This window comes from Oryctolagus cuniculus, chromosome Y, assembly GCF_051225735.1.
Source record: "Oryctolagus cuniculus isolate XC-2025 breed Fujian yellow rabbit chromosome Y, ASM5122573v1, whole genome shotgun sequence".
Classification (NCBI taxonomy): domain Eukaryota; kingdom Metazoa; phylum Chordata; class Mammalia; order Lagomorpha; family Leporidae; genus Oryctolagus; species Oryctolagus cuniculus.
Window position 1 is genome coordinate 34,264,366 of NC_142889.1, and position 144,179 is coordinate 34,408,544.

Below are 144,179 nucleotides of genomic sequence, written 5' to 3' on the forward strand. Positions count from 1 at the left end.
TAAACTGCTAGTAGAGGGGCCAGTGCTGTGGCACAGTGGGTTAAAGCCCTGGCTTGACACTCCAGCATTCCATATGGGCACCAGTTTGAGTCCTGGGAGCTCCACTGTTGATCCAGCTCCCTATTCATGTTCCTGAGAAAGCAACAGGGGATGGCTCAGGTCCTCGGGCCTCTACATCCACATGGGAGACCCAGAAGAAGTTCCTGGATCATAGCTTCAGATCAGCTCAGCTCCAACTGTTTCAGCCACTTGGGGAGTGAACCAGCAAATGCAAGTGCTCTCTCTCTCTCTGTGTGTCTCTGTCTCGCTCTGTAACTGTCTTTCAAATACACAGAATTAGTTACATGAGATTGAATTAATCATATTTATGGATTTCTATGCTTTTATTTAAATTTTTTTGGTTCTGTATTTCAGTGTTTCATCTAGATTCAGGACGATTTCTACAATTTCTATTGGTTACTATACTTTAGTATAGTTTTATAAATAGATGGAAATGTTTACCTTTCTACCTACTTAATTCCTCTAAAATGCAAAACTTTTTTGATTTCTTGTGGCAAGGTTATTGTATAAGCTCAGTAAGAATCCATTATCAGGGCTGGCACTGTGGCATAGCAAGCAAAGTCGCTACCTGCAGTGCTGGCATCCCATATGGGCAATGATTCAGGCCCCAACTGCTCCACTTCTGATCTGGCTCTCTGCTATGGCCTGGGAAAGCAATGGAAGATGGCTCAAGCCCTTGGGCCCCTGCACCAGTGTGGGAGAACCAGAAGAAGCTCCTGGCTTCAGATCAGCCCAGCTCTGGCCATTGTGGCCATTTGGAAGAGTGAACAAGCAGATGGAAGACATCTTTCTCTCCCTCTTGCCTCTGCCTCTTTGTAATTCTGGCTTTCAAGTAAAAATGAATAAATTTTAAAAAAGAAGAATCTATTATCATAATACCACAATATCCTTGAAAACGTTAGCATACACAAAAATTATGCACAGAATATCTGGCATCATGAACTCCTAGCCTTGCAATTAGTGAATAGAGTTTTCACTTCTTAGTGAACCCCAAAACTTGAAAATACCAGATATTGCTGTTAAAAAAGAAAATATAAGCCTGTCTTGGATTCAATTTTTAACTTTCAGAATTTTTGGATCAGACATTATACATATTTCATGTAAGTAGTTAGCACACTGTAATACTCCTTCTTTCAGATCACAACTCTGTTCATTGTTTTTGTTTTATTTCAAAGATTTAGTTTTTCATTTATTTGAAAGGCAGAATTACAGACAAAGAGGGAGAGACAGAGAAAGAGAGGTCTTCCACCCATGGTATACTCCACAAATGGCTGCAATATATGGAATGGGGCAAGGCTGAAGCCAGGAATCAGGAACTTCATCTGAGTCTTCCCCATGGGTGACAGGGGTCCAAGCACTTATGTCATCTTCTACTGCTTTCCCAGATCCATTAGCATGGAGCCAAATAAGAAGTGACTCAAATTGGCACTCATATGGGATGTAGGCATCAAAGATGGCAGCTGAACCACTGGGCCACAATACCAGCCCATGTTCATGGGCCTGAAAACTTTCACTGAGGTTAATAAGCATTTCCTGTGTACTTATATGATATTAATTATGGTATTCTGCTATTCGCTTGTAACCTTGTTCATTGTTTTAACATATAACTTCTGTATAGCTTATATGCATAGATGTAACTCAATTTGTTATCATCTTGTTGGTTTTGTTAAAGAATTTTATTTTGAACTTTGGGCCTATTGAATGGCATACTTCTGCGGAAGTACAATTCCCAGCAAAATAATCCTGGCTAGGTACTTTGGGGCAACGTTTATACAGAACAGATATATCTAAGTTTAGCAATGGACTACAGATAAAGTTAGCCTGATGACCACTCCTAAATCTTCATTGTTAAACAAATGTGACTAAAAACATATTTACACTGAATTCTTCTCATCAAATGTTTCTATCTTGACATGGGTCTGCATGAAAAACCAGGTCAAATACAACTTTGCAACAAGAGACAGATGGAACATGATTGATCAGCTGTGATTTCAGAACTAGATCTTCATCATAAGGAAGAAACAAAAGTCAAGATGTAATGAGTCACTGGTGTGAACTCTAAAGCAAATTAGATAAAGCAAAGAAGTTATAAAGATTTTTAATGAATGATGGGTAGTAACTAGCACAAAAAGACTCTGCTAGAACTACAATCTCTAGAGTGCCCTCCCATTTTGAAAAAGAGATGAGAACTAGATATGATACTTAATATTCTCACACCTATGCTACATCTATATGCTATTTAAAATGATTGTCATTCTATGAGTCTACTGTGTGGACTGCTTCCGAACTCAACATGTCTTAAAATGCAATGTCTGGCCTCATTCTAAGTCTTATTTATTTTTGCTAAATATTTATTTATTTATTTGAAAGATAACCTTACAAAGAGAGTGAGGGAGAGACAGAGAGATCTTCCATCTGCTGGTTCACTCCCCAAATTGCTGCAACAGCCAGAGACGGGCCCACCCAAGTCAAGAGCCAAGAGCTTCTTCCAGGTCTCCCAAGTGGTTGTAGGAGCCCAGGACTTGGGCCATCCTCTGCTCATTTCCCAGGTGCATTATCAAAAATGGATCAGAAGTGGAGCATCTGGGACTCAAACCCATGTCCATATGATGCTGCCAAGACAGGCGGTGGCTTTATCCTCTACACTAAAGTGGAAGCCCCATGCACACAAAGTCTTAATCAATGACTCTTCCTGGTTTTAAACTGAAAGTTTTCAGGCAGAAAAATCACTAATTTCTCTGGTTTCATTTGAGGTACAGAAATACTAACATGTTGCTTTTATTACTACTGTAGAATGGTAATGCACCTGCAAGATAAAGCTATGCAGAAACTGGCTGTGTAAACCTTCTATTTATGCAGATCACTACAGCTAAACCCAGAACTTGGGAGTTTTTTCTTAAAGAAACACCTACAGCAGCTGCTGTTGTGGTGTAACAGGTAAAATTGCCAACTATGACTCCAGCATCCTATATGAGTACTGATTTTAGTCTTGGCTGCTGCACTTCAATCCAACACTTTGCTAATGGCCTTTCAAAAGCAGTGGAAGATGACCCAAGTACTTGTGCCCTGGCTGCCCAGGCAGGAGACCATGAAGAAGCTCCTGACTCCTGGATTTGGCATGATTAAGCCTTGGCTGATGCCACCATCTGGGGAAGTGAAACAGCAGGTGGAAGATCTCTCCCTCTCTCTCTCTCTGTTAATTAATAAGTAAGCAAATAAAGAAATTAAAGAAATGCCTACAAGCTCCTCTCTTTTCATCCTTAAAATACCCTCACATTACCCCATAAATTTCATGAAGCACTCCAGGCTCTCAATGTTATCTGGATAATATCTCTTCAAATGCAAGAAGAATTGGTTGACTTTTCCAAACACTTTGTATTGAAGAGACTACTTATTTTTCTTCATCTGTTCTAGACACCTTAAAAGTCAATTGACTGGCCAGCTCTGCAGCTCAATAGACTAATGCTCTGCCTGCGGCAACAGCACACCGGGTTCTAGTCCCGGTCGGGGCACTGGATTCTGTGCCGGTTGCTCCTCTTCCAGTCCAGCTCTCTGCTGTGTCCCGGGAAGGCAGTGGAGGATGGCCCAAGTGCTTGGGCCCTGCATCCGCATGGGAGACCAGGAGAAGCACCTGGCTTCAGATCAATGCGGTGTGCTGGCCGCAGCAGCCATTGAAGTGTGAACCAATAAAAGGAAGACCTTTCTCTCTGTCCACTCTGCCTGTCCAAAAAAAAGTCAATTGACTATAGGTTAATGACTTATTCTCTATTCCGCCCCATTGCTTAATGTATCTGCTTTAATGCCAGTGATATGCTATTTGGATTACTATAGCTCTGTAAAATATATTAAGTAGTGTGACCATTCCAGCATTCTTTTACTTCAATGTTGACTTGACTATTCATTATCCTTCACAGTTCTGTACAATTCTGGGGACTTTAAAATATTTTGTTAAAGAGGGGCTGGTTGGCACTGTGGTTTAGTGGGTAAAACCACCACCTGCAGTACCAGCATCCCATAAGCGTGCCAGTTCAAGTACCGACTACTCCACTTATGATTCAGCTCTCTGCTATGGTCTAGAATAGCAATGGAAGATGGCCCAAGTCCTTGGAGACCTGGAAGAAATCCTGTTTCTTGGCTTTGGATCAGCACCCTGCCGCAGCCTTTGTGGCCATCTGTGGAGTGAACAAGTGGATGGAACACTTGATTCTCTGTCTCTGTCTCTCTGCAATTCTCTCAAATAAATAAATCTTTTAAAAAGTTTTGTTAAAGAATAGCATTGAAACTTTGCAATTGCACTGAGTCTGTATATTGCTTTGGATAGTAAGAATATCCTAATACTATTTTAACTTATGAACTTGAGTAATGTTTCAATTATTTCTGCTGTATTCAATTTCTTTACCAACATTATAAAATATTCAGCATTCAGGTAATTATCTTCCTAGATTAAATTCACTTCTATATATTTATTTTTTCTGCTAGAATTTGTTTTTCAAAAAATTGGTTCTTAGGTTATATAAATTCTCTTAATTTTGTATTCTATAACAGCTGCAAAGAAAAAAGCATCTGGCAAAACAAACCCAGATTCATTATTTAAAAATTTCAAGAGAGAGGGCCAGGGGCTGATGCTGTGGTGCAGCAGATTAACGCCCTGGCCTAAAGCGCCAGCATCCCATATGGGTGCCAGTTCTAGAACCAGCTGCTCCTCTTCCAATTCAGCTCTCTGTTGATGGCCTGGGAAAGCAGTAGAAGATTGCCCAAGTCCTTGGGCCCTTGCACCCAAGTGAGGACCTGGAAGAAGCTCCTGGCTCCTGGCTTTGGATCAGCGAAGCTCCAACTGTTGCGGCCATCTGGGGGGTGAACCATCAGATGGAAGACCTCTTTCTCTCTTTCTCTTTCTCTCTCTCTCTCTCTCTCTCTCCATCTGGGGAGTGAACCATTGGACAGAAGACCTCTTTCTCTCTGTGTGTGTAACTCTGACTATTAAATAAATAAATCTTCAAAAAAGAGAGAGAGAGAGAGAAGGCCAGTGTTGCAGTACAGATGGTTAGGCCACTGTCTACAGCATCAGCATCCCACATGGTCACTGATTCAAGACCCAGCTGCTCCACTTCTGATCCAGGTCTCTGCTACTGTGCCAGGGAAAGCAGCAGTGGATGGCCCAACTGCTTGCACCTATGTTGGAGACTTGGATGAAGCTCCTGGCTCCTGGCTTTGACCTGGCGCAGCCCTGCCATCAGTTGGGCATTCATTTGGGGAGTTGAACTAGTGAATGGAAGATCTCTGCCTCTGCTCTCTCTTTGTAACTCTGACTTTCAAATATTAAATAAATCTTTTAAAAAAAGAAATGTATCTCAATAAAATAAAGGCCATAAATGACAAGCTCACAGCTAACACCACAGTCAACAGTGAAAATTTGAAAACTTTTCCTCTTAGGCAGACATCGTGGAATACTGGGTAAAGTCACCATCTAATGCCAACCTCTCATATGGCATTGGTTTGTGTCCCAGATGCTCCACTTCTGATGAAGCTCCCTTTTAATGACCAGGAAAAGTCAGCAGAAGATTCTCCAAATGCTTGGGTGCCTGCAACCCATGTGAGCCCCAAAAGAAGACCCTGTCTTCGGGCTGGCCCAAGGCTGGCCATTGCAGCCATCAGGAATGAACCAGAGTGTGGAAGATTTCTCTCTGTCTCTCCTGACTCCTTGAAAATATAAACATTTCCAGGGTCAGCGCTGTGGTGCAGTGGATTAAAGCCCTGGCCTGAAGTGTCAGCATCCCATATTGGTGCTGGTTCTAGTCCAGCTGCTTCTCTTCTGATCCAGCTCTCTGCTGTGGCCTGCGAAAGCAGTAGAAGATGTCCCAAGTCCTTGGGCCCTGCACCCATGTGGGAGGCCTGGAGGAAGCTCCTTGCTCCTGGCCTCTGATGGCACAGCTCCAGCTGTTGCAGCCATCTGGGGAGTGAACCAGCAGATGGAAGACCCCTCTATCTCTCTGCCTCTCCTCTTTCTGTGTAACTCTAACTTTGAAATAAATAAATCTTAAAAAAAGAAAAGAAAAACATTTCCTATAACAACAAAATATATAAGGATGTCTACTCTCATCACCTCAATTGTGTATAGGACTGAAACATCTAGTGGGAGCAATTAGTGACAAAAAGAAATAAAACTGGAACTTAGCTATTTAGAAAACCCTAATGATTCCCTGAGAGGCTATTCATTGTCCTGAATTGTGCAGCATGTCAAGCCATTGTTTGTGTTGCCAGCATTCCATATCAGAGCACCAGCTGTAATCCCAGCTACTTTGCTTCTGATTCAGTTTCTTGCTAATATGCCTGGGAAAGCAGCAGAGGATGGTCCAAGCCTTATGTGTCTGTTACCCAATGTAAGAGACAATGATGGCTGCTGGCTTCAGCCTGCCAAAGATCTGCCTGTTGTAGCCATTCAAGAAATAAACTGTCATTCTTACTCTCTCTCCCCATCTGTCTCTGCCTATCTCAGAGTCTCCTGCTTTTAAGACAAATAGGGACCAGCACTGTGGCAGAGGAGGTTAAGTGGCCTCCTGTAATAACAGCATCTCATATGGATACCAGTGTGGGTTCCATCTGCTCAACTTCCATTCCAGTTCTCAGGTAATACACCTGGGTCCAAGGTCCAAGTGCCTGGGCCCCTGCAACCACATGGGAGACCTGGAAAGAAGCTCCTGGCTCCTGGCTTTGGCCTGTCCCAGCCCTGGTTATTGCAGAAGTGAACCAGCAGATGGAAAAACTGATTCTCTCCCCCCCCCCGTAACTGCCTTTCAAGTAAATAAATATTACAGCAAGCAAACATAGCAAATAAATATTTTTCAAGATTTCTTTCATTTATTTGAAAGGCAGAGTTACAGGGAGATAGAGAGATCTTTGATCTTGGTTCGCTGCCCACATATCTACAGTGGCATGGCTGGGGAGCCAGAAGCATAGGTTGCAGAGGCCCAAGCACCTGAACCATCTTTCCCTGATTTTCCAGTGCATTAGCAAGAAGCTGGATAGGAAGTAGAGGAGCCAGGACTCTAATCAGTGCGTGCGTGGTATAGCAGAATGGCAGGTGGTGGCAGGACTAAAATAGATATATCTTTAAAAAGGAAAATTTAAAAAACTATTAAATCCAAAAATGCATTCCATAAAGTTGCAGGATACAGAATCAACCAGGTTGTAGTAATTGTGCTACATCAAAAATGTTTGAAGCAATGCAGATTTATCTTGGAGAAGGACAGACTGAAAGATTAATGCCAACTGGCGCCGCAGCTCAATAGGCTAATCCTCCACCTGAAGCACCAGTACACCAGGTTCTAGTCCTGGTCAGGGCGCCGGATTCTGTTCCAGTTGCCCCTCTTCCAGTCCAGCTCTCTGCTGTGGCCTGGGAGTGAAGTGGAGGATGGCCCAAGTGCCTGGGCCCTGCACCTGCATGGGAGACCAGGAGAAGCACCTGGCTCCTGCCATCAGATCAGTGTGGTGCACCGGCTGCAGTGCACCGGCTGCAGCGGCCATTGGAGGGTGAACCAATGGTAAAAGAAAGACCTTTCTCTCTGTCTCTCTCTCTCACTGTCCACTCTGCCTATAAAAAAAAAATGAATGCCTTGCTAGTGAATAAATGTGGAATCTGATGTTACAGAGTAAAAGATGTAAGCATATGAATGTGTATTGTTTCCTAAGCTGCCATAAAATCATGACAAAATAGGTGACTTAAAACAACTAAAATGGGATAGGCATATAAAAATGTGGACTAAATATATATATTCTTTTTCTGTTTTGGAGGCCAGAAGTCTGATATCAGGGTGTCGGCAGGGCCATGTTCCTTCTAATGGCTCTGGAGAAGAATGCCTCCTTGCCTTTGCCTAGCTTTTGATGATTGCCTGCAATCACTGACATTCAGTGGCTAGAAGCTGTATCTCTCTAATTTCTTCCCCTGTTGTCATGACATCTCCTTTCTGTGTGTCTTCATATGGCTTTCTTTTTTTAATATTTTATTTTTTTGACAGGTAGAGTTACAGACAGTGAGAAGCAGAGACAGAGAGAAAGATCTTCCATCTGCTGGTTGACTCCCCAAATGGTGGCAACAGCTGGAGCTGGGCTGATCCAAAGCCATGAGTCAGGAGCTTCCTCCAAGTCTCCCACATGGGTACAGGGGCCCAAGGACTTGGGCCATCTTCTACTGCTTTCCCCGGCCGTCAGCAGAGAGCTGGATTGGAAGAGGAGCAGCCGGGACTAGAACTGGTGCCCATATGGGATGCCGGTGCCACAGGTGGACATAAACTTCTGTGCCACAGCACTTTCCCCTATATAATCTGCTTATAAAAACAATACATATTGGGGGCCAGCACTGTGGCGTAGCAGGTAGGGCTTCCACCTGCAGTGCCAGTATCCCTTATGAGCACCACTTTGAGTGCCAGCTGCTCCACTTTTGATCCAGCTCTCTGCTGTGGCCTGGGAAATCAGTAGAAAATGACCCAATTCCTTGGGTCCCTGCCCCCACACGGGAGACCTGGGAGAAGCTCCTGGCTCCTGGCTTTGGATCAGCACAGTTCTGGCCATTGTGGCCATCTGGGGAGCAAACCAGCATGTAGAAGACCTCTCTCTTGCTCTCTCTCTCTCCCTCTCTCTCTCTGCCTCTGCCTCTCTGTAACTCTGCCTCTCAAATAAATAAAAAATATTAAGAAAAAACACATTAAATTTAGGGCCCATTCTGATCTTGAAAGGTCTTACTTTAGCTACTTACCTATGCAAAGATTCTATTTCAGAATAAAATAACATTCTGAGATTCCAGGTATATTTGAAGGAAATAATATTCAACCCAGCAGAGTTTAATTTGCAAATGCCAAGCAACAAACAAACCAATTCAATAAACAGTAAGAAAGACCACATGACACCCCCAAAAGAACAGCATTTCAGTACTAGATTGTGAAGATGATGAGATGGAAGAAAATCAAGGAATGGAATTCCAAAAACTGATCATAAGGTTACACAGAAGTAATCAGAAGCAAATGCTGGTTTTTTGAAAAAATAAGCAAAATTGATACACCATTGGACCAACTAACCAAAAAAAAGAGAAGACCTAAATCACTAAAATTAGAGATGAAAAAGGAATTGTAACAACAGACACCCAAAAATATAAAGAATCATCAGAAATTACTATGAAGAGCTGTATGCCAACAAACTGGGAAACCTAGAAAATGGATAGATTCCTGGACACAACAAACCTACCTAAATTGAGCCATGAAGACATAGAAAACTGAAACAGATCCATAACCAAGACAGAAATTGAATCAGTAATAAAGGCCCTCCCAAAAAAAGAAAAGCCCAGGACTGGATGACTTTGTTGTAGGCAGAGAGGGAAGGAGAGAGAGACAGTGAGAGAGAGAGAGAGAGAGAGAGAGAGGTCTTCCATCTGCTGGTTCACTCCCCAAATGGCCTCAATGGCCAGAGTTGAGTCACTCAGAAGTCAGGAGCCAAGAGCTCCTTCAAGCTTTCCCATGTAGGTGCATGTCATAAACACTTGGGCCATCTTCTACTATTTTTCCAGGACAGAAACAGAGAGCTGGATCAGAAGATGAGCAGTCAGGACACAAATGAGAACCAATATGGGATGCTGGCACCAAATTCAGAGGCTTAGCCTATGCCACATCACCGACCCCCAGAAGATTTGCATTTTAAGAGCCAAACTCTGGAAAGAGAATGGAGTCATAGAGAGGAAGAACTAGAGGAGAAATCAAAGAGACATGACCACTAACCTTTAGATAGACTAGTAAGAACACTGAACAGAAGAGACAGGAAACAAGAACACAATTCAGTTATAATTGGCTGGGCAAAGGATCAAAAGTGGAGTTCAATTCCATGATGTATCTATGAAAGACTGTGTGGGCACTGGTATAGGATGTTGAAATTGGGAAAAAAATCAACAAGAATATGATGAAAAGACGTGAGACTGAAATTGAACACATTGTGTTTGAAGTTTCTGTATGTCAGGATCAACAATGGACAACTACAAATAAGAGGTAGAGCTCAGTGTAGAGATCAAAGTAGCAGAATATCAGTGATCAGAGTGAATGAAATATCATAAAGAACAGGATAATATAAGTGAAAAGGAATGTGAACAGGATCTGAGGAAACTCTGACACCTACTGGTAGGGAAGGACATAATAAGAAAAGGACAGGAGAGAAGGAATTTTAATGTTTATTCCAGGGATAATGAAAATCTCAATATTAAAAAATCTGGGGCCAGCTATGTGGCATAGTGGGTTAAGTCGCTGCCTGCAGTGCCAGCATCCCCTGTGGGTGCTGGTTCAAGTCCTGACTGCTCCACTTCCAATAGAGCTCTCTGATATGGACTGGGAAAGCAGTGGAAGATGGTCAAGTCTTTGGGGCCCAGCACCTACATGGGACAGCTGGAAAATTTCCTAGCCCCTGAGTTCAGATTGATCCAGGTCTTGCCCTTGTGACCATTTGGGGAGTGAACCAGTGGATGGAAGACTTCTCTTCCCTCTGCCTCTGCCTCTCTGTAACTCTTGTCTTTCAAATAAATAAATTTTTTTTTTAAAAAATTATTGAGTATATATGGTTTCAAGATTTACAGCACCAAAAATAACTTACATCTCAATTCTATTTCACAAACATCTATGAAGTACCCCTGTCATATTTCATGATATTCAGAGGTCTACTGAAACAAATTTCATGATCATCAACAAAGTCATTGAGAAAATACATTTTTAAATATTTCTTTGGTAAAAAAAATATTCATTTAATTGAAAGTCATGGTTAGAGAGAGAGGAAGTGAGACACAGAGAGAGGTCTTCCATCTGCTAGCTCACTCCCAAAACAGTTGCAAAAGCCAGGGCTGGAACCAACTGAAGCCAGGAGTCAGGAGGCTCTGCTGGGTCTCCCACATGGCTACATGGGCCCAGGGAGTTGGACAATCTTCCATTGCCTTCCCAGGTGCATTAGAAGAGCTGGATCAGAAGTGGAGCAGCCAGACTCAAACTGGTACCCATATTGGATTCAGGCTGTAGCTTAACCTTTAAATCTTGAAAAAAATTATTATTTGCACACAATTTATACCTGCAAAACTCAAAGAATCCCCATGAAAACCTCTATTTGGGTGGTTCAATAAAATAAAATAATATTGGAGCCAACACTGTGGTAATGAAGGTTAACCCACTGCCAGCAACACTGGAATCCCATATAGGTGCCAGTTCAAAGCCTCTCTGCACCACTTCCAATCCAGTTCCCTGCTAAGGTATCTCAGAAAGTAGAAGATGAGTCAAGGGCATGGTCCCCTGCATGCATATAGGAGATGTGGAAGATTCTTCCAGAATCCTGGCTTCAGACTCTCATAGCACCAGTCACTGCAACCATTTGTGTAATGAATCAACAGATAGAATCTCTCTCCTCTTTCTGTAACTCTTCCTTTCAAATTAATAAATAAATCATTGAAAAAAAGATGAAACATGACCGCTGCTGGACAAGTAACAGGAGTCAGAGAGTCGTCTTATTTTATATAGTATTGTTTAAGGTTGCCTCCTCCAGTTCTTCTAAAAAGTACAAGCAATCCTTTGGGAATCAAGAGCAATCTGTCATCCCTCAAGTGACTGATAACTGAAGATTATGGCAATGATGACACTGTTAAATATGTGAATGGGTTAAATAGACCCCAAGTAAGTGCTTCCAAATGCTCAAAATTGGCCAAAGGAAAGGAGAATGAAATATACATAAAACATGGTTTTCAAAAATCATAAAAGGCAAGATTAAAACATCATGTCTCAAAAAGTTGACCCCATCTAAAATTATGAAAACATATATCTAAGTCTATTTTTTATTTTGTCAGAAGCAACATTACTGACAAAAAAGTATGGAGGGTTTAAGCTGTAGAGAGGCCAAGGGTGATACAGAGGAAACACAACACCTGAGCAATCTAGCCCTGAGAGTCCTTGCCAATGGGTACAGTGTGGATTGCAGAGGAAGGACACTGCAGAGGGCAGAGACATGTGCAGTGAGGGTGCATAATCAAGGCCTCCATGAAGAGTGTCTCATGTGAACTCAGAGGTCTCTCCCTACTTCTGCCCCCAAAATGGGCAGATTGCTATGATCCCCCTTCCCCATGCTCTAAGCCTCTACATGGGGTACACAGAAAGCACATAACTTATTTCTCTGTGAACAGGTCTATGGACCAAGGGTAGCTACCTCAGGGGATAACATGGGTGCCTGGCATTACTCAAGATTCTGGATTTGAGTGCAACATGGGACATTATGACTATTGAATTACACCATAAAATATGAGTATCATTTGGATTACCATGAGAAAAAAAGGAAAGTTGGGAAGCCTATTAATGTCCAAAGAGGGCAAAAAAGATAGCTCTGAAGGTTAAGTTCTACCACAACTAGTGCCACGCTGAGAAATACAGATGAAAAAGATTATCAGGGCTGGTGCTGTGGCGTAGTGGGTAAAGCGGCTGCCTGCAGTGCTAGCATCCCATATGGGCACTGGTTTGGCGAGTCTTGGATGCTCCACTTCCAGTCCAGCTCTTTGCTATGGCCTGGGAAAGCAGTAGAAGATGGCCCAAGTCCTTGGGCCCCTGCACCCACATTGGAGACCTGGAAGAAGCTCCTGGTCCCTGGCTTCAGATCAGTGCAGCTCTGGCTATTGCGGCCAACTGGGGAGTGAACCATCAGATGGAAGACTCTCTCTCTCTCTGCCTCTCCTGTGTAACTATTACTTTCAAATAAATAATAAATAAATCATTTTTTAAAAAGGAACTTATGGGATATGTACTCCATGGAATACTGACAGAGGTTAAAAACATCATTTAATTTGCAACAAAATGGATAAAACTGGAAAACATCATACTTAGTGAAATAAGCCAGTCCAAAAAAGGATAAATACCATATGCTTTCCTTGATCTGTGATACCTAATAGAGCACCTAAGGTAATCTATAAAAATGAAATTTACACTTTGAGAAGCAATGACTGAATAGCCCTTGTCTCAACTATTGAGGAAGAGTTTTTTTCATATTATTTGTTGAAATCTTTAATTAGTATAATTAATCATATGTGTATAAAGTTATTTCCAAATAGATCTTAGTGAAAAATAAGAATGCAAATAGCAGGAGAAAGAAAGGGTGTGGGAGTGTGGGTGGGAGGGTGGGTATGGTTGGAAAAATTACTATGTTCTTCAAGTTTTAATTATGAAATGCATGAAGTTTGTATTCCTTAACTAAAAGGTTTCTGGGGAAAAAAAGACAGAAGAGCATTCCAGGAAAATTTTCATTCTGATGATTTGGGTCAAGGCTACTTGGTTGTAATATTTAAAAAGAAAATAAATTATGTGTTTTTCATCTTATTTATTTTTAATGATTAACTGATTTGTTTTGAAAGACATAGTTTTGGGAGAGAGGAGAAGACAGAGAAAGATCTTCCAGCTGTTGCTCCACTCCCCAAATAGCTGTAACAGCTGGAGCTGGGCCAGACTGAAACCAGGAGCCAGAAGCTTCATCTGGGTCTCACACATGGGTGGCAGATGTCGAAGCACTTGGACCATCTTCTGCTGCTTTCACAGGTGCCCTAAGCAGGGAGCTGGATTGGAAGTGGAGCAACCAGGAAACAAACCAAAACCCATAAGGATGCTGGCATCCTAGGCAGCTGTTTAACCCACTATACCACAATGTCACAATGTTAGCCCCAGATTTTCAATTTAGAATTGTATGGCATGAGGTGCCATTTGGACAGCTACAAAGAAACACTCAACAGGGTGTAGATACAGTGGTATACATGCTGTGCAAGAAATACAAGCTGGAAGGAAACAGATATGTCAGACCAGATAGGGTCAAACCTGTCAAGGTGAATTGCAGAGTGGCATCAACAAGATACCAGTAAAAAGAGAAGAAACCATCAGTGATGTCATGATACAAACAGGATGGCTTCCAGAGGCTGTCTAGTAGTTTCAACTATGGCAAGGCAAAAGATTCTAGAAGTGAGGCAGTCATTTAGGCTTGTGCCCTAGTCCTACAATAACATTTCTGGCTGTGCTTCCAGCACTGGCTCCTAATTCTAGGAGCAAATCTAGACACCAGAAGTCAGTGCTGACAACTCAAGCAAGTAGGCTTCTGCATCTCAAGTGAGAGGCCAGGACTACATTCCTGGCTCTCAGCTATGACTTTGTTCCAGCCTTGGCTGCTGTGGGCATTTGAAGTGTGAATCAGTGGATTAAAGATCTCTCTCTCTCTCTCTCTCTCTCTCTCTCTCTCTCTCTCTCTCTCTCTGGCATAGTAGGCTAAGACTACACCCATGGTGCCAGCATCCCATATGGGCAACAGTATGTATTCCTGGATGCTATTCTTCTTCATTTTAAGATTTATTTATTTGAAAGTAGAGTTACAGAGATGGAGAGACAGGTCTTCCATCCACTGGTTCACTCACAAAATGGTCACAAACAACTGGAGCTAGGCCAATACAAAGCCAGGAGCCAGAAGTTTCTTCCAGATCTCCCCTGTGGACGCAGTGGCCTGAAGACTTTGGCCATCCTCTACTGCTCTCCCAGGTCATAGCAAAGAGCTGGATCATTAGGGGAGCAGCTGGGACTCAAATCACTGCCCAAATGGGATGCCATCATTGCAGGCAGAGGCTTAACCTACTAAGCCACAGCACTGGCCCCAGTTGCTCTTCTTCTGATCCAGCTCTCTGTTTATGGCCTGGGAGACCCAGAGGAAGCTCCTAGCTTTGGATCAGCCCATCTCCAGCAGTTTGGGCCATTTGGAGAGTGAACCAGTGGATGAAAGACTTTTCTGGGGCCAGCGCCATGGCTCAATAGGCTAATCCTCCATCTGCAGCACTGGCATCCCAGGTTCTAGTCCCAGTTGGGGTGCCAGATTCTGTCCCGGTTGCTCCTCTTCCTGCCCAGCTCTCTGCTGTGGCCCGGGAGTGCAGTGGAGAATGGCCCAAGTGCTTGGTCCCTGCACCCACATAGGAGACCAGGAGAAGCACCTGGCTCCTGGCTTTGGATGGACACAGCGTGCCGGTCATAGTGGCCATTTTGGGGGTGAACCAATGGAAGGAAAACCTTTCTCTCTATCTCTCTCTCACTGTCTAACTCTTCCTGTCAAAAAAAAATGGAATAATTTGCCTGAAAACATAACATAACATAACTTTGCGAGTATGAAATATTCCTAAGTAGTTTCCTAACTATGGAGAGTTATTTAAGGATGTGCAATAGATTCTGTCCTCTACACAATTTCTGATCTGATCCATGAAACAAGCTCAGCCTCCAAAAAGCTTTTGAGGACACCCTACATTAACAATTCCAAATATAACCATTTTAATTAATTGTTTCTGAGGTAGCCAATTCTTCTCTAAGTTTCAACTCAAACCATGTAAAAAGTCTTGTAGCTATGGCAATAAAAAAATTGAGACCAATGTACATTCAGCTAAGATGGCTTTAGATCTTGCAGCCATGCTTACTTTATCTTATATAAATCCTGATTCTGAATTATATTTCTTTATGCTTTTCCAATTTATTTAACAAAATCTCAGAAAGCTCTTAAAATACAATGTGAAAGAAGCTCAGGAACAAATAAACAACTTACTGGCAATATATTTATTTTCGTTGGACTTGGCCACATGTAGAGGTCTCTAGAATCTTATCTGCAAGAGGAATTACTTGGAGGGAGGGGTGAGACAGTCTAGATTCTTCCTAGATTCTACTGTGCTAGCAAGGTCATGAAGGAAATATATATAGAAAAATGGGCATATTAGCTGGGCAACAAAAATAAAGTACCCTCCCTATGGGGGAATATAGGCTTTACACATGGGAAGAGCAGAAAAGACCCTGAAAGAGCACACACAACTCTACCAGTCACTCAGATTAAACATAGACTATTGTTAGGCTACTTAAAATATTAATTTGTTACCAATTCTGTAAAAAAAAATCAATGCCAGGGCCATTACTGTGGAGCAGTGGGTGAAGCACCAATTCCAGTACACCTGCTCCACTTCTTATCTAGCTCTCTGCTATGGACTGGGAAAGCAAGGTATGAAGACCCAAGTCCTTGGGCCCCTTGCAGGTACATGGGAGACCTAGAAGAATCTACAGGCTCTTGGCTTCAGATTGGCCTAGCCCTAGCCAATGAGGCCATTTGGGGAGTGATCAGCAGATGGAAGACCTCTCTCTTTGTGCCTCTGCCTCTCTGCAACTCAGCCTTTCAAATAAATCATAAAAAAAATCAATGTCAATGCATAGAAATAATTTATAATGTTCAGCACAATTGTTCATATAAGTAACAGTACACATTATGCTTTCACTAGTATCCATATTACACAGAAAATTACTCAGGCAATACTGTTTTCCTTACAGTATTTTATGTATTTAAAATTCCATAAAAGTAGGCAGTTTGAAAATCAGTTTTTGGCCACAATTATATCTACAGGAAAAATTGACATAACATACTAGTACAGCTCTCTGTAACTGTTCCATGTGACACTCCTCCCTGTATATAAACCTTGATATAATCCTTCACCACAGGGACCCCCTGACATTTTCCAGTTCACTTGCTCTAGTCCATGAGACAACAGTAAATATCATACCAACATAGTTCAAAAAGTATTTTGCCTTTGGAAGTTTGCCTTCTGGCATAGCAATCATGTGGAGAATCCTGAGACTTGCCTGTTGGACACATGGGGCCTAGGTCACAGGCTGCACAAACCAGACATTGGAAGGGTAGGTTTTATGATTCAGGAGGTTAAGCTACTTCTCTGGACATACCACATCACATACCAGAGTGCTCGGTATGTGTCCTGGCTATTCCGCAGCTCCAGCCCAACTTCCTGCAAGTTTTTTTTTAAGATCTATTTATTTATCTAAAATACAGAGTTACACAGAGAAAGGAGAGGCAGAGAGAAAGAGAGGGAGGTCTTCCATCCACTGGTTCACTCCCCAATTGACTGCAATGGCTGGAGCTGCACCAATCCGAAGCCAGAAGACAGGAGCTTCTTCCAGGTCTCCCACATAGGCATGGGGCCATAGGACATGGGTGATCTTCTACTTTCTCAGGCCATAGCAGAGAGCTGGAATAGAAATGGGCAACCAAGACTCAAACTGATGCTCATATGGGATTCCAGCACTGCAGGTGCTGACTTTACTCACCACACCACAACACTGCTCCCATGAGTGTTCTTTTGAGTCCATAGCTCATGGCTCAAAACTTGGCTTCCTGCCATCTACATGGGATACCCACATGGCATTCCTACCTCCCTCACTGTTGTGGGCTTATCTAGAGTTATCCAGCAGAAGGAGGGTCTTTTTCTCTGCCTTTCAAATGCATAAATTAGTAAAACAGTATTGATATGTGATATGGAACCCTGGGTTGCTACCACCACTGGTTAAAACCCTGGTTCCTCCAATTCTGATCCAGCTCCCTATTAATACATCTGGGAAAAATAGCTGAAGGCAGTCCAAGAACTTAGGCCCTTTCTACCCTTTGGAAAACCTGGATGGAGTTCCTGGCTTCTGACTTTGGCCTGGTCCAGTCCTAGCCACTGAAGCCTTTTTTTTTTTTTTTTTTTTTTTTTTGGACAGGCAGAGTTAGAGAGAGAAAGGTCTTCCTTTTTCCATTGGTTCACCCCCCAAATGGCCACTATGTCCACTACGCTGCACCAATCCGAAGCCAGGAACCAGTTGCTTCCTCCTGGATTCCCATGCGGGTGCAGGGCCCAAGCACTTGGGCCATCCTCCACTGCCTTCCCAGGCCACAGCAGAGAGCTGGACTGGAAGAGGAGCAACTGGGACAGAATCTGGAGCCCCAACTGGGACTAGAACCCTGTGTGCCAGTGCCGCAGGCAGAGGATTAGCCTAGTGAAGCCATTTGAGGAGTAAACCAGCAGAGAGATCTGTTTCTCCCTGTCTCTCTATAACTCTGCCTTTCAAATGAACAAATAAATAAATCTTTAAAAAACATACTGGTGTGAGTTAAGCAATCTTGAAGGCAACAGCCTCAATTAAAGCAGTAGACAACTAAAACCTCATTTGTGATCACAGGTACCACCAGCATATGAACTGCCTAGCCACCCAAAAATGCTTAGTAAGAATTACAAATAAAATGGGTGTATTTTATACCTGTATAATTTTTATTTATTTGCTATAAGTCAAATGCATATGTATATGCATTCTAGTCCCCGACTGGAACTAGAACCCGGTGTGCCGGCACCGCAGGTGGAGGATTAGCCTGTTGAGCAGTGGTGCCAGCATAAATAAATCTTAAAAAAAAAAAAAATGACACTGCTGCCTTGCCACAAAAAAGAAAAAAAAACTAAACGTGACTTGTAAATTAACTGTGGTAAATTAAATAACACTACTCAAAAATAAATAAATAAATCAGGATGTGTGACATTTACAAATCATTTGACATGTCAATGTACCTCATCATAGTTCTAGATATCAAACATGACAAACTAGGTTTCACATTAATTGTAAAACAATAAAGTTTTTTTTTTTAAAAATCACAGTAGGCAGGACACACTCTAGTATTTGGTGTAAGCATCTCAAACAGCAGCTTAAACTGATGTAGTACAATTCCTGCCCCAGCAGCTCCTAGTTTTGAGTTAGCATTTAAGGAACCAGCACATGAAAGCATTGTGTCAGTTTGTGTCTCTGCCTGAAAGAAGTAAAATAATAAATAAATTTGGCCCCCCTCTGCTATCTTCTCCCTATTTCCAAACTTGGCAACACAAAGCCACCACAAATATGTGCTATTAAAATAGAGTTGCTTTCTGTGGACATTGTAGGGAGCTTGAGGGTAAGAAATGCCACTTGTGATAACGGCATTGCATATTGGAGTACCTTGTTAGAGCCTGGTTATTCCACCTGATCCATCTTCCTGCTGATGTTCATCCTGAGAGATGATGATCCAAGTTCTGAGTCCCCTGCCTATCTATGTAGATGCAAATACAGTTGGGTGCTGGCTCTAGCCTTGCCTAGCCACAGCTGCTGCAGGCCCCTGGGCAGGCCCCTGAGCCTGCAGATGGGAAGGTCTTTCTGTCTCTGCCTTTCAAAAAATAAAAATAAATAAGACATCAAAGAAAAATGACAGCTAAAATAGGTTATTTTAATGAATTCAACTGTATCAGTTTAAATGTGAATTATCTAAGTGCACCAAAAGACAGAGATTGACACAGGAAAAATAAAACCAGACACAACTTTTGTGTGATCGATAAGAAAAAAAAATTTTCTTTTTCACATCATACCATTGAAGAACTTCATGCTCCATGAAGATAATAACAATCTAACGCTTAAATAATAGGACATCATTTCTAAATAAGTTGGCAAAGCGTAAGTAAAAGGCAAAAAATGGGGCCAGTGGCTTAAACCTCACTTAGTGATACCTTCTGATCCCATGTGCTTCACTTCCAATCCAGCTCCTTGCTAATGCACCCAGGAAATCAGAAGAACATGGCCCACATATTTGAATTCTTGTCATGCATCTAGGAGATCCAGGTGGAGTTCCAGGTTTCTTGCTTTAGCATGGCCCAGCTCCAATTTTTGCAGTCATTTGGGGAGTAAGCTATCAGATTAAAGTTCTTTCTGCCTTCTCTCTCTACCTCTGTCTTTCAAATAATAAAAATTTTTTGACAGGCAGAGTTAGACAATGAGAGAGAGAGACAGAGAGAAAGGTCTTCCTTTTCCATTGGTTCACCCCCCAATGGCCACTGTGGCTGGCATGCTGTGCTGATCGGAAGCCAGGAGCCAGGTGCTTCTCCTGGTCTCCCATGTGGGTGCAGGACCCAAGGACCTGGGCCATCCTCCACTGCCTTCCCAGGCCACAGCAGAGAGCTGGACTGGAAGAGGAGCAACTGGGACAGAATCCGGCACCCCAACTAGGACTAGAACCCGGGATGCTGGGGTCACAGGTGGAGGATTAGCCTAGTGAGCCATGGCACTGGCCATAATAAATATTTTCAAAATAAATAAAAAGCAGCAAGTTTCTACAAATGTATTAGAGAATGAGCTCTGGGTAGCATTCTGCTTAACACGAAGTTCACCAGGGAACCCGTGTAACCATAAAAAAGTCATGTTCCTTACCCTTTTCATATTTTTAGCTTAATGTAGACATTTTCTCTTCTTCTGTTTTGTGAACATTTGAATTCAGAATTTTGGGAACATACTGAAAGTTGATTTAGAATGTCAGACTTGGAGCTTGCATTGTGGTGTACCAAGTAAAGCTGCTGCCTTCAGTGCCAGAATCCCATATGGGTGCCAGTTCAAGACCCAGCTGCTCTCCTTCTGATACAGCTCTCTGCTATGGCCTGGGAAAGCAGTAGAAGATTGTCCAAGCCCTTGGGCCCCTGCACCCACAGGGGAGACCCAGAAGAAGCATCTTGCTCCTGGCTTTGGATGTATAGCCAACCTTGGTGTGCACCAAATGCATTTGCTTGTCAGATCTGGCAAAACTTAGCTAAGGTGGATTTCACTTGCCTTTGCAAAAGTTTTGTTCCCTACACAAGGAATCCAGGATCAACCCAGCTAACAAGGAAACTCTTCAGCTGATGCTCTGACAAAATTCAAATTACAAACCAATGCTTGACTGACACCTTGGTTTCCCAGTAAATATCAGAACACAAAGCCTGAAAAATCTGCCAAATTATCAACTAACTAGACTCAAATTTTCTAATCTCACTGTAGCTACTCCTTTTTCCATTTTTTTTACTAGCTTATGGGCAGGAAGAGCACATTTTGGATCTTGAGATCTCTTTCCCCAAGACTATTTAGTCCTTGAAATAAACCTTTATCCTCTAGCCAACTCTAATCTCTGGGGAATTGGTCTAGTACTAAAAATTATTTGATTAATAAAGAAATTACTTATATATCTTAATAACAAAACTATCTTTTCAACTATTAAATTTAAGTATGGAAACCTAACAAAAGTAGAGAATGAAGGGGCTGGTGCTGTAGCTTAGCAGGTAAAGCCACTGCCTGAAGTGCCAGCATCCCATATGGGCACCGATTCAAGTCCCAGATGCTCTACTTCCAATCCAGCTCTCTGCAGTGGCCTGGGAAAGTAGAAGATGGCTCAAGTCCTTGGACCCCTGCACCCACATGGGAGACCTGGAGGAAGTTCCTGGCTCCTGGCTTTGGATTGGCACAGCTCCAGCCATTGCAACCAATTGGCAAGTGAACCAGTGGATGGAAGACCTCTCTCTCTCTTTGCCTCTCCTTCTCTCTCTCTGTGTAACTCTGACTTTCAAATAAATAAATAAATAAATCTTAAAAGCAAAAAACAGTAGAGAATGAGATTTTGACAAAACATAAAATGTCTTTTCCTCATTTAATAATCAGAAATGTAAAATATTCTCTTGTAGTCTGTTTATTTTAACAAGCTGCTCAACCAGATAACTTGGAAATCAAACCTGATGATAAAGTACTAAAATTTAATTAGAAATTAGAATAGTGTTGTTTCCAAAGGCTTGGACTCTGTCCCAAGTGCCAATTAAAATAATGAGGACATGGTTTTGGGGAGAATAAAACAGAGCAGTTAATCCTTTGCAAACGAGGACACAGAAGTCTATCAAATCTCAGTGATAGTTACCAAATAATCAGGCCCTTGCAGCTTGCTGCTCAATTCATCAGAGTGTTGATAAAAGGAAAGGGTTAATTTAAAAAATCCAGTACTCTGGGGGAAAGAAATCCCCCAATCCAAAATGAGCTCTTTCCCAACAAGCCAACAGGACAGTTGCAGAGTGAGGTTAGAAATGGAACAATGAGTCTATTTGATTAACAATTATGCAGATTTTCATGCTTTGCTTGATGAGGGTCCTACCTTGGCAGGGGAGTGTAGCACCTGATCCCTCAGCTGGCAGTTTCTTGTTAAGGAGCTCAACATCAGTTGAGAGAGCTCAACATCAGTTGGGAGGAGACTTTCTTTAGCTGGGTCAAAAGTCTGCCATTCCAAATCATCCCCTTTCAGTGGACTCCTAAAATTCTTATGAAAACAATATTCACAAGACTAGGGTTAGAGTAGATGCCTTCATGAAGGTAAAATGTGGGAAGGGAAGGTGCCTTTATTATGGCTAATAATTCCTCACTGTCAAGTTTTATGATCCATATGTATGGAATAGGGGAATTGACTCCATTCTGGCTACTTTCTGCTGAATGAAAGTAATGTAGAGGAATTTTTGGAATGGAAAATTGACATTGTTTTGACCCTTAAGTTCTCCCTTTGAAGAGAGATAAAGGCAAGAACATTTGTTTAGCTTCTGGCTCATATGTTCATTTGTAAAGTTTCTGTAACATAGTGACTTTAAACCCTAAATTCCCAATAATATTATTAGAATGTTAGTCCTAATTTAAAATTCCTCCTAAAATAGACCTGGTTCCAGATGGTATCCAGGAAATGAATTTGAAAACCAGTCTCTATCTCCTTGGGAAAGGGGAGCCACACAGGTAGTTTCCGCATGTTTTATCTTGCAGGTGCCTTATTTCACAGTAATAATAAAAGCAACAACATATTAACATTACTCTACCTAAACAGCAAATCATAAAACTGTTGGCAGCTTTCACTAAGAATTTTTAACCTTAAGTAAGTAAAGCCATTGACTAGGGCTCAGTTTGTAGGTCAGACATAGTATTAAACTGGATGGGCATGTTAGCTAGGAAAATGATCCCAGAGCTATTGGGATTTTATACACAATATCTTGTTTTGATGGAGGCACAAATTTCTTCTTTGGATGGCCATGAGGGTGTTTCAAGCCATTTGGCTTTGGGGGATTGCCTTCCTCAGTAGGGAAATTTAAGCTCAATTATCTCTCCTTCACCATCCAATAGGCACCTGCATAATAAGAAAAAGCATAGTTTCCTACCTCTTTCTCTCTCTGTAACCCTGATGTTTAAATAAAGAAAATCAATCTTTAAAAAAAATGAATTCCAGATCCAAATTTCTAAAGGGGATGTCAATCACATACAGGCTTGCTGGACTATAGTGTTCCAAGCATCCATGCACATGTTCCTCGGAAGGCTTTAGAAGAAAGGAGGCTGACACTCATCATTTTTAGATTAATGAGCAGGTCGTGTGACTGTGAGCTGGGAACCTCCCTGTTGTTTATGAGGTTGCAATAGTGAGATGTGCTGTCCAAGAGTGAACTGCTCTGCCTCTCCATAGTACATCATCAGTGGCTGTTATTCTTACATGCATTAGGCAGTCTTGGCTAGCAATGTCCAGATTTTTAAATTTTTAAGCCGGCGCCGTGGCTCAATAGGCTAATCCTCCACCTTGCGGCGCCGGCACACCGGGTTCTAGTCCCGGTTGGGGCGCCGGATTCTGTCCCGGTTGCCCCTCTTCCAGGCCAGCTCTCTGCTATGGCCAGGGAGTGCAGTGGAGGATGGCCCAGGTGCTTGGGCCCTGCACCCCATGGGAGACCAGGAAAAGCACCTGGATCCTGGCTCCTGCCATCGGATCAGCACGGTGCGCCGGCTGCAGCGGCGGCCATTGGAGGGTGAACCAACGGCAAAGGAAGACCTTTCTCTCTCTGTCTCTCTCTCTCACTGTCCACTCTGCCTGTCAAAAATTAAAAAAAAAAAAAAATTTTAAATTTGAGTCAGTATTCTGAGTCCTATTTCTTGCTTCTTGATTACCAAGAATTCCAAGACCTATCTCAGATCTGAAAACCCCAGTATGGGTGCTGTATATAGATTCCAGCATAATGTGAGAGTATAAGATGAGAGAACTCCAAACATTGTATTTAGTTAGTATACCTTAGAAATAGTGGCAGTCTGTAGAGGTTGCAAATCTACCTACCAGGGTGGTGAGACATTTAAGGGATTTTAATAATTCCCCAAAATTTATTAAAAGGAAAAACAGCAACATAATAAAGGCTGGCTTCCCACGAGTCCTAACCCTATTCATCTTCCTGCACTATACATCCTCACCCATCCGTGATCCGTACCCACCCTGCATAGCTTGTCTGGGACACAGCTGAGAATAATTTGATGGGGAGCTGATGACAAATGCCCTAAATAGCACATTCACATAGGAATCAGCCTGTAAGACCTTAGGATCTAGCTGAAAAGCCCATGACACCATTTCAGGCATGAAAAGCTAAGACACTGTGGCAAAAAAAAAAAAAAAAAAAAAAAGAAATCTACATGAAGAATCTCTGTGAGTTAGACCTCAGTGGAAAGAAGGGGCCATCAAAGGAGGTACCTTTCTCTGAAGGGAGAAGAGAACTTCCACTTTGCTTATGGCCCTGTCTGAATAGTGACAGAGTTTGTGGACTCAAAAGGCTTCCATAGCCTTGGCAGCACATGAGAAGAGCCTGAGGTGATCACTGACTTCATAATTAAGATTGCCAATTGTTAAATCAACAACAGGAGTCACTGTGCACTTGCTTCCCATGTAGGACCTCTGTCCTTAATGTGTTGTACTATGAGAATTAATGGTAAAACTTGTCATCTTCAAAAGTACTTTATACATTGTGTGTCTGTGTATGAGCAAACTGTTGAAATCTTTACTTAGTGTAGAGTTGGACTTTGGTATATAAAGATAATTAAAAATGAATCTTTATGAAGAATGGGATAGGAGAGGGAGTAGAAGGTGGGACAGGGAGGAGTAGGGGTGGGAGGGTGGGTATGGGGGGAAGAACTGTTGTATTCCTAAAACTGTATCCATGAAATTTGTATTAAGTAAATGCTTTATAAAAGGAAAGGAAAGGAAAGGAAAGGAAAGGAAAGGAAAGGAAAGGAAAGGAAAGGAAAGGAAAGGAAAGGAAAGGAAAGAAAGGAGAGGAGAGGAGAGGAGAGGAGAGGAGAGGAGAGGGGAGGAGAGGGGAGGAGAGGGGAGGAGAGGGGAGGAGAGGAGAGGAGAGGAGAGGAGAGGAGAGGAGAGGAGAGGAGAGGAGAGGAGAGGAGAGGGGAGGGGAGGAGAGGAGAGGGGAGGGGAGGGGAGGAGAGGAGAGGGGAGGGGAGGGGGAGGGAGAGGGGAGGGGAGGAGAAGGGAAGGGCAGGGCAGAAAAAAAAGAGCCAAGAATGGGACAAATATCCCTGAAGCTCCTGCATTTTCTAAATTGACAAGGACTCCTAACTGTCTCCTTGGGCATCAACAGCCACACAGTTGCTGGATGGTTTAAGGGACTTAAATGTTTACTCCATCGCATTTACCAGATCTCTCACAAAACCTCTACTATAGGAAATCCACTTAACAGGGGCTGATGCTGTGGCATAATGGGTAAAGCAGCCACCCACAGTGCCAGCATCACATTTGGGTGACAGTTAGGGCCACTCCCTGCTGCTTCAGTTGTGATCCAGCTCTCTGCTGTGGCCTGGGAGAACAGTGGAGGATGGCTCAGGTGCTTGGGCCTACATCCAGGGTGGAGGGGGTCTGGGAGGAAGCTCCTGACTCCTAGATTCAGATCAGCCCAGCTCTGGCCATTGCAGCTACCTGGGAAGTGAACCAGTGGGTGGAAGACCTCTCTCTCTCTCTCTCTGCCTCTGCTTCTCTGTTTATATAATATAAAATGTTTATAAACATTTTAAAAAATCCACTTAACAGCCAACTTCTCTTAAATGTAACACACATACAGGACATGCAGTATTACAGTAGAACACCACTTTCTTCTTAGTAATAGGAGTGTAACTATAAGCTGCTCAATCAGCCACAATGCAACTCAAGGTGCTTTTGGATGGAAATTAAATTGAACCACTCGTATTTCACCAAATGAATACTCTTCCAAATTGGTGTGTGTGAACCTCTGGATCTCCTCACATCCAGAGCTGAAGAGGCAGCCCGCTACTCTGCATGGAGCAGGTAGTGGCACAAGCCAACCTTCAGAGCTGTCCCTGAGCTGTAACCCCACTGTCTGTGTGAGTGTGTGTGTGCATGGGCCCAGTGTGTACGAACCTCTGGATCTCCTCGAATGTGGAGCTGAAGCGCCAGCTCCCTAGCCCCCTTGCTAAGTGACACAAGGTGACTACGAGATGCTCCAGCCAAGATGCCGCCTCATCACCTTCCCTGGAGTCCATATCAGCCTACTGCCAGAGTAGACCACAGAGGCAGACCAGGCCTCTGAGCAGGGGACCTCTCCAACTTCTCTTCACCTTCCACTGCAGTTTAGTTCACAGGTTCCAGAGCAAAGAAACAACCTGATATGTGTTAAATATCCTCCAGGAACAAATCTGAGTGAAACCAACATTTGTTCTCAGGAAAATAGACTTTTCTTCACCTTCTACTGCGGTTTAGTTCACAGGTTCCAGTGCAAATATGGAATAGGAAATAATCATCAAGAACATGAACATAAAACTCACTTGCTGGGACTGGCATTGTGGTACAGCACATTAAACTATCACTTATTATGCCTGCATCTCCTATCAGAATGACAACTTGAATCCTAGCTGTGTTCTTTCTGATCCAATCTCCTAACCTGTGCCTAGGAATTAGCAGATAATGGCCTGATTACTTGACTCCTTGTCACCCACATGAAATACTGAGATGAAGTTCCTGACTCCTGGCTTCAGTCTGGCTCAGGTCCAACTGTTGCAGCCATTTAGGGGAGGAACCAGTGAATGGAAATCTCTCTCTCTCTCTCTTTATCCCTCCCCTATGTGTGTGTATCTCCTTCCTTCTCACTCTGCCTTTCAGCAAAATAAATAAATCTCTAAAAAATCTCCCTTCAGGATCAAGCATCTGGGGGATACTACACTTTAGGAGGAAATGGATTGATTTGTTCAGAGTACTCAAAGCAGCTTCTTTATATCCCAGTTCTTTCTCTGTCCACACTTACTTTTTTATAGCACTTATGACAGCATCAGTGTGAGTTTTCATTCATTTTCTCATATGTAGTGTGTGACCTATTACAAAGCAACCTTCCTGATTGTATGTCTTTTGCTTCTCCATCCCAAATACTTAGAATAGTGTCTAGTGCCTGACATGTGAAGATCATTTGTTGAATGAACAAACTGAACTATTTACTAAATGTTAATGAAGGAGCTTATGTTCAATCAGTCCATTTATAAAATAAAGCTCAGCTGACTATGAAATGTTTATATTGTATATAAAATATATATGAATTTGCAATCTGCCTTTGAACTCAGTCATAAGCATCAGTATCCTTGTCTCCTTAATTGTTGTGGGTAGTAAGAAGACTTCTGTCTGCTCTGTTTAAAGATCCCCATGGTTCTCAGTGTTCAGAGAGCTTTTCTGCTGGTGACCTTCCATGTCCACCTGGTTTCCCTTTGTACCCAAGCCTGGACTTGAGGATTGTGATTGTGGCTATGGATCCCAGCTCAAAACTCAAAATGTACCCACTGAAATATTTTCTGATTTCCTCTTCAAGCCAATGGCCGTTTGACACAGTGTGGATTGACATCCACATACGTGTGACTTTTCCCATTTTTCTGGAATTGATTTCTATTTTAATTCCATTGGAGTTATGAAAGCAATGATATGACTCCAATTTTCTAAAAATTGTTGACACATATTTTCAGAATTAACAGATGATCCCACCTGGAGAATTTTTGACAGCTGTTGAGAAGAACACATGTTCTGCTGCTGTCAGGTAGAATGCTCTCTGTATAACTGTTAGGAAAAGTTGATTTATAATATTGCTCAAATCTACCACTCTTGAAAGTGGAGTAGTAATACATTCTGTTTGTTCCATTGCTGTTTATCCCTTCAGAACTGTCAACATTTGCTTATATATTCTGGTGTTCTGAGGTTGCGTATGCATGTTGTTCAACCTAGAAAAGTACACAGAGGAACACTCAAGAATATCAATAATAATATAGGAACAAAATGAGGAATTCAAAAAACACATAGAACAATGAAGAAGAATCAATCAATTTTCAAGATGTAGAAAACGATGAATAAAAAGAAATAAAAATAAATACAAAACTTCTACTCCAAAGAAACACAATAGAAAAAACATTTTGTTATGTAGAAATGGGATTGGACTTGCATGATCCTCAAACTCTGATGCTTTTCCCTGGCACAAGTCCATGTCTTCTACTGAGAGCATCATCCAATGATTTCTTCAGAGTGATCCATCCCACCTGTCAGTGCAAGTGGTAAGTGAGGATAGAACTAGCTCCTGTTGCAGGGGCAAGGGTCATGCTTGTTCTTCCTGCTGTGGCAGTGTTGGTACATGAGGAGTTGGGGCTCAGGTGTGCACATTTTATGAGGGAATGCACAGGCCCCAGGATTTAGCCCTGGCTGTGGACACAACACCTCTCTGTTCAGCACAAGGTACACCTGCTTCCACCTAGTGTAAGACGCCCAGGGATGACCAAATTATGTCTCCCCCAAACACAGCCAGAAGGGAGGGAACCCAGGCCACACCCACACTGAACACGGCTTCTGCACTCTGTCATCAGTGTCTTTAGTGAGAGAAGATGGCATCGGATTCCTATTTCAAAAAAAATTGATGACATAAAACTCAACAAAATGGAATCAGGAAAGTTATTGTGAAAATGGGCAAATATAAGAGATTGTACAAAATTAGTAAGTATTAACTGCACTTCTGAGAAAATATGTTAATTTTTATGAGATGTGTATTCGGCCACTTTTTTCATATCAACTTTTTTTTTTAAAGATCTGTGTTATTTATTTGAAAGGCAGAGTTAGAGAAAGACAGGTCGAGACAGAGAGAAATTTTCATTGGTTGGTTCACTCCCCAAATGTCCACAATGGGCCAAGCCAGGCCAATCTGAATTCAGGAGCCAGGAGTTTCTTCCAGGTCCCCAATGTGGGTGCAGATATCCAAGTATTTGGGCCATCTTCTACTGCTTTTCCAGGCACATTTGCAGAGAGTTGGATGGGAAATGGAGCACCCAGGACTTGAACTGGCACCCTTGTTGGATGCTGACATTACAGGCCAGGGTTTTAACCTACTGTGCCACAGGTCTAGCTCCTATTTGACCACTTTTAAAATGTACTATTATTGTGGTCCTGACAAAACAAAATATAGCTGATGAATTTTATCATCTTAATCATTTCGAAGTGTATAGTGGAGTAGTGTTGAGGATATGCACATTGTTGTGGGACAAATATTCAGAACTGTTTTTCCTTATGAGACTGAAACTCTCTACCCATTGAAGGAAAGTTTTTACAATTCCACCACCACCAACTCCCAGTAACTGCCATTCTACTTGCCATTGCCCAGACTATGGAGTCTTTAGGAAATACAGTGATATTTCAGGGTCACATAACTGAGAGGGTAGAGGGAACCCTCTTGGAACTCAGTGTACCTGCAAAGCTGGGTCCTGATTGTACCCAGGAACTCCCTGGGGTTTTCGGATTGAGCTATGTGTCATAAATGTGTGTGATTATTGACATGGCATGAGGCAGATGGAGGATGAGTCTTTGGAGAGGTCTTTTCTGCTGAGGAATCCCATGAAAGAGAATCCCAAGAAATGAAATTAATTTCTTGATGAAAGTCTACAATAGAACCTGGAACTCAGGGTGTCTAAGCTTTCTTTGCTGAAGCCCCATTGGAGAAAGCCATCTGTTCTGTTCTGTCCTGACTTTCTAGGGGCCCAGACTCAAGAAATCTAGGATGTGAATACTTTATAACTTTGCAGATATTGACTCAGCTCTTGCTATTGATACCTCAGGCATTTGGGCAGGAAGGACTCCATGGTGACATGGGTTGTCCCAAAGAAGGAAACTCTAGGCAAGGTCACCACGCTGATCCCACTTGGGCATTGCAACACTACTTCCCCTTTTGTGGTATTTTTGGGAGCTTCATGTAGGCTGTCCTGTCCCATGTAGGAACAATTTATTGGAAGATTTAAAATCTGGGTTAGCCTGTTAGGTCTACACTCTAGGTCATGGCAGGCAGAATGGGTAGAGGAATGTTGTGCTGATACTCATCTTTTATGTGAATCCAAAGCTAGAGAAATGTTCAGATGGAAATCTGTGCTTGACCTTGCTAACAGAAAGTTACCTGGAACAGAAACAGTATTGAAAGCCAGATGGGGTTATGATACCTATAGACCTGGCTTTAGAACCACTGCAGGAAGTTGAAAATGTACTTAACAGTCATACACTTCTCCCTGGGTGATGGGCAATTTCACCACACTGACAATGAAGCCCAATGCTGATTCACCTTGAGTGCAAGTACAGAGGGATCTTCATAACTGTGCAGAGGGATCTTCATAACCATGGCCAGTAATGGCCAATGCGACCTCCTGCTCCTGTTCTTTAAAAACAAACAAACAAAAAACCCAGGTGCATAATTTGATGAAGATATATATTTTCAGCTACATGTACAGTGTCAGTGGTAATGTAAAATGATGCAACCACCACAGAAAACAGTATGAATGTCCTTCATTACATTGAAAATAAAATTTTTATATTATCTGATAATCTCAGTTCTTATTAAATATCTAAAAGCATTGAAAGTTCAATATAAATAAAGTATTAGCACTGTTTGCCACAGCATAATTCACTGTAGCCAAGACTTTTAGTGTGGCCTGCACTCACAGTGCAAAGTTATGCAGGCACAGAGAAAAGAAAATCCTGTGCCATGGATGAACAGTAAGGTTATTTTCCTAAGTGAAATTAGCCACAAATATCAGTCCCCAAAAACAAATAATGTAAGATTCCAACATATGAAGTATTTAAAGTAGTCAGAGGGGTCAGCGCTGTAGTGCAGTGGTTTAAAGCCCCACCTGCCGTGTCAGCAATCCATATGGGTGCCTCTTCAATTCCTGGATACTCCACTTCTGACCCAGCTCTCTGTTATGGCCTGGAAAAGCAGTAGAAGATGGCCCAAGTCTTTAGGCTCCTGCACCTCTGTGGGAGATCTGGAAGAAGCTCGTGGCTCCTGGCTTCAGATTGGCTCAGCTGTTGTGGTCATTTGGGGAATGAACCGGTGGATGGAAGATCTTTCTCTGGCTCTACCTATCTCTGTAACTCTTTCAATTAAATAAATCTATTTTAAAAAATAGAATACGAGGGTCCAGCACTGTGGCTCAGCAGGTTAACGCCCTGGCCTGAAGCGTCGGCATTCCATATGGGCATCAGTTCTAGTCCCAGCTGCTCCCCTTTCGATACAGCTCTCTGCTATGGCCTGGAAAAGCAGTAGAAGATGGCTCAAGCCCTTGTGCCCCTGTACCAATGTGGGAGATTCAGAGTAAGCTCCTGGCTTTTGGCTTTGGGCCGATGCAGTTCTGGCCATTGCAGCCAACTGGGGGGTGAACCATCAGATGGAAGACCTCTCTCTCTCTTTTCCTCTCCTCTCTCTGCATAACTCTGACTTTCAAATAAAATAAATAAATCTTTAAAAAAATAGAATATGAGAAGCATAAATTAGAAGGGTAGTTATGGATGGTAGAAAAGGTATGCTATTCAGTAGAAATAGAATTTTTAGATGAAAACAATCCTAGAAATCTGGTGTGTGTGTGTGTAGACACATGTATACATCACTTAACTTACAGTGACAACTGCCCTTGTGAGATACAGTACTCAAGCCCTCTTCTACCTGACCTTGTAGAAGAAAAGGGCTCCCTCTGTTGGTCTTTGGTCACTCTTCAGGTGTTTGTTGAGTAGGGCTGGTGGCAGGCTATTCCCAAGTGAGTAGAGAGTCATGGCTGGTGTCATCTAGGAATGTTGGGAAAGACTGCAATGCCATATCTCTTTTCTCTCCCCAGGTTGGTCTCCTTAGTTACCACACTGTATTTGGGTGGCAATGCAGGAAGATACACCAGTCTCTGCTGAATTTATGACAATGCAATTGCAACTGAATCCTATGAATGGATCTTCCTTTATAAGAAAATGGGCAGCCTCTCATCTTGGCCTGAGACTTCTAAATGCATCCAACAATATTTCCAGTTTTATTTATTTTATTTTATTTTTTTAAGATTTATTGAATTATTTGAAAGTCAGAGTTACACAGAGAAAGGAGAGGCAGAGAGAGAGAGAAAGAGAGAGGTCTTCCATCTGATGGTTCACACCCAGTTGGCTGCAATGGTCAGAATTGTGCTGATCCAAAGCCAGGAGCCAGGAGCTTTCTCTGGGTCTCCCACATGGGCACAGGGGCACAAGGACTTGGGCCATCTTCTACTGCTTTCCCAGCCCATAGCAGAGAGCTGGATCAGAAGTGGAGCAGCCAGGTCTTGAACTGGCACCCATATGGAATGCCGGTGTTTCAGGCCAGGGCATTAACCCCCTGTGCCACAGTGCCGGTCCCTCCAGGTTTATTTTGGTAGGACCCTTGTCCAGGTATATCAGGCCAGAGAATAATCAATAATGTTTTTCCTGCCAGTGCTGTGGCTCACTAGGTTAATCCTCCACCTGTGGTGCTGGTACTCCGGGTTCTAGTCCTGTTTGGGGCACCGGATTCTGTCTCAATTGCTCCTCTTCCAGTCCAGCTCTCTGCTGTGGCCCAGCAAGGCAGTTGAGGATGGCCCAAGTGCTTGGGCTCTGAACCTGCATGGGAGACCAGGAGGAAGCAACTGGCTCCTGGCTTCAGATCACCGCAGTGTGCTGGCCATAGCGTCCATTTGGGGGGTGAACCAATGGAAGGAAGACCTTTCTATCTGTCTCTCTCTCACTGTCTGTAACTCTCTCTGTCTAACTCTGTATGGCAAAAAAATAATAATAAAATAAAAATAAATAAATAAAGTAATGTCTTTCCAACATTTACATTAACATTTCTTTCTCCATGAAAGATTTTCCTACAGAGAAGCAACATGAAAGACTTGATTTTTCTCTTCTATATCATGGAGTTGCTAAGGAAATAATTCCCTCATTAACCATTGGAGTGATCAAAGTGAATTTACATGAATGGTGAACACAGGAGATAGAGCCGAGTGAAGGCAGAAGTTCACAGTGCAGTGGGGAGACAGACACTCCTTCAGTGAGCTCAATCAGTACTAGAGGTACTGGGAGAGGTTGAGCAGCATTGAGTGAGAGATAAATGAGAGGGTTGGATAGAAGAGCAAGAGGGAGTTATTCATTTCTGGTCACCATTTTATACTTAAAAAATTTTCTGGGATACATTGTAATATTTGGATAAAGTCTTTTTTTCTCTTTCAATAATTTGCTTATATTTTCAGTTTCCATTCAATGATAATCAATTCCATAAAAAGTTGAGTTACTATGAATCAAAGCACAGTTACAAAACACATATATATGAGAGTATTTCAGGCATGGAAAGCCAAGACACTCTGGGAAAAAAAAAAAAAAAACCTAAATGAAAGATCTCCACGAGTGAGATCCCAGTGGAAAGAACGGGTCATCAAAGAAGGAGGTACCTTTCTCTGAAGGGAGGAGAGAACTTCCACTTTGACCATGGCCTTGTCTAAATATGATCAGAGTCGGTGAACTTAGGGGGCTTCCATAGCCTTGGCAGCTCATGACAAGAGCCTAGGGTGATTACTGATGCCATAAACAAGAGTGTCAATTTGTTAAGTCAACAACAGGAGTCACTGTGCACTTACTCCTCATGTAGGATCTTTGTCCTTAGTGTGCTGTACATTGAGATTTAATGCTATAACTCGTACTCAAACAATATTTTTCACTTTATGTTTCTGTGTGGGAGCAAACTGTTGAAATCTTTACTTAATGTATGCTAAACTGATCTTCTGTATATAAAGAGAATTGAAAATGAATCTTGATGTGAATGGAAGGGGAGAGGGAGTGGGAAAGGGGAGGGACATTATGGGGGTTGTAATCCATAAACTGTACTTTGGAAATTTATATTCATTAAATAAAAGTTAAAAAAAACATATATAATCCAAAATATAAGAACAGTATTTAGATATAAAGCAAAGTTACGTTCATTCACACACACAGTGGACTCAGATCTGGTCAACCTGGTTGCTCATAGGAAGGTTTGTAAAGATGGTCAAATGTGACTGTGGAGAATAAGATTTCTGCCAAAGCAAAGACATTTTCTTCCTAATACACAGCATGTGGCTGCAGGGACTAAGTATAGTTTATGGTCCACTAACAAGAAGAGCACTGAGCCTTGTGGGAAGGTTGGCTTCCCAAAGACATGCAGCAGCTTCCCTAGACTTGTTTATCTAATATGCCTTGCTAAACATGTTCCAGAGAAACCTTGGAGTTAGATGAGCACATACATGAGCTGTACAATATGCTGTTGTAATCATTATCAATAAAGAAAACACACAGGGTTAGTTTGGCAGCACTTTGCAGAGGAACTGTTTCCATGTCCTGTCTCTCCTGTCTCTCCTTTCACTTGCACACTCATCTCTTCAAGATCCTGGTGAGTCATAAAGATGGGGAATTCCATACCTGGTGTAATGGAAACATAAAGTTGGGCTGCTTTATCTCCTTTAGAAAGAGGGACACTTTTTTTTTAATTTCACAGGTAGAGTTATAGACAGTGAGAGAGAGAGAAATGTCTTCCTTCCATTGGTTCACTCTCCAGATGGCTGCTACGGCTGGCACTGCACCGATCCATAGCCAAGAGCCAAGTGCTTCTGCCTAGTCTCCCATGTGGGTGCAGGGGCCCAAGCACTTGGGCCATCCTCCACTGCCTTCCCTGGCAACAGCAGAGAGCTGGACTGGAAGAGAGGCAACTGGGACTAGCTCCTGGTGCTCATATTGGATGCCGCTGCTGCAGTCAAAGGAGTAGCCAAGTGAGCCACGGTGCTGGCCCAAAGAGGGACACTCTTTACCAAAAAGTAATTGGATGCTTGCTGTAAAAAATTAATAGTTGCTATCCTTGGAACCCTGATGAAGGCACTTTAAAAATAACTGATTGTTGGGTCAGCACTGTGGTCTAATGGGTAAAAGCCACCACCTGCAGTGGTGGGCACTGGTTGAAGTCCTGGTTGCTCCACTTCTGATCCAGCTCTCTGCTATGGCCTGCTATGGCAGTAAGAAGATGGCCCAAGTCCTTGGGCCCCTGAACCCATGTGGGAGACAAGGAAGAAGTTCCTAGCTCCTGGCTTCAGATTGGTACAGCACTGGCCATTGCAGCCATTTGAGGAGTCAACCAGTGGATGGAAGACCTTTTTCTCTTTCTCACCTCTCCTCTCTCTGTGTAACTCTAACTTTGAAATAAATAAATAAATCTAAAAAAAAAAAAAAACAGTAACTGATTTAGAGAAAGTTGGTCAAAAATAACATCAGGGGCCTTGAGCTCCTTATCTGTTTTTGCACGTGTGATATCTCTGCTGGGATGCCATTAGTAAGGTTACAATTCCCTTGGCCACTGTCCCTGGCCAGGAAGGTCAGTCAATGGGCTTGTCCCCACTGCCTCACAGAGACCTCTGCACCCTCAGCATCTGCTGTTGTGGTGGTGATATCTGAGTCCCCTTCAGGTGTGTCAGCGGTACTAGGTACGCTTCTGCAAGCCAGGGAACAAGGGGAATCACCAGTGTTAACTGTTTGTCCTGTAGCTTGACCTGAAAATGCAGCTCCCTGGCATGAACATCTTCCTTATAATGTTTACAGAGGGCTAAAAAAGGGCTTAACGGAGTACAAGATACAGAGTTCTGGTACAGTGGGCATACTGGAGGGAATTGGAGAAGGATGTGAGATGGTGCCATGGAACTGGAAAACTTTAATTAAAATCTTGGTTACTCCAGCCCAGTGCACTGTTTGGGCTCAGGAATAGAGACTGGGCTTCTGTACAAGCCATAGATTAACTAAATAACAATGTCCCTACCACTTTTGAGCAGTTGCTGAGAGAGGGAGTGTATTCAGATCTTGGTCAACAAGTTGCTTATCCTTGGATGAAGGCTTATGTAAAAATTTCTAACATTCATTAAAAGTATGGAAAAAGATTCTTGATGTTAAAGACCTGTCCATTTCCTTTTCTTTAGTCCATCAGGGGCTGACTGAGGGCAATATGTCCTTTGTGGATAGGCTAGTAAAAGCTATTGGACATCAGGTAGATAATCAGGAAGTGGCAAAATATTACTAAAACAAATGGCTTATGAAAATGCAAATCAGGATTAAAAAATGTTTTATAAGCTGTTGTCTCCAAAACCTGAAACTACGATGGCAGAAATGAATAAATTTCTTCAAACAGTACAGACTGAGCTTTACAAAACTAATTTACTGGCTGCTGCCCTTAAACATCCTGATAACATAAAATACTTTAGCTGTGGGAAGCATGGTCATTTTATTATTTCTTTTTCTTTCACTTTTTTAAGAAAATTTAGTTATTTTCTTGAAAGGCAGAGTTAGAGAGGCAGCGGCAGAGAGAGAGGGGGAGAGGGCTTCCATTGGCTGGTTCATCCCTAAATGGCTGCAATGGCTGCAGCTGTGCTGATCCAAATCCAGGAGCCAGGAGCTTCTTCTGAGACTCCCAAGTGGGTGCAGGGGCCCAAGGACTTGGGCCATCCTCTACTGCTTTCCCAGGCCATAGCAGAGAGCTGGATTGGAAGTGGGGCAGCTGACACTTGAACCAGCACCCTTATGGGATGCTGGCACTCCAGGCAGCAGCTTTAACTGTTATGCTACAGCACCAGCCCCATCAAAGTCGTTGTAATAGAAACTTTCTGTCATTGCCAAAATTACTCAACCTTCAAAAAAGTGTCCAGGGTCTGGACCTGTGGCATAGAAATCAGCTCTCTACTATGGCCTGCTATGGCAGTAAGAAGATGGCCCAAGTCCTTGGGCCCCTGCACCTGTGTGGGAGACCCAGAAGAAGCTCCTGGATCCTGGCTTCAGATTGGTACAGCGCTGGCCATTGCAGCCATTTGAGGAGTCAACCAGTGGATGGAAGAACTCTTTCTCTCTCATCTCTCCTCTCTCTGTGTAACTCTGACTTTCAAATAAATAAATAAATAAATCTTAAAAAAAGTGTCCAAAACCCAAAAAGCATATCACTGTACTAATCAGAGCTGCTCTGTTCTCTCAGTTTAAACTGAACAATGGTTCTGCTGAGGAACTAATATAATAATAATAAGGAAAGGGAGAGGATGTCCAGCTTTGCATTCTTTGAATATATACAAGGTAGGGTGAGTGCACTGGTTTGAATTGATGCAGGGACTAGCATGTGATTCAATAGGTCAAGCTGCTCTTCTGACATTGGCATCTCATACTGGAGTGCAGCTTTGGGTCCTGGCAACTCCTCTTCCATTCTAGATTTTTGCTAGTCTGTGGAGAAGGCAGTGAATAATGGCCCAACCATTTCTGTCAACCATATGGAAGACCTGGATGAAGCCCCTGGCTCCTGTCTTTCATCTAATTCAGTCCTGATGTGGTAGGCATTGTGTAGTAAGCCAATAGATGAGTGATTTCTGCTGCTTGTCTTTCTCAGTCTCTTTCAAATAAAAAATTAATTTAAAAATGAAGGAGTGGCCATTTGACATAGTGGTGTGACCACTGCTTGGGATGCCTGCATCCCATGTCAGAGAGCCTGGGTAAAGTCCCAGCTCTGCTTCTGATCCCAGCTTCATGTTGGTGTGCATTCTGAGAGACAGTGATGAGGGTTAAAGGAGTTGAGTCCGTGCCACCCTTGTAGAGACCCAGATTGTGTTTCAGGTTGCTGGTTTGGGCTTGGTCCTGCCCCAGCTGTGGCATAAAGTTGGGGAGTGAGCCAACAGATTTGACACATATCCACATATTTTCTTTTCAGTACAAAAATAAAATAATTATTTTTAAAGATCAAGAGAGTTCTCAAAAGCTTTAAAATAAAAAGATCAAGCTGTTTCAAAACTATCACAAATGTATTCAGAACAGGAAACACATTGTGAATATTGTATTATTTCTGCAGTCTCCATACAGGCATGTAGATGCTTAGAGGGGGTCCAGTTTTATAACGTTGGCCTAATGGGAATTGGGTAAGGTTTAGCCTTTATAGTATTTGATGCTGTCCCTGTTTTACTAACATGATGAGGATATTGTCATCTTACAATTTGGTCATTTTAAGAGTAGTTAATTTTGAAATTATTTCAAACTTACAGAAATACCATGAGTGAGTCCCATTCATTGAGAATGCTGTTAGTATCCTTCTAGCACTTTTGCCCCTGACCCAAGATGTTTCTGCTAACTATAGGGTGGTCCCCTGATAAATAGCATATGAACCCCAATTTAAGAAACCAACATTAATCCAACACAACCCAATCCACAGAACTATCACATCTTTTTCCAACCATGTTAAAATATCATTTCTCCCACTGTGATTCCATGTTATATTTCTGGAATTCTAATATGAAATTCTAATATGAAAACCCTTAATAGATATCAAGAGCAGAGATGACTCAAGCTGGGTCGCTCCAGTGTTCCTTTCTGAGAAAATGTGGGCCCTGTATTCTCATCAGAAGCACCATGGTTCGATGCTGGGCTCTGCTCAGTCTCCCATCTGTGCTATGATGGATGCTATCAACTTGGTACTTAGTGAATTTCTGCCAGATTGATTCACATGTAACCTTTTAAGTATTTATTTATCCATTTTGAATGCATAATTACAATGAGTGATCTATATCTATATCTATGTCTACATCTATATCTTTTAAAAGGATTTATTTATTTATTTGAGAGAAAGAGAGGCAGTGAGAGAGAGAGACAGGTCTCCCATCTACTGGTTAACTCCCCAATTGGCCGCAACAGCCAGAGCTGCATCAATCCACAGCCAGGAGCCAAGAGCTTCTTCTGGGTCTCCCATGCAGGTGCAGAGGTCCAAGCACTTGGGCCATCTTCTACTGCTTTCCCAGGCCATAGCAGAGAGCTGGATCTCTCTCTCTCTCTCTCTCTCTCTCTCTGCTGATTCATTTCCAAAGAGTTGCAATGTTTAGTTCTTTGTCAAGCTGAAGCTAGGATGAATGACTATTTCCCGGTCTTTCACATGGGTGGCAGGGCCCAAGGACTTGGGCCATGTTCTGAAGCCTTCCCAGGTACATTCACATTGTGCTTGATCAAAAGCAGGGAAGCCGGAACTTGAGGCAGCACCACAGCACTCTGATGTGGAATGCTGGTGTGGCAGGCAGTGGCAAAACTTGCTGCACCACAGCATTCATATATGCTGTGCTATATACACATTTTTATTCCTTTTTGGAATGTGTGGACTTTTATTAAAAATTATTCCAATATTATGCCAGTATCCTACTTCCTATCAAATTTTCATCCACTACCTTTAATAGTATTTCTAATCATCAATACTATATGAAATGCTGGTGTTTTAATTCCCAATATTGTTTCTTCATTTATATTTTGATCTAGCATCAAAGCTAAGGGCTCACTCTTCTGTCCTAGTTAGTGTGTCATTATGTTTTATATCATTATGAGTTCATAGATTCTTATCTTGTTAAAGGTATTATAGTCTGAAATTATGTGTTCTGATGCTCAAGTTATTCCAGATCCTAGAGGAATCCTCTTCAACACACCAAATTAGGGCCCCAATATCTACAGTTGGTGTAAGTACCATCCTAGGAGAAAAGATTCACTAATTCTTATCTCCCTTCCCTGAATTACATTTCCCTTAAAGGTGCCATTTCTTTCATCAAGTCTTGTTACTATTAATGAAGATTTACCATTCAGCAGTACTCTTCTATGTTTTCTCTGGAGATGTTCTTTAATACTAAGGCCATTTTACAAACCAAAATCTCATCAAGTCACACTCCTCTTTCAACTGTGTGGATGGTTTCCCATGACCTTTGAACAGGGACCATAGGACTTACTGTGGTCTTCAGAAAGACAATGCTATGTATGGGTTGTACCCAGTTAGGTCTTGTCTACCAGCTGTCTGCTCGCTATTATCTTCTTACATGCTAGGACTCAGAAGGCTCTCAGTTGTATCACAGACTTTACAAATTTCCTCTCAACCCATCAAAATTACTAAAAGTTCCAAATGTGAGGCTAAACTGTTTTTTTATAAAAAAATTATTATTTTATTTGAGAGGTAGAGTTACAGACAAAGGGAGAGACAGAGAGAAAAATCTTCTGTCCACTGGTTTACTTCCCAGTAGACACAACAGACTGAGTTGGGTTGATCTGAAGCCAGGGGCCAGAAGCCTGGAGCTTCACTCTTCTCTCCCATATGGGTGCAGGAGCCCAAGCATTTGGGCCATCTTTGACTGCTTTTCCAGGCCAAAGCAGAGAGCTGGATTGGAAGAACAGCTGGAACTCAGACTGGCACCACAGGCAGAGGCTTAGCCCACTACGCCACAGTGCTGGACCCTAAACTCTTTTAAAATAAGATTTACAGTATTTGTTTGAAAGGCAGAGATACAGAGAGAGAAGGTTGCAGTGGAGACAGAGATCTTCATCTGTTGGTTCATTCCCCAAATAGATGCAGTAACAGGGAGATGGATCATAATGGAGCAGCTGGGACTCAAACCAGTGCTCACATGAGATGCTGGCATTACAGGCAGTGGCTCCATGTGTCAGCTACTTCATTTCTTCTTTCAAAGGAGTTCTCATCTCTAAGTGATTCAGAAAGATGTACCAAAGGACCTTTGAGGTAGTTATGATAAATTATCTCTTTTAAATTTTACATTCCACAGGACACACAGTATAACTAAATTATTTACCAACACAACCTCATTCCTTGAGAGTGGCCTAACTCAGATGAGATATGTAATGAATGCTAATCTAATGAATGCTAATCTCTGGATAAAAAGTGATGATCATATCCATAAAGAAGATTGCAGTATAGCTCAGCTGAACAAAGGATAACATGATACTGTGAGTTAGTCAATAGCAACACAAAAATATGGTGACCATTTAAAATGCATATTAAAATAATTTCATCATGACAGCCTCCATTTTGGATACACCTTCAGTGCTCTAAGTTTCTACAGCACAAGCAGCAGTGTGGGCAATGAAAGAATCTTGCTGGGAGAGATAAGCGGAATCTTTTAGCATCACTGACTCACACATTAGCAAGACAGATTTTCTGCAAATAATTGAAATCCATAATCAGCAGCTTTGTTCAAAATTTCATTTTCTGTAACTGTGAAAATGAAATTAAGGGATGAGATTTGGGACAGAATTCTTAAAGATACATGAAGAAGGTTATTGAGTGGTACATAACTTGGCAAACCCACAGCAGCAGGTTTTATATAAGAAACAGATCACCATAAACAGCTCACTCACACCATCAGAGTGCCCAATTTTGTCTTCTACCTCTTTAACTTCATCTCCATTATCAGCAATTTTATTTATGTTTTAGAATTTAGTTCAAATTGAAGGTATAACCAGAGGATATCACTACTCCTAATCTAGGTAATACCAGTGAGCAAAAATACAGTGTCTTCAATGGAAAACATCCAACTTTCAGTATTATGCCAAACTTATTAAAGAACATGATACTGGATTTTTTACAATGATGGAATAATAAAAATCATTAAAGCAATTTATCAGGTTTATTATGCACATCAAGTGAAAGTGCTGGCAGTGTGTGCAAATGTAGAGCACAGTGTGTAAATTGTTGAGTATTGTCAGGCAGAAGTGAGAAAATTAATCATGCTGGGTAAAAATATATGGGAACAAGAATTCAGCAGGCAATGTTAAGCAGAGAAGCACCACATGGAAGTATGGAATCATTGTTTCATCAATGGATACCCTATTCTGGGTTCACAGCTGGGAGGTAGAAATACACTTGGAGATGCAGAGGTCCCTGATCCTCTTCATGATGACTTTTAACCAACCCAACCAAGACAGTATTCTTAGTCATTCTCACATGGAAGCAAGTGTCTTTCTGCCTTTATCTCAGCTGTGGGCTCTTTCAATTATCCTTCTTCCAGTGCTGGACTTAAGTATCCTGTAAGTGGAGCAGATTTTCTTCCCCAGAAGAGCAGCTGGAGACAACAGTGGAGAATCAGGTGTCAATGATTGTGAAAATGTAATTGACCCTACAGAGCCCTCTAGTGGTGAATAGTCACATTCAAATGATTCATGACCCATTATTATAGCCCAAGGAGGACCCCAGCAACACTCAGGCCTCCCAGGGTTAATTAAACCAAAGATGCTCTCCAGTTAGCACACCTCCTCTCGCTTGTTATTGAGAGAGGCGCTTGAGGACTTAATCTAGGAGAGCTTCCTTGTCAGATGCTTTGACCCTCAAGAGGAGAGTTCTTGCACAGAGTAATCATAAGCCTCTCTCCCTGGTCCATGTCCTTGGATGCAATGTGCAAGCTTCATGACACAGAAAAATAAGGAAGGAAGGAAGGAAGGAAAGAAGGGAGGGAGGAAGGAAGGAAGAGAGAAAGAAAGAAAGGAAGGAAGAGAGAAAGAAAGAAAGGAAGGAAGAGAGAAAGAAAGGAAGGAAGGAAGGAAGAGAGGAAGGAAGGAAGGAAGGAAGGAAGGAAGGAAGGAAGGAAGGAAGGAAGGAAGGAAGGAAGGAAGGAAGGAAAAGAAAATAGCATTGTGGTGCAACTCATGGGTTTACCATAAATTGAGATAAAGCGGGGGCTGGTGCTGTGCCATAATCATTAAGCCTCTGCCTGTGGCACTGGTATCCCATACAGGTGCTGGTTCATGTCTCGGCTGCTCCACTTCCAATCCAGCTCTGTGCTAATGACCTGGGAAAGCAGTGGATGGTGGCCCAAGTGCTTGGACTCCCATACCCATGTATGAAGAAGCTCATGGTTCCTGGCTTTGAGTTGGTCCAGCTCTGGCCATTGTGTCCATTTGGGGAGTGAACTAGCAAATGGAAGACCTCTCTCTTGGTCTTTCCCCTTGTCTATCTATGACTGCTTGTCAAATAAATAAGTAAATATTTTAAAAAATTAGACAAAGTAACATTTATCTGTGTAATTTCTGTTCTATAAGTAAATCAGAAATTAGAGACTAAGCATAATTGGTTTTCAAATTTCCTATAAATCAAAAATTTACCTCTTGCAGTAACATGCAGTAAAATTTACTTTTTCAAAGAGGAAGAAGTTTAATAAGAGTCTTCAAAGAACTTTCTATGATGAGCCAAATTCACTGTTGCCAGAAAAAAATTTGTAAATTTTAGGAAGGCTGATTAGAAAAAAATCAGATATGCCTTCTCCTAGCCACATGACTTTGTGAGATTAAGAAAGTGCTTTGGCCGACACCATGGCTCAATAGGCTAATCCTCCACCTGCGGCGCCGGCACACCAGGTTGTAGTCCTGGATGGAGGGCCAGATTCTGTCCCGATTGAGGGTGCAGTGGCCATTGTGGGTTGAACCAATGGAAAAGGAAGACCTTTCTCTCTCTGTCTCTCTCTCACTGTCTACTCTGCCTGTAGGAAAAAAAAAAAAAAAGAGAGTGCTTTGTTTCAACTTTTTCCTATTGATGAATACTGTCCCTTGAAATTTTTTCTTTGAAACTAAATACTAATTACCAGTAATCAATCATCCAAATAAGTACATGATAATATACATTAATTACTTTTTATTCAGCACATCATAGTGACAAATGTAGAGTAGTAGCACATTTATAGTATGTTCTGGACTCTATTAAAATATTTATTTATGAGAAAGAGAGAGATCTTCCACCTGCTGGTTTATTCCCCAAATGACTACAATTGCTGGGGCTGGGCCAGGCAAAAACCAGGAGCATGGAACTCCAACTGGTTCTTCCATAAAAGTGGGAAGTGCCAAAGTATTTCAGTAATGTTCTGCTGCTTTCCTACACACATTAGTAGTGAACTGGATCAGAACTGGGACTGGAACCTGAGTTCATTTGAGATGCCAGCATTGTGAGCAGCTGCTTAATCTGCACCAAATGCTGGCCCCTGTTCTTGATTCTTAAAGGAAGGACACAGTAATGTCTAGCTGAAGAGAGATATGTACCAGACTTGAGTTTTACTATGGACAGATGACAGACACTGTAGATTTAGCTGAGTTTATGCCCAAGGGGTAGGATTCATTTAAGTTTCTTTTTTAAAGATATGTTTTATTTACTTGAAAGACAGAGTTACAGAGAGAGCCAGAGCCAGAGCGAGAGCAAGAGTGAGAGTGAGAGTGAGAGCGAGAGAGAGAGATGTCTTCCATTCCACTGGTTCTCTCCCCAGTGACTGCAATGCCCAGAGCTGAACTGATCCAAGCCCGGAGCCAGGAGCTTCTTCCAGGTGTCCCATATGGGTTAGGGACCCAAGGACCTGGGACATCTTCCACTGCTTTCCCAGGCCATAGCAGAGAGCTGGATCAGAAAAGGAGCAGGCAAGACTTGAACTGGTGCCCATAAAGGATGCTGGTGCTGCAGGCTAGGGCTTTAACCCACTGCACCATAGCACTGCCCCCATTTGGGTCTTCTAACAAATCCTGGTGTTAGCTTGACTTGTAAATAGAGACAATTAATAAATTGGTAAATAATAGAGATATCTTTTGTTTATTTAGAAGGAGACTTTTAAAAGTAACTTTATAAAGAATATAAGGAGGGACTAGCATTTAAGCCACCATTTGTGAGAATGAAATCCTATATGGGTGCCAGTTCAAGTTCTGGCTGCTACACTTCTGCTACAGCTCCTTGATGATGGCCTGAGGAAACATTAGAGAATTGGGCAAGTGCTTGGGCTCTTTCACCATGTGGCAGGCATGGACGAAGTTCCTGGCTTTGACCTAACCCAACCCCTGTCTTTGTAGCCATTTGGGGAATGAACCAGATGATGGAAGATCTGTCTTTCTCTCTTCTCCATAACTTTGACTTTCAAATAAACAAATAAGTCTTTTATAAAATAGGTGATATTATCCAATGTTAAAATGAATTCTTTAATGTTTCTTCAAAGGTCCTTTATTCTTCTGTATTGTAGGAAATAGCTGAAAATATTTAAACCCATTTTGATAGATTTTTTAAATTTATTTGAAAGAATTATAGAGATAGCTATAGAGATAAAGATATAGAGAAATATAGAGAAAGAGAGGGAGAGAGAGATAGAGAGAGAAAGAGAGAGATGTTGGTTCCATTTGTTGGTTCACATCCCAAATGGCCACAATGGCCAGGACTGGGCTGACCCAAATCCAGAAGCCAGGAGCTCCTTCTGGGCTGCCCACATAGGTGCAGGACCCCAAATACTTCGACCATCTGAGACTTGAATTGGTGGCCATATGGGATGCCAGCACCATAGTCGCTGGCTTTACCCACTATTTTCACAGTGCTGGGCCTCAATTTTACTTTAAAAATAATAAAAAAATAAGTTTCATATTTTACTAACAATCAAATAGATTAAAAATAGGTACATTTGTTTTGGGAATCTCTAACATTTTCAATCATTATACCAATTTAAAAGTCAGTACATCAGCTTGAACAGATACGGAGGTCCAGGTTGGGTAGATTTTTTTCTTCTGTGGAATTTACATACATTCTATCATCCTAATGATTTTTAGTTCTTTAGCAATGCTTTATATAAAACCACTCAACATTTCATGTTTATAAAATTAAATGATAATGTGTATTGTCCATGAACCTTTTGAAATACCTTCTTATAAAATATAGGGGCTGGCACTGTGGCATAGCGAGTAAAGCCACCGCCTGCAGTGCCAGCACCCCATATGGGCACTGGTTTGAGACTGGGCTGCTCCACTTCTGATACAGTTCTCTGCTATGGCCTGGGAAAGCAGTAGAAGATGGCCCAGGTCCTTGGGCCCCTGTACCCATGGGGAAACCCAGAGGAAAATCCTGGCTCCGGGCTTCAGATCAGCTCAGCTCTGGCCATTGCAGACATTTGAGGAGTGAAGCAGCAAATGGAAGACCTCTTTCTCTCTCTCTCTGCCTCTCTTTCTCTCTCTGTGTAACTCTTTCAAATTAAATCTTGAAAGTGACAAGGAAGGAAGGAAGGAAGGAAGGAAGGAAGGAAGGAAGGAAGGAAGGAAGGAAGGAAGAAAGGAAGGAAGGAAGGAAGACAGAAAAGGAAAGAAAGAAAACAGAAGGGGTAACAAGAACCTGAAATGACTGAGGCTTATGTCCTTGTTCCATCAGTCCCAACTCTGAGTATAGATAAGGACATGGGGTGCCAGTTTCTTTCTGGCTACTTCTTGCTGATATGAACCATTAACATGGAGTGAGTATCTGTACTCTGGATTGGATTGATTGAAGAGCAGTCTTGGGTTTTTCCTGCATAATTGCTGGGGATTTAGTAGTCATATGCTCCTGTAAAAACTTTTGAAATATGTTAATTATACATGGTAATAATGGAAGCATTATGACTATGAGGATAAAAGGAGAAATTAGAAACATTGCCCATGGTGGGAAAGATGGCCAAAATGAGGAGAACAAAGAGGGATATAGGAGAGCAAAAGAGTCCTGCCAGTTAATGTGAAGACAGATGTACACCTGAGTGCTCCTGTTTTGTTTAGTGTGTACGTGCAGTCAAGGAGCTGTGGGGTAGTTAGTCTGGCCTGCTTCTGGTCCTGGGGCCCCTCATTTCCTAGCTGGCCTGGGAGGAGAGCTGGCCTGAATAGATTAGTTTTAATAGGTGACATCTCTAAAAGAAATTTAGAACTCTGCCTGCAATGTTACTAATGCTAGGTCATCCCTTCAACCATGCTGGTTACTTTGGAAGTTGGGAAGAGTGAAGGGCTTTTTCAGTTTAGGGAGGGCCAACAGGGTCTGCAGCTCTGACCCAGGAGTCCTTCAACCTCCAGGGCAGTTCCATTTCCAGTAGTGTCGCTCTTGGTAGAGTTGTCAGGCCCCTTCAGGAGCCATCTTCTAGCATAACTGCTGCTTGCCCAATGCCCAGATTGCTCATATTGCCAATCAGTGCCATTTGAGGTAGACAGGCTTTGTTGGGTCTCCTTGGTGGAAGACTCCTATGTAAGGCAGCCATTAATTGGCCTGCCGTCTATCCTTACATTGCTCCTGTACATTGGCTGCCTAAATAACTCCTCTTCCTCCTAGTCTCTGTTAAAGTGGACTACAGAGGCAGCCTTTGGGAAGGTCAGCCAAGGGGGTGCTCAATCCCATCCCTAATCCTTGGTGGCCAGAGCTACAAATCTATAGTCACAGGCATGTTATCACAGTGTTTTTCAGGGCTGGTACTGTGGCACAACAGATTAAAGCCCCAGCATGCAGTGCTGGCTCACCATACAGATGCCAGTTCAAGTCCCAGATGCTTCACTTTTGATCCAGCTCCCTGCTAATGCACCTAGGAAAACAGCAGAGGATGGCACAATTCCTTGGGCCCCTGAATCCATGCGGGAGAACTAGGAAGAAGCTCCTGGCTCCTGACTTTGGAATAGTTCTGCTCATGTGGCCGTTTGCAGAGTGAACCAGAAGATGAGAGACTTCTCTCTCTCTTTGTAATTCTTTCAGATAAATAAAATAAAAATAAACCTTTAGAATAAATAAAAATAAAAAAAAGAAAGATAAGATTATGCCCATAAGGAAAGGTATGTCCCTCTAGGTAAGATCAAACATTAAGACCATCTTATCTAAATTGTCATGCATTTTGAAGTAATTATTAAGACCCTCTCTCCCTTAGTTTGGTTTGAAAAGGAAGGTTTCAAATGTTTACTGTACAAAAAGTCTTTCAGAACCTTGAAGAGGACACATTTTAAACATAGAGCCCACAATGTTTCAATTTCCATGAGCAGTAAATCTGATTTTTAGTACAAAATGTGAATGATGAAAGACTTTAAATAGGTAAAATTGTAAATGGTTAAATTTATAAACTCATTAAATAAAAAGAAGAGGTGATTGCCTACTCCAGACAGTATTTTCAAAAGCATCTGCAAGATTTTATAAAACATTTATCTCTTTTAGGCCTCTAGGACCTTTTCATGAAGATAACCATCATGACTGATAGCAACACAACAAGATGATAGGACTTTTGTAGCATTTGGACATTTGTATTGATAGCATTTTACATCATCATAACATTTAGTACCATTTCACATCTTGACACTACCTTTAATATAACCCAATTAGCCTAATTAGTTGATGTCTCTACAAGATGAAAGAAATATCCTTTAACATTTCCAGGGGCCCAACTGCAAATATCAAAGTCCAAAGAATTTGGAACTTTATTTTTTGAATGCCTGCAAAGATGCCAAGAAGGCTTAAAATGTCTGGTAGAAATAGGATACCTTAACATCTTAATGTAATATAGGCCAGACTTGATCATTGTTCAAAAGTGATCCCTCAAATGCTTTAAAATGAGCATATAATCAAACCACAACTCTTATTAATAAAGACTCAGGTGTTTTTAAACAATTGATCTCTTTGGTCTTTCTCTAAAATGGATAAGTAAAACCTTAAATGAGTTAGCACACAGAATCATCTCATAATTTGAAGCAATTTTAACAGAGAAATAGAGAAGACAAGAGAGCTTACTGGAGTTGGTAGAAAACTGACAGAGTCACCAATTAAACAAAAAACTATTAAAAGGAGATGCTTTTAATCTATTTCAGGATTAGCAATTAAGACTATCACCAAATAGTTCTGCTGATTTCCTTGAGTTACATTTTGAATTTGTCCTTTAAAAAATCTCCAAATTAAGAGATTTTCTAAATAAAAGAATATAGCAAATTTCAATCTTAATCTCAAGCGGTCTTGAATAATTTTTCATATATGAACATTTGTAAAAATATATTTGTTAACAAATTTAAATTATTTTATAGACTGTAAATCAGAGATTACAAAATAGGGGCCAGCACTGTGGTGCAGTGGGTTAAAGTCCCAGCCTGTGGCACCAGCATCCCATATGGGTGATGCTTCAAGTCTGCTCCACTTCTGATCTAGCTCTCTGTTATGGCCTGGGAAAGCAGTAGAAGATGGCCCATATCCTTGGACCCCTGCACCCATGGAGACCTGTAAAAAGCTCCTGGTTCCTGGCTTGGGATCAGATCAGATCAGCTCTGGCCATTGCGGTTATTTGGGGAGTAAACCAGTGGAATGGGCAATCTCTCTCTCTGGCTGGACCTCTCTCTGTAACTCTTTCAACTAAATAAAATAATTCTTTAAATAATCTTCCTAGATTCAAGACAGAAATTCCTTCAAACCCAATATCCAGTTGAATTTTACAACTGAACCAAAATTTCATGCACGAGATCATTATTTACCAAAGACATCTTTTTGGATTTTAAACTGAATTTGAGCCTAGTTTCTTATCCAGAAAACACCTTGGGCTAATAATGTCTGGTCAACCATCAGCTACTTGGAACTGTCTGAAACAACTACATCTTCAGGCAGCTCCATGACCCCAAGGTTGACTGTGCCCAGTGTGGCCAGGGTGCCACAGATGAGTTACTCACTAGTGATTGTTCAACATCACATTCAATTTCATGAAGGAGGACATTCATCAGAGCAGATGGGCACCTTCTTGTTGAAGAGATTCCCAATGAGGACAATGTAATAGGTGACAAAATGAAGTGCTACTGTGCAGAGAGAGTTATGCCTGGAAATAATAATGAACCCAGTGAGCCAGTTGGTTTGAGCATTATTCCACATAGGTTAGGAGAGCTATCTCCCAAGGTAAGGTTTCCATAGGAGGGGCCCTTTATTTCCTTTCCACCCCTTGTGTGGAATATTGCTGGATAGAGGGCTTCATGGGTGTGGAATTCCTGAAATCCTACCAGGACTTTACAAAGGACTTGGTGGCCCACTTGGTGGAGGTCATGAGAAATTCCAATGTGGCCAGGTTAAAATAACAGGCAAGACTTTGTCTCCATGAAATATTAGCGAAGAGATTTTGGCTGCCGCTAGACAAGGCAGGGGAAAAGATAGAAGAAGGCTAGGCATGGGGCATTCTTTCAAGTGAAGTTGCTCAGGACTTGCCACAGTTCTTGAGATTTCTTTGCCAGCACTGCCAAATATATTACTGGAGATGGCTGGAACAGAGATTTTTGTCTTCATGTGAGAGAGAATCTAGATGTGATATAGAGTAGCAGTGTGAGATGTGGCTGCATTATGTTAGGTTTTAGGATTTTAGGACTCATAGAAGGATAGGAAGTAGCTAATTAAAGAAGTCTTTATGGGCCACTGCTGTGGCATAGGGAATAAAGCCTCCACCTGCAGGGCCAGCATCCCATGTGGGTACTGGTTCGTGTCCTGGCTGTTTCACTTCCAATCCAGCTGTCTGCTATGGCCTGGGAAAGGAGCAGAAGATGGCCCAAGTCCTTGGGTCCCTGAATCCATGTGGGAGACCAGGAAGAGGTTGCTGGCTTCTGGCTTCTGATCAGCAGGGCTCCGGCCATTGCGGCCATTTGGGGAGTGAACCAATGGAAGGAAGACCTTTCTCTGTCTCTCCCTCTCTCTGTCTGTAATTATAACTCTCATGTTGGGTTCTCAAGCCCGATGCTAGCCCCTGACCAGCAGGGGCAGCACAAGCCCTCCCCAAAAAGGCGAACGGGAAGGGTAAGGTTGACAGGTGAACATACCACAAGCACCCATGAGTTTTGTCGAAGCAGGAACCACTTTATTGAGGAAGTGTGCAGGCTTATAAAGCTTACAAAAGACATGCACAGTAGGGGAGCCAATCAGTGAAAAGATCATGCAGGCATGGGTGGACCACACACAGGGGCACCTTAAGCAAAGTATAGAGATCATGCACTGTCCACGTGTCTGGAACTAAAGCAGACCTATCCCTGCCGGTGGTCTGATGATCATATGTAGATTAATGGCAGCAGCCACAGACACACCCCTCAAACATCCACCAGGCACCATATTGTGATGGGCATTTTAGGCAATGCCCAATACTCTCAAATAAAATAAGTAAAATCTTTTTTTTCTTTTTTGAGAGGCAGAGTTAGTGAGAGAGAGACACAGAGAAAGATCTTCCTTCCGTTGGTTCACCCCCCTAAATGGCCACTACAGCTGGTGCGCTGTGCTGATCTGAAGCCATGAGCCAGGTGCTTTCTCCTGGACTCCCATGCAGTTGCAGGGCCCAAGCACTTGGGCCATCCTCCACTGCCTTCCCGGGCCACAGCAGAGAGCTGGACTGGAAGAGGAGCAACTGGGACAGAACGGATGCCCCATCAGGGACTAGAAACCCGGGGTGCCAGCGCTGTAGGCAGAGGATTAGCCAAGTGAGCCATGGCACTGGCCAATAAATAAAATCTTGAAAAAAAAAAAAAAAGAACTCATGAATTAAGCAAAATATGGCCTGAGGGAAGAAGGTCCTTTCACAGGAAAGAGTCATCCCAACTGAGAACCTAAGTTCTGAGTTCTCTAAGAGGAGACCACGAGAATCCCCAAGCTCGGACCGGTGTCCCAGTTTTAAGCTGTTACAGATAAGCATCTCCCCCAAGAGCAGGAAACTGACTAAACATGCCAGGCCCTAAGAGGGGCATGAACTGGCCCAACCAAATACCCAGGCCCTAAAGGGAGGAAGAAACCTCATGAGCATTGCTCCAATATGCTTGAGGTGGCAGAGACCTCTCTTACCAAGCCAGTGGGTTGAGAATTAGGTTCACTATGGCCTGCAGTGATGAGATCTGGCAAAAGCTCTGTGAATGCATTGAGAAATGAGAAAGTGCAAGCAGATGAGAAAGTGATCTGGAGAGCATCTCTCAGGGCCATCTGAGTCAGAAGGGAAAAGGACATGGTGGGAAAGAGAAGGTAGGGGGGGCAGAGACAGTAAAAAGGGAAAAGAGTTCAGAAAGGAGAAGAAAGTCTGGAGAAAAGTTAACATGCACAGCTCTTACCAAAAGGATATGGGAGTGGCTGATTGAGGCCAGTTGCCATTCCCTCACTCCCCCCTCACATGGCACACCACATGTAAGGTGATGATATGAACACACAGTCAGACTGAATTTATTCAAAGAAAATGAACTTGCAGAAGTTGACCAGCTGCCAGTGTGCACAAAGACCAAACATGTGGCTGAAGTCCCAGACACCAGCAACCAGGGCCTTATTATATCTTAGGTGGGTTAGGGTAGAGGTGGGGAATAGCAGGTGGAGATGAGCTTCTCCATATAGGTTTTCCAAGTTTTTCAAGGGCTTCCAAACCTGGAGAATGTATGGATGTATGGGGTGAGGTGGGAACCATATAGGATGTGAGACTGAACTGGTCTCTTGAAAGAAGGCAGGGGTAACAAGAACCTAAAATAACTGATGCTTATGTTCTTGTCCCATCATAAGCCAAAGCCAAGAGCCTGGAACTCCATCTGAGTTCCCACATGGATGGCAGAGACACAAGCACTTGGGCTGCTTTCCCAGGTGCATTAGTGTTGTGGGCTAGCTTAGGCTCAAACTTCAATTTCATGCTCTTGCCTTTTACTTAAAGAAGAATTCTAAGTTCAGGCACAAATACAACATGCAGCATGATGAGGCTTATTGATAGTGAGAATACATAGGAACAAATAGTCTTTATTAAAGCAGAGTGTGGCAGGAAGGGGAAAGACAGACTCCCATACCAGGCTCTTCTGTGTCCATGAGGGGAGAGAGAGCAAGCATGCATTCCCCTTCACCAAGCTTCTTATGAGCTTCCAAAAGGGCAGTATTTACATAGTCTGCTTGACATGTGGGTGATAGGATTACCTGGGGGTGGAGGAGGTATGGCTTTCAGCTCATGAACTATCTATCTACCTTAGTTTTTCCACATCATGAGCAGGGAGCTGGATTGGAAGTGGAGCAGCTGAGACTGTAACCAATATGCAGGTGGGATTGCTTGCATGTAGAGGTGGCTTAACCCATAGTGCCACAACACTGGCCCTGATATTGACATATCATTAACTGAAGTCTTTTTCATTTTCAATTCCTCAGTTATTACATAATATACTTTTTCTGTCTTAGTAACCACAAATTATCATTTTAAAATCAAAATCTAGACATTTTAATTATAAAAATAATACATGGGGTGGCATTGTGATTCTGCAGGTTGAGCTGTTGCTTAGAATACCAGTATCCCATAACAGAAAGCCTGATATGAGTCCTGCCTGCTCTTCTGTTCCAGCTCCCTGATAATCCAGTTTCCTGGTAATGCACCTGGAAGGACAGTGACCCAAGTGCCTAGATCCCTGTTGCTGTAGGTTCGTTTCTGAGAGGAAGAGGGTGGTGGGGGAAAGAGGTGCAGAGTCACCACACAGACCCCAGGAGTCGGGTGAAAGCAGGCCTGAGGCAAGCAGTTGCTACAGCTGCTTATATAGTAAGGCAGCCAATCCAGTCAAGGGGCGGTCTATGCCCTAACCAATCACAGCCTGTTGCCAGGCAGTTTCCAAAGCCATCCTATCACAGCCTGTTGCCAGCCAGGCTCTGTTGCCAGGCAGTTTCTGAAACCATCCAATCACAGCCTGTTGTCAGTCAGGCTCTGTTCTCATGTGGTTTCCGAAGCCATCCAATCACGGCCTGTTGCCAGGCAGTTTCTGTTGCCAGTGGCCATCTTGGCATGACCTTCTCGTTCCACCACATTGATCCCTATCACCTATGTGGGAGACCCAGATGGGGTTCCTGGTCTCTGGCTTTATCCTAGCCCACCCTAGATATTGAAGCCCTTTCTGGAAGAAAACAGTAGATGGAAGCTCTCTCTCTCCCTCACTCCCTCAACTTCTCCCTCTCTCTCTCTACCTTTAAAAGTACATCTTCATAACAACACACATATTAGCTATTAAAGACGGCAGAAGAGTATAAAATGAAAGCATGACTCCCTGCATTCTATACTAGTCATATTTCCCAGAACAAACTACTCTTAACTATTTCCTACATTATCTTCTGAGATTTCTATATGCATATATACAAGAGTACTTTAAAGTATCATGAAAATGTAATCAAATGATTAAGTCTAATTTGCTGTAATTAATTTCTTTTTAAATTTTTATTTTTATTTATTTGAAAAGCAGAGTTACAGAGAGGCAGAGACAGAGAGAGTGAGAGTGAAAGCGAGGTCTTCCATTTGTTGGTTCACTCCCCAGATGGCCACAATGGCTGGAACTGAGCAGATCCAAAGCCAGGAGCTTCTTCAGGTCTCCCATATGGGCACAGGGGTCCAAGGACTTGGGCCATCTTCCACTGCTTTCCCGGGTCATAGCAGAGAGCTGGATTAGAAGTGGAGCAGCTGGGACTTAAACAAGTGCCCAATGGGCACAGCAGGTGACAGCTTTACCTGCTGCACCACAATGTCGGCCCTTGTAACTAATTCCAAAGTCCATGCATACAAGAAGGTTTCAAAACCATTTGTGTAGTGTGTATTATGAAAAGAGGTGAATGAATTACAAGTTTTGCACCAAAATGATGTCATCTTTAATTCTATTTCTCATGAACTTTTTGAAATGCCTTCATAAAGATATTTGTGCAGAGGGCTGGCATTGTGGCATAAATGGGTTAAACCACCACCTTTAATGCTGACATTACTTATGGGCACTAGTTTGTGTCCCAGCTGCTCCACTTCTGATCCAATCCCTGTTTATGTGCCTGGGAAAGCAGTGAAAGATGACCTGGTAGAAACTCTTGGCTCCTGGCCCCTGGCCCCTGGCCCCTGGCTCTTGGATTTGGCCTGGCTCAGCCCCAGCCATCGCAGCCACTTGGGAAGCAAATCAGCAGATTCACAGGGAGAGATGGAACAGCTCTTCTTGCCTGTCTCTCTGCCTTCTGAATGAAATGACAATGAGTAAATAGCACTTTATAAAGAGATACATATGCATGTGTCCTTTTTTTTACAAAGGGGCATTTTTTCTGTACCTTGTTTTACATAAGTACTCTGTCCCTACACCATTTTTCAGACCTATTACATATTTAGTATTTGACTGTACAGATATAGCATAATGCATTTTACCACTTCTCTGTCAATATACATTTAGGTTGCTTCTGATTTATTCCCATCTTCAACAATACTACAAAGACCTAACTTGGTCTTTATGTATTTAACCAAATATATGTTAGATAAATTTGCAGTTGAATCCTAGCAAAGGACATTTACATTTAAAGAACTTTGATCTGCTAAATTATCCTCCAAAGAGAGTACTGTGTTATTCTCCTGCAAATATGAGTGCAAGGGCCTGTTTCCCCACACCTTCCAAAAGTGTGTGTGATCAGAGTCAAAATTCCTTCTGATGCTTCCAATTTCCCATTTCTTCTGCTCTCTGTCTTCAACTTTCCTTTCCCTCTTTTTAGGTCTCTGATCACACTTGGCTTTTGCCAAACTAATCTGTGAATATGTTCTGCAATTATTCCCTCTCTACTTACCTTCTACACTGCCTTCTCTCACCCTCCAACCTCACTTTTCCTGCTCACAAACTTCCCTGATAGTTTCCCTGCTGCTCAGCCCAACTGAACAGAAAACTGGTGCTCACTCTTTCCCTGGTCTCCCAACCTGCCATCCTCTTCAACCAACAGAGAATGTTAATCAGGAAACATGGGAATAATTTCATAGGAAATAACACTGCCTGTGGTGCTGGCATCTAATACAAATTTCTTCTATAGGAGTATGCTTTTGCATTTAATTACGCCCATTCTCTACTGCTTATAAACATTATCATATGAAAAAACAGAAATGAGAGTTAACTATATCAGAAATTATGTCAGAAATTAACTCTGAATTTTAAAAAGCTATAATATACATGGTTAATTTTGGCAATCTGCACTAATGACCTGTGTCCCATTACTTTTTGCTTTTGAGTACTTCCCAACCTCTCTACTGACCTCCACCTCCTCCCTCCTCCTTCACTCCTACTCCCTTTCTACATCACTGCCCCCTTTGCCCCTGAAGCTCTCTCCCTTTGGAAGCAGTCTTGTAGACTGACATTCAATCATGTGAGAAATGTTACTTATTTCAAAATGGTTCTGTAGGACAGGCCTGAATGGCATCTGATGGCAATCAACTGGCCTTCTAATAACCCTTAAATATGTTTCCAGCATACATGGGGCCAATATTGAGGCATAATATGTAAAGCCACTGCCTGTGACACTGACATCCCACATGGGCTGTGGTTCATGTCCCAGCTACCCTACTTCTCATCCAGCTCCCTGGTAATGTGCCTGAGAAAGTATCAGAGGATAGCCCAAGTGCTTGTGTCCCTGCTTCTTCATGGGAGACATGGATGAATCTCCTGGCTCCTGCTTTGATCCACTCCAGCGCTGGCTGTTGTAGCCACTGAGGATGTGAACCAGTGGATGGAAGATTGATATCTGTGTGTGTGTGTGTGTGTTTATCTTTTCCTCTAACTCTGCCTATCAAATAAATTTCTTTTTTTTTTTGACAGAGTGGACAGTGAGAGAGACAGACAGAGAGAAAGGTCTTCCTTTTGCCGTTGGTTCACCCTCCAATGGCTGCTGTGGCCAGCGTGCTGCGGTCGGTGCACCACACTGATCTGAAGGCAGAAACCAGGTGCTTCTCCTGGTCTCCCATGGGATGCAGGGCCCAAGCACTTGGACCATCCTCCACTGCACTCCCTGGCCACAGCAGAGAGCTGGCCTGGAAGAGGGGCAACCGGGATCGAATCCAGCACCCCGACCAGAGCTAGAACCCAGTGTGCTGGTGCCGCTAGGTGGAGGATTAGCCTGTTGAGCCACGGCGCCGGCCACAAATAAATAAATTTCTTTTAAAAAGTTTTAGAAAGGGGTCCACACTATGGTGCAGCTAGTTGAAAACATCCCTTGTAGCATTGGCATCCCATATAGGTACCAGTCCTGGTGGCTCCATTTCACATCCAGCTCCCTGCCAATGGCCTGGGATCAAGTACTTGGGCCCCTACACCCAAGTAGGAGATCTGGCTCCTGGCTCCTGGCCTCAGTCTAGCACAGCAGAGGCTGTTGTGGCTATTTGGGGAGTGAACCAGAAGATGATGATCTCTCTCTTAGAATAAAAAAAAGAGGGGTCAGCACTGTGGCGCAGTAGGTTAATCCTCCACCTTCTGCACTGGCATCACATATGGGCGCCGGTTCTAGTCCCGGTTGCTCCTCTTCCAATCCAGCTCTCTGCTGTGGCCTGGGAAAGTAGTAGAAGATAGCCCAAGTCCTTGGGCCCATGCACCCAGGTGGGAGATCCAGGAGAAGCTCCTGGCCCCTGGCTTCAGATCAGCAAAGCTCCAGCCATTGCAGCCAACTGGGGAGTGAACCAGCAGATGGAAGACCTTTCTCTCTATCTCTCTCTCTGCTGATAACTCTACCTCTCAAATAAATAAAAAAACTTTAAAAAAAAATAGAAAAAAGATTAAAATTAAGGAGAACAAATAAAAAAAGCTCCTCTCTCATTCTGCCTTTCTGTTTAAAGAAAATTGACCACAAATATTCTGACTCAATTTGACATACGATGGAGCCAAGAAAGCTACTGCTGACTTTGTCTAGTGCCTCCTCAATCCCTTTCTGCAGAAAAAACAATTTCTCTTGCTTTCCAAGCACCCAAAGCCAAAATGACCAGTGCTACCCAGTTTAACTCTGTTAAGGCTGCTCCAGCATTGAAGGAAAGAAGGAGGAAGGGAGACAAATGCATGGTGCTTTAGATCATAGTTTCAGACCAGAATCTCATGGTTGGGGGGTGGGTGCTTTCTCAAGATGGAGTCCCTGCTGTTCAGGTGTTACTTCGTTACCAGCTTATGTATCTCGTACAAAATATTTCTCTCTTACACATTTTATAAAACTTGCCAGAAACCTATAGCCATGAGGGGAAGGATGTGCCAAGGACAGCCAGTTAGCCTGATGAGTCTAAGCATCCTGTTCTCAGCTTTTTCCAAGTCGTATTAACAGGTAAACAACACAGTTGCTCAGAAAGTGGTCTTACAGTTGTTACAAGAGCTGCTTCCCACCAGAAGCACAAAAATGCTGGTCCATTCACAAGCACTGTGATAGGGAGGGCACTGGAGAAAAGGTCAAAACAACACACTGGGGCTGAGAAGAGAAATGCTGTAACTCTAACACCCTCTATCCAGAAATCACTTTCTGTGTTCACTTCCTAGATGGCCTCATTATGCTAAATGAGTTTCATAAACTGGTAATCTGGTGGCAATGACATTCTATCAGGACACTGGAATCACTCAGTTCTTCATGTGAAAACTGCATTACACTGAAACTCACTCAGCAATAGTTTTCAAGGTCACATCTACTCTACATCTCTGTGGGGGGAGAGGTGAACTTTTTTTCTTTCCCCTCTTCTTTTTGACCCCTCCTCCCATTAACAACTTGTATAGATGCTTCCACAGACCACAGTCTTTGTGAAAATGTAGAATTAATATCGTCCTATGCCAAAAAATGTCATGGGTTAAACACAGAACCCAAAATAAGACAAGTATCTGGACTTCTTAGTTAATTCAGTGGGGGTCCAGGGCTGTGGCAGAGTGAGTAAAGCTGCCCCCTTCAGTGACCGCATCCCATATGGGCCATGCCAGGTGGATTGTTTTTAAAGGGAGGGGGGAATTTTTTTAAGTCCCAGCTACCCCACTTCAATCTAGCTCTCTGCTATGGCCTGGGAAAGCAGTAGATGATGGCCTAGGTCCTTGGGCCCTGTACCCAGTGGGAGACCCAGAAGAAGCTCCTGGCTCCTGGCTCCTGGCTTCAGGTCAGCCAAGCTCTGACCATTGCAGGCATTTGGGGAATGAACCAGCAGATGGAAGACCTCTCCCTCTCTCTCTGCCTCTGCCCCTCTGTATCTCTGACTTTCAGATAAATAAATAAATCTTTTTTAAAAAAAGTATGGACTGTAAGATAATCAGCCTGGTGGAGCACTGGGTGACTGAAGAACTGGGCAGAGAAAGTGCTACTTTTCTGTATTTGTGTTTATAGTTTTCCACTTCATGCAAATCCAGACTAAAACAGCTCCAGTTGTTGACCGCACAGTTCGCTCTCACTTTGTAAAGGGGTCAGCAGCAGGCAATAGCAGTTGACATCCTTCCTAACAGGAGAAGGAAGAAGGGCTGATGACAGAAATTGAAAAGCAGCAATTAAGTCATCAGCTAAGATTCTGTGGCCTCAAACTCCAGATTGAAAAGTCTGCTAACTAAACACGGAAGAAGGATCAACCCGCAAAGTTACTGCTGACCCTTCACGCTGTTCCCTCTGGCGAAAAGCTCAGCAGCAGGGCCACCGCTGCCAGGTGTGTCCATGGGGAATCCTACGCCCGATGAGGTGCAGAATGGGGGCCACGGAGCAGCTCCTATTCTGACCCTCCTTCCCACCCCTGCAGCCTCCCGCACTCCTCTGAAGGCCACTGAGCCCCACCCCGCAGAAGCAGCAGCCAGAAGGCATTCTGTGACCCACCCGAAGTGGGAGCCCAGCTTATTTAAATAGAGCGAACTGGCAGCCTCATGGCCTTCCTTCCCTGCCCTCTCATCCACCCTGCTTGTGCAGTTGTCCTGACCGGTGCTCTCTGTTTCGTAACCACCACATTAAAGCACATTGAGGAAAATTTGAGCAAGGTAACACGCGGGCCTGCCGGGCACTGGGAAGCTGGGCAGTGGCGGTGGGAGACAGGAGAGCCAAAGGTCCCAGACCTGACCATGCCCCGGGAAGCCACCAGGATCACTGAGAAGCAAGTGAGCCACGTGGCGGAGCGGCGACCCGCCCTCTCGCCCATCCCTCTCCCACACACACATCTGTGTCCCCTTCTGTTCTCCATACTTGCCTGAAAGTCCCGGGATCCCGTCCCCCTGCTTCAGGACACTCAGGGAGCAAAGCGGAGAGTGTGGGACAGAAAAAGTCCCCGGCATGTGGGACCCACAGGCGGCAGCTGAAGAGGCACAGAAGCAGCAGGTGGCGGCTCAGGGTGTCTCCGCAGACTTCCTGGGATTGTACATGCAGAGCAAGAGCCACAGTGAATGTGGGAGAAGGAGCAGCGTGGCCTCTCAGGCTGACTCCCCATGAATGAACTTCCTCTGTTCTCAACTCTGCGCCAGAGAGCAGGCACCGACATGCACATACGCAGGTGCATGTACTACCACGTCCACATGCACAGGCAATCGGAACACAGAATACGTCAGGGCACCTGGCGACTCTGGGAAATGGAGTCCAGGCCACGCATTTCTAGAGACCAGCGGGTGATCCCCAGGGGCTTCAGTGTGGAGTGGATGGAGAAATACTGGCCAGAAGGGGGCATCCGCTCTGTTCACATCCCCTCTTCTTTTCCTTCCCACCCCAAAATCTCAAGGATCAGTTGGTATTCTTTCCTGAATCAAATCTTGAAGCATGGCACTCTCTTTTGTAACTGATCCCAAATCCTGGCTCCTTCATAACCTCTGTCTTCTTCCAGAAACATCTTATGGGTTGCATTGTTCCTGGAAACTTCTCTCACATAATAAATGATTATGAAAGCAATATACCTTTTAGCAGAGGTGTAGAGGGTAGAGTTTAACATGCAGATTTGATAATACAATTTTATTTGTGTCTTATTGATGTTTATAGTTCTTCTCAAATCATTTTACACCATCTTTTAATTCCTCAAGCATAGAAACAAAGAAGGGAACTGGATACCGAACTAACATTGCTAAGTATCTTCTAGGAGCAAGATTAAGGGACTAAATGCCTTACCTCATAGCATTTATACCTTGGATTAATTCTGGAGACAGTATAATCAGGAGTTCACAAAAGGGAAATTGAGGTGCAAAGAGTTTAGAACTTGCCCATGGCAATATCATTAAAATGTCTAGGTTAAAGGCTAGCTAAAATATAATACTGGTTTAAGAAATTCTTTTGTGTTGGGGCTCAGTTTCTAAAACCCCAAATTTGCCATCTGGGGAAAAAAAAGTGAGAGAGAGGGAGGCTGGTACCATGGTGAAGCAAGTAAAGCTGCCTCCTGCAGTGCTGGCATCCCATGGGGGTGCTGGTTTGAGTCCCAGCTGCTCCACTTTGGACCCAGCTCTCTGCTATGATCTGAGAAAGCAGTAGAAGATGGCCCAAGTCCTTGGCTCCCTGCACCCATGTGGGAGACCTGGAAGAAACTCCTGGCTCCTGACTTCAGATGGGCACAGCTCCAGTCATTACAGCCAGTTGGGGAGTGAACTAGCAGATAAAAGATCTCTCTCTCTCTCTCTCTCTCTCTCTCTCTCTCTCTCTCCTTCTTTCTGTGTAGCTCTGACTTTCAAATAAATAAATAAATCTTTTTAAAAAAAGTGAGAGGGAGCAAGAGTACCTACAACAATAATCTACACTGTAGAGAACATAGGATTCTAACTTGTCTAAAAAGGAAGACAATTCAAAATTGCTATTATTCCATTGTCATTTTCATTTTTTCTTATGTTTAATATCAAGATAGCATATATATTATACAATCTTAGGTATACATATGATTTTTAAAATGTTTAAGTAGAAATGCAAATGGATAACTGGATGACATGGAGGTCTATGTTTATGATTGCTTCTGTCAATTCTAGTTCATGGGATTAGAGTTGTTGCTGGATTAGGAATGCTTAAATATTTATCCATTGGTTTCACACTATTTACTGTCAGGCAATATTCTTTGGGTAGACTGCTCTTTCTTGCCAAACTGAAAATGTCATGGGGACAAGAAACATGTTTGCCTTGAAATTAACTCAGCATCTGGACAGAGTAAGTCTCTTAGTTCAATGAATAAATGAGGATATAGAAACAAGCAAATAAGAGTTGTGACCCCCAAGAACTGCCTAGTAGAGGAGACAAGGAAATAGAAATCTATTTGAAGACTGTCACAATTAGGGTTGAAGTGTACAAACAGGAACCATCCAGGCCAACAGGTCAAATGTTCACCCTTGCTATGGAAGGCATTCCATTCATTTATTCAATAAGTGTTTATTGAGCAATCTTCTGTGTTGTGTGTGGAAAGAACTACCAGCCACTTGATTTCCCTGAACAACCAGATAGAAGCAGGGAGACTGGACTGAATCACAAAAGGCTTTGCACACAAAGGTAAGGAAAATAAAAGACAGGGGGTAAATTAGTCTATTAAAGATAATTTAGTAGGATCCATGCAGAGGTACTGTGGCAGTGAGAATGAAGAAAAGGCAAATATTACATTGAGATCTACATGTAGAATCAACGGGAGTTCAATGCTTTAATATGGTGGATGAAGGCAGATGGAAACTCATGTGTAAATCTTAATTTGGATTTTATTTTTAAAGGACAAGATGTTCTTACTACATTAATGTTCATCAATAACAAAAGGCTACCTCAAATCAACTTACAAAGTTTGCATAAATCTAGAACACAATCTCATGGGTAAATGTTATGAATAAGCCCTATGTAAATCATCAAGCCTATTATGTAAACTGCTACCATATACAATGGTCCTCACTATGATACAGTTACTTAGAAATTAGAAGACATGGGGTCAGCACTGTGCTGTAGTGGGTAAAGCTTCTGCCTGCAGTGCCAGCATCCCGTATGGGAACCAGTTTAAGTCCCAGCTTCTCCACTTCTGATCCAGCTCTCTGCTGTGACCTGGGAAAGCAGAAGAAGATGGCCCAAGTCCTTGAGCCCCTGCACCCACATTGGAGATCCAGAAGAAGCTCCTGACTCCTGGCTTCAGATCAGCTTAGCTCTAGCCATTGCAGCCATCTGGGGAGTGAACCAACACATCAAAGATTTTTTTTCTCTCTTTCTCTCTCTCTCTCTCTCTCTCTCTCTCTGCCTCTGCCTCTCTGAAGTTCTGCCTTTCAAATAAATAAATAAAATCTAAAAAAATGCTGATGAGAAACTATTTTTAAAGAAACGAAACTAGAAGACATAATCAGTGGCTATACGAACAACCTAAATAAAAATGAAATTCAAAATCTCACAAAATTACATAATTCATAGCTGAATTTGGAACACCTCACTAAGTCACAGTTCATGCATCCAGCAATCTCAGGTACTCAAAGTACAATGAGCAGGACATAAGTAAAAACGTTCCCAGAATAGTCAAAATATGCATTATAAAGTCCAAGTGAGGTGTCCTGCCACTGGCTCAGCATCATGGCTCTTAAACTGGTTCATAAACTAGCTCCTCTGGCAGGCATGAGTGGGCACAAAGAAAAGAAGAAAGCAGTCAGTGTGAACTGTGACTAAGTGGAAAGGGCTCCAAGAACACGATGCAGAGCTCTGTGGCCCCTAGCTGGATGTAATATGCAGGCAGGCATTTTGATTTCTGGGAGACTACCATGCTCTGAGTTGTTATTGGTCCATCAGAACTGAGCAGAATCAACACATTCCAGGCCAACATCCACAATTCATCTAGTGATAATGGAGCACTGGAGCTTGGCTTTATGGGTACAACTAAGCCTCACTCCCTTGCTATATCTTTGTTTGGAGCCACTGAAACTGGAGAGCACATGGGGTCAGAGGGGGTAGAGGAGCATGGTGTGTGGGGGTCTAAATGTGGCAGCAGTGTGCAGAGGGGGGTGTGGAGGAGGAGGAGAGAACCAAGAGCATCTAACACTAGGGGCATAAGGAGCAGAGGAGGAAGGGAGACAGGATGACTTGTCTGCATTATGCCTGGTACCCTCCTGGGTATAATTGATACAACATGAATGATGTGAATATAGTGCTTACCCTAAAGACACTTCAGTCCTGGGGGACAGGTGACAAGGACATAGATAATTACAAAACAGTGTGATAAAAGGTGTAGGTGCACAACAGAATCACCTACATCATTTGTGGATTTCATGTCCATGTCAGGTAAGAACAACTGGGCTAAGGTCAAATCTCAGAGGGATGAGAGCCCAGAAATGACACAGTTGTCTGAAAAGAAAATAGGCAGGTGATAGGCAGATGCTTGGTAACTGAAGCTGGGGCCAGAGCATGGATCCTGACTGACTGGAGGCTGTCAAACTGTCATTAACCTGTACCAGGCTGAGATGTCCTAGCTTCTATCCTGGTGCTCATGTCTGTAGAGAGGCATAACAAGAAAGAGAAACTCACCTCTGGCTGTGGTTGACCAGAGGGACTGTGAGAGGTCCTCCATTTGAGGCCAGAATCGTTTTACCCTGAGGTTTCCTCATTCATGGGAAGGCTCTTTTCTTTTTCTTTTCTTTTCATTTCATTTCTTTTTTTATTTGACAGGCAGAGTTAAAGAGTGAGAGAGAGAGAGAGAGACACAGAGAAAGGTCTTCCTTCCATTGGTTCACCCCCCTAAGTGGCCACTATGGCTGGTGTGCTATGCTGATCCGAAGCCAGGAGCCAGGTGCTTCCTCCTGGTCTCCCATGTGGGTGTAGGGCCCAAGCTCTTGGGCCATCCTCCACTGACTTCTGGGCCACAGCAGAGAGCTGGACTGGAAGAGGAGCAACCAAGACAGAATCCAGTGCCCCAACTGGGACTAGAACTTGGAGTACCAGAGCCACAGGTGGATATTTTCTTTTTTGCATTAAACTCTCCTGCCACCAGATCTCCCACATACCCAGAGGGTAGATGATAATGAATTATTGAATGAACAGAATCTTGAGGTGTCAACTAAATAGAAGACTCATGAGTCAATACTCACCTTATGGGTGTACTGCAATATGAGAAAATTGAGGCAGGGGATTTTGGTCACACTCAACCTAAGAGTCCTTCTTAAAAATCAAAATAAATAGGAGAGCCGGCGCCATGGCTCAATAGGCTAATCCTCCACCTTGCGGCGCCGGCACACCGGGTTCTAGTCCCGGTCGGGGCGCCGGATTCTGTCCCGGTTGCCCCTCTTCCAGGCCAGCTCTCTGCTATGGCCAGGGAGTGCAGTGGAGGATGGCCCAGGTGCTTGGGCCCTGCACCCCATGGGAGACCAGGAAAAGCACCTGGATCCTGGCTCCTGCCATCGGATCAGCGCGGTGCGCCGGCTGCAGCGGCGGCCATTGGAGGGTGAATCAATGGCAAAGGAAGACCTTTCTCTCTCTGTCTCTCTCTCTCACTGTCCACTCTGCCTGTCAAAAATAAAAATAAATAAATAAATAAATAAATAGGAGCTGGTGCTGTGGTACAGTGGGTTAAAGCTCTGGGCTGAAGCACCGGCATCCCATATGGGCACTGGTTTGAGTCCCAGCTGCTCCTCTTCTGATCCAGCTCTCTGCTAAGGCCTGGGAAAGCAGTAGAAGATAGCCCAAGTCCTTGGGCTCCTGCACCCATGGGGGAGACCTGGAAGAAGCTCTTGGCTCCTGGCTTCAGATCAGTGTAGCACCAGCTGGTACAACTCCAGCAATTGAGGCCATCTGGGGAGTAAACCATTGGATGGAAGACCTCTCTCTCTGTTTCTACCTCTCTCTGTAACTCTGTCTTTCAAATAAATTAAATATATTTTAAAAAAGCAAAATAAATAAATAATCCCTTTCACAACTCAGAAGTGCCCATCTGCCAACCTCCTGAGTATATGCTCCCAGAAAATGAGAAATCCCCTAAGACTAGAGGTGGGCAAGCACTATCTTGACACTTTCAAAACCATGTGAGGAGAAAAAGCCCCACCCCACTAGAGCCCATTCATCCAAGGATACAGCAGAAGCCTCAGAGGCTGGCTTCATTGCACATTTGCCAACAGGGTAGGCAGGGCACAGAAGGTGTGAAGATATTTGTGGCCTCATGGTGCTGGCTCCAGCTGTTGACACACAAAGAATGGGTGATAGGCAGGAGTTCAAGCTAGCCCTGCCTCTGCCTGGCCACCACTTCAGTATGCATGGACCAAATCTGCATCTGGAGCCTGCTGAGGCCAGGGGATACATGGGGACCTACAGTCAGAGGAATTTTGAAGCACTAGCTTCAAGGTTGGAGAGTTGCCATAGCAACAACACTTTTAGGGGTTGGTGTGATAGGGACAGCCCTGGGAAGATGAACTGGTCTCCTGACCCCATGTCTTTCCCTTTATGTTCCTCTGACTTACAACATGAATGAGGCTCTGACAGAGGGAGAGTGGGGCATGGGATTTGCAAGGCAGACAGGTGAGCAAGTGAAGCAATCTGACTTCTTACCTGGGACAACTAGAGAAGAGGAGAGATTTGCAGGCTAGAAACAGAGCAAAGAGACAGCAAAATAATACATCCCTGTTGCCCCTTCCCCAAGATGCACAATTGACCTCTTCTTAAATCAGAATTGATGGTAGTAGTGATGTTGGAAATTGTGAGTGAAGGGCCCAATGTGGCTAATTTTCTGTTTGTCTTTCCTGTAAAAGGTATAGCAAATGATATCTACTTAAAACATACACATAGCTTGAGGCCTGACTGAGAGTTCTTGCAAAATATAAGTACACCTTGTGAACTTGAAAGATGCTAACTGTGTGGCCTCTCACTGGGGATTTGGAGTTCTGTAATTAGAGCTGGATTTTGTCACTGGTGGTGCACACTGTTGTCTCTACTAGAGTCCACGGCCACTCTTATGGCATTTACCCTGGTTGGACATTTCCTCAGATTCCCAGCTGAAAGGCACCAAACATGAATGCCTTTAGCTAAAGAGTGAAATCTATCTGAACTGCAGCAGATTGTGATTGGATAGATTTTTATTGTAGAATTTCTACCAGAAATCAACTTCATCAAAGCATGCTTTGTTCTGACTTTATCATACACAGTGATGGAGCAAGGACAAAAGCCTTGGATCCATGATGACCTCTTACATAGCAACAAGCAGGCCCCTGTTTTTTGGCCTTGCCAATACAGTGCCACCCTACTTTAACCAGGCCTGTCCTGCCTTGACTTTTGGACACATTACTATCAGAAGACTCCTGGTGTCAGCCCGAGATCTCTCTCACTCCTCCTCTCAAGCTATCTCCCCATATCTCAGCTGCTCAGCCTCAGAGTTCAGTCTCAGCCTGAACCTCTCCCAGCTCACACTGTTATCTCAAAGGACCCTGAAATCTAGCCCAAACTCTCCCTCTTTCTCATCAGCCCAGCATTAGCTCACATCTCCAAACCCATTGCCTACAGTGCTAGCATCCCATTCAGGCACTGGTTCAAGTCTCAGCAGCTCTACTTTTGATCCAGCTCTCTGCTATGGCCTGGGAAAGCAGTGGAAGATGGTCCCTGTGCTTGGGTCCCTGCACCCACAGGGGAGAACTGAAAGAAGCTCCAAGGCTCCTGGCTTTGGATTGGCCCATCTCTAGCTGTTACGATTATTTGGGGAATGAACTAGTGGATGGAAGACTTTCTCTCTGCCTTTGCCTCTATGTAACTCTGCTTTTCAAATAAATAAATAAATCCTTTTTTAAAAAATGTTTTATGGGGCTTATTAATGTATGATTAATCAACATTTCTAGTTTCCTTATATAATGTCAATTATAGTATAATATTCTGCTATTAACTTTTAACTCTGTTCATTGTTTAGGATGACAACGCAATTTGTTATCTTCTTTGGCTTTGTTACATGTTTTTCTTTTAAAATATTTATTTATTGGTATGTCTGAGTTACATAGAGAGAGAAGGAGAGGCAGAGAGAGAGAGCAAGGTCTTCCATCCACTGGTTCACTCCCCAGTTGGCTGTAATGGCTGGAGCTGTGCCAATCCAAAGCCAGGAACCAGGAGATTCTTCCAGGTCTCCCATGTGGGTGCAGGGTCCCAAGGACATGGGCCATCTTCTGCATCTTCCCAGGCCATAGCAAAGAACTGGATCAGAAGTGAAGCAGCCAGGACATGAACCAGTGCTATATGAGATGCCAACATTGCAGGCAGCACCTTTACCCAGTACTCCACAGGGCCAAAATTGTTACATATTTTTCTTTTGAGCTTTATGCCTCTTGCCTGGCAGAATTTTTCAGAAGTATAATTCCCAGCATAATACTCCTGGCCTGGCACTTTGAGATAGTGAATTCTGGCTACATAACAAATATAGCTAAGTTTATTAATGGACTGCAAGTAAAACTAGCCTGAAGACCACTCCTTCTAAACCCTCATTGTTGCTCAAAGTTGGCTAAAAATGTGCTCACACTGACCCCTTCTCATCAAATGTTTCTCTCTTGACATGGGTCTGGATCAAAAACCAAGTCAAATAAAACCTGGAAAAATTGGAACATGATCAGCTGCATTTTCAGAAATGGATTTTGGTCACAAAGAGGAAACAAAAATCAAGATGCAATGAGTCATTAGTGTCAATCCTAAATCAGGTTCGATGAAGCAGGATGGTTATAAAGGAAGGGATTTTTAATGAATTATTATTTGATAGTAACTATAACAGAACATTCTGTCAGAACTATATCCTCTGGAGAGGGCTTCCATTTTGAAGAGGAGATGCTACCTTGATGTGATACTTAGTGTTCTCCTACCTAATGCTAGAAATTTTGTACAGCACCCACAGTGAACTTCTGAGGAAGTTCTTTGACATTGTTGTTCCTGAGAAGCTGGGATTAGGATGCAGAGCACTAATTCAAACTTTGGAAAAATAAAATTACCGATGCTGTAAGATTGATCTGGGCATTGCCATGTGAGGCTGGCTGATATGTCTCAGAATAACAGTCACTTGTGTACTGCAGGACACAGAGTAGCTCACTTTTGGCCAACCCAGCACAATACATACAACTCACTGTGTGTGCGTCCACTCCTGGAGCAAAGGTTACTGCCTCATTTTGGGCTCTCTGGGAGATATTAAGCCATAGTATTTGATAACCAAAATGTTACTTTGAAGCTATAATGTTTAATCCAGTCACCTTGCAACGAGACCACTCTGGGACACATATATGTGAATAATTATATGATATTGAACAGCTAGATCTGACCAATGTCCCTTTAGCAGAGGGGGGAACACCCATTCCATGTCATAGAAAGCCCATGGGTCTGACCTTGCTAAGGCAACTGCAAATGGGACTTGAAATTCAATAAACCTGTAGCAGGCTAAATCTTTTTAAAAAAAGATTTATTTATTTATTTACCTATTTATTTGAAAAGGAGAGAGAGGGAGAGAGGGAGAGAGAGAGAGAGAGAGATCTTCCATCCATTGTTTCACTCCCCTAATGGCCACAATGGCTGGAGCTGGGCCAATCCAAATCAGGAGCCAAGAACTTCTTCTGGGTATCCTGAGCAGGTACAGGGCCCCAGGACTTGGGCCATCTTCTATTGCTTTCCCAGGCCATAGTAGAGAGCTGAATTGGAAGTGGAGCAGTTGGAACTTGAACCAGTGCCCATATGGGATGCTGGCACTGTAGACAATGGCTTTACCTGCTATGCCACAGTGCCAGCATCCCAAATGGGCACTGGTTCAAGTCCTAGCTGCTCCACTTTTAATCTACTCTCTGCTATGGCCTGGGAGAAGAGTGGAAGATGGCCCAATACATGGGCTCCTACACCTGTGTGAGAGAACTAGAAAAAGCTCCAAGGCTCCTGGCTTTGAACCAGCTCAGCTTCTGCCATTGAAGCCATCTGGGCAGATAGCCAGCAGATGGAAGACTTCTCTCTGCCTCTGCCTCTCTGTAAGTCTGCCTTTCAAATAAATAAATAAATCTAAAAAAAAAAAAAAAAGCTGCACAGAAACTGGCTGTGCAATCCTTCTCATAATGCAGAGGATCTCTACAGCTAAACCCAAGACTAGAAACTTTATCTGAAGCAATGCCTACAGGGGCTGGCGTTGTAGTGTATCAGGTAAAACTGCCAACTTCTACTCAGTATCCCATATGGATGCTGGTTAGAGTCACAGCTGCTCCACTTCTGATCCAGCTCCCTGCTAATGGCCTTGCAAAAGCAGCAGAAGGTGACTCAAGTACTTGTTCCCCTACCACTCATGTGGAACACCCTGAAGAAGCTCCTAGCTTCGTCATGATCAATCCCTGGATTATGCAACCATCTGAGAAGTGAACCAGCAATGAAAAAACTCTGTCTCTCTTTCTTTCTCTGTTAACTTCACTATTATGTAAATAAATAACTAATAAAAGAAATACCTAAAACTTTGTCTCCTTTCATTCTTACAATACCCCAGTCAGACAGCCATTGTTCCTTTTCCCTGAGGTTTGAGGAATAACAAGAAATAGGGGCAATTGAAACAAAACTTCCATAATACAAAATCAGGGCTCAGCCTCTTGTCTGTGTCTCTTAGCCCAAAGCTTTCTTGCCTGTATGGTATCGAAAAAATTTGGGACCAATGCTGTGGCATGGTAGGCTAAGCCTCTACCTGCAGTGCCAGCATCACATATGGATGGTTCTAGTCCCAGCTGCTCCACTTTTGATCCAGCTCCCTGCTAATGGCTTTGGAAAGCAGCAGAAGATGGCCCATGTCTTTAGGCCTCTACATCCATGTGGAAAGAATTTCCTGGCACCTGGCTTCAGATCAGCTCAGCTCTTCCATTGTGGCCATTTGGGGAGTGAATCAACTGGTGGAAGACTCTCTCTCTCTCTCTTTTTCTCTATCTCTATCTCTCTCCCTCCCTGTCTGTAAACTCTGCCTCTGAAGTAAATAAATAAATAAATCTTTTTTTAAAAAAAGGGAATGATACAGCTGGCCTGACAAGCTAGTAATCACTTGACAAAAGAAGTCATTTGTTTCTGCAATAGATAAACCCTGTTAGCCAAAATTGTCTGGAAAGGTTTATTTAGGGGAGTTTCAGATCAGGTAAGAAAAATCCAAGTCTGGGAAGTAAATAACTGCCATTTACACATAAACCCCAGACAAATTAAGCTCACCTGTACATCATAAAAATTCACTAAAGAACATGTCATCGCCACCAATAAAAGGAAGATCACAAGCACCACTGAACAATCGGGAACTTGGACAAAGCTCAACATGCACCTGTCAGCCCCAATTTTAATCTATAAAAACATTTACCTCTAACTTCTTGGGGAGCCCTGAAATTAAGCAAAAAGTTCTCATCTCCTTACTTTGGACTTTGCCATAAACACCTCAAGCTACCATCACTCAGTGTCAGTGATTGGCTTACTGTGTGTTGTGCAAGCACATATAGGTTAGGGGGTTCTTTTTGTTTTATTTTTTGTTTCTGTTTTAAAGATTTATTTATTTCTTTGAGACTCAGAATTACACAGAGAGAGAAGGAGAGGCAGAGAGGGAGAGGGAGAGAGTAAGAGAGAGAGAGGTCTTCCATCTGCTGGTTCACTCTCTAATTGGCTGCAATGGCTGAAGCTGCACTGATCTGAAACCAGGAGCTTCTTCTGGGTCTCCCATGTGGGTGCAGGGGCCCAAAGACGTAGGGCATTTTCCACTGCTTTCCCAGGCCAAAGCAGAGAGCTGGATCAGAAGTGGAGCAGCTGGGACTCAAAGTGGTGCCCATATAGTATGCCAGCACTGCAGGCAGTGATTTTTATCCGCTATGCCATGGGCAGGTCCTGGTTAGGGGGTTCTATAACAACATTGCCAATGAGTTTGGGGGGGTTATTCTGCATAGGAGCAGAGATGGTACTTGAAACCCAGGCATGCTGACATAGAATGTAGGCATCTCAAGCAGTGTTCCAATCACTATGCTAAATCCCATTCCCTTAGTTTGTTAAATTAACTTTCTACTTGAATGCCAGAGAGACTGAGAAAACAGCAGAGATGATCCATCTGATGGCTCACTCCCCAAATGCCCAGAATGGCTGGGGCTGAGTGAGGCCAAAGCCAGGATCCAAGAACTCATTCCAGGTCTCCCTCATGGCTGGCATGGATCTGAGTGGCTTAGCCTCCAAGGGTGCCCATTAGCAAGATGATGGGATTAGAAGAGCCAGGACTCTGTCCTAGGCATTCTCGTAGCTAAATGTGGGTGTCCCAAGTGACAGCTTAATTGTTGTGCCAAATTCCAGCCCAGCTAACTTTGTTGAGATATTTTCCCTCACAAGTCTCTTTCTCTACTTAGAAGAGGGAAAACTGATTTTTCTTTGAAAAAATTGTCAATTAAACAGGGAGATTCTCACAAACATAAATGAGATACACTCAGTATTATTTTAAATATATTATTTGAAAGTTTGCTTTTAATAAATTCAGAAAAGTTAGAAAATAATAGATTGTGGTTTGGGTACAAATAATATATCTAAACCGAACATAACATGAGTTTTAACACCTCTGCTTTAGAAGACATTTACAACTACATTGAAGTTGTGTAGAAGAGAATGATATAGAATTAATGAAAGCATGAATGCAGGAGGTCAGATTCTTCTTTTCCCCTCAGGCTTCAATGCAGGACCACCAAGTCCGTATTGCAATGTTCGGATACACTATGTATATTTTCACACTGTTTTTGTCTGACACTCTCTGAATCTATGTTGGGATTTTTTCCCCAAGCCTTCTTGAATCTGTAGAAATATCACAGCATGATATAGCTCCATCCCATTAAAACACTCAATAATGGATACATGACTCTTCCTTGAGCTTTATATGAAGAAACACAGAATAACTCACCTGGAAGCATTTCAGAAAATGAGATAAACATTCAGGGAAAAAGCATTTGGCATGGTGGTGAAAAGACCCACATTCCATGTTATGGTACCTGGGTTCAAGTCCCAGTACTGATTCTGATCCAGCTTCCTGTTCATACACAAGGAGGTGAGCAGCAAGCTCAATAGTTATCTCTCTGTTGCCAGCATGGTGGATTCAGAATAAGATTCTGGCTTCTGACTGCCCTGGCCGGTCCCAGCAGGTGCAAAGACAATCTCTCTCCCTCTGTCTCTGTCTCTGTCTCTGTCTCTCTCTCTCTCTGTGAGTGTGTGTGTCCCTCTGTCTCTTAATCAGTGTCTCTATTTTCAAATGAAATTTTTTTTTAAAGATTTGTTTATTTGAAAGGGAGAGTTACAGAGAGGAGGCAGAGAGAGTTTGAGAGAGAGGTCTTCCATCCACTGGTTCACTTCCCAGATGACTGCAACAGCTGGAGCCACACCAATCTGAAGCCAGAAGCCAGAACCTATTCCAGGTCTCCCACATGGTCGCAGGGACCTAAGGACTGGGACCATGTTCTACTGCCTTCCCAGGCCATAGCAGAAAGCTGAATCGAAACTTGAGCAGCCAGAACACAAACCGATGCCTATACTGGATGCCGGCACTGCAAGTGGTGGCTTTACCGGTAACACTATGCCACAGTGTTGCCCCAGGAAATGTTTTCTAAAAATGAGAAACATCGTGGACAAGAAAAATATTTTTTCTTAAGCCATCAGGGTCATGTTCAGCATCTTTACCTACATGTGGAAACTGCCCAAGTCTTCCAGAAGCTGCAATCATATCTTAGCTCAGTCTTGAAGGAAAAATGCTCTTGTTTTCCTGTAGGTGCTGTGCGTACATCACTGGTAGTAGCAAGCCTGTGCTTGACTCCTCCAGGGTGAGTTTTGGTGCAAAGCTTACTGTTTAGCGGTGGCTTGCTGCCCCCTGCTAGCCCTCTGGTGGAACTAATAAAGTGTTTGGCAGATACTGACAAATTGTTGACGAACTTTCAAGACCCTACATAATGATGAATAGCAAAGTTAAAGTGGTCACAACTTCCCATTTTATAAAGCTATAGGAATGGAGACTGAGCCTCCTCTAATCTCAGCTTCAACTGAGATCCCATTACCTTTTTTTATATGCATTTCATTTCCAACCATTTCACAATGCTTGCTATTGTCCTTTGTGATTTGTTTCTGTAGCTCCTAGGAGTGTGTTCTTATTTTCTACATATTGTGCACTTCTCAAATGTTCTTCTGTTACTGATATTCCAGGCGAATCTATTGTGGTCATAGGATGTCCTTTTTTATTTTTATTCTTTTAATTTTGCTGAGGTTCTTTTGTGATCTAGCAAAAGGTCTTCTGCAGGCCATGTTCTGTGAGTACTTGAACAGAATGTGTATTTTTTTGTTCAAGTACATGGTCAAGTTGCTTTATCATTTCCAATATATTGCAAACCTGTTCTGTCCATTATTAAGTGACATATTTCTGTCTCCTAATATTAATTTTTTAAGAATTATTATATCTAATGCTGGACTAGAGAGAGAGAGAGAGGCATTCCTCTGCTGATTTTCTTTCAAAATTGCTACAAAGCTGGCCAGTGTTGTGGCGCAGTAGGCAAAACCACTGCCTGCAGTGCCAGCATCCCATATGGGTCTTTGTTTGAGCCCTGGCTGTTTCAATTCTGATCCAGCTCTCTGCTATGGCTTGGGAAAATAGTGGAAGATGGCCCAAGTCCTTGGGCCCCTGCACCCAACTCCAGCCATTTTGGCAATCTGGGGAGTGAACCAGTGGATGGATGACCTCTCTCTCTCTGTTTGACTCTCTGTAACTCTTTCACATAAATAAATCTTTTGAAAAGGTGAGCTAGCCAGGAGCTGGATCACTAGAACTGCCAGAACTAGAATGAGTGCCACAATTGGTGGCTTTACTCCCTATGCCACAGTGCCCCTTCCTAATACTAGTCTTGACCAGTCTTTTCTCTATGATTTTTGTCATTTTCTTTCATTTAATGTTGGGCTTATTTGTTAGATACATGTATATCTAGAATTAATCTTATCCAGGTTGATTGACCCTTTTATTACTCTAAAATGTCATTTATCTGTAGTACCTTTATTGTAGAGTTTCTTCTCTTATTGGAACGGTCAGCAAGTATATACATCTCTTTTATAATTACCTTACATGGCATATCCATATTTCATGCTTTAACCTCTAATACTTTTGTATTAGAAGCACCACTGTTCTGGTGCTTAAGGTTCATTTGCTCCATGATTCTGGCTTTTTCAATTTATCTTAAAGATTTATTTTATTTTATTTCATTTTGAAAGACAGATACAGCAATCATGAAGGGAGCACAGTCCAGAGTAGGCAAAGCAGCCCCTGGTACAAATCACCCCTGTGAGCTGTCTTGCTGCTTCCTGAATATTTCTTTGAATCAGAAATAACCTGAGCAACTAGTTGTTGACCTGGTGTCATTGGCCTAAAGAGTTTCAGACTGGCACAAACCAGATTAAAATTCCAACTGAAATCTAGGGAAATGTATTTGGTAAGTATCAAACTTGTACATGGTGCTACCAGGTAATATCTCTTTTGTTCAGCTGTTAGTGGACATTGGTTTTTTTGTTTTGTTTTCAAAAGATTTAATTGATTTGAATGACAGAGGTACAGAGAGAGAGGGAGACAGAGAAAGAATTTCCATCCATGGGTCACTCCCCAATTGGCCATAATGACCAGGATTGGGTTGGTCCAAAACCAGGTATCAGGAGCTTCTTTTTCCAAGTCTCCCACATGAATACTCTGGTTTCTCTTCAGATCGTATAAATCTTTCTCCTTTTACCAAGTCTCCCACATGAGTTCAGGGGCCCAAATTCCTGGATCATTTTCTGCTGCTTTCCCAAGCACAATAGCATGGAGCTGGATTGGAAGTGGAGTAGCTGACAACATAGGAGGTGACTTTACCCATTATGCTACAATGCTGACCCCTGAACATTGCATTTAAGAGAGCTCTCCCTGGGACCAGTGCTGTGGTGTGGTGCCAGTTTGAGTCCTGGCTGCTCCACTTCCAATCCATGTCTCTGCTCTGGCCTGGGAAAGCCAGTAGAAGATCAGCCAAGTCCTTGGGCCCCTGCACCTGTGTGGAAGACCTGGAAGAAGCTCCTGGATCCTGGCTTCAGATCACCACAGCTCTGGCTGTTATGGCCAATTGGGGAGTGCACCAGTGGATGGAAGACCTATCTCTCTCCTTCTGCCTCTCCTTCTCTCTGTGTGTAACTCTGATTTGCAAAAAATTAAATAAAATAGAAAGAGAGCTCTCCCTTTTGTAGTCAGATATCTCTTCCCTGAGAAATTGCTTTCTTATTTTTTTAAAGATTTATTTTATTTATTTGAAAGATAGAGTTACATAGAGAGCTAGAGACAGAGAGAGAAGTCTTCCATCTGCTGGTTCACTCTCCAGATGGCTGCAACAACCAGAGCTGCTCCAATCCAAAGTCAGGAGCCACAAGATTCTTCTGGGTCTCCCACATGGGTTCAGGGACCCGTGGACTTGGGCAATTTTCTATTGTTATCCCAGGCCATAGCAGAGAGCTGGATTGGAAGAGGAGCAGCCAGGACTAGAACTAGCACCCATATGGGATGCCGGCACTTCAAGAGAGGGCGTTAACCCACTGCGCCACAGTGCCAGCCCAAGAAATTGTTTTCTAACTTGGTTCTTTTACAGGTCTGGACTAAACAGCAATTGTGATCAGAGCTCTATTCTTATTGCCCCTTAGCACTTATTTTCTAAAATAAATAAATTGTATTTGGAAACTACAAAAGAAAAAGCTGCTTGACCTCCTTAAGACTGAATAAGAAATGGCCACTTAAAAGATCTCTGAATGGGGCTGGGGCTGTGATGTAGTGGGCTAAGCTACCACCGCAGGTGCCTGCATCCCATCTGGGCATGATTTCTAGTCCTGGCTGCTCCTCTTCTCATCCAGCTCTATGCTGCAACCTGGAAAAGCAGTAGAGATTTGCCAAGTGCTTGGGCCTCTGCACCCATGTGGGATACCCAGAAGGAACTCTTGTTCCTGATTAGGATTGGCCCAGCAATGGCCATTGTGGCCATTTGAGGAGTGAACCAGATGGAAGACCTTTCTCTCTGTCTCTCCTTTCCTCTATAACTCTACAGATGGTCTGGGAGGAGGCTTCTTGGAAATAGAATTCAGTTGTTCACAGTCGATGGCTACATGTTTTCTCATGAGCTGTCAGTGAGGTCTGCCTTCTGTCATTTCCTTTCAGTGGGCTCCTGAAACTCCCATGCAAACACCATTATTCATAGGTCATTCAAAATACCAGCAGCCAGTAAGTGTCAGCCAAAATATGAAAATTTTAACTAAGGTTAAAATTATGTTCTGTGTATTAAGTACAATGAATCAGAATCAGCCTTTTGAGTTTTCTTTCATAGGAAAAATTTTCAAAATCGTAGCTTTAAGGAGCTGGCACTGAGTCATAGCTGGTAAAACCACTGCCTGGTGTGCCATTATCTCATATGGGCACTGGTTTGAGTCTCGACTGCTCCACTTCTAACCCAGCTCTCTGCTGTGGCCTGGGAAGTCAGTAGAAGGGGGCCCAAGTCCTTGGGACCCTGCACCCATGAGGAGGCCCTGAAGAAGCTCCTGTCTCCTGGCTTTGGATTGGCCCTGTTCCAGCAGTTGTGACCATTTCGGGGAGGTGAACCAGCCAATTGAAGACCTCTCTCTCTCTTTGCCTCTGCCTCTTTATAACTCTTCCTTTCAAAAAAATAAATAAATCTTTAAAAAAAATGTTGCTGCTGAACACTCCCAAAACTGCCAGGAGGAATTGCTACAGCAACTTCAAATGGGTTCATTTGCCTGAGACATAGCAAGTCATTCACTGGCTCTGGGGTAGTGAAAAGAAATTATAACTTTAGTTATATACTATCTCAGTTTCTTAAGACATCTAGGTATTGTTATATACTATCTCAGTTTCTTAAGACATCTAGGTATTGCTGTTAAGTATAAACTGGGTAAAGCAAATGACATAAATGTTTCTAAATATAAACTTAAGTACTCTTTTTTTGTTTGCTGATAGATCAGGATTTCTCTCATTTGTCAGTTGAAAATGGCTAATCAGAATAAAAAATGAAAGGGACTCTGTGAAGAGGCTGGAGTCTCCCCTATTTAGAGATTAGAACCCAGGTATCTCCTCTACCCAGCACCATTCTAAGGTGGGCTGAGGGGTAACCCCCAGGGGACATCTGGAGGGGCCTAGGCCTGCCACTCCTTTCCTCTGTCCTGTTTTTGGCATGTGATGAAAAATATTGCATTTTGGATTTTTCTCTTCTGTCCTTGCACTTTAAAATCACCTTAACTGTAGCCTAGGGGAAGCTCTGAGGGGCTCACTTAAGAAAGCGACCCAACCCCTCTCCCAAGAAAGGGGAGATTTTCTAATAGTGTTTTGAATTAGGCCAGATGCTTTTCCTGATCCCCCTCCTACCACCACCACCAATGTCATGGGGCTCTGACCCCTTTCCTGGGAAGCTAAATGCCAATAAGCCTAGAAAACTAACTTTCCACAAGTCCTTTCCTCTTCTAACCAAGAGCTCAGACTCCTCTCTCCCCAGGTTTCTTTCCTGATCACTTAGCAGCAACAGGGGGTTCTACTACTTCCTTAGTTGGTAACAGACAAGAGAGGGACCATGGGGGGAAAGGAAGACTCTGGTGTCTCCCCTCTTTTCCTGCTGGTCTGAGGACCAGGAAAAGTAAGACCCTCCTTCTTTTACATATCCCTCCCTCATTTTCCCATCCCAAGATAGATATATAATTTCTTTGATATTTATACCCACACCTGGTAACACAGAAGATTAAAAAATAGGATCTGTAACAATAATAAAAAAATTATTTCTGGTTTAAAAATGATCTGGTTCCCTCCAGGGCAAGCAATTGCACAAATGTCCACTGAGTCTGGTCCAGGGATTAGGGAAGGAAGGTCTTAAAAGGTAAAAGGGGGGAGCTACTATCCCAGCCTCAGGGCCCCAACTCTCCAACTCCGCAAATCGGTTGCATTTTATAAAACACTCATCCTCTGGGAATCGGGGTTTTGAAAAATGTCCATGCAGGGGAAGGGAGCCCCTTGAGGGAAGGAAGGTGGCCGGGGCCCTTTGGTGTAGACACAGTGGTGTGGGGAAGGGGAGGCACTGACAGCTCACACCATATCTCAGGTGGTACCACCCACTCATGACAGTTTCTTGACTCCTCCCCTTGTGGGGCCAGGGGAGGCTGAGCTGATGCTCTTGGGTTGCTGTTGGATTTGCTGTGGGCAGTATTGAGCTGTACTTCATCTTCAGGCATCAGCAGTGGCTGCAAGGCCACTTCCTCTATCTCAAGGACACCAGGGGGGGATTTTTGGCTGCTGTAAGACGTTTAACAGCCCAGATATGGGGTGGTTGGACCTGGTTCAGGGGACCCTAGTCCCTGGCCCCTTAGCCTTTCTACCTTCCCCAAATGGGGGACAGCAGGGCGTCCAAGTGGAGTCTTGCTCGGTGGTGATCTCTTCAGATCATCTAAGGAGGAAGCCCTATGAGGGCATGCCTGAGCCAGGTGTTGACTGAATGCCTGAGTCTCCCAAGCCTGGCTCTTCCTCATGGACTGGGAGCTGGGTGACTGGTGCAGCAGCTTCTCTCATCCCTGGAGGGAGGCCACAGATTGTCATAACGGACTGGTGAGGGCTCTCGTGTTGGACCTGTTGGCACCAAATGTGGATGCCTCTCGGTTTCCTGTTGCTGGGCCAGGAATACTGACAGGAAGGGAGAGGTGTAGCTGAAAGCTGGGTCTGGCTCAGGCTTCCGTTGCATGTCTGATTGGCCAGGCTCTTACAGGAGGTGGAAGTGGTGCCTTCTGAACGCATGGACTGCAACTCGTCCAGTACAAAACCTGTTCTCTGTGCCGACTTGAGGCTGGAGGAATGAGAGCCACTGGAAAGTGGATCGAAGTGAAAGCTTTTGCAAAAGGTGGGAGAACAGAAGCTCTCGGGTTCCAAGCTGGGCTCTGAGTGGTAACTGAGATGACGGCTGCTCTCTGCAGTTGACGTTGGCTTCCTCAAACTGTCCCCATGACTAACTTGGTGCTGGAGGAATGAGGTAGGGCAGCTGATGTACGGCTGCTACTAAAACCTGGCCGACACTTGTACATGGTTGGTGTGGGGGACTGTCCTTGCCCCAAAAGCTGCTATCTCCATTAGTAGCCAGGCAAAGGTGTGTTCGCAGTCCCATGCAACTGCTCAGGTCTGGCATAGGAGGAGGCCGGGGTTTGGCATTTGCGGATTGGCTCTCTGTTGTTTCCAAGCTTCCCTTAGACTTAGTTCCCCTAAGCTCTCCCTGGATGCCATTATCCATGATCTTCACAGTAATCTGACACTTCTGGCTGAAGGAAGGGAGGTCTGATTACAATTGTCTTCTCTTTCTTTGGTCTTCCCAAATATCTGGGTGCTGGGGAATTGCAAAGTGCATTGTTACAGCAGCCATTGGTGAAGGGGCTCATGCCTCCCCAGAATTTACCCATAACCTGTTCATTGGCTGTGCATCCCCAGGCCACCAGCACCACATGAAACCCTGTGAGGCCAGCTACAGGGATGAAGAATAAGCCAGCAACACACTTCACTGCCATTGTGACAGTGTGCAGACCCCTGAGAGCTCCTCTATGTGGCAGAGGACATAAAGGAGGCCAAAGCCAAATATACCCATAAGAGTGGGCTGTCAAGGAAAGGAGGAAGAGGAAGAAATAATGCTAGTTCTGGCGGCCAATACAGTTGTTCACCCAGGGGCAGGGATGATCAAATTCCTCCACACAATTATCACAGATACTGTGTGGGAACGCCGAGGAGGACAGTAGCAGCGGCAGGTGGCACATCCTTTCATGCACACCTGCCATTGATCTCCACTGTTTTGTCAAGGGAGATTGAAAATCTTCCTTGTCCCCATCTTCCTCAGCTTGAGGGAAAATGCCTGGGTCCATGAAGGTGGCCCTACTGAAATTGGCCAGAACAAAGAGAAACATAAATGCATTGTAGATGGGCACTGCAGGTGACATATTCAGGCTTAGTTCTGGATACGTACAAGCAAAGAAGAGTGTTGTAGCTTCCACTAAGAAGATAGCGGCTGCTGAGGTCAGGATATGTTTCTGGGTCTGAATCTCTATGCAGACTCTGAGGGCATGTTGGAGCTCTGAAGGGATATCTAACCTGCTGCATAGCCCAGGCCCACACAGAGGCAGAACGGATAAGACAATGGGATAAGGGAACCAACAGAGAAGAGTACAGAAAAACAAACAAACAAACAAAAAAAAATCAGGGAAACCAAAAATTTAGAATTATCATCCTTCCACATCCCCAAACAAAACTGAAGGTCAAAATATCTCAAACGAAGGAAAGCATATGGGAGGGGGAAAGGTGATTGCAAGTGATAAATAACCACTTCCCCAGAACAAAGCAGAAGAGGAGGTTAAGAAACACAACTTGGGGGCTGGCGCTGTGGTGTAGCAAGTAAAGCCGCTGCTTGCAGTGCCGGCCTCCTATATGGACACCAGTTTGAGTCCTGGCTGCTCCACTTTTGATCCAGCTCTCTGCTATGGCCTGGGAAAGCAGTAGAAGATGGCCCAAGTCCTTGGGCCCCTGCACCCACGTGGGAGACCTGGAAGAAGCTCCTGGCTCCTGGCTTCAGATTGGCACAGCTCCAACCATTGCAGCCAATTGGGGAGTGAACCAGCAGATGGAAGACTTCTCTCTCCCTCTCTCTCTGCCTCTCCTCTGTGTAACTTTCAAATAAATATTAAAAAAAAAAAAAACACAAGTTTAACAGCTTAGAAATGGGAGACAAACAGTAGGTTGTACACATACAAATGGCTGCAGGTAGAGAACATGGACAGTCAGACAGATCAAGGTACCGCTCATGGACAGAGGCAGGTCATCAAAAAAAAAAGAAGGGGAAATATCAAGGCAGGGCAGGAAATTCTGAGCAAGGAAAATTCCTGAGGAGATACCCTAGTACCTCCACGACTACCACACTCCCACAAAATGTGAGCAGCACCTAGAAGAGGTGTGTACTGTGCATTTTTATCCACGAAGGAACCTGCAGCCCCTTCCAGCTTGGAAGAAGAGCTGTTTTTACTGCAGCCCTTGTCAGTTTTAGGCAGTCTTCTCAATGCCACCACTCCCACACCTTGACTTCACCAGGGTTTGTAGTCTGCAATGGCTCTCTAATATTATTTATTTCTCTCTTGGTGGCTAATGCTGGACTACAGCTGTTACAAGTTGAGTTGTAAATACTTTCCTTTAAGAAGAGAGAAAACAGAGAGAGAGCAAGCTGCTCTGTCTTCAATCTCTTCTTGCTATTCCCAAGCCCTTCAAGGGCCCCATTTCCTATAGAGTTCATGCAAAACTGAAGGAAAACTTAAAATCCTTGAAGCCTTTTCTTCCCAATAAGCAGAATAAGATGAAGACATTGATACCACGTGATACTTTAAAAAATAACTCGGGATGAAGGCACAGTTCCAAAGATCTCCCAGTTTCCAGGTTAGTCACTGTGTCTGGTCTTTCTTCTTCAATCTTGTGCTTTCCAGACACAGAGTTCAACTGGGTTATGGTGCCTCCCTTGGAGCAGTGCCCATCACCGCCACCGTCGTTGTCACCACAGCCTCCCGGCAGTGCTGTCCGGCCTCTGACAGGCAGCACAGAGCCTCCGCACGCTGCATGCCTGCACCACTCCTCCGTGAGCCAGCACACAGCCATGGCTCACAGGGCAGGGTATCGAGCCCTCCCAGTGTTCCCATTGGCTCCCTGCCCTGGGCACGTGAGACGTTTCTCTCATTCATGAGGGTCATGCAGTTGCACCTGCCCCTACTCACTCTGCCATCCACCCATAGCCCCCACCCCTTCTCCGCTCTCAAAGTTAAGTACTCTTAACATCTTAGCATTCTTTAAAAGTAATTCAAGATGGTTTAAAAGTAAGTATGAAATTTTTATCTTGTTTCATTTTGAAAATTCTGTTAATTTAGAAGTTTTTAAAGAATTATTTTGAGATGGTGATGGGGCTGATGCCGTGGCATAGTAGCTTAATCCTTCGCCTGCGGTGCCGGCATCCCATATGGGTGCCAGTTCTAGTCCCAGCTGCTCCTCTTCCAATCCAGAGAACTTCTGCTATGGCCTGGGAAAGCAGTAGAAGATGGCCCAAGTCCTTGGGCTCCTGCACCCATGTGGGAGACTGGGAGGAAGCTCCTGGCTCCAGGCTTCGGGTTGGCACCCCTCCAGCCATTGCGGCCATTTGGGGGCTGAAGCAAGACGGAAGACCTTTATCTCTTTCGCTCCCTCCCTTTCATTGTCTGTAACTGTACCTTTCAAATAAATAAATAGAATCTTTAAAAATAAAAAAAATTATTTTGGGGCCAAAATAATGGCATAGCAGCTAAAGCAGCCTCCTGTAATTCCATTATTTCATATGGACACCAGTTCAAGTCCCGGCTCCACACTTCTTACCCAGCTCGCTGCTAGTGGCTGGTGAAAAGCAGCAGGTGGCCCAGGTGCTTAGGTCCCTGCACCCATTTGGAAGACTCAGTTGAAGCACTCTGACCCAGTGCTGGCTGCTGTGGGCATATGGAGAGTGATCCAGCAGATGGAAATGCACGCTCTCTCTCTCTCTGTAACTCTGACTTTCAAACATATAAATAAATCTTTAAAAATGAATTATTTCAAAATGTAAATTTTTGTCATAAGGTAGAAAGGCTGCAATACTCTAGAATGTAAGGACAAAAATAGGACAAAAACTGAAGGTTTAAGTAAGTTGCAGAAAGCATGAGCACATAACAGAAGGTTTGAAGTGGCCAGCACTATGGCGCAGTGAGTTAATGCCTTGGCCTGAAGCACTGGCATCCCATATGGGTGCCAGTTCTAGTCCTGGCTGCTCCTCTTCTGATGCAGCTCTCTGCTATGGCCTGGGATATCAATGGAAGATGGCCCAAGTCCTTGGGTCCCTATACCTGTGTGGGAGACCTGGAGGAGGCTTCTGGCTCTGAATTGGCACAGCAATGGTTAATGCAGCCATCTGGGAAGTGAACAAGCAAATGGAAGACCTCTCTGTCTCTACTCCTCTCTAACTCTGACTTTCAAATAAATAAAATAAATCTTTTTAAAAAAGGTTTGAAAAGGAAAAATCTTGTAAGAAAAATTGTGTGTGTGTGTGTGTGAAAGCCAAAAGCTTCATCCAAATCTCCCACATGGGTGAAGGAGCCTAGCACTTGGGCCATCCTCCACTGCTTTCCCAGGCACATTAACAGTGAGCTTCATCAGAAGTGGAGCAGGGTCTAGCAATGTGGCAGAGTGCTGAGATGGTGGCAGCCATTTGAGCAGCAGTTCATGTCCCAGCTATTCCATTTCCAATTCAGCTCCCTGCTAATGCACCTGGAAAAGCAACAAAAGATGACCCAAGTGCTTGAGTCCCTACAAGCACATTAGGAGACCTAGAAGAAGCTTCTGACTTTGGCCTGGCCTAGCCACAGATTCTGTGGCCATTTGGGGAGTGAACTACTAGATAAAAATATGTCTGTCTTTTGGAATCTCTCTCTCTCTATAACTCTGCCTTTCAAATAAATAAATAAATAAATAAACTCTTTTTTACAAATGTGGAAAAGTCATTATTCAAACCAGCACTCTGGGATGAGGCATCCCAGACAGCTGCTTAATCTACTATACCACAATGCCTGCCCAATTATAATTTTAAAAATTTACATTGTTGTCTAAAATTTTGGAATGAATATCAAAGGTACACTGAAATAAAATTAGAATTTGATGCTTTTTTTAAACAAGCTGTTTAAAATATGTGCATATTGATATGTTAGTAAATATCTGGAAATAGCCTTGGACTTTAATTTTGGAATCTGTTTTTTTTTTTAAGATTTATTGATTTATTTCAGAGTTCCAGAGAGGCAGAGGAGAGAGAGAGAGAGAGATCTTCCATCCTCTTGTTCACTCCCCAGATGTCCTCAATTGCCAGAGCTGAGCCAGGAGCCAAGAGGTAGGAGCTTCCTCCAGGTCTCCAACATGCAGGGGCTCAAGGACATAGGCCATCTTCTACTGTTTTCCCAGCCATAGCAAACAGCTGAATCAGAAGTGGAGCAGCTGTGACTCAAATTAGTGACCAAATGAGATGCTGGCACTGCAGTTGGCAGCTTCACGTGCTATGCCATAGTGCTGATCATGATATCTTTTGTTTAAAAAAAAAAAAAAACTGCAGCATCTCCTTTTAAGAATTCTTGCTTAGTTTTTAACCATCTGTGAATTTTCTAGTCAGCTTCTTTAATCTTTCGTCTCCTTCCTGGTTGTGACTCTTAAATTTTTCTAAGTAATGGGTTATTTTATATGCTATTTTTCTATTCAAGGTTTTTACTTCCACTTTGGTGACTGACCAAAAACCACAAATGTTGTGCCTTAGCAAACAATCAGAATTGTTTGGAAAAAGCTGAGTCTTAAGAGTTGCAAGTTGTATATATACTTGTTTTATAAAATCATCAGATTTATGAGTAAATCTGGTTTAGAACTGGTTGAATCACCCTAAGCAGATGGATGCTATTTCAAAATTATAAGTGAGCCTATTTTGACCAAATATTTTAAGCCCTTTTGACATCCTGAGACTTTCTCAGAATCAAGGTTCTAAATTTTTTCACTTTGAGATTTTCAGCAGGAACCCTTGATGGGTCAAAGGATATATGTCTTATCTTTTAGAGGTAATAGTTTATTATGCAACTTGCATTTTAGGAAAGTACTGTCATGAAATTATGCTCAATGTTAAATTATATTTATATAGATATGCCATTGATATAAATGTCCTAGAAGTTATATAAGTTTTAAAATCTGATAGTTCTGTTGTGTTGTTACTAGTCACGATGGTTATCTTCATAAAAGGAAGACCCAGAGTCCTAAAAGGGACAATAGGTGTGTAAAATCCTTCAGTTTCTTTCTTTCCTTTTTAAAGATGTATCTATTTATTTGAAGGCAGAATTCCAGAAAGGAGGGGAGAGAGAGAGAGAAAGAGATTGGGTTTCTTCTGTTGGTTCACACTCCAAAGGGCCACAATGACCAAAGCTAAGCCAGGCTGAAGCCAGGCAATATGGTCATAATTCAAGTTCTCCCAAATGGGTACAGGAGCACACACACTTGGCCATCCTCTGCTGCTTTCCCAGGTGCATTAGCAGGGAGCTGGATCAGAATGGAGCAACCAGGACTCGAAGTGTAACCCATACAGGATGCCAGCATCATAGGCAGTAGCTTAACCTACAATGCCACAATGCTGGTCCCTCTTTAGTTGCTTTGTAACATCCTGTACAGAATGAACATAAATGGCTCATGTCAATTAATCAATTTCATAATTTTAACTATGTTTATTTAAAGACTTCTGTCATCCAGTTTTGTATTCTTCTCTAAAAACACTTGTAATCAATTTCACAGAAAATGTTCTTGAATACAGATTTTTGGCTACTTTAGACAAGAATTTTGAGAACTTTGAGGGAAATAAAAAAACTAAAATCCCCATCAACTGGTAATGGAGGGGCCAGTGCTATGGCACAGTGGGTTAAAGCCCCAACTTGCAGCTCCAACAAAAACAAAGAAATGGGGGCCAGCCCCATGGCACAGTAGGTTAATCCTCTGCCTGTGGCACTGGCATCCCATATGGGTGCCAGTTCTAGTCCCAACTGCTCCTCTTCCAATCTGCCTCTCTGCTATGGACTGGGAAAGCAGTAGAAGATGACCCAAGTCCTTAGGCCCCTGAACCCATGTGGGAGACTGGGAAGAAGCTTCCGATTGGCACAGCTCCAGCTGTTGCAGCCATTTGGGGAGTGAACCAAAGGAAGGAAGACCTTTCTCCCTGTCTCTTCCTCTCACTGTCTGTAACTCTACCTCTCAAATAAAATAAAATCCTAAAAAACATAAAGGGGCTGATACTGTAAGATGTGGACTTGGTCACCCAAGGCTAGCTGACATGTCTAAGAATTACAGCCACTTGTTCACTGAATTAGACACAACGGTTCACATTTGGGCAGTTTTTTACCACTGTGTATACTGCTTACTGTGCATACTGTGCTCACTTCTGGAAAAAGGAAGGCTACTGGCTCATTTCTGGCTATTTGGGAGAGTCTAAGCCATACTATTTGATAACTGAAATATTACTAAAAGAAAAAAAGCCTTTTTTTAATCCAGCCACATTGTCCATGGGCCCCTCTGGAGACAATAAATGTGAATGACTACAAGTATTGAACAAATGTGTCCCAGCAGGCTATTCTAATGGCCCTTTAGCAGGGGTGGAGGACTTCCATACCCTAGCCACATAAAGCCCATAAAATCATTTGGTCTGACCCTGCCAAGGCAACTACAAATGGGATTCGATATTCAATCTGTACAGACTAAATCTTAAGTTGCCAAGGCAACTATAAATGGGACTTGATATTCAATCTATACAAAATAAACCTTAAGTTGATAATTTTGTATGTCGTGTGAATGATGTTATAGACACCAAAATGTCCCTTGGAATAAAGGCCCTTTGCTTTAAAGACTACATGCCTTGAACAATAAAGGCTGGAAACAGCTTCAAAGACAAGATTCAACCATTGAACACACAGCAGTAACTCCTCCAGAATCTATGGAAGCAACAGCACTGTTACCAGGTATCTTAGAACAGAAAGTTAAGCTCAAAGTCCTCACCCAGGCCTTATGTCTCAGATGAGGTAAGGGTGAACACTCACACTGACTTGAGTTAGGAAAGAGGGATGTTGATGGTCTGAGTTTTTATTGGGATAAAGATTAAAGACATACTTTGGGACTTCCCTAGGTTCAAGAAACATGGAAGAGATATACAGAAATCTGTGAGTTTCCCAAACTTTCATTGAAGCTAGTCCATATCTCTGTTCTATTTGTATGAACACTGGCTATTCATCTTCGTTCTTTACATAGAACTGGAGAATGTAATTTTGCATATAAGGCACTGGCAAATTATATTCAAAGTGTCTTTTTTTGTCTTAAGGATTCATTCTTTATTTAGTCATTTTTATTAGCTTAAGGGAAGACCGGGGAGCAATGGGACAAGCCTATCATTTTTTTTTTAGACACATTTTATTTAGTGAGCATAAATATCATGAGTACATCTTTAAGAATAGAGTGATTCGTCCCACCATATCCACTCTCCCACCCCTACTCCCTCCCTTTTTCCTCCTCCCTCTCCCATTCCCAGTCCCATTCTCCATTAGGATTCCTTTTTTTTTTTTTTTTTTTGGACAGGCAGTGGACAGTGAGAGAGAGACAGAGACAAAGGTCTTCCTTTGCCATTTGTTCACCCTCCAATGGCCACCGCAGGCAGCACGCTGCAGCCGGCTCACCACGCTGATCTGAAGGCAGGAGCCAGGTGCTTCTCCTGGTCTCCCATGGGGTGCAGGGCCCAAGCACTTGGGCCATCCTCCACTGCACTCCCTGGTCACAGCAGAGAGCTGGCCTGGAAGAGTGGCAATCAGGACAGAATCCGGCACCCCTACCGGGACTAGAACCTGGTGTGCCGGAGCCACTAGGTGGAGGATTAGCCCATTGAGCCACGGCACTAGCTTGAAGGATTCATTTTCAATAAACTTTATACACAGAAGACCAGCTGTGTACTAAGATTTCAACTATTTGTACACAGACACATACATTAAATATTAAAAAAAAAAAAGCTTTCTGAGAGCAACCTTTATAGGTATATCACATACTATGACTCATTTAGGACCAAGGTCTTACATGCGGAGTAAGTGTACAACGACTCCTGCTGTAATTTAACAATTAAATCTCTTATGTATGACGTCAGTGATCACCCAAGACTCTTGCCATGAGTTGCCCAGGCTAAGGAAGCCTTTTGAGACCACAGTCTTTGTCAGTATTTAGGCAAAGCCAAAGGCAAAATGGAAGTTCTTTCCTCCCTTCAAAGAAAACTACATTCTTCTTGGATGGCTCCTTCTTTCCACTGGGGTATCATTCATGGTAATCCTTCATGTAGGACTTTTTTTATTTTTGCCACAGTGTCTTAGAATTCAATGCCTGAAATGTTTTCATGGGCTTTTCAACCATACAAGAATGCTTTAAGGGCTCATTCTGAGGTCACTATGGTATATAAAATGATTGTCATTCCATGAGTCTGCTGTATGAACTGCTTTCCAACTCAACATGTCTTAAAATGCAATGTCTGGTCTTACTCTAAGTCTCTTTTTTATTGTTTTTTAAATATTCATTTATTTGAAAGACAGAGTTACAAAGAGAGAAAGACAGAGAGATCTTCCAGCGGCTGGTTCAGTCCTCAAATGGCTGCAACAGCCAGAGCTGGACCCATCCAATGTCAAAAGCCAGGAGCTTCTTCCAGGTCTCCCAAGTGGTTCCAGAGTCCCAGTACTTGGGCCATCCTCTGCTCATTTCCTGGGTGCATTAGCAGCAAGATGGATCAGAAGTGGAGCAGCTGGGACTCAAACCCATGCCCATATAGGATACTGGCAAGGCAAGCAGTGGCTTTACCCTCTACACCAAAGTGCCAGCCACATGCACACAAATCTTAATCAGTGACTATCCCTGGTTTTAAACTGGAAGTTTTCTGGCAGAAAAATCACTAATTTCTCTGGTTTCTCTTGAGATACAGAAATACTAGCATGTTCTTGCTTTTATTAATGCTGTAGAATGGTTATATACCTGCAAGGTAAAGCTATGCAGAAACTGGCTGTGTAACCCTTCTATTTATATATAAGATTGCTACAGAAAAACCCAGAACTAGCAAGTTTTTTTCTTAAAGAAATGCCTATGGTGGCTGCTGTTGTGGTGTAGCAAGTAAAATTGCCAACTATGACCCCAGCATCCCATATGAGTACTGCTTTCAGTCTTGGCTGCTCCACTTCCAGTCCAACACCTTGCTAATGGCCTTGTAAAGGCAGAAGATGACTCAGTACTTGTGCCCCTGGCTGATGCAGCCACCTGGGGAAGTGAACCAGCAGATGGAAGATATCTCTCTGTGTGTTAACTATTAAGTAAGCAAATGAGTAAGTAAAAGAAATGCCTCCAACCTCCTCTCCTTTCATCCTAAAAATACCCCCACATTACCCCACAAATTTCACGAAGCAGTCTAACCAATCACTGTCACTTTTTCCTAAGGATGGAGAAGTAACAAAAAATAAAAACATCTAAAATGAAACCCCTATAAAACAAAAGCAGGACCAAGCATCTCCTCTGTCTCCCTTAGACCAAGGCGTCCTTATCCATATTGTACCGAAAATAATTCACTGAAATGATGGAGTGATACAGCTGGCCTGCACACAAGAAGTCACTTTTCTGCAACAGATAGAACCCTGCTGGTCAATATTGTCTGGATGGGTTTATTTAGGGGAGTTCCACATCTAGGTAAGGAAACATCCCAGTCTGGAGCAGCAAATAACTACCAATTGTATGTAAACTCCTGATTCACTGACGCCCACTTGAACACCATTACACTTCCCTAAAGAATATAGCATCTTCAACTAGGAAGATGAAGGTCAAAAGCATCACGAATCAATCAGGAACCTGGACACAAGCTGAACATGCATCTGTCACCTCTAATTTCAATCTATAAGAATCTTTGCCTCTAACTTCCTGGGGAGCCCTGGAGTTAAGTTCCTTGCTCTGGTCTTTAAAATAAATGCTTCTTTACTCCACCATACCAAAGCCAGTGATTGGCTTACTGTGTCTTGGGCAAGTATATACAGGTTAGTTGTTCTACAGCAACACCACCAACCAGATTGGAGGTATGTCCTGCAATAAGGGCAGAAATGGGACTTGAACCCAGGCATGCTGACATAAAAGATAGGCTTCTCAAGGAGTGCTCCAATCATTATGCCAAATCCCATTCCCTTACATTTTTAAACTAATTTTTTCTTTGAATTCCAGAAAGACTGAAGGACACAGCAGAGATCACCCATCTGCTGGTTCAGTCCCTAAATGTCCATAATAGTTGGGGCTTAGAGGCCAAAGTGAGGTGCCAAGAACTCATTCTAGGCCTCTCTCATGGATGGCAGTTGGGCCATCTTCTGTTGCTTTTCCAGGTGCATTAACAGGGAGCAGAATTGAAAGTGGAACAGCTGGGATAGGAACCAGCTCCTATATGGGATGCCAGTGCTCCAGGTGGTGGCTTACCGACTATACCACAGCATCAGCCATGATTATATTTCACACCTCTGCTTTTGAAAATATTTAGAAATATTTTGAAGCTGCAAATTACTGATTTGGGCTTGTGCTGTGGTGCACCAGCCTGTAGCATCTGCATCCCATATGGGAGCCTGGCTGCTCCACTTCCAATCCAGCTCCCTGGCAATGCACCTTGGAAAGTAGCAGGGGATGGCCAAGTCCTTGTGCCTCCGCACTGATGTAGGAGATCCAGGACAAACTCCTGACTTGGATTAGCTCAACTCTGGCAATTGTCATTTTGTGAGTGAGCCAGTGCATAAAAGACACAGCTATCTTTCTAGCTATCACTCTCCCTACCTCTTTCTGTACCTATTTCCAATAAAATAAATAGAAAAAAAAAATACAGTGTGGCTTTGGGGGGCCACTACTCAACACTCCCTCCCCAGATTTAAAAAGTCAGTGATAGAGAATTAATGAAGGCATTAGTATAGGAGCTCACATCTTTTCCTTTTGCCTCAGACTAAACCAGCAGTGAGTGCTACCCAAGTCTGTACTGAAAAATCCTGATAAATTTGTTATCACACTTTCATTATCTGCCAATCTCTGAATCTGTGTTGGGATTCCTTCTCCCAAACACTCCGGGATACATATAAAAACAACATAGCCCAATGCAGCTACATCTGATTAAAACACTCAATGATGGATAATTGACTTTACATGAAAAAAATAAATAAGCCACCCAGGAACATCTTAGGAAATGATTGCTTCTCTGTTGCTAGTTAAGAGAAACTCCCAGGGAATAAGCACTTGGCCTGGTAGTTGAAGACCCACATTCCATACTGTGCTGTCTGTCTCAAGTCCCAGTACTGATTCTGTTCCAGCTCCCTGCACGTGCACAACCACGGAAGCAGCAAGCTCAATAGTTGTCTCTCTGCCACCAATATGGGAGATCAGATGAATAACCAGCTTCTGACTTTGGCCTGGCCAGTTCCAGCCCATGCAAAATCACTATCTCTCCCTCTTTCTCTCTTTGTTTATGTGTATGTGTCTGTCTCTCTTTGCCTTTCAAATAAAAATTTTTTAAAAATGAGAAACATCCTGGACTGCAACAAGGCTTATGTGCAGGATCATTTCCTCCATGTGGAAACAGCCCCAAGTCTTGCAGAAGCTGCAATGGTGCTTCCTTAGCACAGTCTTGAAGGAAAAATGTTCTTGTATTTACTGTAGGCACAGCACCTACACCACCTGGTGGATTAAGAATACGCGCCATATGAGGCCTCTTGGGTGAGTTCAGGATCAAACTCATTGTTCAGTGGCTTCTTGCTGCCCTCTGCTGGACTTCTGATGCAACTAACGCATTTTTTGTTAGACACTGACAAACTGCTTACAGACCACCCTACACAATGAAGAATAGCAGAGTTGAAGTGATCCCAATTTTCCAGTTTAGCACTTAAAAAGCTATAGAAATTGAGAGAGATCATATTCGTAACCTGTTTTAACTGCATCCTATTTTTATGTTTCATTTTCATTTCCTATTATCTCATATTGTTTACTTTCACTTGTTATCTATTTTCTATAGCTCTCTATTTAGGAATATGTTGCTATTTTCTATATATTGTCGCTCCCCCTCTTCATGGAGGAACGACACAGGATCCTGCGCTGTTCTTTCGTCTGCTCGGCCCTCCCCGGGTTTGCTGCTGGTTCTTCCCGGGTTGGCTACTATCCCTTCCACCTCCGTGGAAGGGCAGTTCCCCCTGGCCACATTCCCCACTTCCGCAGGGGAGCGGCACACCGCCGGCCGGCTTTCTCGGGGGCTGCACAGGTGTTCCTTCAGCTAGATGTTCCCCTTAGATGTTCCCCGGTGCATGCCGTCTCTCTCCTCCTTTATAGTCCTCCTCTGCCAATCCCAACTCGGCTGCCCACACGCCGAGTACGCTGCTCTCCTCCAATCAGGAGCAAGTCCTACAGTTTATTGGTTGAACTGGAGGCAGCTGTGCAGAAGCTGTTTTCTTCTCTCCCAGCGCCATATTGTGGGAGAGCAGATGCATAGAATAAGTCTTAATTCCAGTAACTCAGTCTAGTCCGGATTGCTCCCCACATATATATGTGCACTTCTCAAACGTCCTTCTGTTATTGACACTCAAGATAAATCCCTGTGGTCATAGAACATTCATTGTTTTATTTGTATCTTTTCAGTTTATTTAGGCTCTTTTGTGACCTAGCAAAAGTTCTTCTGCAGAGTATTACATGTGCACTTGAACAGCAAGTGTATTCTCTTGTCCAACTATACTGTCAAGTTCTTTCATGATGTTCATATTTCCTATATCCTTTCCAATATATTGCAAGCTACTTTGCAAACTTCTTTCCATTACTGAAAATGGCAAATATATGTGCCCTAATACTAGTTGACAACTCTACTTCTCCCTTTTTGTCTCTCTGTGACTCTGCTTTCAAATAAATCTTAAAAACATCCCTAAAGAATAACATTGAAATTTTCATTGCAAGTGCATTGGTTTGATTTTATCTTCTGTAATTTTTCTGAGTTCTAACATTTTTAATGGACTCATTAGGGTTTTTTGACATTTGAAATTCCAAAAGAGGGGAGGGATGGATGGACAGAGAGCAGCCACATGTTGGTTCATGCCCCGAATGATCACAGTAGCTGGGGATGAGTTAAGTCAAAGCTAGGATCTGAGAGTTCAATCTAAGTTTCTCATGTGAGGGAAAGGGACGACTTGAAGCATCAAACCCCTGCTGTCTCTGTTAATAATACAATGCCATGTAACAGACAACTAAGTCCACTGCATTCTTATTTTTATCAGTTTGCTCTCTTTCTTGCCTAATAGCTCTAGTTTCAAGTACCACTGCTACAAGCAAAAGAAATGATGAGGGCAGAGATCCTTATCTCCTTGATATTAGAGGAGATGACTGAATACCAGGAGCAGTGATCTAGCTATGGCCTGGATCATGCTGATGTGTATTTTTCTATACCCAGTCTGTTTATTACACCACATCTATTTCTTTGTGTGATGCAAGGCAATGTCTTGTGCTAAGCTCTGTCACATCTCAATTATCCCCTTGTGGGTCTATATTAGCCCAATACAGGCATTGACCAATTGACCATCAAGGTTGTGGTGAGGGAAACGTTCCCCAGCTGGAGGCAAGATAGATTAAAATTGCAGTGATGCTTCAGTGATCCCAGCATCCCATATGGTAAGGTCCTGGCTACTCCACTTCTGGTGCTACTCCCTGCTACTGCTCCTAAAAAAGCAGTGGAAGATGGCCCAAGTTCTTGGATCTCTGCCACCCAAGTAGAGAACTGGATGGAGTCCCAGTCTCCTGGCTTTGGTCTGGCCCTACACAGCTGTTTCAGACATTTGGGGAGTGAATTGCTGAAGCTGACATGAGGTGATATTTTGAATGAAATTAGGTCATTGTTAGTCCCTCCTCAGCTTACAAATAGCCTGCTAAATTATGTTTCACCATTAAGAGACTCATTGTACCATATGCAATTGTGTATTAAAACAGACAGCTTGGCAAATAGCATAAACTTAAACAGAAATACCATTAGTTTTAACAATCCTCTACTAAGGTATATAAATGAAAGACATAGAACCAGTATAATGAAGAGCTGCCTATATTCTCATGTGTATTACACATTACTCAGAATGTTAGATGTAAAAACAGTGGACATATCTACCTACACATGAATAGACTTGAAATGTGCCACATAAACACAATGGGGTTCCACTGAGCCTTCCATAGTGAAATTCTGTCACTTTTGACAATTTATGTGAATATAGAGATTATCATGTGAAGTGACAAACCCAGAAGGACACAAAAGGACAAATATTATCTCACTAAAAATCTAGAATGCATGTTAGAGAGAAGAATAGTGGAGTAAGGATAAAGGGGACACATTGGTAAATATGCACAAAGTTTCCCCTAGACACCATGAATGAAATTATAATGTTGCATTTCATATTTCAAATTTCTTGTAGAGGTTTTTAAATGTTCTCACCATAATATATGAGGTGAAGAATGTGAATAATTCTGGGCCAGTGCCGTGGCTCAATAGGCTAATCCTCCACCTTGCGGCACTGGCACACCGGGTTCTAGTCCCAGTCGGGGCGCCAGATTCTGTCCCACTTGCCCCTCTTCCAGGCCAGCTCTCTGCTGTGGCCAGGGAGCACAGTGGAGGATGGTCCAGGTGCTTGGGCCCTGCACCCCATGGGAGACCAGGAGAAGCACCTGGCTCCTGCCTTCGGATCAGTGTGGTGCACCAGCCGCAGCGCGCTGCCTGCGGCGACCATTGGAGGGTGAACCAATGGCAAAAGAAGACCTTTCTGTCTGTCTCTCTCTCTCGCTGTCCACTCTGCCTGTCAAAAAAAAAAAAAAAAAAAAGAGAGAGAATGTGAATAATTCTCATTTGAAAATCCCAGAATTAACATTCATCAAATGATCACATCATACCCTAAAGTATCTACAACTATTTTTCAGTTGAATATTTATAAAGGCAAATATTATCAGGTTACACTAAAAAAAATAAAGAACAATATAATCTGTATAGGATTAAAACTTTTTTTAAAAATTTTTTTTGTATTAATACAGAGAAATGTTCCATGCATTCCATAGCAGGATAAAACTTGAGGGGCCAGCACTGTGGCATAGCTATAATTCTAACATTTGAAGCTAAAAAAATTTTTCAGAGAAAACTCAAGCCAAAACAAGAAAGCAGAAGAAATAAACAGTAAAATGGAAAAGGTGTAGACAGGAAGGGGTAATTCTTCCCATCTTCATGTAGGAAAGAAGCAGTGCTGTGATGCTAGCATGTGGCAAGGATGCCTCCCCACCAAGACCCTACAATCTCTGAACCTTGCTATCAACCACCATACTCACATATGGATCCTCTTTGGACTCTGCTGATGCCTCTGGGATAGTCATACAACCCCTGCTGTGCATGTAAGCCAAGCCCAGGAAGAGCCAGTTCAGATTTACCACCCACATGCTCTTGTCTGTTGGCTGGCAGGGTGAAAACCCTGCAGGGTTTACTACATACCAATTGTAAGAAGGCGGCATGTTTGAATATCCTGGGGATTTTGTATTTTCACTTGGTCAGAGACAAAGGATTGTGCTGCTTAATGCTGAACACAGTTGCTTCATCAGCAAAATGATTTCCTTCTTTTGCCTGGAAATGCAGGGGCTACACAAGTGGTACAGATAATATTAAACCTTTTAAAGTGTCCAGGTCCTGCTGCTCCTTCAGGGTGAAGTCCACAGTCCACACCTGTAACAGTGCATTTCTCTAAAAGGTATCAGCTCTGGATCACAAAGAAGGGTGACAGGGAGTTCATTCTTCTCTTTATGTCTATCTTGCCTCTTATATAAGATGAAGCTAATTTTTGTATTCTATAGGCCAACAGAAAGGAAAATGATAATCAAAACATATCAATTTCATATTAACTTTGCAATTATGAAATTTACTATAATAGAGTTTCCCTTATTCAGTAAAAGATCACAGTGTAATCTGTAGACATAAGTGTAATGTGTAACTGAAGGGTGTTAGATCAAGTGAGACGTCCATTCAAAGTAGATCAGGCTAACAATGTTTTAAAAAACTTTGGAAGGATGGCCTTGTGGCATAGTGTGTAAAACCACAGGGAACCTGTTTAAGACCCAGTTGCTAGCCGGCGCCGCGGCTCACTAGGCTAATCCTCCGCCTAGCGGCGCCGGCACACCGGGTTCTAGTCCCGGTCGGGGCGCCGGATTCTGTCCCGGTTGCCCCTCTTCCAGGCCAGCCCTCTGCTGTGGCCAGGGAGTGCAGTGGAGGATGGCCCAGGTGCTTGGGCCCTGCACCCCATGGGAGACCAGGAAAAGCACCTGGCTCCTGGCTCCTGCCATCGGATCAGCGCGGTGCGCCGGCCGCAGCGCGCCGGCCGCGGCGGCCATTGGAGGGTGAACCAACGGCAAAGGAAGACCTTTCTCTCTGTCTCTCTCTCTCACTGTCCACTCTGCCTGTCAAAAAAAAAAAAAAAAAAAAAAAAAAAAAAAAAAAAAAAAAAAAGACCCAGTTGCTAACTTCCTTTCCAGCACTCTGCTAATGCACCTGGGAAAGCATAAGATGGCCCATGTCCTTGGGCCCCTGCAGCCACCTGGGAGACCTGAGAGAAGTTCCTGGCTCCCATCTGTTCCAGTTCCAGCTGTTGCCACCATCTGGGGAGTGAACTAACGATAGAAGGTCACTCTCTCTTTCTAAATAAATCTATTAAACAATAAATTTTAGGGGATGGTACAGTGCCACAGCAGATTAAGCTACCATCTGAACCCACAGCATCCCACATGAGCACCAATATGAGCCACACCTACTCCATTTCTTATTCACTCCCTGTGAATAAATGTGGAAAACCAGTGGAAGATGGCTGAAGTACTTAGACTTCTGCCATCCACCTGGGAAACTTGGAAGAAGTTCTGGGCAGGTACTGACCCAACCCCAGCCATTGTAGCAATTTGGGGACAACCAGCAGATGGGACATCTATCTCTTTCTCTCTCTCTGTAACTCTCTTTCAAATAAATAAATAAGTAGTAAATAAAACTTTTTTGGATCATCAGGTTACACTTCACAGAAAAGACATATCTCTTCATCAATGTGTCCTCATGAATATAAAATTGCAAAACACACTGGCAAAAAGGCAAAGAAAAAACTAGACCAAGTGATGGGAACTACAAATGCACCATATCTAGGTGAGTGGTCCTGGACTGTGAGGAGAAAAAAACAGTAAACATGTTCAAAGAAGTGTTAACTGAATGAATCACTGTTTTTGAAAATTATTTATAAACAAAAGTATACTTATAAGCTTTTTCATATTTCTTCCAAAAATCAATGTAATTGCTATTGTTTACATGAAAGATATTGCGTATGTCCTCAAACAGGGCACATAAACTTGGAAAGTTATCTTAGAAGATTTGCATTTTTTTAAAGATTTTATTGGAGCTGGCACTGTGGTACAGTGGGTTAAAGCCCCAGCCTGCAGTGCCAGCATCCCATACAGGCAACAGTTTGAGTCCCGGCTGCTCTACTGCCAACCCAGCTTCTGCTGTGGCCTAGGAAAACAGTGGGAGATGGCGCAAGTGCTTGGGCCCCTGTACCCAAGTGGGAGACCCAAAAGAAACTCTTGGCTCCTAGTTTTGGTTCAGCTCAACTCTGGCTGTTGCAGACATTTCAGGAGTGAACCAGTGGAAGGAAGACCTCTCTCTCTCTGGCTCTACCTCTATCTGTAACTCTATCTTTCAAATAAATAAAAATAAATATTTAAAAATAACAGATCAAAGGGACAAGATTTTAAAAAAGATTTTATTGATTTATTTGAGAGGTACAACTACAGACACAGAGAGGGAGCGATAGAAAATATTTCTTCCATCTGCTGGTTCACTCCCCAAATGGCCTCAATGGCCAGAGTTGAGTCACTCAGAAGCCAGGAGCCAGGAGCTCCTTCAAAGTCTCCCACGTGGGTGCCAGAGGCCAAGCACTTGGGCCATCTTACACTATGTTCCCAGGCCACAAGCAGAGAGCTGGATCAGAAGGTGAGCAGTCAGGACACAAATGGGTACCCATATTGGATGCTGGTGCAGCATCACCGGCCCCCAGAAGATTTGAATTTGAGAGTCAATGTCTGGAAGGAGAATGAAGAAATAGAGAGGAAGAATTGGAGAAGACATGATATGATGACCAACCATTAGACATAGAGTAGTCAGAATAGTGAAGAAAAAGACAGGAAGCGTGAACACAATTTGGTACTAATTGGTTACACAGAAGGTTGAAAGTGGAGTTCAATTCCATGATGTGTACATGAAAGACTGTGTGGACACTTGCACAGGAAGTAGAAATTGGAAAAAAAAATCAACAAGAATATGATGCAAAGAAGTGAGACTGGTACCTATATGGGATGCTGGTACTACAAGCCATAGCTTAACTTTTAAGTCTTGAAAAAAAGATTATTTGCACACAATTTATACCTGCAAGACTCAAAGAATCTCCTGAGAACACCTATTTGGTTGGTTCAATAAAAAAAGAATACTGGAGCCAACATTGTGGTGTAGCAGGTTAATCCACTGCTGGCAACACTGGAATCCCATATAGGTGCCAGTACAAAACCTCTCTGTACCACTTCCCACCCAGCTCCCTGCTAAGGTATCAGAAAGCAGAAGATAACCCAAGGGTGTGGTCTCTTCCACCCATGTAGGAGATATGGAAGAAGCTCCAGGATCCTGGCTTCAGACTGTCATAGCAGCAGTCAATGCAGCCATTTGTGTAACAAATCAGCAGACAGAACCTCTCTCTCTCTCCTCTTTCTATGACTCTTCCTTTCAATTTAATAAATAAACCATTAAAAAAAGATGAAACATGACCACTGCTGGACAATAGTGGGAGTCAGAGAGTATTCTTATTTTTTTTATTTTTTTTTTTTTAATTTTTGACAGGCAGAGTGGACAGTGAGAGAGAGAGAGAGACAGAGAGAAAGGTCTTCCTTTTGCCGTTGGTTCACCCTCCAATGGCCGCCGCGGCTGGCGCGCTGCGGCCGGCGCACCGCGCTGATCCGATGGCAGGAGCCAGGAGCCAGGTGCTTTTCCTGGTCTCCCATGGGGTGCAGGGCCCAAGCACCTGGGCCATCCTCCACTACACTCCCTGGCCACAGCAGAGGGCTGGCCTGGAAGAGGGGCAACCGGGACAGAATCCGGCGCCCCGACCGGGACTAGAACCCGGTGTGCCGGCGCCGCTAGGCGGAGGATTAGCCTAGTGAGCCGCGGCGCCGGCCAGAGTATTCTTATTTTATATATTATTGTTTAACATTGCCTCCTCCAGTTCTTCTAAAAAGTACAAGCAATCCTTTGGGAAATGATAGCAATCTGTCATCTCCAAAGTAACTGATACCTGAAGGTTATGGCCATGACAACACTGTTAAATATGTGAACAGTTAAATAGACCTCAAATGCTTTCAAATGCTCAAAATTGGCCAAAGGAAAGGAGAATAAAGCATATATAAAACATGTTTAAAAAATCATAAAATGAAAGATTAAAACATCATCTCAAAAAGTTGACTCCAAGCTGGCACCATGGCTCACTAGGCTAATCCTCCGCCTGTGGCGCCGGCACACCAGGTTCTAGTCCCAGTCGGAGTGCAGGATTCTGTCCCAGTTGCTCCTCTTCCAGTCCAGCTCTCTGCTGTGGTCTGGGAGTGCAGTGAAGGATGGCCCAAGTCCTTGGGCCCTGCACCCACATGGGAGACCAGGAGAAGCACTGAGCTCCTGGCTTCAGATCAGTGTGGTGCGCCAGCCGTAGCACGCCAGCTGCAGTGGCCATTAGGGGGTGAACCAATGGAAAAGGAAGACCTTTCTCTCTGTCTCTCTCTCTCACTGTCCACTCTGTCTGTCAAAAAAAAAAAAAAGGTTGACTCCATCTAAAACTACGAAAACATATATCTAAGTCCACTTTTTATTGTCAGAAGCAATCCAACTGACAAAAAGTACTGAGGGTTTAAGCCATAGAGGCCAAGGGTGATAGATAGGAAATACAACACCTAAGCAATCTAACCCTGAGAGTCTTTGCCAAAGGCTGCAATGTGGATTGCAGAGGAAAGATACTGCAGAGGGCAGGGACTTGTGCAGTGAGGATGCATAATCAAGGCCTCAGTAGAGTGTGTGCCATGTGAACTTAGGTCACTCTCTATTTCTGCCTCCATGATAGACAAATTGCTATGATGATCCCCCCACCCTTCGTGACTCCCTACTTTTTTCAGATCATAAAGGAATCTGAAAACCTGAAGAGTTACTCTGGTTTATCTTACTCATGCTTTCACCCTCTACATGGGGTACACAGAAGGCACATAACTTGTTTCCTCTGTTAACAGGTCTATGTATCAAGGGAGGCTACATCTGGAGATAACACGGGTGCCTGGCATTATTCTAGATTCTGGATTTGAGTGTAAAATGGGACATTGTGGTCTCTGGTTGAGAAAAAGTTAAGATACCTGTGGGATGGCCTGCGCTGCGGCTCACTTGATTAATCCTCTGCCTGCAGTGCTAGCATCCCATATGGGTACCGGGTTCTACTCCTGGTTGCTCCTCTTCCAGTCCAGCTGTCTGCTGTGGCCTGGGAAGGCAGTGGAGGATGGCACAAGTGCTTGGGCACCTGCACCTGCATGGGAGACCAGGAAGAAGCACCTGGCCCCTGGCTTCAGATCAGCGTAGTGCCGGCCGTGCCAGCATTTTGGGGGGTGAACCAACCGAAGGAAGACCTTTCTCTGTGACTCTCCCTCTCACTGTATATAACTCTGTCATGAACCAACCAAAGGAAGACCTTTCTCTGTGACTCCCTCTCACTATATATAACTCTGTCAAATAATTTTTTTTAAAAAAAAGATACCTGTGGGAGAAGAGACATTCCAACATGTGATGACCAGGGACCACTCATCTTCAGTGTTGTTTCTTGTGAGAGGATCTTACACCCCCATTCCTATACTTAAAAATGCAGACAAGGCCACATGACTCTTTCCAGATACAGTGGAAGAAAATGTTGTCACATTTGAGAAAATCACAGAAAATCACTGTTCTTTATCATCCAGCCACAATGACCATCAGTAGACACCATTCTATCAGCCTGAGGTCAAAATGACAGCTGATGCACAGCTTAAATGTGGAAGACTTGAAGAAACTGGGTCATTGGTTACCTGAGAAAGCCATTAAAAGACCATTAGCTGTAGTAGATGGCACTCATAAATAGATGGCACTGCAAGCCCATGGGTTATATCTCTGGAATTTTTAATAAATAGTGCTTAACACAAATACAGAGAAAAGGGACCAGCGTGTGGCACAGCAGGTTAATGCCTTGGCCTGAAGTGCCAGCATCCCATATGGGTGCAGTTTCTAGTCCTGACTTCTCCTCTTCTGATCCAGCTCTCTGCTATGGCCTGGGAAAGCAGTAGAGGATGGCCGAGTCCTTGGGCCCCTGCAGCCACGTGGGATACCCAGAAGAAGCTCCTGGCTCCCAGCTTCAGAATGGTGCAGCTCTGGCCATTGCAGCCATCTGGGGAGTGAACCATTGGATGGAAGACCTCTCTCTCTGCCTCTCTTCTCTCTGTAACTCTGTCTTTCAAATAAGTAAAATAAATCTTTAAAAAAAAAGAAATTAAAAAAATAAAGTTTTGGATCAAGACACAGAAATAAATAAATCTTGAAAAATACAGAAAAAAGCTAAAATGGAATCCAAAGATCACATCAAATGTACAAAAACTTGACAAGTACATGAGGTATATGATTTATAATTTTGAGTGAGAAAATTCCATAACATTGTACTAAACACTAGATGAATAAAATAACAGAAATTTAGTTTCTCATAGTTTCACACTATGCTGCCTGAAGTTTTGATTTCTTCTGAGGACATTCTTTTGTTTCAAGATCATCAAATTTCCAACATAACCTTTGGGATCTAGTCTGTTTCTCCTCCCATCTCTAGGGACTCTCTTTCAAAATCAGATTGGAGGGACCAGCACCGTGGCACAGTAGGTTAATCCTCCATGCCTGCGGTGCTGGTATCCCATATGGATGCCGGTTCGAGTCCCAGGTGCTCCTCTTCCAATCCAGCTCTCTGCTATGGCCTGGGAAAGCAGTAGAAGATGGCTGAAATGCTTGGGCTCCTGCACCCACATGGGAGACTGGGGAAAAGCTCCTGGTTCCTGGCTTCAGATTGGCACAGCTTCAGCCATTGTGGCCATTTGGGGAGTGAACCAATGGAAGGAAGACCTTTCTCTGTCTCTCCCTCTCGCTGTCTATAACTCTACCTCTCAAGTAAATAAATAAATAATCTTTTATATATCAGATTGGATTAGGTCAGGATATAAGATAACACTCAGACATCAATAGCCTCTGTATACGCAGACAATACCACAGCTGACATAGAACTTCTAACATCAATCCCATTCACAATAGATACAAGAACAATCAACTACCTTGGAGTAAATTTAAGCAATGTCAAAGATCTCTGTGATGAGAAATACAAAATATTAAAGAAAGAAATGAGACAAAAAATGAAAAATTGTTCATGTTCATGGAGTTAGAATCAATATCAAACTCCAAACTACTGAAAACAATTTAAAGATTCAATACACCAAGATTCAATATACTGATTCAATATACCAAGGACATTCTTCTCAGATGTAGAAAAGGATGCTGAAATTCATATGGAAACACAAGAGTCCCTGAATAGCTAAAGCAATCTTAAACAACAAAAACAAAGCTGGAGGCTTATTTGAGATGTAGAGTTGCAGACAGTGAGAGGGAGGGAGAGAGGTCTTCCATCCACTGCTTCACTACCTAATTGTTCACAATGGCCTGAGCTGGGCCAATCCAAAGTCAGGTGCCTGGAGGTTCTTCTAAGTCTCCAATGCAAACACAGGAAGGAGCTCAAGCACTTGGGCCCTCCTCTACTGCACTCCCAGGCTATAGCAGAGAGCTGCATTGGAAGAGGAGCAGCCAGGACTTTAACTGGTGTCTACATGGGATTCCAGCACTGCAGGTGGAGAATCACCCACTGTATCACAGCACCACTCCCAGGTTTCAAGATATACTATAGTGCAGTAATCAAAAGAGTCTAGTACTTGTTCAAAAACAGATGGATAGACCAATGGAACAGAATATAAATGCAGAAATCAATCCTGGAGAGGATAGTCTCTTAAACACATAGTGCTTGGAAAACTGGATCTCCTCATGCAGAAGTATGAAGCAATACTCCTACTTTACACCTTACAAAAATACACTCAAAATGGATTAAAATGGATAAAAGATTTAAATAACAACCTGATACTAAATTATTGAAGTTGGGGTAACCCTGCAAGACATTGGCATAGAAAAAGACTAGTTGGAAAAGACTGCAGAGGCACAAGCAATCGAAGCCAAAATTGACAAATGGGATCACATCAAATTGAGAAGCTTCTGTACTGAAAAAAAAAAAAAAAAAAAGTTATCAAAATGAAGGGCCAACTGACAAACTGGGAGAAATGATTTGCAAACTATGCAACTGATAAAGAATTAATAACCAGAATAAATAAAGGTTCAAGAAATTCCACAACAGCAAAATGAAAAACCCAGTGCAGAAATGGACAAAGGAGTTAAATAGGTATTTTTAAAAAGAAATCCAAATAGCCAGCAGATACATGAGAAAATGCTCAGGATCACCATTCAACAGAGAAATGTAAATCAAAACCACAAGGAACTTTTACCTCACCCCCGTTAGAATGGCATTCACATAGAAATCAAACAAATGCGGGCAAAGATGTGTGGAAAACTTAACCCTGATCCACTGTTTGTGGGAATGTAAACTGGTAAAGACACCATGGAAGACAGTATGAAGATACCTCAAAACATCATACTTAGTGAATAAGCCAGTCTAAAAAGGAAAAAAAAAAAACATATATTCTCCCTGATCTGTGATAACTAATAGCGCACCTAAAGGTAACCTATAGAAATGAAATCGACACTTTGAGAAGCAATGACTTTGAACAGTCCTTGTCTTGACTATTGAGGAACAATTTTTTCACATTATCTGTTGAACTCTTTACTTAGTATAGAGTTACTCATATGTGTATAAAGTTAATTGAAAATAGATCTTAATAAAAAATAGGAATGAGAATAGGAGAGGAAGAAGAGTGTAGGCGGGAGGGTGGCTATGGTGGGTAGAGTCACTATGTTCTTAAAGTTGTAATTATGAAATGGATGAAGTTTGTCTTCCTTAAATAAAAGGTTTCTAAGGAAAAAAGATATGAAAGGAACATTCCAGAAAAATTTTCATTTTGATGATTTGGGTCAAGGCTACTTGGTAGCAATATTTAAAAGCACAGAATGAATGATGCATTTTTCATCTTATTTATTTTTAATTGTTTACTTTTTTGTTTTAAAAGACATAGTTTTGGAGAGAGAGCAGAAGGCAGTGGAAGATCTTCCATCTGTTGCTCTACTCCCCAAGTGGCTGTAACAGCCAGAGCTGGGCCAGACTGAAACCAGGAGTGAGAAGCTTCATGTGGGTCTCACATATGGGTGACAGGTGCCCAAGCACTTGGACCATCTTCTGCTGCTTTCACAGGTGCCCTAATCAGGGAGCTGGATTGGAAGTGGAGCAACCAAGAAACAAACTAGAACCCATAGGGATACTCGAATCCCAGGCAGCTGTTTAACCCAATATACTGCAATGTCACAATTTTTGTAAATTTAGACACTAGAAGTGAGTGTTGACAACTCAAGAAATTAAGCTTCTGCAACTTAAGTGAGAGGCTAGGACTATATTCCTGGCTCTCTGTTATGACCCTGTCTCAGTCTGGTTGTTGTGGGTGTGAATCAATGGATTGAAGGTGTCTGTCTCTGTCTCTCTCTCTCTCTTTTCTCTCTGTCTCTCTCCCTTTCTCTCTCATTCCATAACACAGAGTAGGCTAAGCCTCCACCCATGGTGCCAGCATCCCATATGGGCACCAATTTGTGTTCCAGATGCTCTTCTTCTTTTTTAAATATTTATTTGAAAGTAGAGTTGCAGAGAGAGAGCCAGAGACAGAGAGAAAGGTCTTCCATCTGTTGGTTCACTCCCAAAATGACTGCAATAGCTAGAGCTAGGCGGATACAAAGCCAGAAGCCAGGAGCATCCTCCAGGTCTCCCACTTGGGTGCAGGGGCCCAAGGAGTTGGGCCATCCTCAACTACTTTCCCAAGCCATAGCAAAGGGCTGGATTGGAAGTGGACCAACTGGGACTCAAATCAGTGCCTATATGGGATGCCGACACCACAGGCAGAGGCTTAACCAACTATGCCATAGCAAAGGCCCCAGATGCTCTTCTTTGGATCCAGCTCTCTGATTTTGTCCTGGGAAAGCAGTGGAAGATAGCCCAAGTCCTTGGGCCCCTAAACCCACCTGAGAAACCCAGAGGAAGCTCCTGGCTCTTAGCTTTGGATCAGCCCATCTCCAACTATTTTCGCCATTTAGAGACTGAACCAGTGGATAAAAAATTTGTATGTCTCTCCTCTCCCTGTAACTATGCCCATCAAATAAATAAATAAAATCTTTTTTTAAAAAAGTCTCTATATATTTCCATCTACTTCTTATTCTCTCTCAAGTATATAAATACTTTAAGATGGCAAAAGATTGGCTGGCACCATGGCTCACAAGGCTAATCCTCCACCTGCGGCACTGGCACACTGGGTTCTAGTCCCAGTCAGAGCACCAGATTCTGTCCCAGTTGCTCCTCTTCCAGTCCAGCTCTCTGCTGTGGCCCGGGAAGGCAGTGGAGGATGGCCCAAGTCCTTTGGCCCTGCACCCACATGGGAGACCAGGAGAAACACCTGGCTCCTGGCTTCAGATCAGCATGGTGTGCCAGCTGTAGCACGCCAGCCGCAGCAGCCATTGGAGGGTGAACCAATCAATGATAAAGGAAGACCTTTCTCTCTGTCTCTCTCTCACTGTCCACTCTGCCTGTCAAAGAAAAAAAAGACGGCAAAAGATTCAAGTCAAAAACTAGAGAATTGTCTTGGGCTCTGACTATAGTTTATGCCATTGATAAATGGAATAATTTGCCTGAAACATAACTTTGTGGAGTGAAGTAATCCTGCATTTGTACACTCACTGTGATAAAACTATGGAGAGTTATTTAAGGACCTGCAATAGTTCTATCCTCTACACATTTTCTGATCTAATCCATGAAGCAAGTTCAGCCTCCAAAAAGCTTTTAAAGACACTCTACTTTATTTTTTTTTTTTTTTTTTTTGACAGGCAGAGTGGACAGTGAGAGAGAGAGACAGAGAGAGAAAGGTCTTCCTTTTGCCGTTGGTTCACTCTCCAATGGCCGCCGCTGCAGCCGGCGCACCGCGCTGATCCTGGCAGGAGCCAGGAGCCAGGTGCTTTTCCTGGTCTCCCATGGGGTGCAGGGCCCAAGCACCTGGGCCATCCTCCACTGCACTCCCTGGCCATAGCAGAGAGCTGGCCTGGAAGAGGGGCAACCGGGACAGAATCCGGCGCCCCAACCGGGACTAGAACCCGGTGTGCCGGCGCCGCAAGGTGGAGGATTAGCCTATTGAGCCACGGCGCCGGCTAAGACACTCTACTTTAATAATTAAAAATATTATCTTTTTAATTTTTTCTGATGTAGCAAATTCTTGCCAAAGTTTGAATTCAAACCATGTAAAAAGTGTTGTAGCTATGGCAATAAAAAAATTAAGACCAATGTGAATTCAGCTCAGATGGCTTTAAATCTTGAAACCATTATTACTTTATCTTATATGAATCCTGATTCTGAATTATATTTCTTTATGCTTTTCCAATTTATTTAAAAAATCTCATAAAACTCTTATCATACAATGTGAAAGAAGCTGAGGAATAAATAACCTACCAGCAATATATTTATTTTTGTTGGTCTTGGCCACATGTAGATGTCTCTAGAATCTTATCTGCAAGAGAAATTGCTTAGAAGGAGGGGTCAGACAAAAAGTCTAGATTCTTCCTAGATTCTACTGTGCTAATCAAGAGCATGAAGGAAATGTATATAGAAAAATGGGCATATTGGCTCAGTGACAAAAATGAAGTAGCCTCCCTGTGGGGGAATATAATCTTTACACATGGGAAAAACAGAAAAGATGCCAAATGAGCACACACAAGTCTACCAATCACTTTGATTAAACATAAACTATTGTTAGACTAACTAAAATATTAATTTCTTACCAATTCTGTAAAAAAAAAATTGTCAGGGGCTGTCACTGTGGAGTGGTGGGTAAAGCCACCTCCTACAGTGTGGGCATCCATATGGGCACCAATTTGAGTCCCAGCTACTCTACTTCTGGTTTAGCTCTCTGCTATGGACTGGGAAAGCAGTGGATGAACACCTAAGTCCTTGGGCCCCATGCACTCACATGGCAGACCTGTAAGAAGCTCCAGGCTACTGGCTTCAGATCAGCCCAGCCCCAGCCATTGAGGACATGTGGGAGTGAACCAGCAGCTGGAAGGCCTCTCTCTTTCTTCCTCTGTCTCTGTAACTCAGCCTTTCAAATAAATAAATCATATAGAAATAATTTATAATGTTCATCACAATTGTTCAAATAAGTAGCAGTACACCAAAAAAAATTATGATTTCACTAGAATCTATATTACATAGAAAATTACTCAGGCAGGACTGTTTTCCTTAAAACATCTCTTGCTTTTTTTATGTATCTCAAATTCCTTAAAAGTATCCAACTACATACATGATAGAATGCATATGGTGGTGAGGTTTATTTCACTTCTACACACATATTTATCACCACTAATGTGTTAAATTATTCCATTTTTTTCAAGTGAAAATATATAAGTACATTAAGAGTAGGATAAACACAAAGATAGCTTCAGTTCTGATTAGGATTTAGGTCAGAAAAATTTTAAGTGTTACGCAATGAAACTGAAGGCAGTTTTCCAAAAGGATAGTACACTGTTTCCTTAGCATCAATCTGTGCAAAGTAAAATCCATACAGCTGAATGGTCATTACAGATACATCAGTGGTAATCAGTACAAATATATATAAAAGTGGAAATACCAAGTCACTGGAAACTGGTATTTAGTAATGAATAATCAGAGATGCCAGTTACTACTAGATGGAATAAGGAAATAAGGTCATCCCAGTGTTGACAAATCACAAAATACACATCAATGAAAATTTAGATACTTAATCCCTCCACTCTATGAATACTTCATATTAAATTTGAATTTATCCACAACCTGCAGCCTAACAATATTTTTCTCAGTTATTTAAAATATTTGCCATGCATTAGCACTGGTGGGGAATTAAAAAAAGTAACAGTCACAGACATCGAATAATAATCTAGAAGAAAGCAACGTTCCATAACCACTGGAACCACTGACGTGAACTGCCTGAATGACAACCTAGAATAGAAACATCTGGGGAGGCTGGCACCATGGCTCAATAGGCTAATCCTCCACCTTGTGGCGCTGGCACACCAGGTTCTAGTCCCGGTCGGGGTGCCAGATTCTGTCCCGGTTGCCCCTCTTCCAGGCCAGCTCTCTGCTGTGGCCCAGGAAGGCAGTGGAGGATGGCCCAAGTGCTTGGGCCCTGCACCCACATGGGAGACCAGGAGGAAGCACCTGGCTCCTGCCTTTGGATCAGTGTGGTGCGCCGGCTGCAGCGTGCTGGCCACGGTGGCCATTAGAGGGTGAACCAATGGCAAAGGAAGACTTTTCTCTCTGTCTCTCTCTCTCACTATCCACTCTGCCTGTCAAAATAAAAAAAAAGAAACATCTGGGGAAAAAACACTCAAGGCAAAAAAGGAAGACATCTTTTTAGTGTAAAATATCAATAGTTAGTATCAGCATCCTGAAAAGTTGAAAAGCCAAGAAACAAACACAAGCAAAATTCTTCTTTGGAAGAAGCAGATCGTAAACTACAAAAAGAACCACAAAGAATTAGACTTGGTCACTTCTGAGTGCAGTGGGGGAAGAAATCAGGAAGACACCTGAACTGACAAATGCCCATTCATTCACTTGGGTAAGCATTCTGCGGGTGTTTATACTTTTTATGTAAAGTCAGCAGAAAATAAGGCTACTGAACAGTAATCAGGCCCTTGCTTCTCGACAACTGGATTCACCAGAGAGGAAAGCATTTATTTCAAGAAGTCGGCATCTTGGGGAGAAAGAGATCTCTTCATCTAAAATGTGCTCTTTCCACCCAACAAGCCAGCAAGAGCTGTTTCTAAGAACATGGGTCGAGGGGCAGACACTGGTATATGGGGTAAAGGCACAGCCAGCAGTACCACTGTCACATATGGGCACCAGCTGCTCTGCTTCTGATCCAATTCACTGTGAATGCAGCTGGGAAATCAGTGGAAGGTCACCCATGTGCTTGGGCCCCTGCCACCCCCTTGGGAGACCTGGGAGATGCTTCTGACTCCTGGATTTGGTCTGGCTCAGCTCAGGTGATTGCAGCCATGTGGGGAATGAACTAGCTGATGGAAAATCTTTCTCCATCTCTTCCTCTCTCTCTCTGTATCTCTTCCTTTTGAATAAAATAAATAAATCTTTTTTTAAAAAAATGGGTAGCTTCAGATGGAGGTTAGAAATCAAAGTGATTCTATTTAGTTGACAATTTGGCAGCTGTTCAGGCTTTGTGCTAATAAGTGCTCATCTGGGATATCCAAGGCATCAACCAGGTGAAGATGTTTTGATGGGGCTGAAGCTCCTTTGTTAGCTGGGTCAAAGCCTGCTATTCTGGGCTGGTGCTGTGGCACAGCAGGATAAAGACCCGGCCTGTGGCACCAGCATCCCATATGAGATGCTCCTTTTCTGATCCAGCTCTCTTCTGTGGCCTGGGAAAGCAGTAGAAGATGGCCCAAGTCCTTGGGCCCCTGAACCCACATGGGAAACCCAGAAGAGGCCCCTGGCTCCTGATCAGCTCAGATCTGGCCATTGCAGTCATTTGGGGAGTGAACCAGTGGATAGAATACCACATAGGATCCCTGATCATTATAATAATCACTTACATAATATTAAGTCAAATTATGTATAAATATATTAAGTATATTGAATATTTAATTAATAGACATAGACATTTAAAATATATTAAAAATCTCAACTCTTAAAACTCAGTTTTCTAAACCCAAAGTCAGAGAATACATGAGATAATCTTGACAAAACACAAAATTTCTTTCCCTTCTGTAATAACCAAAAGGTAAAGAAAATTCTTTTGTGCTGTGTTTCTTCTAATGGGAAGCTCCTCCAGATTACTTAGAAGTTAAACCCAAAGGAAAGGTACCCAAACTTAGACACTGAAGGCTGTGAGCATTCAACATTATAAAAGAATGAAAAAACTTAGAAAAGATTACACCTGTTGCCGATACTGTGGCTTAGCAAGTAAAGCCACCGCCTGCAATGCTGTGATCCCATATGGGTGTCAGTTCACATCCTGGCTGCTCCACTTCTGATCCAGCTCTCTGCTATGGCCTGGGAAAGCAGCAGAAGATGGCCCAAGTCCTTAGGCCTCTGCATCCCTGTGGGAGACCCAAAAGAAGCTCCTGGCTGCAGCTCAGTGCAGCTTTGGCCATTGTGGTCATCTGGGGAGTGAACTATCAGATGGAAGACCTCTCTCTCTCTGCCTCTCTGTAACTCTGCATTTCAAATAAATAAATACAACAAAATTAAAGAAAATAATACACCTTAGAAACAAAAGCAGAAAAAAAAATCCCATAGAACAATTTAAATACATCTAGAAAAGTCAGGTGTACGGGCCAGTGTTGTGGTGTGGAGTGTAAAAGCCACCACCTGTGACACAGGCATTCCACATGCACACTGATTCTAGTCCTGACTATTCCATTTCTGATATAGTTCTCTGCTAATGTGCCTAGAAAACCAATGAAAAATGAAAAAGTCCTTGGGCCCCTGACAACAAGGTGGGAGAACCAGAAGAAGCTCCTGATTCCTGGCTGTTGTGGCTCAAGTTCAGCTCTTGTGACCGTTTGGGGTGTGAAGCAGTAGACCAAAGATCTCTGTCTCTCCCTCTCTCTGTAAACTCTGCCTTTCAAATAAAAAGAAAGCTTAAAAAATATTAGGTGTAGGGGTTGGTGCTGTGGCATAGCGGGTCAAGCCACTGCCTGCAGTGCCAGCGTCTCATAAGGGCACTGGTTTGAGTCCTGGCTGCTCCACTTCCTATCTAGCTCTCTGCTATGGCCTGGGAAAGCATCAGAAGATGGCCCAAGTCCTTGGGTTCCTGTACTCACTTGGGAGACCTGGAAGAAGCTCCTGGCTCCTGGCTTCACATCAGCACAGCTCTGGCTGTTGTGGCCATCTGGGGAGTGAACCAGCAGATGGAAGACCTGTCTCTCTCTCTCTGCCTCTTCTCTCTCCATGTAACTCTGACTTTCAAATAAATAAATAAAACTTTTTAAAAAATTAGGTGTAAAGATCAAGTACTCTTATTATCCCTAGTCTCCTAAGATAAATATTTCTTTCAAGATTAATTTATTTCCAAGGTAGAGTTACAGAGAGAGAGAGAGATCTTCCATTGGCTAGTTCATTAGCCAAATGGCCACTACAACTGAGCCAGGCAGAAGCCACTGCCAGGAGACTCATCCAGGTCTCCCACATGGGTGCAGGGTCCCAAGGACTTGGGCCATCCTCTCCTGCTTTCCCAGGTGCATTAGCTAGGAGATGAATCAGAAGTGGGCCATGAGGAATCAAACCAGTGCCCATATGGGTTGCTGCCATCACAGGCAGCATCTTAACCCGCTGTGCCACAATATCAGCTGTAAAGACAAGCATTTCTCATGACAGGCCATAACTAAACAATAAAGGAGGAGAAAACAGCTTATAAGAGATGACTAGTTATTGGAAAGGAGTCAACCAAATGGAAACTGTAAGAAGCTGCAGTTGAGAAGATGGTTGAAAATGTTATTAGAGGGGCCAGGCACTGGAGTGTAGTAGGTTAATCCTAGGAAAGCAGAGCAAGATGTGCTTGAGAATGGGGGACCCACAAGAAGCTCCTGGCTCCTCTTGGATTGGCTCAGCTCCAGCCATTGCGGTCATTTGGGGAGTGAACCCATGGATGGAAGACATTTCACTCTGCCTCTCCCTTTTCCTCTCTTTCTCAAAATTTTAGGCACTGTGGTATAGAAGGTTAAGCCTCCTCCTCAGTGCCAGTATCTCATGTGGACTCCGGCTCAGTTGAGTCCCAGCTGCTCTACTTCTGATCCAGCTCTCTGCTAATGCACCTGGGAAAAGCAGAGGAAGGTGGCCTAAGTACTTGAGTCCCTGCACCTGTGTGGGAGACTCAGCAGGCACTCCTAGCTCCTGCTTACTGGCTCCTGCCTGACCCAACCCCCACCCATTGAGGCCATTTGGGTAGTAAGTCATTGGATGGAGAGTTCTTTCTTTTCCTCTTTCTCACTTTGTATCTCTGCCTTTCAGATAAATAAATCTTTTTTAGAAAGTTATCATACTTTAAAATCAAATATTAAAAATCTCTAGCAAATATTTATCGTTAATATTTATATTTTCTAAAAAACTTTACTGATTTAACATAGGGGACTAAATCCTAGTTTTATTTATTTGAAAGACAGAGTTACAGAAAAATAAAGCCAATGAGAAAGAGATTGTCTATCTGGTTCACTCCCCAATCATCTACAACAGCCAGAGCTGGGACAGGTTGAAGCCAGAAGCCAGGAAAGTCCATGTGGTTCTCCCACATGTGTGGCAGGGGTCACAGCACTTGGGCCACCTTCTGCTATCCCAGGCACATTAGCAGGGTGCTGGATTAGAAGTGGAGCAGTCTGGACTCAAAGAAGCACTCTTATGGGATGCAGGTATGATAGACTACACTTAACCTATGATGCTGCCCCCACTTTGAAAATTTTTAATGTCAGGGCCAGTGTTGTGATGTATGGGTAAGGCCACCACCTGTGATGCTGGCATCCCATATGGGCACTGGTTCATATCACAGCTGCTCTACCTCAGATCAAGCTCCCTGCTAATGGCCTGGGAAAAGCAAAGGAAAATGGCACAAGTGTTTAGGCCCCTGCTACTGATGTAGGAGACCTGAATGGAGCTCCAGGCTCCTGCCTTCAGTCTGGCCCAGTGCTTGATTATTAGACATCTGGGGATGAACCAGTAGATGGAAGATGTCTGTCTCTGTCTCTCTAACTCAGCCTTTCAAATACATAAATAAATCTTTCAAAAATTCTAGACTTTGGGATATTGACTTAGAATTATTTCTTATTGGGGCTGGTGCTGTGGCATACTAGGTTAAGCCTCCACCCACAGTGCTGGCATCCCATAAGGACACTGGTTCAAGTCCTGATTACTCCACTCCAATCCAGCTCCCTGCTAATGACCTAAGAAAGCAGAGAAGGTGGCCCAGAGTCCTTTAGCCCCTGCACCCATGTGAGAGAGTGGGAGGAGGCTCCTGGCTTCTGGCTTGAGATCTACAAGGTCCAGCCATTGCAGCCCTCTGGGGAGTGAACCAGTGGATGGAGGAGCTCTCTCTCTCTCTCTCTCCTTCTCCCTCTCCCTCTCTCTGTTATTCTGCTTTGCAAATATTAAATATTTAAATAAATAAATCTTTAAAAATTATTTCTTATCCTTGGTAACTTACTGTTTAGTGAAAACTTAGCAAGTAATTTTGAACAGTTATATGTTAACAATTTATGAAAACATTTACCGGGCCAGTGCCGTGGCTCACTAGGCTAATCCTCTGCCTTGTGGTGCCAGCACACCGGGTTCTAGTCCCGGTCGGGGCACCGGATTCTGTCCCGGTTGCCCCTCTTCCAGGCCAGCTCTCTGCTGTAGCCAGGGAGTGCAGTTTGGAGGATGGCCCAAGTCCTTGGGCCCTGCACCACATGGGAGACCAGGAGCAGCACCTGGCTCCTGCCATTGGATCAGCATGGTGCACTGGCTGCAGCGCGCCAGCCACGGCGGCCATTGGAGGGTGAACCAACGGCAAAAGGAAGACCTGTCTCTCTCTCTCTCTCTCTCTCTCTCTCACTGTCCACTGTGCCTGTCAAAAAAAAAATTTACCAAAAGGCCCAATGCCTTCTATATATTTTAAGCCAAGAGTACATGTATTTAGAAAAATCTATCTTTTACATTTAGCAATTCAAAAAAAGTCATCCTACTTCAGAGTAGCCCTTGGTCTCTCTAGCTGTTACACTGCTTTATCTCTCTTCAGCCACTGTAAGTCAGAGATGCTCTTATCCCTGGGCAGGAAAACCTGAGGTCTATTACCTCATGTCAAATTGCATAGGGTCCCCAAATCAGTAATCCATCCCGTGATCACCTTGAGGAGAGGATCTGGGTTGCGCATGGCACAAGCATCATGAGCCATCAGGGGTTGGATTCCCTTTGTACCCAGTCATCCTCCTCACCTTGCACAGCTCATACTGGGCATTCTCTTCAGTGTGTGTTAAGTTTGTATACCACTTCCAGCTCATGTCTGTCACCACGTGGCTTCTGCTGTGATGTAGTGAACAGCAAGATGGCCCTGTGGTGTCAAAGATCAGGCAGAAATGCTCACCTGTTGGCTTGATGCTGATGTTTGCTCCATCTCACACATACCCATGAATCCAGCAAGGCTTGCAGCATCAGCTTGAACCTTGCTGTGGATTCTGACCCAGCACTGCTACATTATCTTCTCTACCTCCTCTCCAGTCAGTGCATACTTGAGTCTATTTCTCAGGAAGGTGAGGAGAGGGAGACATCCCTTAGGTTGCAGGGACCTGATGATGCACAAGGTGCCACAGCAAAGACCACCAATTCATTTTTTAGCAATTATACTTACATTGCCTGAGAAACTAACATATTAGATAAGTATGGTTATTCTCTTAAGTCATGATCTTGCCAAAGAACAACTTTAAATTTGACTTCATAGGAAGCAATGAATACTGCATCATCTTTTCATCTATTGTTTGTGCTTAGGTGAAAATTACATTGTGATTTTAAATAACACAAATAAGCACAACCAACTTTTACACATACAGCAGTACACACATAAAATGCATAGCATACATTATGACACAGAAAAATATAGAAATCTCTGCAATTCTTTTTAAATCTTTTAATCAGGCCCTATGGCTCACCATGTGGGTAGCCAATTACACAGGGATGAATGTTGGTAAGAAAGAGCTTATTTCTAGAAGCTGGCATCTTGGGGAAAGAAATTTCTCTCTTTTTTTAAAATTTTATTTATTCATTTGAGAGACAGAGCCACAGAGAGTGGGAGAGCCAGAGAGAAAGGTTCTCCACCAGCTGGACCACCCCCAAAATGGCCACAATGGCTGAGGCTGGGCTAATCCAAAGCCAGGAGCCAGGGTCTTCCCCATATCTCCCACATGGGTACTGGGTCCCAAGCCCCCCTGGGCATCTCCCACCACATTCCCAGGCCACAAAACAGAGAGTCAGATCAGAAGAGGACCAACAGGGACATGAAACAGTGACCACATGGGATGTCAGCACTACAGGTGGAGGTCCAGCTCTATATGCCACAGTACAGCCCCAAGAGAGAGCTCTTGATATAAAATGTTCTATCTCTGTTAAAGGGTTAATTTTTTAAAATTTATTTATTTATTTGAAAGTCAGAGTTACACAGAGAGAGAAGAAGAGGTAGAGAGAGAGAGGTCTTCCATCCAAAGGTTCACTCCCCAATTGGCTGTGATGGCCAGAGCTGTGTCAATCCGAGGCCAGGAGCCTGAGATCATTCTGGGTCTCCCACTTGGGCAGCAGCCCAAGGACTTGGGCCATCTTCTACTGCTATCCCAGACCATAACTGCTTAAGGGTTTCTTAAAGGACAAGGGTAGCTTCAGGGGGAGGTAAATAAAACAATGAGTCACCTTAATTGACAATATGTAAATGCCCAAGCTTTTTTCTGATGAGGCCTCTTAACCAGGGGACTCAGCATCAGTTGGGTGAAGGCTTCTTTGTTAGCTGGGGCAAAAGTCCACCATTATATAAATGCTACCATTCACCAGAGTAATTCAGGCAATATACAATATCAGTAATTGGTTTTTGCTATATAAAATGTGAAAAGGAAAAGGGAAGGAGGATGGCTTTAATATGGTTAAAATTCCTTTTTAAAAGCTCCAATCAACTGAATATAATTACTTCCTGCTGTTAGTAACCTCAATTAACCCTATTGTTCCACAGTTGAAACCTGAAAAATTTACTTGAGCATTTAACTTGGAAAGCAACGCTAGTCCCAGTGATGGTACTGGACACTAACGTACATGAAGATAATTATATCCTCATTTCAGATTCAGTAAGCACTCTGTTGGAAAAACATCTTTTATTGCTTTATTAACTCTTGTTCCTCACAGTCAATTTTATCAGAGGCCTTTGTGGAAATTTACAATAGATTTTTTTTTTAAATTTTTAAAATTTATTTGACAGTCAGTGAGAGAGACAGAAAGGTCTTCCTTCCATTGGTTCACCCCCCAAATGGCCACTATAGTGGGCGCTGTGCCAATCTGAATGAAGCCAGGAGCCAGGTGCTTCTTGTTTCCCATGTGGGTGCAGGGCCCAAGCACTTGGACCATCCTCCACTGCCTTCCTGGGCCACAGCAGAGAGCTGGACTGGAAGAGGAGCAACCAGGACTAGAACTCGGCACCCATATGGGATGCCAGTGCTGCAGGTGGAGGATTAACCAAGTGAGCCATGGTGCTGGCCCCTATGATAGATTTTTTTAAGAGATCAGGGAGCCCCAGGGTCTCTGCTCTACCACTGGGCTGAGGCAGAGCTGAAGCTCCTGCTTTTTCTAAATTGACAAGGACTCCTAACCTGTCTCCTTGGGCATCAACAGCCATAGACACAGTTGCTGGAAGGTTTAAGGGATTTAAATGCTTACTCCATCCCATTTACCAGAACTCTCACAAAACCTCTACTGTTAGAAATCCACTGATGCTGTGGCATATTGGATAAAGCAGCCACCTGCAGTGAGTGCCAGCATCCCATGTGGGTGCCCATTGGGGCTGGTCCTGGGTGCTCCAATTGTGATCCAGGTCTCTGCTGTGGCCTGGGGGAGCAGTGGAGGATGGCTCAGGCCCTTGGGCCCTTGGGCCCTTACATTGGGTGTTGTGGGGGGGGAACCCAGAGAAAGCTCCTGGCTCCTGGATTCAAATCAGCCCAGCTCTGGCCATTGCAGCCATCTGAGAAGTAAACCAGTAGATGAAGGACCTGATGGAACAAGGAACAAGGACACAAGCCTCAGCCATTCTCCTGCATTGAACAAAAGAGATAAACATTGGAATGTACTCTTTGCCCTAGAAACACAATTGGAGGGCCTGCGCTGTGGCATAGCAGGTAAAGCTGCTGTCTGCAGTGCAGGAATCTCTTATGGGTGCCGGTTTGAGTCCTGGCTGCTCCATTTCTAATCCAGCTCTCTGCTATGCCTGGGAAAGCAGTGGAAGACAGCCCAAGTCCTTGGGGCCCTGCACCCATGTGGGAGACCCAGAAGAAGCTCCTGGCTCCTGGCTTCAGATCGATGTACCTCTCTCTGGCCATTGTGGCCATCTGGGGAGTGAACCAGAGGATGGAAGCCTTCTCTCTCCCTCTCTGCCTCTCCTTCTCTCTCTGCTTAACTCTGACTTTCAAGTCAATAAATAAATCTTAAAAAAAAAAAAAAAACACCTCAATTGGGTCTCACACTCTGCTGTCTTCATACTCCACCCCTTACAGCCACCTGAAAGACCAGTTCCAGGAATTCCCCTCTGCTTGCTGCCCCCTACCTCACCCCCATCCCCAGCCTTCCCTGGGGGTCAGGGCCTTCTGTCAGGTGTTCCATCATGGGTACGTGGACAGTTGCAGTTGGTTACCCATCTCTATGGATTTATTTTCCCTGAATAAATTCGGTCCAGCTATAAATTCATACACTACCTCCTCTCTATTCTGTGCCTCTTTTCCTAACAGGACACCCCCCCCCACCTCTGCCTCTCTAACTCTGCTTTTCAAATAAAATAAACATTTAAAAATCCCACTTAACAACCACCTTCTCTTAAATTTAACACATATGCAGGCCATGCAATATTACAATAGAACACCATTTTTTTCTTAGTCATAAGATTGTAACTATATCCTGCCCAATCAGCCACGATGCAACTCAAGGTGATTTTGGATGAAAATTAAATTGAACCACTCATATTTCACCCAAGAGGAAGAAATCCTCATACAAACAACCAAATGAGTACTCTTCCAAAAAATATCCAAATTTCCTCACAGGGAGGCTGAAGTAAAAATCTTAGAATCCATCTCCTACACATCAGTACCACAAAAAATGACCTAAACCAGGTCCAAATGCCATGAGCCCAAAGAGCAGAAACAGAAATTGCAGGTATGCCCCTGGTTCAACTTACCCAGTCTCAGAGCTGTTGACTCCGGACACAAAGGGGAGCCATTGACTCCCCACAAGGTAGCTAATGTCCAGCAGGAACAGAAAGGAAAGTCCTGGAGAGAAAGTGCTCTCAGAAGCTGCGGGGATGTCCCCAGAGTCCCAGCCAAAATGTTAGCTCAAAAGCAGCTCTGGGGTGGAGGTACAAGTGATCATTGCTGTCCTTACTAATGTGAAAGGGTTAAGCCACTTGAAAAATACATTCCAGGGGCCAGCACTGTGGCTCAGTGGGCTAATGCCCTGGCCTGAAGTGCCAGCATCCCATATGGCCACTGGCTCTAGTCCCGGCTGCTCCTCTTCCCATCCAGCTCTGTGTTATGGCTTGGGAAAGCAGTAGAAGATGGCCCAAGTCCTTGGGCCCCTAACCTGTGTGGGAGAACCTGGAAGAAGCTCCTGGCTCCTGGCTTCAGATCGGTGCAGCTCCAGCTATTATGGCCAATTGAGGAGTGAATCATCGGATGGAAGGCCTCTCCCTCTCTCTCTCTCTGCCTCTCCTCTCTGTGTAACTCTGGCTTTCCAATAAATAAATACAATCTTTAAACAACAACAACAACAACAAAAATACATCGCAGACTTCTGGGCTAGCTCACCAGTGTCGTTTCCAGACACATAATCCAGCTCTGGATGCTCACCGCTTCAATTCGCCATAGCTGAGTGCTGGCCAGAGGAAAGGATATATTTCCAGAAGGCAGCTGCAGTCTTGGGAAAGAAAGTCCTCCCAATCCAAAGAAGCCTTTTTCTACCAAACCGCGCAGCACAGAGGATGTTTAAAGGGACAGGGATAATTGGAGCACCAGGCTTGAAATAAAACAATGAGTCTATTCAATTGACAATTATGCAGATTTTCAGGCTTTGTTCAGAGGAAGGTCCCACCAGCCAGTCAGGGGAGTCCAGGGTGTCAGGAGGGAGATGCTTTCTACCTCAGTTGGGGGAGGGTTCTCTGTCAGCTGGGTCAAAAGCCTGCCCTTCCAAATCATCTTTTTTCAGTAGGCTTCCAAAACTCTTCTGCAAATATTACTCACAAGATTAGGGGAAGGTAGGATGCCTTTATTAGGACTACCATGCTGTTGGAGGAGGGTGATCAGGGTTTATAAAGAGGTTGTAATGCAGGGGGTGCTGGTGTAAGGACTAGAATGACCTAATGGGGAGTTCTTGTAAGAGTGGACAAGATGCTTGCTTCTCCCCAGAACCTGTCTATTAGCAAGACAGAAGTGGTGATCCCACTCCCCCAGTTTCTAGTTTCATCATGAGAATAGCAAGGAAGCAATGATCAGCCCTTCTGAGCTTCTAGTTTTATCAGGAGAATAGAAAGAATTTGCCTATCTTACTATTCAGCTGGATTTTTGTTTTAACAAGAGCAAGCTAGACAGGATTATTGATGTGTTTTGTCCCCAGCCTCTGACTAATTGTTAGCTGTTACTATTCTGCTCACCCAAATTGCGGTTAAAAAACTCCACTCCATTTTTCAGGTCTCCCTCTCTTGGAGATCCCCTAGTGGCTGCTGTGGCAAGAGGTTTCTCATGTAAATAAATCTTGCTTTGCTCACTGCGTGTCCACATTAAATTCCTTGTGAGACACGCACCCCAGGCACCTTCCTTCATCACCATTTTCCCCCATTACTTTGGTGTGGTGAAGTCATGGAAGAGTTGACAGTCTCTGGTTTCAGATGTCATGGCTTGTTGTTAGATCAATGACAAGGCTTAAGTTCTCTGATTCCTCCTGGTGGTCAGCATCTGAGTCCTTCAGCTCTGCCTCAGCCTAATGGTAGAACAGAGACCTGGGGCTTCCCTGCTCTCTTAAAAACCTACTGTAAATTTCCACAGATGCCCCTATGAAGTTGATTGTGAGGAGCAGAAGTTAACAATAGGATTGCTTGCTTTCTTTCTTTCTTTCTTTCTTTCTTTTTGACAAGCAGAGTTAGTGAGAGAGAGAGACTGGGAGAAAAGTCTTCCCTTTTCCATTGGTTCACCCTCCAAGTGGCTACTCCAACTAGCACGTGGTGGCCAGTGCGCTGTGCCAATCCTAAGCCAGGAGCCAGATTCTTCCTCCTGGTCTCCCATGTGGGTGCAGGACCCAAACACTTGGGCCATTCTCCACTGCCTTCCCAGGCCACAGCAGAGAGCTGGACTGGAAGAGGAGCAACTGGGACAGAATCTGGTGTCCCGACTGGGACTAGAACCTGGGATGCTGGTGCCGCAGGTGGAGGATTAGCCTAGTGAGCTGAGGCACTGGTCAATAATGGGATTTCTAAGAGCTGGGTGTCTACTTCTCACTGTTTCTACACACACACACACACACACACACTCCTCTCCTAGACAAAATCTTTCCCAGGTACAAAATTAGGTAATGTTATCAGACTCAGTAGCCTTCTTTGCACCAAGTGAACAGTGTTTTCTGGGTGTGTGTTTATTGGAGGGGAAGACTAGAACCACCTATGAAGTTATTGGGATAAGGCAGGACTTTGTAGTATAAAATATTGGGCTGTTTCCCAAGGCCTGCTTCTGTAGGCAGCCCATAAAGAAGTCATCGACAAGTCAAGGTCCGTCTTGGCTTGTGGAATTCCTGGGATAAAAAAGTCACGTACTCCCATGTTGAAGGAGAATGATCAAACAAGAACATTCTGCTAAAATTAACTATGTTATGACTGTGTTGCAGAAAGCCCGATAAGTTGCTTGTGTATGGTGTTATCCTCTGTGTTGCCTTGACCTATAGCTGGTTATGTATAAATATCGCTGAGACACTGGAATAAACGAGCCTTGTCTTGGCTCCGTTCCCTGCACCCTTGTCCCTCTTTTCATTCCCACTGCCCCCTTCAGGTTCTGTTTGACTGGTGCTGCTGGCCTGCACATGCTTCTAAGACTACTGCATAACTTCTGCAGAGCACGTGTTTTGTTTCCCATGGCTGCTTTCACACACATAGGCTAACTTCTATCTTCCTATCTAAAAATATTATTGAAGAACATGAAAGCCTTCGATAGAAGAATACCCTTAGAAACAAAAGCTGAAGGAATTGTCTGATTACATGGGAAAAATTAAACACATTATGGAAATGCCACTGGAGAAGAAGCTAAGGGTCCTTGTATTTGTGCAAGAAAGAACTCAGGTGTGAGACAGAGAGCAGTGGAAAGCAAAGTAGCAAAGTTTATCAGGGTTGGGACGTATGTAAGAACAGATGGGCACCTCTCCAGACAAACCAGAGAGAGTGCCTAGTTCACATTTAGGCTGGGGCTTTTAAGGGGCTGGGTCTTGCCTTTCTACCTTTTTGCTGTCTCCTTCTTCTCCAGAACAAAGGACTTCTTGGGTGTAAATACAAAAAATTCCTTTCTGAGTTTCCCACTGAAGTCAGACAGGGGAAGCCTGTCTAGCTTAGCCAAGGGGTTTCTCTCTAGGGTGCCTGCCTTAGAGGAAGGATGCTTATCAGGCCAGGTAGAAGGGGCAGGGCCCCCTGGAAGGTTATCAGGGTCTGAGGGCAGGACTTTGAAATGCAGATACTGGACAGCACCTGCAATGTTATTGGGTGACTTTGAAATGCGAATGCTGGACTGCTGTAGATGTCCCTTTCCTTAGGCCCTTGTCACACACATAGGTTAATTTCTGACTTCTTACCTAACAAAAAGACAGAAGAATCAAGTTATCCTAGTGAAGTAGGCATAACCTTAGGTTTCTAAATAAAACAGTTTTAATGTCAGGTCACAACAGTCAGAACCAAGGAGGAAGAAATAACTTACAGGAGATGCCTAGAAATTTGACAAAGAAAATCATCAATTAAGTAGAAGCTACTAAAAGGGAAATTGCATTAAAAATAGATTTCAAAATGAAACATTAAGACTTATATGTGTATATATATACATATATGTATATATAAAGTATATATATATGACTTATTACAGATATATATACATACATATACACATATATGTATCTTATTACAGATATATACATATATATACATATATATATACCTGTAACTAAATAAATTTATTGCTTTAGCATGTTGCCCAAATCCATAGTTCTGTCTTTGTACTTATATAACATGAGAAACTCATAGAAATAATTTCCTTCTAATCCCAGCCAAAGCAACCTCACACAAAGTTATCTGCTACAAATCTGTAACATTCTTATATTCCCTTATATTCCTTAAGTTATTTGTTCTGCTTTGTTCCTCTCTCTCCTTGCCAAACACCAGTTTTATGTCATGTTAGGACAAAGATCACTTGCATTCTTTGTGCAAGGTGTCCAGTGTGTAAGAAATCTTCCTAGCCAAATGAATCAGTTTACAGGTATTTATTGGGATTCCCCTCCTGGGAAAGGTTCACCAGTTCCAACAGAGTGGGGGCCAGGGAAGTCACCCTTCAGAGGTTGGGAGGGCTCCTTTTATAGATACAGGGCATGGGGGTTAAAGGTTGAGGTGCCTCTGATCCTCATTGGTTGACCTTTAGGTGCACGTGGGACCTTGGCAAGGACTTTTTGTTCCTGGAAGTGTGGGACTTCTCTCTTGTGGATCCCAAAGCTACCACTTTGTTATTTGGAACACATCTTGGGTGCCAAGACACATTATCATTCTCATTTTTTCTCTTCCCTATCTATTGGTTCCTTAATTTGCATTTTGAAATAATCCTAAAAAGCCTCTAAACTAAGAGCAAAGTATTTTAATAAAAGAACATGTAGAATTTCAAATTATTCTAAAGTAGTCTAAAATGGTTTGTCTTATATCAATGATTTATGTAAACAAAAAAGTCCATTGTCTTTTACAATTTTTAAAAAGCAAACAGTACAGGGGCCGGTGCTGTGGCACAGCAGGTTAATGCCCTGGCCTGAAGCGCTGGCATCCCATATGAGCACCGGTTTGAGACCTGGCTGCTCCACTTCTAATCTAGCTCTCTGCCCCAGGGTCAACTCATACCCAGCAACCACAATATGAGAGCCTCACTCCCTTAGGAAGAGCTGTGGCAAGAGGACTGGGTTGTGGATTTAGTGACCTGTTTCCTAACTGAGGGGAATTACATTATCCAGGAGGAAAAACAAGGGATAGGGGATCCCACAAATCATGGGTTCTCCCCCAAATTTCATGCATGAAATCTGGATTCTCCCTGAGAACCTGTGCATCCTAACCACACAATTTGGAAAAATACAGAGCTCTAGGGCTGAGCCAAAGTCACCATATTCAGGAATGAGAAGATATCCAGTGTCCCATGCCAGATACCATCTTGCAAGCAGGAAGCAGCTAACCCCACAAACTCACCATATTCCAGATTCCAGGCATCCTTCTGATGGTTTTTGTAGTGAGAGAACTTCACAGATGACAAAGAATGAGCCTCGTGGAACCACTATAAGCAGCAGACTGGAGAAGCTGTATTTAGCAGCATGAAGAAAAAGACCCCATGTTGCTCTTCATTGTTGATCCAGTGTGTCTGATTGGACAGTTTGCTAAGCCAATGAGAAGGCATCATGTCAGAGAAGATGCAGCCAATCAGAGTCACACCTACTAGATTTCTGTGACAGTTGGGGAGAAGGGGTGCCATTCATCCAGGCTGTGGCTGGTGGGGGTAGTGAGGGTTGAGTATTGGGCTCAGGTCTGGAGGTGCTCACCCTCCTTGGGCCTCGCTCTCCTAAGAGCAGGGGCTGCTGTCACCTTCATGATGACTCAACCACATGAGGGTGGGGATCTCTCCCACCCTCCAATGTCTGTGATTCTGCTGGGATCTTATGACCTGGAGCTTCCAATAAACTCCTTTACAAGAGATGAAATTTAATCAAAATTTAATGAATTCTGAGGTTTTCATTTTCTTCATTTTTTTGACTTAATTTTGGTTTAGGTCATTTTGCTTTTTTAATGATTTGAAAAATATTTAAATATGCTCTATAGATGTTTTCTAGTCTGTATTTTGTCCTTTAAAATGGCTATTTTTTCCTGCTGCTACATGGAAAGCCACTTGATATATATTGATCTTATATTCACTAATATCACTTAATTCTCTTGTCAGTTTATAGTTTGTTTTGGATTACCTCTGTAGATTGTAGAGTCAACCACATATATTGAAAATTTTGTTGTTTAATTGGGTTTAGAAGGGACATTCCTCAATACAATCAAGGCAATTTATGAAAAACCCACAGGCAGTATCATAGCAAATGGGGAAAGGTTGGAAGCATTTCCACTTGTGAGAGGCCAGAGCCATGCCATGACAGGCTTCTCACAAGACAAAAAAACTGACTAGGCCCAGGATGCCCCTGGTGTGAGAAGATGAAACCTGACACCGGGCAGTCCTTGGTCCTGTCTGCAGGACAGGTGGAGGCAACCAATAAGGTGGGCCATCCTTGCTCCTGCAGGCCCAGGGGAAGGAAGGAATGCAGATGTAATACTTGTTTGCCTGGGAACTATAAAAACCCTGAGAACAAAGAGAAGGGGGTCTTGGTCTCCCAGCACTGCATTGCATGGGAGGCTGGGGCCCCAGCATGCTGGACCTACAAATAAAGTCCCTTCATTCTTTGCATTATGGTGAGTCTGACTGGTTCTTTCTATCTGGGCAATCTGGAACACAACACACTGAGATCTGATACCAGACAGCAATGCCCACTCTCACCACTGCTATTCAATATAGTACTGGAAGTTTTTGTCAAAGCCATTTGGCAAGAAAAAGAAATTACAGGGATACCAATTGGGAAGGAAGAACTCAAACTATCCCTCTAGCAGACAATATGATTCTTTATTTAGGGGATCCAAAGAACTCTACTAAGAGACTATTGGAACTCATAGAAGAGTTCGGCAAAGTAGCAGGATATAAAATCAGTGCACAAAAATCAACAGCCTTTGTATACACAGGCAATGCCATGGCTGTGAAAGAACTTCTAAGATCAATCCCATTCACAATAGCTACAAAAACAATCAAATACCTTGGAATAAACTTAACCATGGATGTCAAAGATCTCTATGATGAGAATTACAAAACTTTAAAGAAAGAAATAGGATACCAAAAAATGAAAAAATCTTCCATGTTCATGGATTAGAATAATCAATATCTTCGAAATGTCCATTCTCCCAAAAGCGATTTATACATTCAATATGATGCCAATCAAAATACCAAAGACATTGTTCTCAGATCTGGAAAAAAATGATGCTGAAATTCATATGGAGGCACAGGAGACCTCGAATAGCTAAAGCAATCTTGTACACAAAAACAGAGCTGGAGGCATCACAATACCAGATTTCATGACATACTACAGGGCAGTTGTAATCAAAACAGCATGGTACTGGTATAGGAACACATGGATAGACCAGTGGAACAGAATAGAAACACCAGAAATCAATCCAAACATGTACAGCCAACTTATATTTGATCAAGGAGCTAAAACCAATTCCTGGAGCAAGGACAGTTTGTTCAACAAATTGTGCTAGGAAAACTGGATTTCCACATGCAGAAGTATGAAGCAAAACCACACTTTACACCTTACACAAAAATCCACTCAACTTAGATTAAAGATCTAACCTTACTACCCGACACCATAAATTATTAGAGAACATGGGAGAAACCCTGCAAGATATAGGCCCAGGCAGACTTCTTAGGAAAAACCCTAGAGACACAGGCAGTCAATGCTAAAATTAACAATTGGGATTACAGCAAATTGAGAAGTTTCTGTACTGCAAAAGAAACAGTCAGAAAATTAAAGAGGCAACAAACAGGATGGGAAAAAATGTTTGCAAATTATGCAACTGATAAAGGTTTAATAACCAGAATCTATAAAGAGATCAAAAAACTCCACAAAAACAAAACAAACAACCCACTTAAGAGATGGGCTAAGGACCTAAGCAGACATTTTTCAAAAGAGGAAATCCAAATGGCCAACAAACACATGAAAAAATGTTCAGGATCACTAGCCATCAGGGAAATCAAAACCACAATGAGGTTTCACCTTGCCCCAGTTAGAAAGGTTTTCATACAGACATCAACGAATAACAGATGCTGGAGAGGATGTGGGGAAAAAGGCACACTAATCTATGGTTGGTGGGAAGGTGAACTGGTTAAGCCATTACGTAAGACAGTTTGGAGATTCCTCAGAAATCTGAATATAGCCCTACCACACGACCCAGCCATCCCACTCCTTGGAATTTACCTAAGGGAAATTAAATTGGTAAATAAAAGAGCTATTTGTACCTCAGTGTTTATTGCAGCTCAATTCACAATAGCTAAGACATGGAATCAACCTAAATGCCCATCAGCAGAAGACTGGATAAATAAATTATGGGATATGCACTCTATAGAATACGGCACAGCAATTTTTTAAAAATCTGATCATTTGCAACAAAATGGAGGAATCTGGAAAACATCATGCTGAGTAAAATAAGCCAGTCCCAAAGGGACAAATATCATATGTTCTCCCTAATCTGTGACAACTAACTGAACACCTAAAAGGAAGCCTGTAGAAGTGAAACTGACATGATGAGAAACAATGACTTGATCAGCCCTTGTCCTAACTGTTGAGGAGTAGCTTACTATTTTATTCTTTTTAGAATTTCCTTTTTCTACTTAATACCATTGGTTGAACTCTTTAATTAACATACAATTATTCTTAGGTGTTTAAATTCAACTGAAAATTGATCCTTGTCAAAAATAAGAGTGGGAATAAGAGAGGGAGGAGAGGTACATTTTGGCACATGCTCACTTGGACTTACCCCTAATGGTAGAGCTAGAAACATGCCATGGGGCTCCAAATCCCATTAAGTTGGCAGGTACCAATGCCATCTTACTAGTTAAAGTGATCAGTTTAAGTTCATAATTGATCATAAAGATAGGATTAATTGTCAAAGGGATCACATAAATAAGATCAGTGCCTGCTAAAAATAATTGAAAAAATTAAAAAGGAGAGAATGATCCAACATGGGAAGTAGGATACACAGCAGACTCAGAATCACCAATGCCCTAAACAGCACTCTGGCCTCAGAATCAGCCCTTAAGGCATTCAGATCTGGCTAAAAAGCCCATGAGAGTTTCTCAGGCATGGAAAGGCAAGACACTGTGGCAAAAAATGACTTAAATGAACGATCTCTGTGAGTGAGATGCCTGTGGAAAGAGGGGACCATCAAAAAAGGAGGTACCATTCTCTGAAGGGAGGAGGAAACTTCCACTTTGATTATGGCCTTGTCTAAATAAGGTCAGAGTTTGTGAACTCAAGAGATTCCCATAGCCTTGGCAGCTCATGACAAGAGGCTCGGGTGATAACTGACATCATAAATAAGAGTGGCAATTGTTAAATCAACAACAGGAGTCACCCTGCACTTACTTCCCATGTAAGATCTGTGTCCTTGATGTTTTGTACTATGTGAATTAATGGTAAAACTAGTATTCAAACAATACTTTACACTTTGTGTGTCTGTGTGGGTGCAAGCTGTTGAAATCTTTCCTTAGTATATACTAAGTGGACCTTCTGTATATAAATATAATTAAAAATGAATCTTAATGAAGAATGGGATGGGAGAAGGAGTAGGAGATGGGATGTTTTGCAGGTGGGCGGGTGGTGATGGGGAGAAAAACTGCTATAATCCAAAAGTTGTATTTTCAAAATTTGTATTTATTAAATAAAAGTTTTCTAAAAACAAAATAAAATTTTGTTGTTTAAAATTTGATCCATTTATCTAATGTTTCCATTTTGTTGTTTCCTTTTCCTGACTACACTTCTAGTACAATGTTGCAGAAATAGAATGGAAGGAGGTAGCTTTGTCAGGGTAAACTCCCAGGAAAAGAGCTTTCATTGTCTTATCTTAATGATACTGGTTGTTATGGGCTCCTCAGAGACAATTTTGATTATAATAAAAAATTCTAATATTTTACTTCTCTGCTAACAGTTTCTTTAAAGCTTAGATGCTGAATTTAATCAAATGCTTTCTAGCATTAAGCTTAAATATTTATGCATTTTATTCTTTTATTTTTAATGATTTATTTGAAAGGCATATTGATAGAGAACTTTCATCCATTGGTTCACATCTCACATGATGACAACAACCAAGATGGACTTAGCTGAAGCCATCAGACAGGAATACTAACTGGATCTCACACATTAGTGTCAGAGACTCAAGTATTTGGGCCATTTTCTGATGCTTTCCCAGGTGGAACAGCAGAGAACTGGGCAAAATGTCAATCATTCAGAATTTAATCTAGCACTCTGATATGGGACTCCAGCATCACAGCTGGTGGGTTAACCCACTGTGCCACAAGGGTAGCCATTGATTTTGAGTGTTTTTCTTTTCTTTTTTTTATAGGCAGTAGCTTGATGTACTATATATATATATATATATATATATATATATATATATTTACATACATACATATATGTATTTGAAAGGCAGAATTACAAACATACACACAAACACACACACACACAGAATCTATCAGTGATGGCTAGGTCTGGGACAGATTGAAGCAGGAGGCTTGAACTCCATCTGGGTCTTCCACAAGGGTGCAGAGGCCCAAAGCTTTGTGTCATCTTTCACTGCATTCTTAGGCCTATTAGCAGGGAACTAGATCAGAAGTGCAGAAGGGGCTGGTGCTGTGGTGTAGCAGGTAAAGCCACCACCTACAGTACCAGCATCCCATATGGATGCCAGTTTGAGTCCTGGCTGCTCCACTTCTGATCCTGCTCTCTGACTGGGAAAACAGTAGAAGATGGCCCAAGTCATCAGGCAGCTACCCTTGAGTGGGAGATCCAGAGAGAGTTCCTAGCTCCTGGCTTTGGATCAGCTCAGCTCCATCCATTACAGCCATCTGGAGAGTGAATCACTGGATGGAAGACCTCTTTTTCTCTGTTTCTGCCTCTCTGTATTTCTGCCTTTCAAATAAGTAAATAAATCTTAAAAAAAAGAAAGAAAGAAGTGTAGCAGTTAGTACATGAAGCAGTGCCTATATAGGGTGTCATCATTTCAGACAGGACCCAAGATATATTTTTAATAACTGTAATGCTTGATATCTTGGGGATATTTGAATAGGTAAACACACAGGTAAATGACATACATCCCAGGGTTCATCCTTACCTTTTGGGTAGAGCTAAACATCAATGACTCCTCAGCACTCCAATTCAGAACCACTCTCAGAGGGCTTATACACTGCACTGATGAGTCAACTAGCTTCAAATGTCCCACAGAGAGAAATTACTGAAATGTGTCAACTGGACTCTCTAGGGAGCAATAGTGACATGCAGTAAAACTCCAAATCCAGTGATTGGTTGGCACCTGTCTGTTGGGTCTTGTGCCTACTCATGTGGGTTAAGGGAGCCACAGGAAGGCTGCAAAGACTGCAGCTGGCAAACCTGTCATTTGGAGGTTCAGAAAAGCAGCAGCAGCACCTTTCTGTAACTTGGGGTCCCAGCAGGGAAATCTTGTGATGTTTCCTCCCAGTAGCACAGAGGCTGCTTCTCTCCTCCAGGGTCAGGCCCCAGATTTCAGGTCTCTACAAAATTGAAATGTTCTTTTGCACCCCCAGACAGTGCTGAAGTGTTCTATAACCCCTTGCTAGCTGACAGCTGCTGTCATCTCAGCATCCCTTGTGACCTGGAGGATGGATGGGCTCTTGTGGCACAGTGTCCTGTTCAGAAACTCAGTCTCAGAGGAAACAGGTTTGGAGGAGTAATGACTCGGTTTCTGAATACAAGGGACACTCACAACATGTTGAGGTACATGTAGAGTCTGACACATACAAACCCCTTGACAAATACTTGCCATCCCAGGAGCACTCTCAAAACATTGTGGGGGGGGCACTGTTGTGGCATAGTGGCTTAAGCCACTTCCAGTGATTCTAGCATCCCATGTGGGTACCAGTTTGAGACTTGACTGCTCCATTTCTGATCCAGTTCAATACTAGTGTGCCTTGGAAAGCATCAGAAGATGGCCCAGGGGCCAGTGCTGTGGCATAGCAGATGAAGCCACAGCCTGCAGTGCTGGCATCCCATATAGGCACCAGTTTGAGTCCTGGAAGCTCCACTTCTGATCCAGCTCTCTGCTATGGCCTGGAAAAGCAGTGGAAAATGACCTAAGTCCTTGGGCTCCTGCACCCACATGGGAAGACCTGCAGGAAGCTCCTGGCTCCTGGCTTCAGATGGGTGCAGCTCCGGTCATTGTGGCCAACTGGGGAGTGAACCAGTGGATGGAAGACCTTTCTCTCTCTCTCTCTCTGCCTCTCCTTTTCTCTCTGTGTAACCCTGACTTCCAAATAAGCAAAATAAATCTTAAAAAAAGAAGCTGGCCCAAGGACTTGGGCCCCTGCCTGCCATGTGGGAGGCCTGGATGAAGCTCCTGGCTTCTGGCTTCAGCTCGGCTCATCTCTGGATATTGCAGGCATTTGTGGAGTGAACCAGTGGAAGGAAGGTCTCTCTCTCTCTCTCTGTCTCTTCTCTATCTCTGTAGCTCTATTTCAAATAAATAGATTTTTAAAAAGACTTAGAAAACAACCTACCAAACATTCTACATGCTGGGCACAGGATCAGTTCCCAGTGTCTGGGTCCCCATTCATTGTAGTGATGTTATCACACCATTGCATTTGTTGGCTAGATGATTTCAGACACAACCAGGGAGATACTCAAAGATTTATTTTTTAAAAATAGATTTATTTATTTATTTGAAAGGCAGAAGGGCTGGCTTTGAGGGGTAATGGGTAAAGTAAGCACCTGTGATGCTGGCATCTTATATGTTTATGTTCTGGCTGCTCCATTTCCAGTCCAGCTCCCTGCTAATGGCCTGGGAAAAGCAACAGAGGATGGCACAAGTGTTTGAGCTCCAGCCACTCACATGGAGACTGGAAGAATCTCCTGATTCATGGCTTTAGCCTGAACCAACACCAGCCATTGTAGCCATCTGGAGGGAGTGAACAAGCAGATGGAAGATTTCTCCCTCTGTCTCTGTCTCTTCCTCTCTCTGTGCAACTCTGACTTTCAAAAGAAACAAATAAATCTTTAAAATATAGAAGGCTGAGTGACAGAGAAGGAGAAAGATAGATAGTTGAAAGAGAGAGAGAGAGATCTTCCATCTATCAGTCTACTCTCCAAATGGCCACAATAGCTGAGGCTGAACCAGAACAAATCCAGGAGCCTGGAACTTCATTCAGGTCTCCCATGTGGGTGTAGGGGCCCAAGTACTTGGGTGATGACTCCACTGCTTTCCAACATGTATTTATAGGGTGTTGGATTGGAAGAGGAGCAGTAAGGACTCAAATGAATGCTCATACAAGATGCTGGCATTGCAGGTTGAGGCCTAATATTTGCACATAGTGCTGGCCCTGATTTTCACAGATTTCTATTGGTCACGATGGATGTCACATAGAATGCTTATTTTCTTGGAAACAAGCAGTTAGACAGTCACTCCAAAGACACCATGCTAATCTGTCATACAGATCTGGATGTACTAGAAATCTCACATCAAGTATGCCCACTGTCACAGAATTTCAGACAATAGTAACATTTACTATGACACTACAATGGATGTTAAGCAATTTAGAGTATAAACCAAGCTTTGAAAAGTTGATGAATGTTGGTGAAGGATAAAGATCTGGATAGTAGAAATTCCTGTAATTTTAGTATTTGTCTAAGAAAGATACATGCTTTCAACAGCTTGAATTAAAGCACCTACCTTAGTCTTATCTTTCTGTTGAAAGGATTCTGGGATGCAACAGTGACATAACTGCTGAGGGTTTGTAATATACTTAGATTCTTGATCCACAAATCTGCACATCTCAGCTGACTGGTGTGTGACTTGTCTGTGGGCTTTTTTGTTGGGTCAGTCCATGTTGGGCTGTTTTGTGGCACTGGAGCTTACCCATGTCATGCAAAAGCTGGAAGTGATAAGTGATATCACATGGAGGCTGCTAAGGTGGCATGTGTGGCACTTTTCCTGCACCAAGCCAAAAGCCTATGCCCTCATTTACACAATGAGGAGAGTTAGAGACAGTGGGAGGATGTTAATAGGTGAGGAAACAAGAGCCCTTGGAACAGACAATCCAGAGAGGGGAGCACAAGGAGACTAATATGTGAAAGACCCTGAGACACTGGAACATCTAGAAGAAAAGTCAACCAAAGAAACAACCTGAGATGTGTTAAATATCCTCCAGGAACAAGTCTGAGTGAAACCTACATTTGTTCTCAGGAAAATAAACTTTTCTCTGTCTTCTACTGCAGTTTAGTTCACAGGTTCCAATGCAAAAATGGAATAAGAAATAATCATCAAGAATATAAACATACATAAAACTCAGTTGCTGGGACTGGCATTGTGGTACAGCACATTAAACTATCACTTATGATGCCTGCATCCCCTATCAGAGTGCCAACTTGAATCCTAGCTGTGTTCTTTCTGATCCAATCCTCTAAACCTGTGCCTAGGAATTAGCAGATAATGGCTCGATTACTTGACTCCTTGCCACCCACATGAAATACTCAGATGGGGTTCCTGACTGCTAGCTTCAGTCTGGCCCAGGCCCAACTGTTGCAGCCATTTAGGGGAGGGAACCAGTGAATGCAAGTCTGTCTCTCTCTCTCTCTCTCTCTCTGCACTCCTCCTTCATGTATGTGAATCTCCTTCCCTGTTACTCTGCCTTTCAGCAAAATATAATCTCCCATCATGATCAAGCATTTGGGGATACTACACTTTAGGAGGAAATGGATTGATTTGTTCAGAGTGCTCAAAGCAGCTTTTTTATATCACACACTTATGTTTTTATAGCACTTATTATGGCATCAGTGTGAATTTTCATTCATTTTCTCGTATCTAGTCTGTGACCTATTAAAAAGCAGCCTTCCTGATTGTGTCTTTTTGCTGCTCCATCCCATATACTCAGAATAGTGTCTAGTGCCTGATGTGTAAAGAACATATGCTGAATGAGCAAACTGAGCTATTTACTAAGTGTTATGGGGGAGCTCATGTATAATCAATCCATTTATAAAATAAAGCTCAGCAGACTATGGAATGTTTATATTTTATATAAAATATATATGACTTTGCAGTCTGCCTTTGAACTTGGTCATAAGCATCAGCATCCTGGTCTCCTAAATTTGTTGTGGGCAGTAAGAAGACTTCTGTCTGCTCTGTTTAAAGATCCCCATAGTTCTCAGTGTTCAAAGAGCTTTTCTACTGGTGACCTTCCATGTCCACCTGGTTTCTCTTTGTATCCAAGCCTGGACTTGAGGATTGTGATTGTTGATATGGATCCCAGCTCAAAACTCAAAATAGGAGCTGGTGCTGTGGTGTAGTGGGTAAAGCCACCACCTACACTACTAGCTTTCCATATGGGTACCGGTTCAAGTCCCGGCTGCTCCACTTCTGATCTAGCTCTCTACTGTGGCCTGAGAAAGCAGCAGAAGTTGGCACAAGTTCTTGGACCCCTGCACCCATGTGGGAAATCTAGAAGAAGCTCCTGGCTCCTGGCTCAGGATTGGCTCAGCTCTGGCCATTGTGGCCATCTGGGGAATGACCAGCAGATGGAAGACCTGACTCTCTGCCTCTCCTTCTTTCTCTGTGTAACTCTGCCTTTCAAATAAATAAATAAATCTTAAAAAAAAAAAACTCAAAATGTACTCACTGAAATATTTTTTATTTCCTTTTTCATTTCTTCTTCAAGCCAATGGCTCTTTGACAGTGTGGATTGAGATCCACGTATGTGTGACTTTTCCAGTTTTTCTCAAATAGATTCCTATTTTTATTCTATTGGGGTTATGAATGACAGTGGTATGACTTCAATTTTCTAAAAATTGTTGACATATTTTTTTTCTGAATTACATGATCCCACCTGGAGAATTTTTGACAGCTGTTGAGAAGAACACATGTTCTGCTGCTGTCGGGTAGAATGCTCTCTGTGTAACTGTTAGGAAAAGTTGATTTACAGTGTTCAAATCCACCACTCTCTATTGATTTCCCACCTAGATATCCTCTTTTATTTTGAAAGTGGAGTATTGGCCTCTTCTGTTTGTTCCATTGCTGTTTATCCCTTCAGAGCTGTCAACATTTGCTTTACATATTGTAGTGCTCTGTGGTTGAGTATACATGTTGTTCAACCTAGGAAAGTACACAGGTGAACAACTTAATATCAAGAATAATATGGGAACAAAATGAGGAATTCAAAATATACATAGAACCCTGAAGAAGAATCAATAAATTTTCAAGATGTAGAAAATGATGAATAAAAAGAAAAAAATAAAAACTTCTACTCCGAGGAAACACAACAGAAAAAATATTTTGTTATGCAGAAATGGGGTTGGGCTTGTATGATCCTCAAGCTCTGATGCTTTTCCCTGGCACAAATCCATGAATTCTACTGAGAGCATCATCCCAGGACTTTATCCCACCTGTCAGTGCAAGTGGTAAGTGAGGATAGAACTAGCTCCTGTTGCAGGGGCAAGGGTCATGCTTGTTCTTCCTGCTGTGGCATTGTTGGTGCATGAGGAGTTGGGTCTCAAGTGTGCACATCTTATGAGGGAATGCACAGGCCCCAGGATTTAGCCCTGGCTGTGAACAAATGGTCTCTATGTTCATAACAAGGCACACCTGCTTCCACCTAGTGTAAGATGCCAGGGGTGACCAAATTATGTTTCCCTCAAACACAGCCAGGAGGGAGGGGATCCAGGCCTCACTCACATTGAACATGGCTTCTGCACTCTGTCATCAGTGACCTTAGTGAGAGAAGATGGCATCTGCTGATTCCTATTAAAAAAAATCAACAGAATCAGAATCAGAAATATTATTGTGGAAATGGGCAAATATAAGAGATTTTACAAAATTGGTAAGTATTAACAGCACTTCTGAGAAAGCATAACATGTTAACTTTTATGAGATGTGTATTTGCCTTTTTTACATCAAGAGTTCTTTTTTGTTTTAAAGATTTGTTTTGTTTATTTCAAACACAAAGTTAGAGAGGTAGAGACAGAGAGATCTTCCATCCACTGGTTCACTCCCAAAATGGCCACAATGGCCTGAGTTGGGCCAATCTGAAGCCAAGAGGCAGGGGATTCTTCCAGGTACCCCATGTGTGTGCCAGGGCCAAGTACTTGAGACATTTCCCACTGCTTTCCTAGGCACATTAGTGAAGAGTTGGATGGAAAGTAGAGCACCCAAGACTCAAACTGGCACCCATATAGGATGTAGGCATCACAGGCTGGAGCTGTGCCATAGCTCCAGCCCCTATTTGATCACTTTTTAAATGTACTGTCAGTGTGGTACTGACAAAACAAAATATAGCTGATGAATTTTATCATTTAAGCATTTCTAAGTGTATGTTGAGTAGTGTTGAGTATAAGCACATTGCTGTATTTGTTGAGCAATGTTGAGGATAAGCACATTGTGGTGTGACCAATATTTAGAACTGTTTTTCTTTATAAGACTGAAACTCTACCCAATGAATGAAAATTTCCTATAATTCCACTATCCCTAACTCCCAGTAACTACCATTCTACTTGCCATTGCCCAGGCTACAGAGTCTTTAGGAGGTACAGTGATTTTTCAGGGTCACATCACTGAGCATTTAGAGGGAACCATGTTGGAACTCAGTTCTGTCTGTGCAAAGCTGGGTCCTGATTGTACCCAGCACTCCCTGGGGTTTTGGGATTCAGCTATGTGATTATGGACATGGCATGAGCCAGAAGGAGGATGAGACTTTGGAGAGGTCTTTTCTGCTGAGGAATCCTATGAAAGTAGATCCCAAGAAATGAAATCAATTTCTTGATGAAAGTCAACAATAGAACCTGGAACTCATTGTGTCAAGCTTTCTTTGCTGAAGACCCACTGGAGAAAGCCATCTGTTCTGCTCTGTCCTGACTTTCCAGGTGCCCAGACTCAAGAAATCCTGCAGATATTGGCTCAGCTCTCACTATTGATACCTCGGACATTTGGGCAGGAAGGACCCCATGGTGACATGGGTTGTCCCAAAGAATTAAACTCTAGGCAAGGTCACCACTCTGATCCCACTTGGGCATTGCAACACTACTTCCCCTTTTGTGTCTGTTTTTTGGGAGCCTCATGTAGTGTGTTCTGTCCCATATAGGAACAATTTATTGGAAGAGTTAAAATATGGGTCAGCCTGATAGGTCTACACTCTAGATCATGGCAGACAGAATGGGAAGAATGATGTGATGGTGCTCATCTTTTATGTGAATCCTAAGCTAGAGAAATGTTCAGACAGAAATCTGTGTTTGGCCTTACTAATAGAAAGTTATCTGGAACAGAAACAGTATTGATAGCCAGATGGGGTTATGATACCACCAGACCTACCATTAGAACCATTGCACAGGGGCCAGCGCTGTGGCACAGTGGGTTAACACCCTGGCCTGAAGTGCTGGCATCCCATATGGATGCTGGCTCAAGTCCTGGCTGCTCCACTTCCCATCCAACTCTCTGCTATGGCCTGGGAAAGCAGTAGAAGATGGCCAAAGTCCTTGGGCCCCTGCACCTACATGAGAGACCTGGAAGAAGCTCCTGGTTCATGGCTTTGGATCAGTGCAGCTCCAGCCATTGGGGCCAATTGGGGAGTGAACCATTGGATGGAAGACCTCTCTCTCCCTCTCTGCTTCTCCTTTCTCTGTGTAACTCTGACTTTCAAATAAATAAATAAATCTTTTTTTTAAAAAAAAGAACCATTGCACAAAGTTGAAAATGTACTTAACAGAGTCATATACTTCTCCCTGGGTGAGGAGCAATTGCACCACATTGACAATGAAGCCCAATGCTGAATCACTTTGAGTGCACATGCAAAGAGATCTTCATAACCATGGCCTGGAAATGGCCAATAAGATCTTCTGCTCCTGTTCTTTAAAAAAAATGAAATACCCAATTGTGTTGGTGAAGATACAAAGATTTTCAGCCACATGTGTGTTGTTTGTGGTAATGTAAAATGGCACAACCACCACAGAAAACAGTGTCTCTTAATTAAATTAAAAATAGAATTTTTATGTGATCTAATACTCTCACTTCTGAGTATACATCTAAAAGTATTGAAAGTTCAGTATAAGCAACATATAAATATTATTCACCACAGCATAATTCACTGTAGCCAAGATTTCTAGTGTGGCCTGTACTCACAGTGAAAAGTTATGCAGGCACAGAAGAAAAGGAAATCCTGTGACATGGATGAACCTTGAATATATTTTACTAAATGAAATTAGCCACAAGTATCAGTCCACAAAGGAAAAATACTGCAATATTCTAATCATATGAAATAAATAAGGTAGTCAGAGGGACTGGCACTGTGGGGCAGTGGGTTTAAGCTCCTGCCTACAGTGCCAGCATCCCATATGGGTGCTGGTTCTAGTCCTGGCTGCTCCACTTCTGATCCAGAACTCTGATATGGCCTGGGAAAGCAGGAGAAGATGGCCCAAGACCTTGGGCCCCTGCATCCGAGTGGGAAGCCTGGAAGAAACTCCTGGCTCCTGGCTTCAGATTGGCTCAGCTCTGGTTATCTCAGTGTTTTGGGGAGTGAACCAGTGGATGAAAGACCTGTCTCTGGCTCTACCACTCTCTGGAACTCTGTCTTTCAAATAAATAATATAAACCTTTAAAATAAGTAAAATAGAATACTAGAAACAGAAAGTAGAAGAGTGGTTATAAATGGTAGGAAGGGTATGCTATTCAGTGGAAGTGGAATTTTTAGATTAAAAAAATCCTAGAGATCTGGTGTGTGTGTGTGTGTCTAGACACATGTATATGTCACTTACCTTAGAATGACACCTGCCCTTGTGAGATACAGTACTCAAGCCCTCTTCTACATGACCCTGGGTAAGAAAAGGGCTCCCTGTTTTGGTTATATGTCACTCTTCAGATGCTTGTGAGTAGGGCTGGTGGCAGGCTATTCCCAAAAGAGTGGAGATTCATGACTGGTGCTATCTAGGAATGTTGGGAAGACTGCAATGATGTCTCCTTTCTCTCTCCAGTTTGGTCTCCTTAGTTATCACACTCTCTTTGGGTGAGAATACAGGAAGATACACCAGTCTCTGCTGAGTTTATGATGATGCAAATGCAGTTCAGTCTGTGATTGGATCCTCCTTTGTAAGAAAATGGACAGCCTCTCATCTTGGCCTGAGACTTTGAAATGCATCCAATAAATAAAGTTCTAGTTTTATTTTTGTAGGACGTTTGTCCAAGTTTATCAGGCAAGAGGATGATCAATAATATCTTTCCAACATTTACATTAGCATTTCTTTCTCCATGAAGAATTTTCCTACAGAGAAAAAACATGAAAGACTGTGATTTTCTCTTCTATGTCATGGAATTGCTAAGGAAATAATCCCTCATTAACCATTGGAGTGATCGAAGTGAATTTAAGTGAGTGGTGCACACAGGAGATAGAGCTGAGTGAAGGCAGAAGCTCATAGTGCAGTGGGGAGACAGACACTCCTGCAGGGAGCACAATCAGTATTAGAGGGACTGGGAGAGGTTGAACAACATTGAGTGAGGGAGAAATGAGAGGGTTGGATAGAAGAGCAAGATGGAGTTATTCATTTGTGTTCACCAATTTAAACTTAAAAAATTTATTGGATGTATAGGAACATTTGGATAAATTCATTTTTTCTCTTTCAACATTTCATTTATTTTGTTTGCAGTTTGTATTCAGTGCAAATCAATTCCATAACATGGGGAATTACTATGAATCAAAACATAAGCCCACAAACATATATGCAATCCAAAATAGAGGAACAGCATTAGATATGAAGCAAAAAGTCACGTTCATTCACACACACAGTGGACTCAGATCTGGTCAACCTGGTTGTTTCCAGGCAGATTTGTAAAGATGATAAAGTGTGACTGTGGAGAATAAGATTTCTGCCAGAGCACTCTTAGTGAAGACATTTTCTTCCTAGTACACAGAGTGTGACCTCAGGTACTGATTAAGGATAGCTTATGACCTACTAACAAGAAGAGCATTGAGCCCTGTGAGAACGTAGGCTTCACAAGAACATGCAACTGCTTTTTCAGACATGCTTGTTAGGGTTTGCAACCATGACTGGGAACTACAACCAAGACCATGCTGAGCAAAGAAAAAGTTTTAGGGCGAAGAACTGCCAGGAGTATCCTCAGAGGGAGAGGCACTCTGTGCTCAGGTATAGGGCTGGGGTTTCATAGGGAACTTGTACCAAGGGAGGTGGGAGATAGGTGGGAGGTGGATTGGAGCAGCCAAACAAATGGATGTGGGATGTGGGCTGGAGCAGCTGGAGAAGATACCTGATACCAGGAGGTACAGTATGTCTGCCTGATTTATAACTAGGGGCAGTTGTGGGAACAGTGAGGCACAGAAAGTCTCTCAGGCTTGATTTGTGGGAAAGATGAGGCTCTCCATAAGCACAGCACCTCTGTGCTTTTGCTTTCTGATGCCAAGAAAGAGTGGGGGAGATGCCTCAGGCCAGTGTGAATTCAGGACTCTCACAATGTTTATCTACTATATCTTGCTAAACGTGTTTCAGAGAATCCTTAGTTCTATGAACACATGCATGTGCTCTACAATAGGCTGTTGTAATCCTTATCAGTAAAGAAACCACACCTGGTTAGTCTGTGCACACTTTCGGGAGGAAGAGACCCCATGTCCGGTTTTTCCTTTCATTTGCACACCCCAACATGTAACCTTGGTTATCCAGACTACTGTGACCAAATTAGATATTGGAACATCTAAGCATCAGCATGTGAGTATGCAAACTAAAGATTTCAGGGATGGTCTGGTTTTGAAAAGATTTCTGTGTGTCAAAGTAGTTGTAAAAGATTGGCTGCAGAATAAAATTGACTATTAGGCTTAAAGCTCCCTGTCACTGGTTCACTCCCCAAATATCTACATTGGTCAAGATTGTGCCAATACTTAAGGTGGTGTCAAGAACTATATATAGGTTTCCCAAATGGGTGACAGGAACCCAGTTAGTTGAACCATCACCATTGCTTTCCAGGGTCTGCAGTAACAGGAAACTGGAGTATGGTTCTGGGTGAAGATATCAAACTTATGCACTGTAATGTAGGATTCAGGCACCTAACTACTAGACCTGCCTGCTTCTCTTATCCATATTTTTAAAATACATATAATATATGAAGAGTAATTTTATTTACTTTTAGCTGTGGATTTAAAAGTAAATAAAATTACTCTTCATATATTATATGTATTTTAAAAATAATTATTTATTTATTTGAAAGAGTTACACAGAGAAAAAAGAGAGAGAAAAAGAGAGAGAGAAAGAGCAAGAGATCTTCTTTCCACTGTTTCATGCCTCAAATGGCCACAATGCTCTGGCTGGAACCAGGAGTCAGGAGTTTCTTTCAGATCCCTCACATGGGTACAGGGGCCCAAGCACGTGGACCATCCTCTACTGTATTTCTGGGCATATTAGCAGGGAGATGAATTGCAATTAGGGCAGCTAGGTCTTGAACCAGCACCCATAAGGGATGATGGTGTCACAGGCAGTTTCTTTACCCACTATGCTACAATGCTGGCCCCCTAGCTGTAGATTTAAAATGCATGTAACAATAAAAAATAATGCTAAATGACAATTTTTCTAATGACTGTTGAGATGACATTAAATTGGAAATATTCTGTTTCCCATTTAGCAGATAGACTGGATTAAGAGACAAGGAGATGGGATAGGCACTATGGTATAGGAAGCTAATCCTCCTCCTGTGGTACTCATATGGGCACTGGTTGGTCTCCTGGTTGCTCCACTTCTAATCCAGCTCCATGATAATGGCCTGTAAAAGCAGTGGAAGATGGCTCAGGTGCATGGGCCCCTGCACTCACATGGGAAACCCAGAAGAGATCCTGGCTCCTGGCTTGGGATTGGCCCAGCTCTGGCCATTGTGGCCATTTGGGTAATGGACCAGATTATGGAAGAGGCCCCTCTCTCTTCTCTCTGTCTAAAACTCTGCCTCTCAAATAAGTAAATAATAATAGTAACAGATAGAAGGAAAATGATAACTGATGATTGGAAACCCCAGAGAAGAGAGAAGTGAGTCCTCACCACAAAAGAAATCAGGCTAAGACCATCATATTGCAGCAATTCAGGAATCTGAGCCTGTCCGGAACTGCTTCTTATTTGTGACAGTGAACACAGTGGAGATAGAGGTGAAAGAGCTGCACCTGCTGAACCCCAGGTTTTGTATTTCTACTGTTCAATCTGAATAGTGCTGGTCACTGTTTCATCATCCTCTCCACCTTAACACAAACAGACATAAATCCCATTTATTATTTGCTACATAAGCAACACCATATAGCTCTTCCAATGTTCAGTCATTTTGTGGAGTAACCTAAGGTTCATATAAGAGAATAGTTCACTCATGGTCATAGTTGATACGTCAGAATTAATTCATGTTTTGCTGCCACATAATGAGTTAGGAGATGCATTTGAAACTGATAAGGAAATAGTTTTGTATTCTTAAGTTCAAAAATTTATAATCATGTATAATTTCCCACTTTACTCAGACATCTACAGGTTATTTCATAGCATAGCTGTGACACTCCCATATATTGAAATTACTGACTGTTCAGATTGTGTACCTATCCCAGTAATTGTGTGGGAAAGACATGTGGAAGGCCAGCACAAGGAAATACTTGAGGGTAATCCCAACCATGGTTTAAATTTTCTATCCATAGAGCCACTCCCTTGGTACAGTTATGACCTTCTCTCCTAGACGTTGGCACAGATGGCCTTGGCTGAGCAAAGATGTCCATATTTTAGGAGTCACATTCAAGGATATGATTATGGATGTCACCAATGAAGTTCAGGCCCTGCTTGAGACATCTGAGGGAAAGCTGTAGAGGATGTGATTCTGAAGAACATCTGCTTCATGAGTACTAAGACATATGGATTCTAATTCAACAAAGACTTTTTAGGAAAAAAATGTAGCATTCACTTATCTAACATTTTAACCCTCAGGTATTCACCTGTGGTAGTGAAAATACATATTATAAAACATTTTCCCAAATCTGCCAGTAGGCAAGGAGACAAGACCAGAGAGTCCTGGATTATATAAAGCAAAAGGTCATAAATGAGATTAAAATAAAATCAGAGAGATGTTTTTCAGATGCAGAATAGGATTGCAAATTGGGAGACAGATTCAGTTTAAAGTGAACCATGGTTCTTCTGAGGTGGAGCAGGACTGAGGCTTTTATAATAAGGAAAGGGAGAGGATGTCCAGCTTTGCATTCTTTGAATATATACAGGGTAGGGTGAGTGCACTGGTTTGAATTGATGCAGGGACTAGCATGTGATTCAATAAGTTAAGCTGCTCTTCTGACATTGGCATCTCATACTGGAGTGCAGCTTTGAGTCCTGGCAACTCCTCTCCCAATCTAGATTCTTGCTAGTTTGTCTGAGATAGCAGTGGATAATGGCCCAAGCATTTCTGTCAACCATATGGAAGACCTGGATGAAGCTCCTGACTCCTGTCTTTCATCTAACTCAGTCCTGATTGTGGTGGGCATTGTGTAGTAAGCCAACAGATGAGTGATTTCTGCTGCTTGTCTTTCTCAGTCTCTCTGATTCCCAAATAAAAATTAATTTAAAAATGAAGGAGTGGCCATTTGACATAGTGGTGTGACCACTGCTTGGGATGCCTGCATCCCATGTCAGAGAGCCTGGGAAAAGTCCCAGCTCTGCTTCTGACTCCAGCTTCATGTTGGTGTGCATTCTGAGAGACAGTGATGAGGGTTAAAGGAGTTGAGTCCGTGCCACCCTTGTAGAGACCCAGATTGTGTTTCAGGTTGCTGGTTTGGGCTTGGTCCTGCCCCAGTTGTGGCATAAAGTTGGGGAGTGAACCAACAGATTTGAGATACACCCCATCTCTACTTTTCAAGTACAAAAATAAAATAATTATTTTTAAAGAGCAACAGGGTTTTCAAACCTTTAAAATAGAAAGATCAAGCTGTTTACAAATTATCACAAATATATTCACAAAAAAATGTATTGTGAATATTATTCTATTTTTTGTGCAGTCTCCACACATGTAGATGCTTAGAAGGGGACAAGTTTTACAACTTCGGCCTAATAGGAATTGGGTAAGGTTTAGCCTTTATAGTATTTGATGCTGTCCCTGCTTTACTAACATGATATGGATATTGACATCTTTTTAAGAGTATTGACATCATTTTAAGAGTAGTTAATTTTGAAATTATTTCAAACTTACAGAAATACCATGAGTGAGTCCCATTCATTGAGAATGCCCAGTTATTATACTTTTAGCACTTTTGCCTCTGACCCACCTCAAGCTGGGCCCCTCCAGTGTCCCTTTCTGAGAAAATGTGGGCCCTGTGTTCTCATCAGAAGCACTATGGTTCAACGCTGGGCTCTGCTCAGTCTCCCATCCACTCTATGATGGGTGCTATCAACTTGGTACTTAGTGAATTTCTGCCAGATTGATTCGCACTCAACCTTTTAAGGATTTATTTAGGTGTGTTCTCATGTGAAGGGAAGGAGTGTTGGGGATCCAGAGTCTCAAGGTTGAGACATTTTCGGCCCCAAAGAGGAAGAATCTGCTTTTGCCACTGCACCGGCCCATGCCAGCCCTTCCTCCCTACATCCAGCCTGGCCTCGCAGCGCCACCTCTTCCTAGTCTCCCTCCTTGGCTCTCCCTGCATGTTGCGGGGTCACCAGGCACCTGGACTGTGGCAAGGAGCCTGCCGGAGGTCGGTCGGGCAGGGCAGGTGGCGCGGGCAGCATCCTGAAGTTTACATTAAACTTCTCCGAGTGGAACCCATGACTTCTGATGAGAACGCTAAAGTTGTGGCTGAACTGCAGGCACAGCGAGGCCAAGAGGGCAAGGACAGCTCTCATCTGATGAATGGTCCTGTATCTCAAACCACTTCTCAAATTCCATCCCAGCCTTGAGTCAGGTACCAACAACTAAGGTTTCAGAGCTAAACCCTAATGCGAAAGTGTGGGGGACTCATGTTACATTTGGAAGCAAGTAGTGCAGCTGTCGGTTTGAGTGCTACATGGGAGGAGACAGCTGGCCATGGTGCAGACTGCAGCCCGCAGGGATTGGATGTCAATGGTGATGGTGACAAAAGTCATGAGAATGCAGCATTACCAGATTTACCTGAGTCAAAACAGACACGAACGCTTTGGCTCTGGATCATGCAGAATACGAATCTCTACCTGA

General features: G+C 43.1%; 1 long non-coding RNA gene and 1 pseudogene across 1 annotated transcript; one reads left to right on the top strand and one right to left on the bottom strand.

The window, feature by feature from the left end:
- Window positions 1-41,323: 41,323 nt before the first annotated feature.
- Window positions 41,324-118,870, bottom strand: LOC149119519 (uncharacterized). Its single transcript, XR_016228626.1, has 2 exons — window positions 118,732-118,870; window positions 41,324-41,777 (listed from the first exon to the last, which is right to left on the bottom strand). It is a non-coding gene; the product is annotated as an uncharacterized LOC149119519 (long non-coding RNA).
- Window positions 118,871-143,773: 24,903 nt separating this feature from the next.
- LOC149119520 (la-related protein 4B pseudogene) overlaps window positions 143,774-144,179 on the top strand; it is a 1,925-nt pseudogene continuing 1,519 nt past the window's right edge.